The sequence below is a fragment of the Tachypleus tridentatus genome, chromosome 1, assembly GCF_004210375.1.
Source record: "Tachypleus tridentatus isolate NWPU-2018 chromosome 1, ASM421037v1, whole genome shotgun sequence".
Taxonomy (NCBI): Eukaryota; Metazoa; Arthropoda; class Merostomata; order Xiphosura; family Limulidae; genus Tachypleus; species Tachypleus tridentatus.
In genome coordinates this window covers 79,431,033-79,575,211 of record NC_134825.1, presented here as the reverse complement: position 1 = coordinate 79,575,211, position 144,179 = coordinate 79,431,033, and the positions used below count along the sequence as shown (strand labels likewise).

Genomic DNA, 144,179 nt, shown 5'->3' with positions numbered 1-144,179 from the left:
AGTGAAACACCTGATGTTCGATAGCATTCAGGGGTTTACAAATATAAGTGAGGTCGGTCAGGGTAAAGGACTGAAGGCAAACTTTGCCTTGATGAAGGTGTTTTATCTTCTTCGGGTTAGTAGGTATTCCTGATTTGCTTTGGTCAATAAAGGATATAATGTTGCTTGGGGTAGAATCCAGTAGTAATCCATTAGGAATTATTCTTGTGGTTATGGTTTACTGACCTTTTTAGCGTTATGATTTTCTTCTTTTCTTCCTTTTTCGTGCGTACTCCGTTTTTGCCTGGTCTATCAGATGTTGTAATTATGTAGCTCTGTCGTTAGAGTGTTCTAAAATCCTTTGGTAATCATTTAACCAGACTTACCTGAAGCACGGCTTGTGCTTGCCATTTGCTTGTTTTCGACGTCGCCAGATATCCCCACGACCGGCGGTTAATGTAAATGACAGTTAGCTAGCTTTTATTCTCAGGAAGGTGCCTTTTCGTCTGCTGAAATGTGTCTTTTAGAGTTCTTTCGTATTACATCATGGGTGGGAAACTTATTTTTCATTGTGGCTACAACTGTGGCTAATGAAAACAACGTTGGCCACCCTATTAAAAAAATAAAGATGTTAGTTTAATCAAAATAAATGCGTTTCAAGTAATCTTCAATGTGAAACTTGATGCGAGCTTTCATCAACAAGTTTCATGAAATTTGGCTTAATAGCTGTGCTCAATGAGCATCTCAGCTCCGCCTCTAAATTTATGTCAGTAAGCCGAGATCTGTATCTAGACTTGAGAAAATCTAGCGTAGAAAATGTTGACACACACACCCATGTGACTCCAAACATGGAAAATAATTTTGAAATTACTATCTTTAAATTTGGAAGACTCCCCTTTATCAGAATAGTGAGTCACATCTCTCTGACAGAGCATTTTTGTTTACCGTTTATGTATTTTACACAATGCAGGGTAAACATCTCGTCTTCAAATCCGTACTTATTCAAAGACAAAAAAAAGATGTCATTTCCTTACTGAAACTTCCTAAGTCAAATTGAAATGGATCATGCAAAAATTCAAATATCAATTTTCAATTTTTAAATTTGTAGAAACGTGATTTAAATTTTTAATCCAGTTTACATTGAAATCATCTTTAGCATCAAAGAAATTATAGTCCTTATTATTTTGTAGAATACTATTCAACTTTGCAAAATGTGCCAAATCATTCTTTTGTAAATGTTCCGCAAGGAGGTTTAGCTTTAATTTAAATTCTTGAATAGATTGTGATTGCTCACTTATTATCCTACTTCTTTCCTGAAGCTTAGTATTAAAATTATTCAAGTGAGCCATCATGTTGCGCAGAAAATGCAAATCACACTGCCATGACAAAGTTTCAATTTCAGGGAAATTTTCAATCGTTTCTTTTTCAACAAGATAATCTTTTATTTGAGGAAATAAGGAAGTAAATCGTTCCAAGACTTTTCCTCTACTTAACCATCTTACATTTGCAAAATCAATAAGATCATCAAAAGTACAGTCACTGTTTTTCTTCGAAGACTCAACAAAACTGTCGACGGATGAAAGAACTTCTACTTCTAATATAATTCACAATTTTTACAACAATGTCCATCAAATTTTTCAATTCATCACTTTTAGACATCTGAGCACATAAATATTCCTGATGCAAAATGCAATAGAAAGATGGCAGCGTGGCATTATTTTCAATTAAATGATGCTTCGAAAAATAAACAAATCCTAATTTCGCCAGAGTAATGGTGGGAGCGCCGTCTGTTGTAACAGAAACCAGTTGTTGTTTTTTTTAAATCCAGATTGAATGTTTTTGACATTACAAGAAATTTGTCAAAAATGTTTTTTTTTCACATGTTCATAATCCACAAAGACCAAGCATTTCTTCCCTTACTTGAAGATATGAAGTTACATATCGAACCCAAAATATCAACTGTGTTGTGTTACTAACATCATTTGACTCATTTTGTGCTAAAGAAAAATACAAACAGTCGTTTAGTTGTTCAAGCAACTGATTTTCTATGTCTTTCGCTAACTCTAGCATTCTGCGGACAATTGTTCTTCGACTTAATTGCAAGTTATTTACCTTTTGAAGAATATCATTGTTTATTTTTGAATCATAATTCTCCAACAGAGTTTCAATGACCACAATCAATATTTTTTTTACTAGTTCAGCATCAAAAAGTTATTTCTTTTTTTGAGCTAGAATTCAAACTACTTTATAGCTAGCTAACGTAACTTATCCTGTTGATGATAAAAATCCTTTAGGCCTCCCTTTTGCTCATGAAGTTTTGCTTTCAGACGGCTAATTTTATTTATATAATTTTTGCTATCAACTGGAAATTTTACATCAAATTCGTTGTGAAAATTGTTAAAGTGTTGCTTGAGATTGTATACTTTATTATTCCTAAAAACTTTGTTACACAAAATACACACTGGCTTATTATTTACTTCAATCACTGCAAGTTTCAACTCCCGATTTTTAATAAATTCTCGTTTCACGTTTTACTTTTTTTCCAGTCGCGCGCCATTCTCTTTTTGGCAGTAATACCAGAATCAATTAAATTATTTTTTTTTTTATTTTCTGAGTGTTCACCATCATCTGGATTCTTTCGTTTTCGAATTATCCACTTATCCATATTATGGGATTAAAAACAAAATATATTTAAACACTTGACAGTTGCACATTACAAATATATTTGCAAGGGCATGCAAACAACGCACATTCGATAACGTACATGTAAACCAGACTGACGTTACAAAATGGGCGATGTCTGTGGCAGTGATGAAGCGCGCGACATTAGCGATGACGTGAAGCAGTGCAGTTGCTGATTGCCAGATTTGCGATAAAAAATAAACGATGGAAAAAGTTGAATCCTAAATTCGAGCTGGCCACAACTGGCCAGGGAGTGGCCCACCCCTGAATTAGATATATTTAGAGGAGAGGGACAAGATATATCTGTCTTGTTTGAAGTTTCGCGTATTACAAACCTGTTCCAATATCGATTTGACTTTTGTACAAAACTACACGAAGACTATCTGCGCTAGACGTCTCTGATTTATCAGTGTAAGGCTAGAGGAAAGGCAGCTAGTCATCACCACCCACTGTCGACCCTTTGGCTACTCTTTTACCAACGAATAGTGGGATTGACCGTCAAATTATAACGCCCTCACAGCTGAAAGTCGAGCATGTTTGGTGAGACGGGAATTCGAACCTTCGACCCTCAGATTACGAGTCGAGTGCCTTAACTACCTGGCCATGACGGGCCGATAATAAAATTCCAAATTTATTGTTTACATATATTATTTGTTCAAGATATAATTGTAACGAATTGCACCATCTTTGTTTCATTCTGACGCTCATCTAAGAATTACGATACCCTCATATGGCCAGTTTGTTGGAACATTCGAGAAATTCAGTAAAAGGAATGGAGTCAGACGTTCCTCTACATTATTTATTGATTGTTTACTTATTTCTTTTCACCCTCTCATTTTCTCCTCATCTCTCTTCCACTGAGTACCTCTTCATAATCAAGCTTCCCAAGACAAACGGGATAAAGAGAAAGTAATCACTGAGCACTCCCAGTTATATTTGCCTCCACACCTTAGCTGGAGCTAAATAATGTCAAACCGGAACACCTGTTATGGTTTGTATTTTCTTTCTTCTCTTTCAGTTGTTCACTTCGCCTCGGTCAGCTGACAGTCAAAACAAAATCCTCGATATAATTCAAATGTGCATTTGTATCTTCTAAACAATAGTTCTGCACACATAAGTTATTTTATATTAAAACAAATAATTTGAAATGCTGACTGTTTCAATTTCAAGTAAAGTGCAAAAGTCACCTGAACAGATTTTACTACATGTGCGGATAACATGTTAAAGTTTCACGAAGGAAAATGTCACACACAAAGTGAAAGTTGCTTACTACCACTATTTTGAGTGTGAAATTGGTGACCAAGAAAAGCATTAAGCTCATATATGTTGTACAGTTTGTGCATTTGGCTTCACACGATGACTGGATAAGAACTCACGCTGTGGCGTGAGCTAAACAATAATCTAGCTGACCGTTACTTGTGCATGACACTAATGTTTCCGGATATTCAGATAAAATTAAGTACTGCATTAAATATTCAGATATTGCATCTACAATGAAGTCAGTACCTTGCAGAGACGGCCTTTCAGTGTTACATCCATCAACGAACTGGGAAACAGAAGAGATATCCTGCGAGAAAGACAATAAATTATCTATATCTTATTTATCTAGCATTTCTAATCTTATTGTTGCCTCATTGTTATCAGAATAAGTTAATTTGCTAGTTTAGCAGTCAGTATACGCTCATCTGATATATTAACAGAAAGTTTAGTGTAAAGTCATGTAGTTCGAGCTATTATTATAATATGAAAAAAAAACTGCAAGTTTAAAGTAAGGCTACATAAGATGAATCTCGTTATAAAATAAATAATAATCTTTGTTTTATATATTAAGAAAGACTTGAGAATAAAGGAAAATCAGCGTAAATAAGCAGATCAAAGTTGGACTATCTTTAGAAATGTAACGAGCTCTGTAGTTGCTTTAAAATTCAGATGAATTAACGAATGTTTAACTCTTAATCCCCTCTTAAGAAAAAGAAGCTTTTACATTGGTCGACAAAATCATTGAACTTACAGTTAATCTCAGATCAGCAAGAGAGATTCATAAGTACTTTTATAAATAAACAAATACGTTATTTGAACAAACGTGGTGATGTCTTTCCTTTCAAGAAAAACTAATGTTTTTTTTATCTTAATTCTTAAGGCACGCAACAACAACTTCCGATAAGATCTCTACATTACATATCGTTTCTGTAACTTGTTTTTGGAACTCACATCAACACATTTAATATTGATACAGAAATAGTTATACAAAAAGTGGACTTTCTCGAGAATGTTCACTGTTTACGTTCCATTTCATTTCGTTTTTTTGACAGGATATTTCAAAAATTACTCCGTTCTACTGTCTGCTTCTCGTAGAAAGAAAGACGTAAATATTACATTATCAAATATTTGATAGAACAGTGATGATATTTCAATGTGATTGGATTTATTGCTTGATACCAATAAAAATCAGATCGGTTCATCTCTCGCTGTACGTGTCTGTGTAATTTTGGAATGAAAAATTTGTGAAGCAAATTTAACATTTTACACCAAGTGGTGGCGTTATAGTAACCTGTTTTAATTTTATTTTAACGTTTTGTTACTTTAGCAGCAACTTACGGTACATAATTGTTTAAGGTGATAGATATTATTTTTCGACGAGGGTTGTTGTTGTTTTGCATTAACAACAAAGCTACACAGTGGGCTGTCTGTGCTCTGCCCACCACGGTTTTTAGCGTTGTAAGTCCGCAGACATACCGCTTGGAAGTTGTGAGTGGATTTATAATCCGCAACTGGTCCTTTTTTCTCTTTTGTTTCACTCACGTGTAAAACTGTTTTGAAGAAATTGGATCTGACAGATTATGTATCTGCACCATTTTATGAATTCTACGTCAAGAGATACTTTTCGTATTAGCGTATGTTTTTCTTTTGCTTTTTGTGGTTGTTTTTTTTATTTTGAGCAAAGTTCTCGAACGTTATCTACGCTAGCTGTTCTTAATTTCAAAGTGATAGCCTAAAAGGAAGGTAGCTAGTCAACAACACCCATTTCAATGTTTTGGGCTACTCTTTACCAAAAATATAATGGGATTGACTGTTCGGTGAAAAAATTGAAACCTGCTATCTACAGATGACCTAGCCATCAGGACACGTCAGTTTCGCCTTCTGTGTTTTTGTTTTGTTTTTACCATAATTCTATACAAAGGTTACCTTGACTTTGTCCAATACAAGGAACCGAACCCCGGATTTCGGTGTTGTAAATTTTGTGCTGACACGCCGAGGAATAAGGTATTATATATATATATATATATATACACACACATAATTTTCTAACCTGCATGATAAATAGATATTACCAACTTAACTTTAAATGTGCTGTAAATAAAAAATAGAATGACATATTTAGGTGATATGCACATCAACGGCAATCAGCCATATGGAATTTGTTATAAAGTAGTTCTAAGCTTATAGACAACGAGATAGATAAAACTGGAAGAGAAAAACACATTATAATATTACAGTAAGATTTGAAATATTTCAGTCTTTCTACTTACCATGTGTCCAAAATGGTCTTCCAATGAAATAAGAAAAAATAAATGTTGTTACAATTCCATCACACCGAAGCCCTGCACTGGACAGTTAAGAAGAATTTTACAGATTTTCATTCTTTTAGGGTTATTGTGTTAGAAGTACTGTCCTAAAATAATTGATACACCATATCAATTACAGACGTAACACGTTCATTTAAACAAAATGGTAAAAAATATAATAGATTGAAAGCAATTTAGCATATTTTTTAAAGTTTATTTTAGATACTTTTGCAAAGATTATGAAAGGGCACCTGCGCATCTCGTCCTTAATTTTGAACTCATGGAGAAGAGGAAAGATAGCTGGACAACAGCATCAACGGCCAACTATTTGGTTTCTTTTGAATTTCGCGCAAAGCTACACGAAGGCTATCTGCGCTAGCCGTTCCTAATTTAACAGTATAAGACTAGAGGGAAAGCAGCTAGTCTTAACTACCCACCGCCAACTCTTGGGCTACTCTTTTACCAACGAATAGTGGGATTGACCGTAACATTATAACGCCCTCTTGGCTGAAAGGACGAATATGTTTTGGCCAAAAGTACTGACAACAATTTATTTTGTCGTATCGTGATACCTACGATGAACAGTGCATAGTCCGGGACACTAACCACCCTGCCACAGTTGTCCCTTGCATTATTACAATGTTAGAGATCATTGGTTGAATGATTGATAAAGTGGTGAACTTCTCGGGCATTAAGTATGTCTATTTACAGATATAGCCCAATTAAACACAGAAATTGACAATACCCATGCTATCCAATCTACATTACTCTCAAAGTAATATTAAAATCCATTTTTATTACCTTAAAGTTTTGATTAATAAAGAGAGTTAATACTCTATATATAAACATTTTTGAACATGTAAATCATCAAGCTACATGACAATCACAGTCATTATAAATTCGCTTTGAAACAACATCAGAAGTTCATTTTGACATTGTTTATCATTTTGTATATGGTCTGATGTACCCGAAAAGTCATCGTTTCTGGGATGGTTATGTAATAACTTGAAACAAAGCAAGAGATTCATTCAGATCATAAAATGACATGGAAAAGTCGTACCCAAGTAATGGTAAGTCACCCAGGCGTTTTGGAACAGATGCGAATCCATGAACACGAATGTCATTAGTCAAAACCATCCTCTTATCCCAACCAATAGTATGCAACATAATCAGAAGAATATCTGTTTCCTAACGAAGCTAAGAAGGTATGGACTTTCAGTTATATCCCCAATTAAATCGTCGCATAGCTCAAGCAGCTGGAGAATTAGAAAGGAATTTCTTTTCCATACAAAGACACACGCAGGCCAAGTCGCCGGATGCAGCCACAGTTGATTTTTGTGCGAATGAAATCCTGGAACGGACCCTAGGAAATCATCGTCCCAGTACTGTAGAGTGTAGACGATCTATGAAAGTAAAACAAGTAGGAGGGATACCTGTTTTGATATGACAACCTCACTACAGAGCTATTTGCCCTGGAAACTACACTACTACTAGATTGTTGTTGAGAGGCACAGCAGTCAGTCTGTACGGAGCGACATGGACTGTAACGATGTGTAGAGGCTCGAAAATCGTTTTACTATAACGCATTGAACTTCTATGATGGTCACGAGCGTACCAACAGAAAATAAGTATAAATACCTTTTACACTCTTATATTTCATTTTTGTTTATGCCACGGGCAATCGTCTTTTGCTTGACTTCAATGTTACAACGTATTCCAAAACAAAAACTAAACGCGAACAAAAAAATGTTTGGAAACTACTGAAATAACGTGGATATTAAAATATTCATAACGTTAAAAAAATTGCAATAAAGTTTATGTCTAATGGTCTGAGCTTAAACTATATACCAATAGTAGTATTTGTCACGCTTTCTTTTAAAAACATTTTATGCTTTCATTAAAACATAATTGCGCTGACTAAGTACCTTCGCTCATTAAACTCTAACCTCATTAAATTTAGTACCACTTATAAAGGGGTATCTCTCAAATGAAAAATTGTTAAAGTATGAGAATAAAAACTCACCGCAACGTATCCCAAACACACGTTCGTTAGATACAACTTGCTTATTTTTCTAAACATAAATGAAAATAGATAATAAAAGTTTCAAATATAAAAACCTGATTAACACAGTATAATTGATGACATTATAATTAATACAAAGAAGACGATGATTAATTGAAAAATATAAAGGTATGGTTTAAAATCTAACTTTGAGCTAAAATCAATACGCGATGAATCTGAATTCATTACGGGAACTGCATATATGCAAAGCTAGTTTTCTGATTCCTGTAGACCAATTAATAGTTAGAATGTGCCAGTGTTATTTTGAAGTATATCGATTGGTATACCAACTTTGTTTCCCACAATAGATGTCATATCAATCTACTTTACCTAACTGTCAGTCGTATGATAACGAACAGTATTAGGCGATAATTTAAACAATAACATCGACTTCGCTCTAACTATTTAATCAATCACGTGTTGGAAAATTGATGGTTAAAATTAACATTTTTTGGCAGTTAAGTAACGTTACAAGAATAGGGCGCTATATATATAGCAACTATACACACTCAGAGAGTTTTTTTTTTTAACCATAATGTCTCAGTCAATGGTAGAATGTCGTTACAATTAAAATGCTTGACTACTTGATAGAGTACCCCATTGAGATAGCGGTAAGTTTACGGACATATAACGTTAAATTACGGGGTTCGATTTCCCGAGGCTAACAAACAAAAGAAATAAACAAGTGAATCTTTCTCAGATAATACATTCTCCGTTAACACCAACTCAAGTATATTCCAAATTGTATACTAAGAACGTGTTAGAACAAATGTTCAAATAGAAAGTTGTGATATAAGTTTTTACTTTAGAAAAGAAACTGCTCTAAACCCTCTTAGAATGTGTAATTACAAAACGTTATAACCTATTAACTGCGATTTCGCATTTTATTTAACTTATTTGTTTATGGAAGCATTAGTGACATATTTACAAATATAATAGGTAATAAGAATATGGCAACATTAGTGATATATTTACAAATATAATAGGTAATAAGAATATGGCAACATTAGTGATATATTTATATATATAATATGTAATAAGAATATTTTAATGCAATATTTTCAGAGTTAACAAAATAGACCGAGAGAATTATTATATATAATACTTCTTACGAATAATTACAATATTAGTTTTATTTCATATGATATATACTTGTAACATCATTTTATCACTTTGTTTTACAACCTTTTATCTCACTGACTAATACAATAATATTTTAGTGAATGTACATGGATACCGACTTGTTACGTTTATATAATACAGTCACTACAGTCACACAGAAATCAACAGTCAGTGGTTCATCTGTAAGTCACGCTGTTAAACAACGGGTTTCGATAGTCGTGGTAGGCACAACACAGACAGTCCATTGTCTAGCTTTGTTTCAGCACGCAAACAAGTAATTACACGCAGATGGATTCACAAAGAGCTACCTCAAATTGATCAACCATTTGACAAAAGATGATTTGTCAAACGAGTCATGTGCTGGTTCTGAGGTAGAGCTCTGTATTTTTGGAGCCAGTTTGCATCTGGCTCTAATCCGTGTGTTATCGTAAAATTTCCTTCCCTACCACATTATGCTGTTCTGATGCGTGAGGAGAATAGCAATCAGTACCTTAGTGTGGATGGTGGTTAGTAGAGTACTTCTGGCTGGCTACTTTCTCTTTGATCAGTACACTAAAATGAGAGATGTCATCAAAATAGCCTTAGGATCGTTACCATAAATACATAAGTGCAGTTTATTAAGTCATAGTATCTTTTTTTGTCATCAAATCAAACTGAAATATAGCTCATTATACCTAAAACATAGAAGTTGAAAATTTTGCCGTATTTCCTATTGTGACAATTTATTCATATCACTAAAGACCAAGTAAATATTGTGTCTTAATTATTTTATGTACTTTCTAGTGATATACAAATATTTTAAAACCTTTGATCAGAAAGTAAGATAAAAGCCTTTAAATATCACGTCCATTATATTAAAAAATATCTCATATGGTAAAAATATACCTTCAAAATATACAAATTGTTGTTGACTTCATTGCAGAATGATATCTTTCTGAAATACATCTCAACAACAATAAAGTCAATGAAATTTAAACTTGCGGCTACGGAGTGATCATTTTAATTTTTCAGAGATCGATGTAGAGGTAGTATAACAATGAACATTCAGTGTATAAATTCGTACGAGGTAAAAAGTCACATAAAAGGCCAAGTTCACAGAAGAATGTGTTCTATCTATACTAGGATATGTCTTTCATTGTGACTAGATCAGTTATCCCAGACGATATACAGATAATAACCTTACTAAAAGCTGATTAAGTAAGGCTAGAAATGGTAGTAAAACGTGCAGTATCAAGCGTGATTAGGCTTTCTTCGTTACGCTGTTGGTAACCTGCAAGTATGTGATGTATAATTTTTTTTATGCTTTACATAAATTCCTGGTAATTGTTGGTTATCCAATGCTCATTCCTAATGAAACAAAAATGCTTCAAGAAACTTTTAATTTCACTATATTCAGTGAATAAGGCTAGAAAAAGATTTCTGTGGCTGCTTTTGGATTTGGTTGGTTTTGAATTTCGCACAAAGTTACAAAAGAGGGCTATCTGCGCTAGCCGTCTCTAATTTAACACTGTAAGACTAGAGGAAAGGCAGCTAGTCATCACCACCCACCACCAACTCTTGAGCTACTCTTTTACCAACGAATAGGGGCATTGACCGTAACTTTATAACGCCCCACGTCTGAAAGGGGCGAGCATGTTTGGTATGACAGGGATTCGAACCCGCGACCTTCAAATTACAGTTCAAATGTCTTAACCACCTGGCCATGCCGGGCTCAGGCTGCGCTAAGAGGAAATGTCTTTCGTCATCAAACAAATTGTTGGTATTTATTATTTCTAAAAGATTGTAATATTTTAAAAATCAAATAATATTGTGACAGTTACAGTAAATGTAGGTAGTAATCATCGTAACTGTCTAAAATAAATAAGGCTTCATAATTAGAATTCAACAACAAAAACAAAACAAAATATAATTAATTCAACGATAACATTTACCAAAACATGATTAATAGACAAGTGCCTGTTCAGCACTTTACACCAATATTAATAAACAATGTATCGGAAATATTAATAATATCAATATTATTTCAAGTAAGATAATTAAGAAAAAAACATAAAGAAAGATGCAATTAAAACAAATACAAAAAATACAATATTCCAAAAATACCTCTCGGTATCAGGTAATTAGCAGCAATAATTCCCCTTGGTGGACTCAGCAGATAGCCTGATGTAGCTTTGCTGTAAGAAAACACATACACGCAATAATTTTCTTACTGTTTTGTCTGTTTTCACAGTCACAAATCTGAAAGAACAAGTGTATTGTTTAAAATATTGGCATATTTCAGCACAGGGTGCTTTAATTGTTCACTCTTTGCTCTTTAAATACGAACATTGTACTTCTTCCATCACTACCTGTTTTGAGTCTCAAATTTATGTTTAACAGATGGCACATTTAATTCAAGAACATTTGTAAAAAAGTTAATATTTACTTCGTTTTGCAGAATGAAATCTTATCCAACAAGACAAAATACAGCAAAATATTGACAACAATAATACATTGGTACATAACGTTGTTTGAATTTTCTTTCAAAATATCCAAATGGTTGACAATTCGTGATTTCATTTGCAAGACACACGTTACCCTTAGTTAAAGATTTTAGTTGAAATGTTGGTTCGTTTCTCTTGAATTGTTGCCATTTATTTTGATTTATTTCCGAAAACTCCGACCTAGTGTCAGTATAACCTACTGTTTTCACCCACCATTTACTTTTTGTGTCAGGTGTCACAGATCACAGATTTTAGTTCGTGTTAAATAGTTAATGGAGAATTTTATTTTTATTTAAATTCAAAGCCTCCTTCTTTGATCCCTGCTCTCATTTACTGATCGCTGTCCTTCGTTTGTTTATTTTCTGATTACATTGTTATTGGGACAATGCATAAATAAGTGCCCTATTTGATTAAAAGTAATGGATCACCCAGATTTATTAAGATACTCAGTTTTGCTTACTCGACTATTAAAAGTTTCTAGAATATTGTTCCAGCGATGCTCGTATTGTTTAGTATATTTAAGCACATCAACAATAGATGTAATACAGTAGCATTCCAAGTATTATTATAAAGAAACATGCAATTGTGATGCTATAAATTTTACAATTTTTCTTTCTGTAGCTTCAAGGTTCCGTAATCTATAAATTTTCAATTTTCCAAAATTGTTTCAACAAACTCCCCGGCATTAATTCCTGTTGTTAAATTAAGCACAAAGCTACACAATGTGTTATCTGTGCTCTGCCCACCACAGGTATCGAAATCCGGATTCTAGTGTTGTAAGTCCACAGACATTCCGCTGTGCCACTAGGAGGCCCCTTTAGTCAATTTGATATCATCTAACCGGTACAAATTATTCAACGTTTCTTTTTAAACTCTCGTTTATTTTTGAAAGCCATTTCTGAACTGAAAGCCTTTCAGCATTTTAGTGGCCCCTCCCCTTAAACAAAAAGTTTCAGTTTCCACCCATTTATTCTCAGGTAGTTTCTAAACTTTTAAGAACTCAAAGACATTAAATTGACTAATATTATTGCTGAACTAATGACTCGATAACAAAATTAAAAAACCAAAAGTCACAATTCAGTTTAATGAAAGTTCCTTGATCGGGTACCATTGTAATGCAACGGTGTGAAAAGAAGATACCTCAACAATCAGGGTTCAACAAAAACAAACAATTTATTCAATAATAACACAGTTATTAAAGAAGTACCTGGCAAGGACTTCTCATCACTATTAATAAACAATATGCCATAAATATTAATAACATTATTATTTCAAATAATGGAATCAGGAAAAAGAATTAAAAAAAAAACCTAATTTCAAAACAAACAACAACATAAACAATATTCAAAAACTATTGTTCAATAACAATAAAAGTGATAAGTAGTAATAATGCCTTAAATGTCTCCTGACTGACTGTTTTTCTCTTTGTGGATACAGATTATTCATCCACACAGTTGGTCACGAGAGTATAACATTATTTGATCATTAATTTACGCACTCTTCTGTGTGTGTATGTTTTCTTATCGCAAAACCACATCAGATTATCTGCTGAGTCCACCAAGGGGAATAGAACCCCTGATTTTAGCGTTGTAAATCGGGATACTTACCATTGTATAAGCGGGCTGCTGCTCTTGTGCTATATGAAAGCAAATGTAAGTTATAGCTAGGGGATCTGGTGTTAACATATAAATGATAAGATTGAATGTAAGCTAGCGTTTCAATGCATCTATTTTATATATAGATAAAATAAACGATATTAGGAAGTAATAAATGAACAATAAACACTACTTCTGTCCGGCAAAACAAGGCACTTAATTATAGCGTGTGACTTAAATCTTCTAGTTTTCTTATTTTCGGATAGCGCTTGTGTCTGAAACCCTAGAACCTTTGGTTTCAAAGAGATAAAATGAGTTTTTTAGCTGTGCAACTATTGCACATGAATGTGCACAAAATATATTGATCTTCCTATCTAAAATGCAATTAAAGCTAAGGTAAATAAGAAAATTTATTATATTATGTGTCTATGCCAATCTACATATACTTTTATAGTATTCAAAATAAGTATTTAGTAATCTGACTCACCATAGTTTTTTGTTTATATCATAATATTTATTAACTTCAACCCACGTAGAGACACATTTTGTTTTATTGGTAATGAGACACGAACTACAGAACTTTAGCTTCACGGTCTTTCACACTAATCAAAACGAGGCGCTCAGTTCATTGTACAGGCTACAACTCTATTTGGTTGTTAACGTTCTGAACACAATGCAGTCATTTCTCCAACATGTAGTTAATTGAAAATGATTCCAATATTTTTCATGGATGAAGAAACGTTAATAAGGTTATTATTCACTTTAAAATATCTGTAATAAACTATATTATAACTGGCAAAAAAGTAGTAAAAAGCTGGTATATTGCAAGATATCATCCTCCTTATATAGTATTACCCATAACAAACATTATATACTCTTCAAAAAAAGAAACGCCAAAGGCAAAATTTGAGACAAATTGTTAACAAGTTTATTCCGGGTAGTTCTGTATGACATGTGTGAAACTTTGCATATTCACTGCTGAACATCCAGAGTCTGCAAAGGCGAAGTCCACGCTCACTAGTTGAAGTTTAACGTCACTCAACGTCAATAACGAGTATGCCCCCCGTGAGAATTAATAACTGTTTGGCATCTCCTGCCCATGGAAGCGATGAGATGACGAATCACATCCTGTGGAATGGCTGTCTACTCAGCCTGCAAAGCTGCTGCAAGCTGAGGTAGAGTCTGCGGTTGTCGCCGTCGCAGACGTCGGTCCAACTCGTCCCAAAGATGTTCGATGGGGTTTAAATCTGGTGATCTGGAGGGCCAGGGAAGAACGTTGATGTTGTGGTGTCTCAAGAAGACAGTGGTGAGTCGGGCTGTGTGAGGACGGGCGTTGTCATGTTGAAAATCGTCGTTGACGTTCACCATGATGGGTTGCACATGGGGCCTAAGAATTTCGTCGACGGTTGCGTACGGTCTGATCGGAAATCCTACGCAGCCCTGGTATAGTTGAGGCAGTGGTGGTCCTATCCCGAAGATGACGTAACCAGATGTAGCGATCTTGTGCGGGCGTGGTCACACGAGGTCTGCCACATCGTGGACGGTCACGAGTTGATCCATGTTGTTGGTGACGATTCCATAGCCTTGTGATGGTGCTTGGGTGGACATTCACAGCTCCGGCAACATCTGATCGAGATTTGTCTGCTTCCAAGCGACCAATGGCGTTGTTGCGTTGTGCTTCAGTCAGTCTTGGCGTAACTGTATTGCGTGTCGGTGGCCTAACACTGAGCTATGGAAACCGAGAACCCGTCACTTTTATAGGGATTTTGCACATGTTGCACTTGCAGAACATGCAGATCTCTCAAACAAATTTATTGGACACGCATGCGTTTTGGCGAAAAATCCGATGTTTTCCTCCGTTTTCAAAGTGCACAACTTTTATTGTCATTTTGGTCTGACAATCAGTGCCTTAGCACGTGTAACATCACATACTCTGAGCTTGTAACGTTATTACATATATTTCTCTTTAAAATAGCAAAAATATCCCTTGTGCATTTCTTGTTTTGAAGATTATATTTTTAAAGCAATAAAATATTAAACCTTACACATTTTAAAATTACGAAGAAGCTTGAATTTTTACAAAGCACATATACACTGATTGATCACTTTATTATGGCTCTTTCTAATATCGTGTTGCACCTGATTTCATTGCGATAACAATTAGACTGAGCATGGAATGGTCACTACAGATGCAGAAAATTATATTGTTTCGAATATAACTCTTTCTTTTAGAATATGGTCCATCAGTATCAGAAGAAAAATACAGTAGTAAACTTCCAATTTTTTACCAAATATGCTTAATCAGATTAAAACTTAAGCTATTATTCTGACCTGGGAAATGACTGAAATCAATGTCCTGCTCTTTCGGATAAAACGAGTGTGACGGATTGCTCCATTATCATCTTGAAACATAATTTGTTTATTAAGATTAGAATGATCAGCAATAACATTTCATGAAGATAAACATTGGATGCTATCCACAATGGTGAAGGAATCAAAAGGCCAATTACCTGTCATAAGAAGGACTATTTTAAACAAATTCCATTGTCAGAACAACACAAGTTGGTTTAGTGACTCATATGGCGGATTCATTCATATTTTTGCTTTACGTTCAATAGACATGGTCAGGTGGTTAGGGTGTTCGACTCGTAATTTGAGGGTCGCGAGTTCGAATCCTTGTCATACCAAACATGTTTGCCCTTTCAGGCATGAATGTGACAATCAGTCCCATTATTCAGTGTTTATTCAGTTATTATTCAGGTGGGATGTGATGACTAGTTATCTTTCTTCTAGTCTTACACTGCTAAATTAACGGAATACTGCATTGAAGTCATTTATTATTCATAGTTAGATCTATAATGACCACTAAACATGTTTTTCCTGTTCATATATGAAGTAAGCAGTATTTAGACTGCTTGTCAGTTACCATTCAAGATTCTCGTAAAATGTTTCCTAATCATACCGCTTGAGATAGTCAAATTTGATAACCGTTGAAGTAACAATCAAATGGTATACAGCCTGACATCTGATGCGCTTTACAATCAAATGGTATACAGCCTGACATCTGATGCGCTTCACAAACTACTTCAACCATATTTTATGTCTATTTGTCGCCAGCGTTTGGTGATCTTTTTTTTTTCTTCATTTTTCCAGTAACAACGGCATTTATCTTCAGTTGATACTTATCCTAAAGTGAAACGACGGATGTTTCTGAACAACAGGTAAAAGAAAAAAAACAACTGTCTTTAACATCGACGCATCTACTAGTCGGCGACATACGATGATCCTCCAGAGATCTTTTTTATACGCGATCATCTTGTAGAAACACGATAGAACTACATATTTGCACATATGTGGCTCAACCAAGTGTCATATCACAGGATAGATTATTTCGCTCGAGAAGATACATGGAGTATTTGTAAAGTTTGTAAGAATTCTAATAAAGTCGCAGCCAGTTAAACGGAAAATTAAAAAAAAGGAAAATATCTACTGAAACAACGTTCTTCTGCAATACAACAGCTATCTATAGATAGAAAGAATGTATTAATACTTCTTAGTGGGCTTGGCTAACAAGTTAGTTTAAAGTAACAAGCAAACAGTTACATCTACGTTCTGACTTATGTGACTGGTTTAACAGCACTTTATTTTTTCAGTCATTTAGCATAATAATATAAAATATAACAAGAGGCCTTTGATAAATAAGCTTCATAATAAAATAATTTTCGTTAGTTTTCAAAGTTTCACACTATTTATTGCGAATCTGTTTCTTTGCTCACTTGGCATAATAATATGAAATATAATAAGAGACGTTCGAGATAAAATTTATAATAAAATATTTTTTATTTTTCAGAGTTTCACATTATTTATTGTAAATGTTATTCCTCATTGAACAAATGGTTACTTTTAAACAATTAACAATAAAAGGTATTATACAGACGAGATATCGCCCCCCCAGAGGCAGAGCGATACGTCTGCGGACTTACAACGCTAGAATCCGGGTTTTGATACCATTAGTGGGCAGAGCACAGATAGTCCATTGTGTAGCTTTGTGATTAATTGCAAACACCAACAACAAATGAGATTTCCATTTGAAAATAGTTCCTCGCTGAATTACACGTCATGTGACTAATCCTGTTTATCTTCACTTTCGTATCTTCATGATCTTCAAAATGTGTTGCCAAATTTGTCAACTTACAAAAAAAACAACCCAACTGAGAATAACAAAATAGCACAAACACATTAACTCGAAAATACATCAAGAGAAGGAGTAGTCTCAGTAAAATAGCAATTTAGTTTCACAGAAAACGTGCGACAACTATAACAATCAACTGTAATAGTTAAGCCTAACGACAGCAGCAAGCGTTAATTGTACTAAAAAACAGTTTCTCAGGTAACAGTTGAACAAATTCACTGAACATTTAAGAAGCTTCGTTTTGTTTTCCTTTTCCTGGTCAAATACTAGCGTGGTAGGTGGTGTTAATTATTTACCCAATTATTTTATAGTATTGAGATATAACTAACTTTAATTTACATTGAAAGAGGGATTTAAATCGCAAGGCTGGTCCAGCAGCTTGTAAAAATGAACAATGTGAAGAAATATTTGAATCATTGTATGTTAACGAGCGAGTTCTAAGTATATATACTATCACGAACAAATATTATAGATGTTTTACAATATATAAAATACTATTAAAGAACTATTAAAAAAACCCAACATAGCTATCTTTTGAATAATTTGTAGTACCAGTAAACTGTAAACAATTTCAAGTGATTTCTAAACACTCGCACCGCCAGAAGTTTGCTCACAGATACTGTATTACAGATTGTCACTAAACTGCGCTTTAAACACTTTTCGCTGCAGATGTAAAATATTAAGTTTAAGCAGTTTCTAATACTTTTAAGACTACGAGCAATTCAAACTCAAATTCACTGACTGTAAAAAGTATCAGCTACTAATATAGTAAGCTGTAAAAAGTCTCAGTTTTCATATATTTAGAAAGTTTCTATAATGAAACGATGTTCTAATTTTTCAAACAATGATGCAGTCAAAAGCAGTTTTAGCTATCAGCCTGCTGTAAACAGTTTCAAACTGATTGATATTTATGGAAACTTCCAATTGTCATTTAACCTTATCATTCATTTATCAGTTGTAATTAGCGTATTGAAGGCCGTCAAAAATGGTATACACCACTGGTGGGACAACGTTGAATCTACGGATTTACAGCACTATAATTAGGGGTTCGATTACATTCGGTAGACACAGCAGATAATCTGAAATGGAATTGCTATGAAAAAACACACACACCGTCAAAACCTAATGGGCAAATATTACCACCCGTATGATCCTCAAATGTCATAGCCAACCTAAATAAATAAATTTTGTGAAAAAAATCTTGACCATCAAAAGGGAGGAAACGTAAAGTAGAGGCAGTAAAACGTCGGTAAATTCCTTTGTGGACCAATCAGAATTATGATAATTAATGTTATTAGATAAACTACTTATAATACATAGAAAACTCAGTGCTTTCTCTAACCTAATATTATAGTTTGTCTTCGTATTGAATGTATAAAGTGAAATGTATCGACAAGAAAACTGTTGACTTCTTAATTTAGAGTCTCCGTTGATTAAAGAGGTTGTTTTTTTTTATTATAAATGAAAATAGCTGGAACTCAGAAACAATTGAAGTTTAAAATTAAACCAATATTTTTACTTCCATGGTAAATTTTATACAGTTAGCTTTAGATTAGGTGATCTCACGCTACGTCTTTACTTTAGGCTTGGGCGCGGCATTGCCAGGTGGGTTAAGGCGTTCGACTCGTAATCCGAGGGTCGCAGGTTCGAATCCCCGTCGCACCAATCATGCTATCTCTTTCAGCCGTGGGTCGTTATAATGTGACGGTCAATCCCACTATTCGTTGGTAAAAGAGTAGCCCAAGAGTTGGCGGGGGGTGATGATGACTAGCTGCCTACTCTCTACTCTTACACTGCTAAATTAGGGAAGGTTAGCGCAGATAGCCCTCGAGTAGCTTTGCGCGAAATTAAAAAACAAACAAACAAAACAAAACATACTTTAGGCTTACTATATTAGGATTTACAACGCTAAAATCAGGGGTTCGATTCCTCTCGGTGGACTCAGCAGCTAGCCCAATGTGACTTTGCTATAATAAAACACATACACACTTACTATATTAACATTCTCTACACATATAAGTTTTCACGCACATCTTTCATCCCCGTCAGTAAAATCATAATGGGCAGATAGTAATCAAACTATTCTCTCTGGATAAATGCATCTTGGTTTTTATGACTCTTCCTACCTCTAGAAATGAAGAGGAAATAAGTGTGACGTACACATACAGCTTGTAAAAGTTTTAGCTATCGAGTCTCGGTGAACTATAAGTACTTTCAAGTGCACTGTAAACAGGTTCAATTTTCACTAACTAAACAGCCAATACTACCAGTAAGCTATACAGTTTATATTAACTACATGTTGTGAAATATGACCAATAGAAAGTAAAACTAATAATTTTAAGGTCGATTCTGTTCATAAGTATACGTGAAATACTTCATCATTAGTAAATTTTAAGGTCGACTATATTCATGAGTTTACGTGAAATACCTAATCATTAATATTTTTTATTCATCATTTGTTCATCAGTACGTTTAAAAGTCCTACTATATTCAATTAATATGTTTCATAAATATCGTTATGTTTTTAATATAACACAAAAATTAGTTTGTTTTTGAATTTCGCGGAAAGCTACATGAGGGATATCTGCGCTAGCCGTCCCAAATTTAACAGTGTAAGACTAGAGGGAAGGCAGCTAGTCTTCGCCCCAATCGCTAACTCTTGGATTACTCTTTTACCAATGAAAAGTTGGATTGACCGTCACATTCTAACTCCCCACGGCTGAAAGGATGAGCACGTTTGGTGTGACAGGAATTCGAAACCCGCGACCCTCCGATTACGAGTCGAGCGCCTTAAACACCTGGAAGAAGTAGATATTTTTTAATCATGATGGATAATACTACAATTTTCTGGTTGAAAACACAACATTGTAACGTAAACTTGGTTGAAAACATAATATTATAAACTAAATCTCTACTCCACAATGGCACAGCGGTATGTCTGCAGACATATAATACTAAGAACCGGGTTTTGATACCCGTGGTGACCAGAGCACAGATAGCCTATTGCGTTGCTTTGTGCGTAGCAACAAACAAAGAAACTAAATAATGTTGAACAATAAACTCTTAATGAATAAAGAAAACTAAAACTGGTATTCTTATGATGAGTACTTCAGTGAAGGGATCCTTAGTTATCGATGATTCTTGAATTTTGAGGAAATTGATGTATAGTTCTTCCACGAAGTGTTATCATGTTAACAAAAAGCTACAATATTTAAACTACGCTTAGCAAATTAATTCCTTTAATAACCCCATTTAGCAGGACGATTTGGTTTTGTGTGTTTGTGTTTTTCTTATAGCAAAGCCACATCGGGCTATCTGCTCAGCCCACCGAGGGGAATCGAGCCCCTGATTTTAGCGTTGTAAATCCGGAGACATACCGCTGTACTAGCGGGGGGCAGAGCAGGACGAAAGTGACTTATCTGGCCAGAGTGTTTAGTATGAAACTTAACTAACCAACTTTCACATTGACCTTTATTTCCAGTCAAAAACTTATAATTATATTTACTTTTAATTTTACTTTTAACTGGTGTTTAACGAAATAATTTCACCTTGACCTTCATATTAAGGAGAAACTTATAGTGACAGTCATTTTGAATAGTACTTTGGTCTGCGTCTTATTACAGCATTCAGTCTGAACTAGAATCATTGCCAGAAATTATTACTCTCACCCAGACAGTTATTTTATTATAGAAATACTCATGCTGCCTGAAATTATATGAAGTTTGCTTTGCCCGATATACTGGTGTGAACTATTATAATGATTTTTTTCATTACTATGATCTGTGATTTAAAGAATGAACTATCACAGTGATCATTATTTTTTATTTGGAAGTCACAGTGACATCAGTTTCGATTTTGACTGTCATCTTAAACTGAACGAGTGACTTCTAAGTTGTTTTTTTATTGCTGAATTAGGGATGAATTTATTTTGCTTTGTCTATTTATAAAAATATTAAAAAACAGAAAATGCATTATATATATGAATGATTTGTTTACATTTTAATAAGAAATAAATACCTCAAACACTTGACAAAGATGAGAATAAAGTAAATAAGGCCCAAGGATACGCAGAAAGAAAACTACAGATATAAAAATGTATTATCCTACGTTACGATCTCTTTCAAGACACAAAAAGTATATATACAGCATCGAGTCAGAACAGCATTCGGATGTCACAACACGATCGCAATTAGTACGCGCCAGTTCATTTGTAGACCTAAAACAGAACAAAATGCCATGTATAACATCCATTATGAATACGAACTTCAGTACAATAGCAATACAAATGATTAAAGAAAGTATGCATCACGAAGCACAATAGATATAGTACTCTTTGTTATATCTTTCTTTTTTGCATAACATGTAAGTGAAGAAAAAATACGAACGAAATCCAGATGCCAGAAGAATAATAAATACTGAAATAAGTAATATCTGTATTTCTGCGTACCATGTGTATGAGGGAACTTGTGAGATAAAACCAAGATATAGTAAAGTAATATGATACAAACCACGCAATAGAAAGGAAAAAGATAAAATTCAACTTAACAGACAACACATTCAATTAATCAAGCCAAGAAGTTAGAAGTTAGTTAAACCTGAAGAGTCCTCTTGAAACGATTGAAATACTTTATTTCATGACTAGTAAATATAATAAAAGTCTTTCTGACTGAAAGTCTAAGGATCTTATCCCAGATCCTAGTTTTCAACCACAAATAGTTGAGTTGAAGATGAAAAGCAACATGAATATTTTCATAATAAAATAACTGTCCGGGTAAGAGTAACTATTATAATTTCTAGCTATGATTCTAGTTCACACTGAATGCTGTAATAAGACGCAGACCAAAGTACTATTCAAAATGACTGTCACTATAAGTTTCTTCTTAATATGAAGGTCCAGGTGAAATTATTTCGTTAAACATCAGTTAAAAGTAGAATTAAAAGTGATTATAATTATAAGATCTTGACTGGAAGTAAAGACCAATGTGAAAGTGGCTTATTTACGTTTCATACCAAATTGAAGTTCAAAGTAAATGCTACTATATGTATAACAAAACAAAAGTACAAGCCAGCATGAATACCACTTATTTAAGTAATAGTCTAAAATAAAAGGTAAAGTCATAGATTAGGAGCTGGTTGAGGTTATATCGTATTATATGTCTTATTTATTTGTAACTCAGTTCTGAGTGTCGATTATGTCAAATAATTCATAATACGTTTTAAGTTTATAATATATATTGATAATTTAAAGTTAGGGTATTTTGTAATATTCGGTTATATGACCCAAATATTTCATCTCTCAAACGACCTAGTTAATGACTGCTTCGTAACACAGACATATCTTGACAAAGAAAGATTGTTATACATATGCTAACCTCTAAAGATCTATACTTCAAGAAACAAAGTTTCTGTGTCTTTTATCTTTACTATTTGTTGAAGGACAGAAGGATGAGCAACTTTCTTTGTCAGCACGTACAAAATATTATAGTTTGTATTGACTCTTTGTTGAAGAAAAGTCTTAGGATCTGATAAACGTTTAGTTTTTTTGTGATTAAATATAAAGGGAATTTGTCATAAAATAAAGCTGCAGTTTCCTGTAGATTCTTTGTGAATAATAAATCTTTATATATTACCAGTAGTAGATTTTTGAATTGATTTGATACGTTTAAGCTCACTTTTGTGTTTTTATTGTCAACTTTTGTGTGGTAGTTTATCAATAAAAAATCTGATTATTTTTTGAAATATCTTTTTCATATTAATGTAATTACTTGTTTGAAAATCGAACTTGGATCTAAGATAAAGCGTCACTAAAAGTTTAAAGAAGAGTTAACAATGTAAGTTAGCTCATAAACTCATACATAACAGCTAGCTTGTTTGCACATTAGGACTTGAGGCTGAAAGCATACGATTGAACGAAAATCAAAACATGTTATATAATAAAAAAGCGTAGATAATGTAAGTATTATTTCCTAGTAGCGGAAATATATACTTACATTTAATCTGCTATTAATAACACCAACAAGTATCCATTGTTCTGTATGGGAAAACTTCATGTGTGCTAATGTCAGTAACAGCACACAGAGGAAATGTTAATAGTTTGTTGTACCATTTAAACAGATGATGAGCTTGGACGATCTGTGCATCATGTTTATTGTATCTTAAAAAAATGAAGAAAAGGAGTGAAAGTACAGAAAGGGTTATCTACACTTTTCTTCAGTCCTCTGCAGCAAGTTTATAGATTTATAAAACTAAAATAAGGGGTTCGATTCTACTCGGTGGATACAGCAGATAGCTTCATGTGGTTTTGCTGTAAGAAACTCTCTTAACCCACAACTTCTTCTGCACTGCGGAAAATTGGACCTCTGATATTTGTGTTATTAGGTGGTTATAACTTTAACAAGTAGACTGTACGAGTTTGGTCCCTGTTGTTATTGTTTTCAGGAAATTAGCATTACGAATAAATTTAGCAGACAACAACAAGTGGAAGAAGGCAAGTATAGACATCTTTATACGTTGGATTAAGTGAATTAAATTTTATGCGGTAATGCAGTAGTGTGTTAGATACGGGACTTTGACATTTATCTTGTTTTTTGGTGAACTACATGCCAATAGACAATACAATATTGCCATGAGTAGATTTATGGTTAAAGATATATATATATCTTTATATATGTATACATTTATATTTGTAACGAGAATAATGTATAACGAAATTGTTAGACGAAGTAGACTCACATGACAAAAATTTGAATAACAGAATCTTTGATATACTCCTTGGAATGGGGAAAAATAGCACTGAATAATTTATTTTTGTGTTTGTTGGCAACTAAGTACAAAACTATACAATGGGCTACTTACGCAATCAAAATCAGGTTTTTAGAATGCTGAAAAGCGCTTAGAACATTAACCAGTTCGGAAACTATATCAGAAACAAATCTGGAACAATGTTTTCTCCCACAAAGCGAGACTATAGTTACAAAAAATACCTTTCAACAAAACTGGACATAGGTCCTGGTAGTCTTAACAAAATAATAGACAAAAAGTTGAAGCTTATATAGGCTCACAAATTAAACGTTGATAAGATTCTTTCTGCACCTTGTAATCAATAAGAAAATAAAATTACAGCAATCCTGTAACTTTCTTTGATACGGTTCCAATGTACGTTTGTGCGTTTGATGTTTGGTAAACCAGATTTTGACAACCAACATTGAGCTAGAGTTAAAGGTACATAAAGAGTTTGCTCAGATGATTATCTAAAATTGACCTCGCAATCTTTCGTATAATAAACTATAATGTGAGTCAATAGTGTGCAGTTACGGCCATCAGATTATATGCTATCGACAGTGAAAAAGTTGTTCCAAGGGCAGCAATGGGAAATTGAAATATGAAACAACCATCGTATTTGAAGTGCATATAATCACAGTATGATTGTTTTTTACAGATACATTTAGTTTACCATAAAAAAATCAAGTACTGAGCAAGATGAAAGAGTAACATCATTTCTGTGTTTGCAAAAGACTCCATATTGCAATCTGCTATAAACATGTTTGTTCGTTTAATTATTTTCATACATATTTGGCTTTTCTTGTCTGACATGATGAGGGAATTTGACGGTAGCTACTATAGCACCCCATGTTCCCTGCAATGAGCAGATAATCTAGAACGCTGGGACTCACAATGCCCTACATTAAGCACCAGAACATGACTACTTCTATATTAAATACAATGATTTAATGAATCGACAGACTTACAATACGAGCACACTAAGAACCAGGCCACGCCTGGTTCCATTTGAAATAAGATCATTGTCGAATTCGCGGAAAGAATTTCAACAACAAATATAGTTTTTTTTTTTTCAGGTATTAGAATGCAATAAGAAAAAAAAAAAAAAACACGATTGTGATAAGCTATTTTTACGTGCGAATTAAAAACCGTTCATCTTTTCAACAGGTTTTATACATCTTAAAACGTCCATTACGGCTGGTTAGTAAAGGTATGCTTGAATGCTACTTGCTTGAGGTATTCTGTGATGAGAAGTAAGTAAAAACATTTTCGTTTGTATTACGTCACTTGAAGCGGCAGGTTGTTTCCGACAGGATATATGTGTACTCAGACAAATGTGTATTACGTCACTTGAAGCGGCAGGTTGTTTCCGACAGGATATATGTGTACTCAGACAAATGTGTATTACGTCACTTGAAGCGGCAGGTTGTTTCGACAAGATATATGTGTACTCAGACAAATGTGTTTGCACTCGGAAGATATCTTTCTCTCGTAAAACTTTGCAAAGAAAGGATTTAAATAAATTCAACACAATCTATGCAGCCTAATGGCACTTTCAATTACGCAAAAATGGAAAGTTATCTTTACATGTCAATACATAAACTGAAACTAAAAAGAAAATGTTTCGTAAGGTAGGAGTCAGGTGGTTAGGGCGCTCAACTCGTAATCGGAGGGTAACGGGTTTGAATCCCGGTCACCAAAGATGCTCGCTCTTTTAGCCGTGGGGGCGTTATGGTGTTATAATGAGACGGTTAATCCCACTATTCGTTGGGTAAGAGTTGGCGGTGAGTGATGATGACTAGCTGGCCTCCTTTTAGTCTTACACTGCTAACTTACGGACGGCTAGCGCAGATAGTCCTCGTGTAGTTTTGCGCGAAATTCAAAAACAATCAAACATTCCTACTATTCGTTGGCAAAAGAGAAACCGAAGAGCTGGTGATAACTAACTACCTTCTCTCTAGTCTTACACTGCTAAATTACGGACGGCTAGAACAGCCAGTCCTCATGTAGCTTTGCGCGAATTAAAAAAAAACACAACAAAACACAAAATCGTAAGGTAGTAATATATTATTTTCATTTAGGTTAATGAACTAATAATATTACAGTGAAAAGTGTTGAGAAAACTTTTTTTAAATAGAGTAGATCATAAAGTATGTTCTGAGACTTTCGCCGCGATAGTTACTTGGTAATGGGTATGTATTTTATTGTAAAATACTACATGTAGTCAGTAAGTTCTAGGAACACCACATAGTTAACTAAATTCATAAGACAGAGTTTAATAGTAACATTACTTGTCACTCTTATTTCATGGTTTTACTCATAGTTTGTTATATGAAGATACATTTATCAAACGAGAGGCTGCTTATACAGTTTATATTTAACAAACATTCACAACGTGTGTACCGCACATGACACGAGTAAAGGGTAAAAGAGGAATTAAAGTTGAGTGTCAGTTGAAATGGAGTGAGTGTCATCTTGTTTCACACAACTCACTGCTTTGGCTGTGCATTGCCTCAGATGCATGGCCCAGAAGTAACCCTCTCGGGCTTATTTCGCTGGGTGGAAGTGGATAGTTTAAACAAAGCACCTGATGTAGTAGTTTTGTCCTCTGACCAATGGTTGGATACAATACTTAAGAAATTCTGGTATAGTTGCAAAATTCTCTGTTAGGATTCTACTTCTACAAAGTCTAAAAAAGAAAGTATCTGGCATATCCAGTGCTGGCAGTGATCTTAAAAAGTCCTCGAATTGGAAGTTCCTCCTATTGCGCTAATACTTTTTTGTAAACAGAGATTTTCAGGCTTCATTTCCATATTATAACTCTCACAGTTAGACAACTATAACAACCATTCTTCATTCATCAGGGTTTATCAGAAGTAACTGATTTTACTAGGTGTGTTAGGAAACCTACTTATTAAACAGTTAAATCAAAAGTGATATCAATGGGAGTCTGTATAAGTTGTTGGGACCTCCTAATGAGGTCACTTTACAAAACATTTTAAACTCCTTCAAAGGAGTAATAACCAAATCCATTCTTCATTCATCAGGGTTTATCAGAAGTAACTGATTTTACTAGGTGTGTCAGGAAACCTACTTATTAAACAGTTAAATCAAAAGTGATATCAATGGGAGTCTGTATAAGTTGTTGGGACCTCCTAATGAGGTCACTTTACAAAACATTTTAAACTCCTTTAAAGGAGTAATAACCAAATCCAATATTCTTGGTATCTTGTTTGGTGATTTTTTTTATGAATTACATCACCTCGCTTTTTCCTCTGCCAAACATATTTTTGTCAGCAAAAGTGGAAAATTTGGCTTAACAGAGGCATTTATCCTAACATTTATTTTTCTTGTCCTCCTGTCATTGTAATTACAGAATACCTTAATAATCCTATATGGTCATATATATATAAATTCCTGTTGGATGTCACACAAGCTAGTGTATTAACATAATAAGGATTTAATATGTAATTTAGATGAAAGGAATCTCGTCAGTGATAAGTAAACCGCTCAAGCTATCGAGTTCTATTAATAGAAATAAAACTAACATATTTTATGATTATTCATACACGAATTGATTACAACTCAAAACAGGTAATTACATGTCCATATAAGGCACTAACTAAGCGTCATTTATAATATTGTTTAAGTTTCGGTCTTGTTATTTGTGAAAGAAAAGGTATTGATTAACTGAAAAGGTTTCAAAGAAGAACTGCTAGAATGATTCCTAGGATGGAAGTGTTATCTTATGTGGATAAGTTATGGTTTCATAACTAATTCTTCTTTAGTAAATAAGGGAAATACTTAACCTTATTGAATTTCAATAGATTATGTGCGTGATCGACAGGATAAATAATTCTGATTTTGTCGTGCTTAATTCAGAAGTCATAATTTTAAGAGTTAGAAGAGACAAGAGAGGTTCGTTTTAAGATAGTTTATTTCTATAAACTCGTAATCCGAGGGTCGCGGGTTCGAGCCCGCGTCGCGCCAAACATGCTCGCCCTCCCAACCGTGGGGGCGTTATAATGTGACGGTCAATACCACTATTCGTTGGTACAAGAGTAGCCCAAGAGTTGGCGGTGGGTGGTGATGACTAGCTGCCTTTCCTCTAGTCTTACACTGCTAAATTAGGGTCTGCTCGGTGCAGTGGGCTAACACCCTACTCACTTAAATACTTGTTGAAGAATCTGCAAGCGATTGCGGCCCTATGTTCCTAGATGGAATTTAATGGTAATAACTTAAATACTTGTTGATTAAAACTTAAATAAGTTTTCTATTGTTTAGAATAAAGATAATTATTTTTCATGAACGTACAGACAAAGATGTAACACTTGTTTTTGAATTATTGTGCACCAATGTTTATTGTACCACTAGCAGGCCAGTGTGTGTTCTCTATATCTTGTCTCCGGTATTTTTACAGTAAATATTTTCATCGATTTCATAGATCAGATGCTATCTTCATTTCATTCTTGGAAACATCAATAGACACGGCCCACTCTAGGTTGTATTGTCCCAAACGTTAAAAAGTAGTTATATAAAATGACTAGTCTTAGCTCATATCTTTTCTTTGTGAGATATAGTGTTCTGACATATTATCGTACTTTTGACCAGGACTGTAAACATTCTTATTACTTTCTCACCTAGTCTCATTTTCTAGAAAGGTGAACAAGTGACAGAATTAAGTGCCACTCGACTTATGTGCTATAATAGAAACTGAAGAAAGCTGATTGGCCATCCTTTACTCCTCTACCAGATGTTTATATAACTACAACAACACTGTGAACACAGGGTAATAGAGTTTAACATTTGATATTTGATCAATCTTTGTTTATTTTTACCGTGAATACTCCAACACGTGGTGATTTTTTTAACCGTCTTAAGAATAGTGTTCTTTAGACAATTTTTACAAGACGATATTCATATTGGTGTAACAGTAATAATTTTTGCGCGTGTTGATCTGACATTTCCATTTCAGGATGGCTGGTATGGATATTAACAATTTTAGTAATAAAGCAGAAAACTACGTTTTGACTTTCATAAATCATTTTCAGGTTAACAAAAATGATATGACATTTCATAATGCCATAAGCCAAGAAACGTAATCGAACGATAGATAGCTTATGAGACATTACATTAAAAAGTATTGACAATAAATTTTTCAACTATCCAATTAATATTTCTAAACTAGAGTTCTCCGATTAGAAGAAACCTATTGGCATCTCAACAGCATACCAATACCTACACAACCTTTTGTACAATACCAGATTTCACCAGATCGGCTAGAAATGCGACAAAGAAAAGTTTGGTTGAAACGCTATTTATTTAAGCCATTTATAATATATCGGCTATTTTGATATACAATGAACGCCCTCTACTAGTAAAACGTGGCTTATTGATTGGTAGTTTATGCTACATTAAAGCAAAGTAAGCTAATAAGGTTTTTTTTTGCATATGATTTCTTTCTGACACTTTACTGCAGATTTAAAATAAAAGGAAATATTATATATTGCTCAAACAATTTAAAGGAACAAGTACATATTTCAGTATGTTTTTGTCATAGATAAATTTATGTGTGAAAAATACATCCTTTCGTCTGCAAGTGTATTTTTTAAGCTTGCGAGTCAAGTTTGAAGCAACTCAAACGAAACTCACCTCACTCAGGGAGAATACAACTCAAGTTACCATATATAAGGCTGTTACGTGAAACTATGCATTCCTTATTAACTCTCGAAACAAACACCAACATGGATCTTTTGCTGCTCGCTTTGTTAGTGTGTACCTTCATCTTGTGTAACCAAGCAGTCAGGCGCCATCTGACAGAGAACGAGGCGGCCAGGGCGGTCCAGCTGCTGAAGGATGGCCAGACCCAAAGAAGGGTGGCACAGCGCGTCGGTGTGCCACCAAGCGTCATCAATCGACTTTGACGACGTTACCAGGAGACTAATTCTTATGGCAGGAGACCAGGTCAAGGCCGTCATCGTTGCACAACAGCCAGAGAGGACCGCTACATCGTGACTACCGCTCTGCGGGACAGATTAGGTACGGCTGGGTCACTGCAAAATGACCTTCAGCATTCTACTGAAACCTGTGTGTCGATCCAAACAGTTCGCAGTCGTCTTCACGAAGGACGCCTTAGGGCCAGACGGCCTGCAAGAGAAATAATTCTGACAGCGCGACACCGTGCAGCCAGGTTGGAGTTTGCTCGTCAGCATTTGGATTGAGAACTTCATCAATGGGCCAACGTGCTGTGAACAGATGAGAGCAGGTTCATTGTGTCTCGTGGTGATGGACGTGAGAGAGTGTGGAAATGTCAGGGAGAGCGATTCCCCACCTGAAACCTTGTGAAAGTCGACGTTTATGGAGGAGGTTCTATAATGGTGTGGGCAGGCAAATGGTTGGGTGGCTACACGAACTTACTCTACTCGACAGGGGTGCTCTGAACGCACGACGATGTAGAGACAAAATTATGAAACCCATTGTGAGGCCTTTTGTCGGTGCTGTCGGCGATAGGTTCATTCTCATACAGGTTAAAGCGCGAGCCCACGTCGCTAGACTGTGTATGGACTTCCTTGACGAGGAAGGAATAGAGAGTTTTGAGTGGCCGGCCAGATCTCCAGATTTAAATCCGATTAAACATTGTTGAAATATGTTGTCGAGGCGTGTTAGTGAACGCCAGCACCCTCCTCAGAATGTACAGGAACTCCGACAAGCCCTGGTAAACGAGTGGGCTGCCATACCCCAAGTTAACATGGACAGACTAATTCGAAGTGTGTCAAATCGGTGTCAGGAGTGTGTCACAGCCCGTGAAGGTCACACTAGATAGTGAATGTTTCAAACATTTCTTAAATAAACGCATGTAAACTGTTTAAAGTATTGTTTCATATCAGATTTCAGTTTTGGTGATATTGGTCATTTTTATAAAAATGTTATTTCTCCATGTTTTACCGTTCATCACACATTAAAAAATAAATACAAATAGAACTGAAATGAGGCAAATTACCCCCCGCCAAAAAAATATTATCACATTTGGAACACTGAGATAAATTATGTAAGAAAACGTACTTGTTCCTTTAATATTTTGAGCAGTTTAGTTTATCGACTACACATTATATGAGCGAAAAGCCTCGTAGATAGTGACGTACAGATCTCAAGATGTGTAGAAAAAATCTAATTAGTTTTTTTCTTATTTGTAGTTTTATTTAGCGCAAAGTACATACAATGAGATATTTGTACTCAGTCAAACGTAGCAAAGTAAACTCAGGATTTTAACTTTTTTAAATCCGTAGACTTACCGTTGACCAATCGGAAGATCTTCTTATTGAAACCAAGTAAGAAAGGACTAGTAGAAAAACTGTAAAAATTATTATCTGTCTTACTGTCTTGTAATGTGATACAAACTATCGATCAATACTTACGTATATACACGTTTTAGTTAATGTTTAAACTGAAGATGCAACATGTTCAGGTGCAGCGAGCACAGTTTAATGGTGATGACGAAATGGGAACTGAACTTCGCGCAAAGCTACACGAGAGCTATCTGTGCTAGTTGTTCCTAATTTAGTAGTGTAAGGCTAGAGGGAAGGCAGCTAGTTGTTACCACTTATCGCCAACTCTTGGGATACTTTTTACCAAGGAATAGTAGGAATGACAGTAACTATATAACGCCCTCACGACCGCAAGGGCGGGCACGTTTGGTTGGGCAGAGATTCAAACCAGCAATTCGAACGCCATAAACGCCCTTACGGCTGAAAGGGCGGGCACATTTGGTGGGGCAGAGATTCAAACCAGCGATCCTTAGATGGCGATTCGAACGCTATAGTCACCTGACTGTGCCTACCAGACCGACAGTTTGAATGCAAGGTTCAAGTTGCAACACCCCAGTAAACACATGCCATATTTGTAGCTATGATTGCGTTAAAATGTGATTTGTAATCCTGCTGTTTGGTTGAATAATTGTATAGGTGGTGTAGATTCTTTATTATTACCCGCCTAAATTTAGTCAATAGTTCTAAAAAAATGTATGACTGTGCATGCAGCTTAAAGAACTGTGACTATTTTCTTTCTATTAACAAAAACAGTCTTCGTGAATGGTTTGAATTTATGCTTTCTTAGTAGTTTAGAAATGCATTTTTATATATCTATGTTTACGAAACTGGTTATCAGTCTATGAATGAAAAATCTACTACAACTATTTCTTCTTTTAAATAAACGTTAAAAGTTGTAGTTCTTTTTAAACTTCTCTTATGTGATCAATTTTTATGTAAACATAGGATCTATGAAGTTTAACAGGGAAATATAATAATAACGATAAAGGTCAGCTTTAAAAAAGTTTACCATAAAATGTATTGTTATGAATATCTATTTAGACAGTAAAAGGTAAAACATAATAAACACTTACAAATACACATCAGTGAGAAATACTCGTCCAGTAATCTTTTTAATTAAAATGAATTGTAATCAGATGTATAGAATTATAGAAGTTTAGACAATAAAATTTGAAACATGATAGACATTTATAAATACACTTCACTACAGCTGAATGCGGAATAGACAAAGAATTAGTATATGCGGTTAATGATAACCTACACAGTGTTATAAAATAAAGACATGTTAGAAACTATCATCACTTTTGTTAAGTTAACTGAAATACTTGAGTAACTTTGTTGACTTGGAATGAGCTCTCTGGAGATGAACAGATAAATCCACACAATCAGAAAGAAACAAGGCGTATCCATTTTCAGTTTAACTATCGTCTATTTTTAGTATAACAAAGTTTGTTTGTTTTGAATTTCGCGCAAAGCAACACGAGGGCTATCTGCGCTAGCCGTCCCTAATTTAGCAGTGTAAGTCTAGAGGGAAGGCAGCTAGTCATCATCACCCACCATCAACTTTTAATTTACTCTTTCACCAACGAATAACGGGATTGACCATCATATTATAACATCCCACGGCTGAAAGGGAGGGCATGTTTGGTGTAACGGGGATTCGAACCCGCCACCCTCAGATTACGAGTCAAGTGGATGTCAGTAGTACTTGAGACAGAGTTTATATTATAAAATGTCATTAATGACGAATGTCGTGATCCAGATTAAATTAATGAGGTGCATGTCTTCATCGATTTTATATGAGTCATTTACAAATCTTTATTAAAATGAGGATTACTAAACCAGTATTATTTATTTTAACGTCACTTATTATTCGGTTTCACTTGACTTAGCTTTACTCATATTTCAGGGGTTACTGGCAGACTTGCAAACTAGTATTGTCGTTCCCGGATCAGGTCAAATAATAGTATTCTTAACTGATGCTATTGTTATTTTTAAAGGACATTGGCAAAGTAGTTAACCCTAATATTTCTCTAAGTTTACCGTTGTCGGTTACAAATGTTGGCGTTAGAATAATTCAGTTACATGAGTTTAGTTTCTTAACAAAAGGAACAGTGAAAATTCATTTTTTAAGCAACAAAAAATAATATGTTTGTCAAATTGGTAGTTTTTAGAAGAGGTGAATACCAACTAGTTTGTAAAGAAAGTTGTCGTCAATCAGTAACAAAGAATAATTGTTTTAACTTACTGTAATTTCTTTCCTCTCTTGCTTCTCTACATTATATGAAACGTACGGGTGAACCGAAATTAAATTTGAAAATTGTACTTCATTTAATATCCTCTTTTTCTCATTCCAAAAATTATATTTATAAACTGAATTTAGTAAAACTGCATATTGTGTGGGGGGTTTTCTTATAGTAAAGTCACTCAGGCTATCTGCTGAGTCCACCGAAGGGAATCGAAGCGCTGATTTTAGAATTGTAAAACCGTAAACTTACCACTGTTCCAGCGGGGAACATTACATTCTTCCTAGATAATCATTTTTTTTACTAGTCTGGAAATAAAATATGAAATAAAGATGGATGGTAGCAGATTTCATGAATACAAATTTATTAGAATAGAGAGCCTTAAAATTTGTGGTTAAAGTAACAAATGTTAATAAACAGTAACCGCAAAAGTCAAGGGAGTGTTTTTTGTTGATTTTTTTTTTAATTTTGCGCAAAGCTAAACAAAGGCTATCTACGCTAGCCGTCCCTAATTTAGCAGTTTAAGACTAGAGGGAAGGCAGCTAGCCATCAGCACCCATCGTCAACTTTTAAGTTACTCTTTTACCAACGAATAACAGGATTGACTATCATATTATAAAACCCCCACTGCTGAAAGGACGAGTATGTCTGGTGCGACGGGGAGTCGAACGCCTTAACACATTTGGCCATGCCCGGCCGTATAACAACGTACACAAATAGAATACAATCCAAAGTGTTCACACCTGTTAACAATAACCTGTGTGTCTTCTACTTGCCAATCAAGCTGGATTTTCTTGATTAATCTCAATAACTTAAGCATTTTTTCACAGTCAAACATGATAGATTAGCGGTTAAAATATATTGATTGTCCATCTATCTACGCAATACACCATTCCTACAAATGCCACAGTTGTTCTTAGTACATAATTATTAATAAAATATGTCATAAAAGTGTAATTATCATGGATCACTCTCTAATTTATATGAATCTACTAGCGTTTAGTAAAATACTAAGAACACAATATTATAAGCGTTTAGTAAAATACTAAGAACACAATATTATACTGGCAATGTACATTTTCTAACATTCTAATATCCGTAGTTGTATGGTTCATTTTGTTCACACTAATTGTTCTGTCAATTTATGATGAAAGTCTTATTTCATCGGTCTGTAGTTATCATCTGTGGTTGTGATAACTCCTCGAGAAAAGCCAGTCTCTTACATGTGAGACTAAAACGATTTTACCAGATTGTTGTTTCATGCAAGTCTAGTTTCTACCCATAGATCATAGAGCTTCAAGCTCTGACTATCTTAATGCGCGTGTGCTTATTCTATTGAAGACCGAGAAGCAATTATCGCTGGTCTTATTTCCAGCCATGATGAATTAGCCTCTTTACGAACATTTTCTCTGTAATGTCGACATACTAGGCTTACTTATGTGATTAAAACTACAATGACTGTCGCACATGCTTACTGTTTTAACCAATAAGTGATTTAAATGATTCTACAAATTTAATCATTTAAAAGGATTATCTGATAGTTTGCCCACTGTAAAGGTGTTACGTATGTTCTATGGTGACATAAGAGTGTCGGATCAGAACGCCTACCCTTCTATGGTACTCTCCGGGGTGGGGAGAGTTAATGGTACATGCCAGTTTTAGTAACAATTGGTGTATCAGTTCACGTTATAAAACGGACACACAAACAAACACAGAAACAAAGTAATGAAATGACGAGTTTGATACAGTTAGCTAAATTTCCTTTATTTCAATCAGTTTGTCGCATATTTACATAACAATAGATACAATGCACTCTTAGATAAGTTTCATATAGACTGCTAACTGAAGCGGATTGTGGAATGGTGTTCAAACGAATTATTTAACAGTGGTTCAAATACATTTACACTTTGTGATTAAAATAAGATCTTAAAGTATCAGAACTTGAATGTTTGTTAGGACGGACGTAACCTAGCGGTTAATGTGCCTGGACTACGAATTCGATGATCCTAATTCGTGACCCGTTGTTGCAAAAACGCTCTTTACTTTCAGCCCTGACGGCTGAATCCCACTATTCGATCAATAAAATGTGGTTCATGACTTGGCTTTCAGTCTTCCTTATAATCTGTCATTTTAAAACAAAAACAGCTGTTTACGGATAGTCCTTATGTAGCTTTGCTTTATGTAACTTTACTTTCCAAAATTACTCCCTTATTAGCAATTGATATGTTGTGAGGGATTTATTTAAGATATATTTGTTATTGATAGAAACGTATGCTGCAATACCATAAACAATTATTTTGTAAGCCACTAAAACGTATGTTTTCCGTGAAATTCCACTCTATCCAGTCCAGAAGAAATTGTAAAATTATAATTCTCAAACTGCTATTCGTTTATTGTTGATTTACGATTTGTTACTATAAAATAAAAAGTTAATTAAAAATAAAAATCTGTTTATGTAATGAACAATAACCATATTTATTTACCAGACTGAACTTTTCATACAGGTTTTTAGATAGTTACGTTTATCAGGTATCACAAAACATTCACTATTTGACGCATGTGAACAGACAGTAAAATGCTCTTTTACGATTTAACAACGAGCTCTTATGAGTAGGTTTAAAACGTATAGTTGATCGATTTTAGTATTATTGAACAATAAACTTTTGCATTCTTTGTTGCTGATGATTGGAAAAAGAAACATAGCAACGTCAACTGTTCTACACGGTTCAGTCAAGCAATTAGAAACAAAAGGATGGGTGTAACACCTAAGAATACAGAACTGAACAATCATCGCTATAATAGTTCAGAGCTAAAACAAAACCCTCGTGAAACGAAAGCTGAGGTCTGGATATATTTTATCCTTTTGACTTTGTGGAAACGTAAGCTACATGGTAATTTGTTTTTTTACAAATAACTTTGGCTGCTTAACAAATAACATCAGCCCTGGTATATTTACAAGGCTGGAATTAAATATTTTTAGGTAGAGGAACAAAAACTTATTGCTTTGTTTCCAAGTCTATAATGAAAGAAACTTTACTTATCCCAATTTCAATATAATGCATCAGTTGAAAATTCCTCTCTCCATAATTCGAGGCAGTGCATATGTAGTTATTTTAATTAATGAATATTTATACATATACATTTTTAATGTAACCTTAAATATTAACAATAGTGACTGTTACTTAATGACAGTTTTTAGTTAGTGTGTTTGTAGTAGTTGTTGTTTTGAATTAAGCACAAAGCTACACAATGGGCTATCTGTGTTCTGCCTACCACAGGTATCGAAATCCGATTTTTAGCATTATAAGTCAGCAGACATGCCACAGTATCATTGGGGGCTTGTTTGTAGTTAAACACTAAGCTTCACAGTGGGTTATCTGTGTTGTGTCCATTACGGGTATCGAAACCCTGGTTTAGCGTTATAAGTTTGCAAACCTATTTCTCTGTAACTGGAAGGGTAATTTTTCAATACTTATTTATACATATAAAAATTTGTAAACTTTATGATATTTCTCGAATTACTGTAAAAACACTTGGATACTACTTTAACTAACCCATCATTCATACCTGACACTTTATTCGTCTCTATTGTTTAAATATTGCTTAAGCTTTACATATAATGTCATTTGTTTTTTATACAAAGAAATAGTTTGTTATATTAAAACGACTTTAGGTAGAATCTATGTTACAACGTCAGCTTGTTTGGTTTGTTTTGCTTTTCGCACAAAGCTACACGAGGGTTATCTGCGCCAAACGTCCCATTATGGCCAGGTGGGTTAAGGCGTACGACTCGTAATCTGAGGGTCGCGGGTTTGAATCTGATGGTTATAATGTAACGGTCAATCCCACTATTCGATGGTAAAAGAGTAGTCCAAGAGTTGGCGGTGGGTGGTGATGACTAGCTACCTTCCTTCTAGTCTTACACTGCTAAATTAGGAACAGTAGCCCAGATAGCCCTCGTGTAGCCTTATACGAAATTCAAAAACAAATAAACGAACTCTACATTTGAAAACTTCACTGCTATGTTTTTATATGGGATGGTATTAATACTCGTTTAACTGTCTCGGTACTTGGGGTATATATATATATATATACAATGATTGAAATAATAAATCATGAAAGGAGATTCTGAATATTTGAGCTATTTTCACTTTTACAGATAGAGATTCTTCTTTATTATGTTTTGTACTGTTGCCTGTGGAACGTAGACAACTCTTGCGTTCATAGGTTCTTTCTTACCTGCTACAGAATGATTGGATACGAGTTATTGGAAGTCTCTTTTTAGATGACCCTATACTCCCAAGTTGATCCACATTACTTTATTTTCCAATGCTTTAAGTACAAGGGATAACACAGTAATGACATTTCTGAAACTCTAATTCAAACTCATGACCTGAGCGTAAGAATATTATGCTCCGGAAAGGGCTATTATGCGCTTTTATCAAAAACAAACAAACAAACAATAAATTTTCGGTGACATTTCACTACCTACAAATCGCCAAATAATTTCATGATGTACTTCTAATACATCTGTTCCACTGCGACTTCATATTAACTTTGGTTGTCAATTGATATAACGTACCCCTGTATAGATCTTATTACGGACTAAAATATTAAGATATTAATACTGATCTATATTTCAAATATTAAGCTAAGAAATTAAACAACTATTACCTGAGATAGGAATTTGAACCTCATTTAAATCCGGATAAGTTTGTTTTTGTTTTTTCTGTAGTAAAACCCTTCTCATTGACATCATTCTTACGCCTATCACATTTTTCTATCGTAATATCATTCCTCGTTGCGCACGAGCTGTTAGCCTTCAAAAAGTTCTCTCATAGCAGACGTATCCTCTTTGTTTTACTATTAACTGTTTTCAGACTACGTATAGGTATTTATGATTGTAGAAACAAACTAACACATTATATGGTCAATGTATATTGCTTCTGCAAATAAATGATTGGTTGAATTGTTAGGTGTCATACAACATATAAGTATTATTGTTTTATATAGTTGGATGTTATTGCTTTAAAAACCTTTATTCTTCTTCTCTGAATTTTGATAGGTACTGCAATGTTTTTGTGTCATTCGTGTAGTTATCTTTTTAAAAATATCTTCAGTCAGTTTCTGTACATGATGACTTCTTTATTCTGTGAAAAACTTTTGGATTCCCATTTGTAATCGTCTAGTCAGCTTAATTTTGATCAGAAATTCTTAATAGTAAATATTAAAAACGTACATGTAACAAATATACACCTCCTTTACTAGTGAAAGGATTTCTTCCATTAATTCGTGCATATATATACATAAACACATGATTTTAAATGACGTACTATGACTTGGTAGTTTTTTATTAGCTATTTTATTTTTGTATTATTTTGTAAAATATTAACATTTCACGTTATACCTAACGTGTGAAATAAGAAGAAAAGAGCTATTGATGGTTGCATTATGTGCTGTGGTCTTTGTTTCTGAATCTTTTATAAATGTCAAAATTCAAAAAAAGACATCACGGTACCGAACCACTACATAACAGACAATATAAATACTTGTCTGTGCTATATGCTGCCATTGAAAAGAGTTAGGATAAAAACTGTATTACAGAAAATCACTTAAAGCAGCGTGCCCAAATTCCTCTTTACCAAAAAACAAAACAAAGCAGCTATATTTAGCTAGAAGTGTAGAAATTGGAACGACTTTCTTTTTTCCTTCTTTGTATTTTTATATATTTTGTATACTTAAATCATTACCCTGGCATTATATTAAACTGAACCAATGATATAAACATGCTGATGCAACATACGCGTTTAAGTCTTATCTTTTTTTTTTTACTTTTAATCCAAAATAATGCTAAAGCTTGAGTGTTTGGAGAGATAACACAGAAAACGAAAGTTGTACCGCCTTTTTAACTGATTGTTGTCATGTCTTATTAGGCTATTACCTATATTTCTACCAACTAGTAACAAAAGAAAAATTTGTCGCAGACTAGCAGTTCATAAAGTCAAAATTAATTAAATAGATAATTGGTTATGGTTTTATAAATGTCTAAATATATATAGGGAAACATGATCACAGAAAAATATGATCGCTTTTAGAAACTAGAGATTTATTATAGATATTTGCTTTAAAAAACAAAAAGTTACGATAATCTGAAAAACAGTATAAACATGACTTGTGCTTTCAACAACTATAAAAGCTTTGCCTTAATACGGATCGAACTCATAATTTAAGCGTTATAAATCCTCTAACAGTTACCACCGTTGCTTATTTTGGCACCTAAATAACATCACACTAAAACGTGTTTTTTCTTGGAAAATTTATTTTAATTTATAATAAAATGGCTTATTATTTCAATACTTTGGCGAACTTAAGTTAATCAAACGGATTTTCGTTCCATTTTAAATATCGTCAAAAAATGCACCAAAATATATAACATGGAAAAGTTTTTCCTACGCTGGAAAGGGGTTAGTGCAAGATTTATTAAAGCAATTATTTTGAAAGTAGAAACATTTATTTTAAAAATGACATGATATATTTACTGTTTATTTTCAAATAAAATAAATTATACTATATTAAATCTCTTTATGATAGGTGACGCTACATTCTTCATAAAAAAGAGCGGACAGTGGAGACCAGTTATATACTTATGAACATGTTTTCACATAAGATATGATTTTTGCTCTGTTTTGAAGTTCGCTTAAGACTAGAGAGAAGGCAGCTAATCATCACCACCCACCGCCAACTCTTGGGCTACTCTTTTATCAACGAATAGTGGGATTGACCGAACTTTATCACGCCCCCCACGGCTGAAAGGGTGAGCATGTTTTGTGTGATGGGAATTCGAAACCGCGATCCTCGGATTACCAGTCGAGCATAAGATATGAGCTCTCATAACTATATAAAATATGTTTAGCAGATTAGGTGTGAAATATTAGATATTTTGCCTTTTTATTTGTTTAGGAAAAGCAGGATTACGGTAAAATATAAATTATAAAGGAATGAATTCATATTATAATCAATCTTAGAAGGTTAAACCAAAAGTAGGTTTACCTTTCTGGCAAGAAACTTCTGCACGAACAATTTTGAATGTTTGCCGATCTAAAATTGTAAAGAATTACTTTCATAAAATATCAACAACAATAAAAAACTTCGTTCATTTGTAAGAAGAGAAAAACGTTACGGCGTCTGTTAGTGTTTAGCGTGCCTGAACTGTAAGTTTCACGATTTAGGGTTTGTATTCCGTTGGGAAAAAAGTTTGAAGGAAAAAAATAAGGAAAGACAAAATGCCAGCTGTTTCCGCCTGTAATCCTGTTAAGTTCCGGATAAATCTTACGAACAGACACTAATACTTAAGTGGAGCACAATAGAGAAATGTGTAATAGAGAAACGTTTCTTTCTAAATTACAAAACAAAACAAAAGTGTGTTTATATGAAATTTAATCTGTTATACTTTTCGCTCTTGTTATAATGCATGATGCTTTAGGCGCACATCCCTGATACTATAAAATTATTTCTTACATGTTTCAACTTAAGTGTATAAGTTGAGTCACAAAGCTAAGTTATTTTAATCAATGACTATGAAATTTTCCAAATGTTTATTTATTTTTAATGAAATGATAATAATTCATTCTTCCATATACTTTAACGATAAGCTTGAGGGCTTATATGTTTAAAATGAGGTTTCGATAGAGTATTGGTCACAGCACAGATTGTCTTTTAGCCCATTGTGTAACTTTATGCTTAAGAAAAACAAGCAAGCAAATATTTCGTTAGTGGTAATTGTAATAGACTAATTCTGGATTATTTGTGGATATGACATTTCGGACTCCACTATGAGGTCTTTTTGTCATTGCTATGTGTGTTTTTTTTATAACTAAACACAAATTTCACAAAGGGTTATCTGTGCTTTGCCCACCACGATTATCGAAATCTAATTTCCAGCGTTGTAAGTCCGCAGACATTTCACTGTGCTACTGGGGAGGCCCATTGCTTGGCGAAACAAGGAAAGTATTTTTCGTAACTCTAGTTGCAGTAAATTGGAAGACGTTTGGCGAAAGCCAGTTAGGTCTGTGAGACGATATGTATTCCTCCTTTTTAATCTTGACTTGAATTTAATAAATGAAGAATGACAATAGAAAGAGAATTTCAGAATAGCTACTCAAAAGCTAAAGTAATCATAACCTGCAGCTACAGATAAAGGTCAACGAAACAACGTCACACGCGAAAGCAGAGGTGTCACCACACCCACTAACGAAGATAGCTCATAAAGCATGTGAAAGAAATTTAAACAAAAAAACGGAAAAATCTCGAAGGAAAACTAAAGTTTTGTTCTGTTGTTTATGCAGATTCATGTTTTCTTGGCAAATGATAAAATGGACGATTTCCTTAAACAAAGAACCGAGAAAATTCTAAAGTTTTTACCTTTGTAATAAAAAAACACAAACAAAACAACATTAAATAAAAATATATTATTTAATTATTAGAACTTTAGGACTGACGTAAGGAAATATAGGAGCGTTAGTGGAAAATCCAAGGGCTAGGAGGTGATCTTGATTCTGAAGTAAATTTTGAACTTTCAGACAACTGGATTTTGAATTTAGATAAATTAGTCTTATAATAATATTCAATTAATGAATAAACAAACCTATATAAATGCACATAACAGTTTTGGCACGAGAAGCTTTAGCATTACCATAAATCTATTTATTTATTTCAGGTTAGACAGAATCGGAAATGAGTTCTAAGAGTTTGGTTATATTAGAGAAAGCAATAGTCGAATCTTATAGAGTGAAAGTTTGTTTTTAATAGCAAAGTTATTACTTTAGTTTCAACCGTATTTAAGGAAAATAGCTTGGGATTTGAAGAGTTCGGTAAAACTCTTCCAATTGGGCATCAAGTAGTGAAGTTATGAGACCAGTTCTGAATTTTTGAAGTTAACAACACAGAGTTTTCTGTTTTAACCCACACTGTATCGATAAATTAGATTGAATGTTTTGTACAGGAGAGAAATCATTGTTAACATAGATGATATACAAGAACGAAGAACGATTACAAACCCTTGAAGAACTCTAGTTTGAAATAACACAAGCAGAAGCATTTCAATCGGTAATGAAATACGAAATCTTCGTTATTAACATCATAATGATTTGAAGTATTGTTTTTGACACTACTAATTATTTTACCTGAGGTACTAAAACTTCTATAGATTGTTGTTACAGTTAAAAAGAGCATCATTTGTAGAAACTATAAATTCAGCGGAACTAGCACAGTTGGATGAAGTATTATTTTCAATTGTATGTTAAAAACGACAAAACAGAAGCATGGATGAGATTAAAGTGTAGTTTAGATAGTCAGAAAAACAATCTGATTCATTGTTTCCATTAGCAGCTGTAATACTATCACAGTTAATTGTAGGAAAAGAATCATTCTTGCTAGTATCAGCAATGCCGCGACTTTTTCCCTGCCTAAGAGCACAGAGATAGTAGTTTCAGTATTTAGTGATTGATGACAGTTGTGCCGATTATCAACTTGTTCATTCTGACATAATCATTGGATGGTTATATTGAATTTATTGAAGTAAACTTATGGTTTCAGTTTTGAATTAGAGCTGTTGATTTACTCTTCTACTTTCAAGAATGGTAGTTTTCAGAAAAGTTCTTTTATAAACGATGTTTTGTTGATTGAGATAAATGAGACTGGTTAGAGAAGTATAACCTTATTTCAACGTGAAGAATCTGAAATAAGGTTAATATAGAATGAATCAAGAAATTATCTATGAGAAACCCGTACAAATTTATTTACGTTTTTCCATTTAAGAATAAGAAGTTGAAAATATAGTATATAAAAATGTTGTAATGATTACCCAATACTGTCATTATATTAAAACAGTATGTTTTGTGAGAAATTTGATGAGAAGATATGTAAAAGTCAGAAATATCTTCGTTATCGTTATAGGTTATACAAGAATGAGTATCATATTCACAAGGAAAGGCTTGTATTGTTTTAGGCTCGTATGCCTGCAATTAACAACAAATTGTTTACTGTCAAAAACATCGAGATTTATGAAACTTTTTTTAGTGCTGAGGAATTATTGTTAAGAAGTAGGTAAAAAAAATAGCAGAAAGAAACAATAAAGCACTGATACAGTTAGAACAATATTATGGGATAAATGAAAATATAATAAGCTCATTAGAACCAAGAGAGAAAATATCTTAAACACATTTAAGAAGGCTTGTCTTGTTTTAATAAAGTAAAATATTTTCTCTAAAATAGAGAGACTTTGAAAAGGGTGGAAGGCCTCAAAAAGATTGATTCTATCAACAATTTTTCTTCCTCTGTCTTCTTCCTCGAAGCTAATCGACTAAGAAATGAAGGTTAGCTAGACGACGTCTAGCTTTACTTTTTCTTCATGGGTTAATGGAATTGAAAAACTTTGTTATGGAAAGTTCTGATGGAAATTCGTAAGCAATAAAATACCTCTCTACGCTGGATTTTTGAAATATTTAAAGAAATAACATGAATAAATATATAAATCAATAATTGATAAATGTATATAAAAGTAAACAGGAAATTCTGTATTTAGACACATTTAAAAATAAATATATAAAGAAAGCTAATATTCATTATTTTACAATTATCACAGGATGTTTGGTAATAACAGAGAAGATAAGAATATTTTGTTTTTTGTCAATTGTGTTCTAAAGTAATTGAACCAGCCTGTGTAGACTTTGAAAATGAAAGTATCTGAAGTTCTGAATATCACTGTGAGACCTAACAGTGTAAATAATATTAGTATATACATTTAAATTATTTTAAAACAAGTAGACTGTGTGCTGTTTTTTATTGTTGAAATTTATCGCCAACAAATCTCAGACACTTACTGCAAGGAATTAGGCCAATACATTAAAACTAACATATTACATATTTTAAAAAGATATTAGCAATAGATTATTGATTTTTGTAAATTAATAAAATATTAAGTGATTATCAGTCTTTTTGCAAGAAATAAACTCACATGCACTCTAATGAGATAAATGAAAAGTGTCATAAATACCTCACACTCACAGTACATTTTGGTACTTAAAACGTTGTTAACAAGATATGGCATAAAGGTTCGCTTTGAAAATTAATACATAATGTATAACTTTCATATAGCTCAAATAATACGATTCCAATTTTCTTATTCAAATGAATAACTCTGTATTTTTTATCATAGCTGTAAATAGGTTTCACAAGATGTTGTCTTGAATTCCCTCTTTTTATTATTCAATATCCACACTTAACTTTTAGTTCTTTTGTTTTCATATTGAGGTTTTAGCGTTATAACTTAATTCACTAACTATTTAACATACAGAAAAAATTAAAAGATATGATTAAGAAAAAATAAATAAATAATTATTTCATAAATTTTTATAAAGATTGAGCTAATAAAGAAGAATGCTTGTACCCCTTTTGGAAAAATATTTAAAATATAATAATGTAAAACAAACCACCCTTATTTAAAATAAAATAATACAATGGATTTGCATAAATAACTCTTTTCTTCTCCAGCTGCTTGATGTATGCAAAAGTTAAATGGATAAGTTGTGGAAATAGCTTGTGTACATGAGGCTTGTACCAGTTTTCCAGAAGGAAAGTCCTATTCATTATGTTTCATACTATTGCTTGAGATACATAGAAAGTTAGAAAGTTTTTATATTGACCTTTGTGTTAGTTGGTTCTCACCTGTTAGGAGAAGTCGAGCTTTGTTAACTACGACTAGGATGCGATTTAATGCAGGTCTCTTTGTGTGTGGTCTTGATGCCCTAATTTGAATCACATTCTATTATTTTTCAATGCCATTAAGTACTATGGAATATCAACGCTTTCTAATTTATAAATTCCTAATTTGAACGCATTTTTATGATCTGAATGTATGAATACTTTACATCGGCTAGAGCGATTACATGGTCAAAAGTGAACAGTTTACGGTGGCATCACACTACCACAGAAACGTCAAACAATGTCAAAATACTATAGTGACACGTGCTATTTCAACATTCTATATCGTTTGTTGGATTTATTTGTCAAGCGATTTACTGATTTCATATTTAAAATAAATATGAAATTAGTAGCATTTCAGTTTTAGTAGAAGCACGAAATCCAGACATACAGTTCTATGTTTATTATAAAGTATCTGGGTAGGTAATGTACAAATACAATTCAAAAGTGTAGTACATATGAACGCTTAAACTCTGCTGTTCTTGTACATTATCTGGATTATAGAAAGCAAGCAGGGAGGTGTGTGTGCTTTGGAGACGATGACCTCAAAACGAAGTATTTTGCAATAAAAACTAAGTCACAAAGCTATTGAAAAATGTCTGATTCCCAGATAAAACCCGTGTGGACAATATAGACAGTAATGACGTAGTGAGAACTCAAAATCATTTTAATATGACGCACGTGTAACATTTGAAAACAAAATATTGATTACTTGTCCAGCTTTCGTTTCATGTTTTACTTCAATAAAGAATTTCAGTTTATAATTAAAAGACAGTTAGAAACAAAGAGCTTATTTTGATTTAAAATTCCATATTTCGTTGTTGTTGGTTGTTACGTTTTCTTTGCATTGAAAGGGTAGGTGATGCTCAATACTGAGACTTCACTCCCTAGATCAGACATTAGGATGTACCTATTTAAGTTTAATATTTTTATTTTAACTCACATAGTAGTTTAAATATCATACTTCTACGCTTAGCATGGGCCTGGTGTTTGTATCCTTCGACTCATTCTGCAGGTTGAGAATTTTAATCTCGTTACCAAACTTGCTTACCGTTTCAGTCGTGTGAGTTTGTATCCTTCGACTCATTCTTGCCCCCCAGTGGCTCAGCGGTATGTCTGCGGACTTACACGCTAAAATCCGAGTTTCGATACCCGTGGTGGGCAGAGCACAGATAGCCCATTGTGTAGCTTTGTGCTTAATTCAAAGGTACAACAACATCGACTCATTCTGCAGGTTAAGAATTTGAATCTCGTTATCAAATTTGCTTACCATTTAATTCGTGTGAGCGTTATAATGTGGTAGCCAATCCCACGTTTTGGTGATAAAAGAGTAGCTCAAGAAATAATATGAGTGGTGGTAACTGTTTGCCTACCTTATAGTCTTTCACTTCAAAATTACGGACGGCTAGTGCAGTTAGCCCTCGCACAGATTTGAACAAATTTCAACAAACACACAAATCTACTCTTATTCGGCAAAAGAAAAAAAAATTATCCAGTGTAAAATATTCAACAAGTAAATTTGTAAACTATTTCTAAAGCACAATAAATTATTTTAATATTTATCAAAAGTGATTCAGTTTCATTATGTTTTATCCATGTCATTCTTTACTGTGATTTCTCCCATTCTATTCCATTATATTATAAAATATGTAAGAATAAAATATCAAAATATATTAATTAATTTTCATATTTATTAAATTTTTACACTTATGTACTTAATTGTAAGATTAACGTAAATCTTAATACTTTATACACTAAGTTTTATGTTGCCAATGTAGAAAATTAATATTTTTACACATAAAACGCATACAGTATTTATACATGTGAATCACAGAAATAAATTGAATACAATATTTCGCACACAATTACAGGTAAAATTTGTTTAATTTTGTATAAAAATCTAACTAACACGAATATTAGTTATTGAAAGCTCACTGAACAGTGTAATGGAATGATACGATAAGCATGTTTCAGAAAACTACATCTTTTCAGATGAGTCCTGTTTCTAGATTGTTAAAGCTGATGGTAGGATTTGTGTTAGTTATTTGCCTGGATAACAGATAAGGGAAGATTGTCTTTTCCACAGGAAGGAAACAGGAGTCAATTATTCACCGGAAAAAAACAAAAACTACTCTTCACATTCTTCAGGGAAACGTCAATGTTACCCTCTACAGGCATAGCTTAAAGACAATGTTTCTACCATATTCTAGGGTAAGGTTTAGTAATACTTTTGTGTAACAAAACTACTATGTTACTATCCCCAGTGCCCGTATGATAGAGGGTTATCTCGACCAGGAAGACATTACAACATTGTCATGACCAGAAAGTCTACAGAATGTAATCCCATTGAGAACTGTTGGGCTAAACTGAAACATAAAATTGCTAATCACGACCCCAAACAAGCTACTGTAGGCGAGTTGCAATAACGTCTAGTGAAACATTGGGGTGAAATCATGTTGGATTACACCAATAATCCCTATCAACAGCTTGTTACGCCACTTTGCAGAGGTTATTAGAGTACAAGGAGGACCAACCAGTAATGAATATTTAATATGAACTGATATAAGGTCACATACACTATCTATATGTTTAAATTGTTGAGTTTGACTTCCCTGATCGGACCAACCAAAGTTATACGATTATTAAAATGTGTTTATCTTCACTTTTACAACCTTCAACATTTCTGGGTGCAGCAAAACAGATCAACAGAACACGTAATTCACTTGTGTTTGTTTCCGGATTTGGTGGGGAACTTGCTATTAAGTAAAGTACTCTAATTTTCTCTATTTAAGTAACAGATTTTAAACAACACGAAAATATGAATCAATTTTCGCTTTACAAACATGGAGTAATTTACACTTTGTTATTTTTTTTGCGTTATCTGCTTCATTCTGATTTCTTAGCTAAGTCTTCGCACTACACCAATTTAGTAAATAAGTAATAAACATACACGCACTAGTGTTCTATTATAGTAACACCTGATGGCAAGTACAATAGATGCTGCATTACTACAGATTTAATTAACCTATAACATCTTAGTAGGTTTAAAAAGAAAGAAAATTGTCATTTTATGTTAAATTTAAAACGATGTATACAAGACATAATATTTCTGATGAACAAGCTAAGACAAATATCACTGTTGATATTTTTAACTAGAAGAATCACTGGTAGAAAATCAGCACACGTAAACATACGTAATTTCAAATAAATATATTTTTGTGATACGGTATCTACAGAGATATATTTAGTGTTAATTACCTCGCTTCTAATACCATTAAACGGTAGTTTGTTTGTACTTCAGTGAAAATACATAATTTGTTCTAATCTAATAAGTTGTTTTATACTGTTTATAAATACTTGTACTAAAGATTACGAAGGTTGTCTTTTATCAAACATTACTGCACTTTGCCTGTTGTCTTGTTTTTGATACTTTTTAATCTTCATTTGTTGGTTTCAGTATTTACTGAACTTATTATTAAGAGATCCAGACCCACCTACATGTCTACATCTTTAAAGTAGCAGAAAATTAATCGTGTTTAGCAAGTAGACCTCCAACTGAAAGATCTCGAATACACGTGCACTGAGCGTGATCTTTACGTCAGATATAGAGAATCGTCATTTCATATTCCCGTAAGGCGTTTAAGAGAGCTATAAAGAAATTTTGTGAAAACCAAAATTGCAATACAGTTTAAATACTTTAGAAACAGTAACATAGGTATATTTGGGAATGTCAGATAATCAGCAATAAGAGAGGATACTGGTTAACGTGTAGAGACTTCGTTCTTGCGGTACTATTAGATACCTTCACAGCAAATGGACGATCAATCACAATAGTATATCACAAGTTAAATGAGTGTTTAAAATTAAAATGAAACTATTAGGTGGGTATTAACGATATTCAGTTTACGGTGGGTAAGTGAATGTCACACAGAGAAACTTTCTGACACAACTTTCCAGATTTGACACTAAAAGTCTTCTGTCTTTAACAAAGACGCTACAACATTCCAACTACAGTGAGAGGCACAGTAGCATTGCGAATCAGTTTTCATGCCCGCTAGTATAGTTATTTTATATGAAACACCTATTTCAAGAAAAGTAAATTTCCAACACAAGGAAACAGTCAACACGCACGAAAACAAAACATTCAATAAACTGTGAACCACCAAATTCATAATATCCTGTTGAATGGCATTCTTTGAAAAATCGATAATGTGCACGTGTATACGTAACATGAAAATAATTATACAGTTTCATATATGTCTTGAGAAGAAAATAGAGTGGCAGCGACAAAGACGAAGCTGTCACAGAGAAATCTGAAAAAAATAACGGTTTCTCAATGTGTACAAAGAAATGAAAGGAAAGAAAACGAAAGAAAGAGAGAATCTAATAACAAAATTGAAGACTAACATTGATTGGAAGAATAAAGTTTGATGAGATGAAACGTAGTCAGCTGTATTTGTAGTGTAAGTTAATAAAAGCAGTAGTGGCACGTTGTATCATATTCAAGTCTCTATGCTTATTACTTCATGGGCTACAGCTGGCATTTTGCTATTGGTGAAGCAAGTTCCAGAATCTAGACTTACATGTAGATGCTATGTGGTTTACCAAGAATGGCGTAACTCTAAATATTTCCACGAGAACGTATTGCATACTATATAAATAGGTGTAATTGGTCTAAATGACAGTTTTCTGTGCTCAGTGCAACATGGATTGACATATAAAGTACAAGAGTTTAGACATTATTGTTCAGTGGTTTATTTAGTCTACTTATGAGTTACATTTTAATTTTTCGAATGGTAGACACCTCCTTTCTGGTACTGAATAAAGAAAATAGTAAAAAAAGAAACAGACAACTCAATTAATGAAAGATTTGAAGACAATAAAAGAATGTTAGGATGTGAAAAGGAAACAATGAAATAAAAATAAATCTTAATAACAAAAAAAAACTAGATAATACTAGTGAGGTTTCAGCAGATGATGAATTACGTAAGTTTGAAACATTAGAAATGACGAATTACTTAACCTTGAAATAGTGAAAAAACTGACAATGAAAAGGGTCACGTCGCTGAAGTTTAAAGATATTTGCATCGTGGTCACGTGATATCATTGAAAACTGGAAACAATTATTTATACTGAAAGGTACTGAAAAATCAATGGTAGAAAGAACGTAGTGGTCATTCTGGTTCTGCTTTTATGGTTTATTCTGTACAATTAGAAAAGTAAAAACTATATGTAAAATACACACTTAAAATCCAACTTCATTTATTTAACAGATCAGTATCTTAGATATTGAAATGTAAAACTGAGAATGGAATAAGGTCAATTGTCCTCTAAAATTCAGAAAATAGAGATAAAATTTAAATTCGTAATTGAAATATAAGTCACAATGAATCCAATGATTCATTTTAACCTTTACAGTGAGATCAGTGCGTGGAATCAGGTCCTGATATGTAGGTTTGATCGTATTCTAAGCTGTTATACAGAATCTACGTTATGCATAGGCAACTCGTTATGTTTAATCGATCAGTTATACTCAATACACTTACATTTTAATCCATTATGCAGAACTGCATTGTTCAGTCTCGGGCACCTTATCTTAGGAAGGACATTGAATTGTTAGAAGGGATTCATACGAGAGCTACTCGAATGGTGCCTGGGTTGGAGGAGTTATCATACAAGGATAGGTTGGAATATCTGAGTTAGGGGGATCTGATTAAGGTTTTAAGAGTATGAAGGGAACTGATGATGTTGATGCATTATATTTTTGTCATAATTAACAGTAAAAATAGTAGAACAACAGGTGGTAAATGTAATTTTTGGTAGGGTAGGAGTTATTTTCAGCTAAAACAGTTTTATTTTTCTAACAGAATTGTTGATCTCTGGGATGGATTGCCTTCATATGTTGTAGAGGCAGTAAGGATAAAGTTGGATGAGTATATGAATGATAACAGCTGGATTTAAGATTTTTAAACTTCCTTCATTAATATTTTTATTTTAATTTAGAGGATGAAACGACTGAAATAAAACAGTTAGTCCTATGTTATCCAAAGGTATTCTGTTATGTTATGAATTATTGCTTGTTAAGTGCATTCGACCCTATCGAACTGATGTGTTATGCTGAGTCAGGTCGTATGGAAACTCGTTTGGTAAAGTTGGCCTGTTATGCAGAATCAATTCGATATGCAAAATCTATATCTTTTAGTATCAAAGAGCTATGTAAAATTTAACGAATTGTGCGATTCATGTTAAGTAGTGTACTCAGTCACAGAAACGAAGTATTTAATCTTAACAACGGTATTTAATGTTAAGATATATTGCTAATTAAACCTAGTCAAATTTCAATTCATTTTCGAGCAAGATCTTGTTTTTTTGTCCTATAGAATTCTCCTATTCAAAATTCTGATTGATTACATGCTTCAAAATTGCTTTATGTTTTTATATACGAAATATTGGTTGAATTGTATATCTAACGATTCAGGTTTATAAAGAGAGCTTTTATTTGCCCATATAGCTTGTACTCTTTCTCCTGGTATTTAACTGCTAAGTGTTCACAACACAAGTCATGTCTCATATACATGTAATCATAACTTTTGACTCAATAGTGGTAATGTCCAAATAGCAGTTTTATGAAAAGTCTACGTCATATCAGGTAGAAAGTTTATAATATAAGCTGTATGAATCGCATGAATTGTGGTCTCACAAGATTATGAAAGCCTTCCTCTTTGTGAACTTGTATAATTTACTTGTCTATAAAAAAGCATTATTGTGTATTGTCGCCATATATACTGGAAGATAACAGTTTTTGTGGTGTGTAAAATAATCTGTTCAAATTCAAATATCGTTCACCCCACCCACTCTACCCATTTCATAATGAAATAACTGACCTTTAAAGTCAGAAAAAAGTCATCAACTGAAACTATGAATGTGTAATTCATCTAGCAGCATAGCTATGCCAAATTCTTGTTCATTTTTAAAATGCATTGAATTGTTTTCATATTTTCAAAACTGAAACGTTATGTTGTTCCACGCCAAATCCTTATTCTTTTATATAATACATAGGCTTGTTTTCATGTTTTATAAAACTGAAATTGTTGTTCGCATAAGAATTTGTTATTTCAGCCGAAATGAGAAACTAAAATATCACTTATTCATTGCTTAACACTTTTGGTATAATAACTGCGCTATGATCAAGAAATGGAAAGTTATGAATCTAATTTACAAGCTAGTGCTTAAAATTAATAATAGTTGTACTTAAATAAGAACAAAATTATGTGCACACTAATAAATAATTAGCTACTCAGTGTTGTACATGGCTGCTCTTATATTTAAACGGTTTGGGAGTACACATTTACTAGAACATCCCACTGATATATGTCTATAGTATGTTTTTTGCATTATGAAGTTCGAGATAATGAGTCTTTCTTATGTTGAAACATTGATCACATAAAATGGAAATAAAAAATAGTTTTCAGTTTGGTGAATACTCTTTTATCATATTAAATTATAGCAGCATCTATCATTGGCGGGAAAATATCAAAGAGGAGCGTTAATAAATCTTTAGTTGAGCAAGAAAAAGTTGAATTCATCGTTCACAAGTGTATTTATACGTTTTACATTCATATCAGTTTTACACGTGTAGCCATTAATTTTACGTTTACGCAATGAACAAGTTGAAGTAATATTTCATCATAATATTTGTTCTTCAATAAAACGTTACGAGCTCTTCCAGTATTCAGAAACGAAATCAGAACGAAGTTATTTCCTGTTTATATATATACGTACATTATTAAAATGGAAAGAATTGTTTCGGCACAACATACATTGGCGTATGAGTATTCTTTCATTCTAAGGCACATGCATTAAATATGTAACACTATAGAAATACTTCTAGTTTTTCACTAAGTATAAAACTATTTAGTATAACATGTGTTCAAATCTATAATTTTAGTGAAAAATATAACAATACCCATTAATATTTGTAAACTTGCACAAATAATTTGGTTGTAAGGCCTACCACATTTACTGCTACTACGCGTTTTAGTTTTCATCCCTTGCAGTACGTTTTGTATTAAATTTCTATGAATACACAATAATAGGTTCGGTTAATAATGCTACAAAAATGTAAAAAGTATTGATGCAAGGCAAACGAAACTGTCAACTGCAAATAGATTTGTGCACTTTTGCAACTAATTATAGAGTTATATTTTTCTAATCTAACTGTATAATAATGCTTATTATATGGTTATTAACGAGATTATATTTGTGATATTTCATTTCATGAATAATTAAACTAAGATTTATTTGTAACTGGTGGCGTATAATACTTCGTATAATCAGTTTAAGAATAAATGTTGTGCTTGTGAATTTTGTAATTGACAGTTCTTTACCACATTTGGTAACATGTTAACTGAAACACATTGGACTAGTTACCATGGCTACTTTGTAGATGACTCACAGAGAAACCAGATTAAGTACGGTTAGTGTCTGGTTTACAATGTTGTCTGTGGATGATTGACATGATTATGATAGCCACTGATTGAAAAATTTAATTTATTCACTTTGATATATAACGAATTTACTGTTATGAGTTTATTTTGACACCTACATTTGTTTCAGTATATTTTTCTTTTTGCATGTGACGTATATTGTTAAATGTGTATTGCGCAAGACCCTCCTATTCTCTAAATTTGTGGAAACTTCTTCATAATAAGAATTAACATATTAGTTTCACGAGGACGCAAGCGTTTCTTCGAACATTGTTGAAACTTCTAGAATCTCGCGTGATTGGTATTTAAAACCGACGGGCCGATAGACATTTATTATTATTGGTCAGCTACAGTCAGTGTGCTATAAGACTTAGAAGTTGTAATTGTGATTAACGCTTATTAATCGGAAAACTATAGATTTCAAACATTACAAATCGTTCAATTTCAGAAAATTAGTTTACACGTTAGTATTTTTTCGGTAAGAAGTCAGCATCTAACTTGTGTGAGACCAGCTAAGAAGAGACAATGTTAACTTAGGCGAAGAGTAACAAAATTAACTCAGAATTAATTTGATCGTTGTGAGCCTGGACCATCGATAAAATATTCACATCCAGACCAGATAGAAAACTCAGTATAGTTTGTACGTTTGTAAAATTCTTTTATATGAACCAATATTCGTAATAACCGTTAATATCAATTGTATTGTTATTTGTGTATTAAAATATATTTTTTTTAAAAAGAGAATTATGTGTATCAATCTTGTTGGCAAACATAATAAATTTGATGCGCATCGATATTAAATTATTCACTTGATAGTTACTTCATTTGGAAACTTAGATCTGTTAGTTTTACTAATGGGTGGACAGTTTGATATTAGTCTATTTATAACCTGTACAAGCTGTGTTTTATCTATATGTACATTATTCAGACATTTGACGCTGAAAGTCAAGGTGCACTAAATGGACCTTTCAACATGGACTCGTCAGTCCTAACCTGAAAATGTCAAGTTGTTTGTTTCTCATTAACATAAACACCGCGTCAACCAGTTTTTGCTAGATGAAAAGTTCCACGAGTATTGGAAATGTTCTCTTTAGGACCTCAGTTTCTTCTGTTATTGGTTTAATTGACAAATTGGAATACTAGACAAGTAGTCTGACGAGCTAAGTCCCTCCATCCCTAACTGTATTAGCATTTCATCTCTTCTTGTCTTCTTGGGTGGCAGATATTAATTCCTTATTTTTAATATGCAAATAAAACAGAACAAGAATATAACAAAAAACACATACAGAATGAAGTACAGAAGTAAAAAAGATGTTAGCGTAATTCATCACATGATGTAATCATAACACTAAAATATTCTTTGGTACAGGTTGCATTTTGAGTGAATATGTTTTAAGATCAAGCCACTTGGGTTTATTGAGAATGTGGGACTGTGGATAAGCGTGTGTAGAGTTTGAATGAACAGACAGAAAAGAAGTTTATTGAATTAAGCACTTTATTTAATACACTGACAGTAGCCGGAAGACTGCCGACAGAGAATAATAGTCTACAGAATGGTGGGCAAAGTACTATAAAAATATCACATGTTGAAAATAATATTTAAAATTAAGATGAGATGAAGCAAGAATGGGTGATTATTGATAATTAGAGCTGACTAATGAAAATTACATATATCAACCTTCTCGCATAATCTCCTAAATCTGACGATGGAAATAAGCTCTCCAAGTACCAGAAAAAGCACTAAAAGTGCAACCAAACAACCACACAATATAATTTAATAAATGTTTAACGTTCCATATATTTGACATCTGACGAATTGTCTGTGGTAACGGTACTGATCTCTGTAAACGTGTAACCCGAAACGTTGAGATAAGTTGTAACTACGACAGTCTACTGCTGCAAGTAAAAAAAAATTCGTTAGGCCTTACAAAATGTTAACATTCTTAGGGTGTAATATCTATTAACATACTTTCATTACAGGAAGCACAATTTACAAGAAACGCACATTCTCTACATAAGGAAGCAGAAGCGGTCAACGCGCGTGATCAAAATCCATTGCCAACATTAATATAATCCAAACCAGATGTTCTGTAACAGATGTGAAGTTGATGGTTTTATTTAAGCCTTTTAGTGGAATTAAACTACCACTAAAATGTTGTAGAGGCGAAGACTACGATATTTCTATATTACAAGTGAAATGATTGGTTTGAATTTCACGCAAAGCTACACGAGGGCTATCTGCGCTAACCGTCTTTAAGAAAATCAGTGAAAAGGAAGGCATCTAGTCGTCGTCGCCCACCGCCTATTCTTGGGCTACTCCTTTAGCAACGAATAGTTGAATTGCCCATCACATTATAACACCTCAGCTAAAGGGAAGAGAATGTTTGGGTAGAGGGGATTCGAACCCGCAACCCTCAGATTGCGAGTCGACTGTCCTAATTATTTGGCTCAAGTAAACGGAACATGTTATGGTTTTAGGTACTTGTCATTGGCTACTAAGAGCAGCAACAGACGTTGAGGTTTGAATTAAATATATACATACACCAACCAATTTCTAGAGAGAAAAGGAAAAGGTAGACTTTTTTTTTTTAAACTGCCACAACATGTAATAGAGTAACTGCATCACTATTTATAGAATTTTGAACTTGCTATTATATTAATATGATATAGCGATTTAAATTATTTGTACAAATTTCAGCATAAATATTGTATACATATACACACACACACGCATAAATGGTACCAAATAATATTTTTAATTCCCGTGAAAATACGTGTTTGTGTGTGTTTTTCTTATAGCAAAGCCACATTAGGCTATCTTCTGTGTCCACCGAGGGGACTCGAGCCCCTGATTTTAGCGTTGTAAATCCGTAGAATTACTGCTGTTCCAGCGGAGGACAATTCTCATGAAAACGTAAGACCACATATCACAGAGATAAATATTTTGATGAGCCATAAAAATAAGAATAACATTCAGTTATTTGGAGAATAAGAAACTAATATAATATATTTTCTCTTGCATTTTTAGGACCTTTACTTGATTCAAACTACTTCAACAGAATACTTATGATGTGTATTCTACTTTTTCTTTCTTTGTTCTGATCAAAATAATTAGTGTTATTTTATCGTAGCAATTGTGCGAGGTATTATTGTTAGTTAAAATTAAATGGCGATTACTATTTACATATATTTTATTGTACTTATAATAGGAGTATCTGTGCTGTTTTATTTGAGACAAAAGATTAGTACTTTTTCTCTGCAAGCGACTTATACTTCTGTGGCTTCGTTTACATGCCCCGGCATGGCCAGATGGTTAAGGCATTCGACTCGTAATCCAGGAGCCGTGGGTTCTAATCCCCGTCACACCAAACTTGCTCGCGATTTCAACCATAGGGACGTTATAATGTGACAGTCAATCCCACTATTCGCTGGTAAAAGAGTAGCCCAAGAGTTGGCGGTGGGTGGTGATGACTAGTTGCCTTGCCTCTAGTCTTACACTGCTAAATTAGGGACGGTTAGCGCAGATAGTCCTTCAGTAGCTTTGCGCGAAATTTAAAATAAACAAAACAAACTTGGTTTGTAGTTTCACTTTCTTTCGGACCGCTTGAGCAACGAACCGTATTATAAACTAATTGTAAACCATATGCAATTGGTTTTCAGTTATGATTCTAGTCACGAACATGCTTGTTAGACTTAAAGAACTAATAACAAAACAATTGCAACTGCCCATCTACGTAAGTTTTATCAAAATTACGCATGCACAGAAATAATCAATCAGAAAACTTTTTCACGTAGTTAAAAAAACAACAAACATGCTTGAATTCATAGTGTTTAGACAAATCAACCCAACTATGCTAAATAAATAAATAAATCAAGAAGTTAACTTTTATTATTGTTGGATTTAGAATAGAATATGTTACGTATCTCAATATTGTTTAAAGGGATGTTGGAAACTGAATAAAAGTACTGACAGTTGTTTATATGTTATTAACTAAATGTATAACATTTTATACTTGTGTAAAAGTTTTGACGCAAGTTGAACGTGATAAAACTGGATTGAACAATTTGTAAACAACAAGATTATTCTAAATTTGTATCATATGTAATATAAGCATACGCAAGCAATTTTCATTTACATTTAAGGTATGATTTTGAAATCGACTAAAGTATTGATTAGGCATAAGAAAAAATTAACAAAAATAACGGTACTTACGTCCTGACATTGACGTATTTTGGTAATTATGACTTACCTTTATTTACATTTTAATAATGGAAGGTGAATGTTTTCTAAAATATCTTTTTTAGTTTATTATTTATTGCGAAATACATATTTTACATCTTTATTCAGCTCTATTATTTTACAATATAATAGAAATGCAAATAAATAAGTGGTCTTTGTTTCGAAGTTAAGCACAAAACTACACAATAGGCTATTTGTGCTCTGCCCATCAGGGGTATCCAAAGCCGGATTATAGCGTTATAAGTCCCAGACTTTCAGCTGTGCCACTGGAGGAGGTCAGATAAATAAGTAATATATGTAATATTAAATAAAATAACTTTAAGCACCTAGTGTCTCAGTGATAAGTCCTATGACTCATAACACCAAAAATCGGGTTTCAATACCTGTGGTGAACACAGCACAGATAATCCTTTGTGTAGCTTTGCGTTTAGCAACATCATAACTCTAAAAGTTTTTAACGCAAATTAGAAGCGGTGATGGACTAGAGTAACTAGTAACACAGTACACATGCAAAATGAAAAATAATTCGTTTTTTTCTGTCTTGCTATTATCAATGTCCACTTTTTATACGTGGTTTTACGGGATCAGAAAACAAAGCTAAGAAATCTCAGTTTTTAGAAATTGCAAGAAACATGTTTTATTTACATATAGCGATTTTCACCTAAGCCTTTAATTTATGATCAAAATTTTGAAATGACATACTTCACTTTAAACATCTTATTTTATCTATGTTCAATATTGCAAGTTCTTAAATTTCAATAAGATTTTGTATTTTGATACGAGTATAATTGGTGGTTTCCTGACGTGTACATTACTGAGCCAGACGTACCTTAGTAATTAGATACCGGGTGATACATAGAACATACGATGCGTAATATAATTATTAATACTCTCTGCACATTCGCCTGTGGGGGCGCTATAAATCTAAGAACTAATAACCCTATTTGGTCATTAAGAGCGGCATAGGCGGTAAGTGCAGCTTATTGGTTGCTCTACCTTTGGTCAACATTTCTAAATTAAGGTTGGCTCTGTATAAACTGTAATTATTTTTGACTCAGCTGATTTGACGAGTAACGTGTATTTTATATGAGAAATGTCATATATTCTGCCTTACTAATTTTGTTTTTGTTTGTTTTTGAATTTCGCACAAAGCTACTCGAGGGCTATCTGTGCTAGCCGTCCCTAATTTAGCAGTGTAAAACTAGAGGGAAGGCAGCTAGTCATCACCACCCAACGCCAACTCTTGGGCTACTCTTTTACCAACGAATAGTGGGGTTGACCGTCACATTATAACGCCCCCATGGCTGAAAGGGCGAGCATGTTTGGCGTGACCGGGATGCGAACCCGTGACCCTCAGATTACGAGTCGCACGCCTTAACACGCTTAGCCATGCCGGGCCATACTAATTTTGACTATGATCGCTACTGCGCATAGTAACGTTGGGTGTATTGAAGGTTTAGGGATAAAATAGCATTTGTGATTTGTTTTAGATGTTAATATGTTCTAGGTTATTTAAATACAAGCATAACTATTTAAAATTAAACATCTAGTAAGATGGTTCCCAAAAATATGTTTCTTAATTCTTTGGTTAATTCATATAAATATTCCAAGCTATAGAAACTATTCAGTTTGTAATTGTCTACTGACTTTTTATTATATTTTTTATTTTAAAATATGGAAGTAATTTTAATATAACTGGTATATAGTTATTCCTAAGCTTGTTCAGAACTTACATAAACACTTACTTCATGAATTATCTAATTAATTTACAATATCAAATAACTGCATTTACTTTAAACTACTGTTTTGCTTCTAATTTTGAGAAACTTTGTGATAAAATTGATACAAACATATTCACAAGTATACAGAATAACGATTAATTACAATAATAAAATTTACTAAAATTGTTTCATTTCATGATATTAGCTGCTTAACATCTTTTAAGGCATAAAACATGTTAATTTGTAATACGTTAAGCTAAGTCCCTATGTGAATTAGTGTGAATAAGTTGACTAAAATATGGGTGTAGAGAGCGCAGATAGCCCATTGAATAGTTTTGCGCTAAGACATCAAAAAAAGCTGAAAACGTAAAATAGAAAATAACAAAACTTTCAGATTTTCACAATCTGTACCATTATTTTAAATGATCATGGACAAAGACAAATTGACGATCACCACACGAACACGTTGTAATACAGTAACTTGGCACATGAGCACACATATTTAGAAGTTGTAGAATGATCAGACTTACGCTCTAGAATTGTATTTGTTTGCTCATTAATGCAAATGTTAGATGTTCCTTTTCGAGTTTGAGCCGCAGTATTCCACTGTAAAACTTTTACCATTAACTTCTGATGAAAACAATCAATTTATACACATCAAAACTAAAATCAATACGGTTAATTTACCATACCGATCAGTCTGGAAGTATGCTACACCATAAAACAAAAGCTATATTTACCATAATGCACTAATTCATAAGTTGAGTATCTTCGCTATTAACGATACTTTCGACCATAAGTCTAATAACAGCTTATAATGTTCAACTAGTTTAGTTGATGTTATCCCTAAACTCGTATATTATTTTAACCAATACTATTAATGAAGCTATCATTAAAAAATGATAGAACATGAAACTACTTGACGAACAGTCTTATTTTATCAGGAGAACATGATAAAAAGTGATACCACAACTACCGTATTTCCAGTTGACATTATTAATCCAGGGTAGTGAAATTGATACTTATAATAAAAAACTTAGTACTTTACTTTAGAAAAGAAAAATACTAAAACTAAATTTGCTCATACAAATGATTCGTGGGAGTCGTGGATAATATTATCTTTTTTCAGTACATTGGCACTGTTTTTTTCCTTCGAAAGCATTTTCATCTCTTGGTTTGGGCGAGAGCGGACAGTACAGTCTGTGGCGTAATAGATTAACGCTTTTTCTCGCCGCATGGTGGTGTTCACAGTAGCACATCGAAGACATAAGATCTCCTTAAATGTTCTTCGGAAATCCTGGTGAAATGTGACGTAGATTATTGGATTCATCATGGAATTGGTATAACCAAGCCACAAAACCAAGCTGCGAACTTGATGTGAGACATTAAACATATCTTCATCAATAGCTCGAAGAAGAGCCAGCACAAAGAAAGGTAACCAACAGACAGTAAAAGCAGACATGATGATGCCCAATGTAACAGATGCTTTCCTCTCTTTCCAGACTGAAGATTTACTTTTAGTTTGGTTCTTTTCGTAGTCTTCTTCGTCATCATGACTTTTTATAGTATGGTCATAGAAATTTGAAATGGTGTCAGAAGTAGATGGCGCATGTATTTCTTGGTCTCTGATTGAACCAGAAATAAAGTTCTTGGGTGCGACCCCGGGTACAGTACAAACACTTTGAATAAGTCGCTCTGATTGACAATTTTTATTACAGTAACCATTCTCATTCCTCCAAAATTTACGTTGCGCATAAACAAGTGACTTGTGTTCGGCCTCCACCACACGTTTCGCTGCTATATATATTTTAAGATACATGAAAATCATTATTATAAGTGGAATGTAGAAGGCGCCAAGAGTAGCGTACAGTTGATAACCAAAGTTCTGGCTTACATCACATGTGGGATTGGCCAAAGTACCGTGTTCGTTGCCCAAAACTAATAAAGGTGGTACACTTATTAGGCATGACAACACCCAGACAAACACGATACACAACCAGATCCTACGAGAAGTTCTTCGAACCCCATAAGTGAGGGGCTTAATGATAGCCAAGTAACGATCCACACTTATCATACACAAATTCAAAATGGATGCTGTGCAACTGGTGACGTCAAAAGCTACCCACATGTCACAAATACTAGGTCCAAGGTTCCATTTTCCGACTAATTCGTAATGAAGAGCGAAGGGCATCACCAGGAGAGATACACACAGATCTGAAACTGCCAACGAAACCAAAAGAAAATTTGATGGTTGTCGTAGTTTTTTAACCAGGTATACTGATATACACACCAAAGAATTTCCAATAGCTGTGGCAGCAATCATACTAGTGAGGAGAACTAAGAGAATAAGAGACGAAGAATCAGAGTACTGAGCTGACATGTTAGGATCTTGTGTGAAGAGCTAAAATGTTATTTTCTAAAGTCCATTTCAGTTCAGTATAAGTCGCTGTTGAGTTTGATAAAAAGAGACATTGACGATCGATCCGAAACATATCCCAGATTTCGTGAATCGTATACCATTCTTTATGTTATTTGGAGCCCTGATGGAAGCTGGAATAAAAAAGAAAATAAACAAATCTGGTAAGTTTTCCAGTATGTTTAACATTCAAGAAATAAAAGCTAAGCCATTTTATATTTAGTGAAAATTGATGAAATGATAAGGATGCTTCTAGAAGCAAATTTATACATTATCCAAGTTTTATATTTATTATCTCTAATACATATGTGTGTTTGTGCAACTTAATTTATTCTACTTAGTATTACTGACTGAAGAATGCTAATGGATTAGTTAGCATAGAAAATCATGCAAAGGCTACAATAAAATAAATAGCTTTGATATACATGTATATAAGTAGCAGTATACACGCTCGAAAACAAAATATGTGAAACAATCTTTGGATATTATCAAAACCTAAGTGAATGTAAACAGTCATTAAAAGTACTGTCAAGACTAACATTACACTTAACATATTATTAGTTATTAATTAAATACTAGTAATTAGATAATTACAGAGCTTCACAATTCTCTAAACAGTGAATTTATCTTTTAATTTCTATAGTTTGAGACTTCCAAAGCTAAAATAAGAACAGAATACACTGATGCTAGCGTGAAAAACAAACTATTGATACAATGTTGTTGCAACTGGTGATGCAAAACAGGAGAAGTGGTGAGCTTTACAGTAGCATCTTTATATTTTCATTAGGAAGAGTAAAGCTTTTAAAATAGTCTTATAAACAGAAATGTGTTAGGTTTAATCTTTAGTGCAAGAATTTTTTTTTCATATGTCACACAGTGCACTCAGTTTTATTTATTTTCAAAGTCACATCATAATTCCTAAAATATGCTTTTGGTTCTTTGCAGCTTTTTTGGCTACAGAACAAATTAACGAATAGTTTATGTTTTTATAACCTATACCATTAGGACATAATTATGTAAAACACAGTGACTTAGAAGAAGTAGCTACATAATGAGTTAACGATTTGAAAAGTAAAGCCTATTCAAACGTGACACTTCGTACTTTTAACGTTCTTAATCGATTTTTCTCACCTCAGTAAAATCTACGAACAGTAATTGTGTTATCGGTCCAAACAAGGATATTTCATTTTAAATAGTTTTGTGAACATTCTCATATTTATGGCGAAATGTCACTAGCGTGATGATTAATTCACGTATGAAATATGTAATCGTGCTGCAGCCAGCAAAATTTATGAATTATTTCTAAGATCGAGAAATTAATGTATATTTCCTTTAGTTTCATATGCTTAGAGTTATAATACATTCACAACATTTGTATTTAGAATCGTTTCTATAAATCAAGTCGAGCTAAAGACTGAAATGTTTATAGCTCTAGCTGCGGAATGCTGCTTAACATTCTACGTAGCATTTTCATTTGTATGTAATAGCGGTGTACTAACTATTAAAATCATATTCAGATTCGGTATTTGATTAAGGTTCAACTGTTAAAGTTGATTAGCGAATCTCCTTATCTACAGTTCAAAACTATGTATAGTTATGTCTGAACCTTACAGGTCTCAAAATTGGCCATTTATTGCATGACTTCATGAAGTTAAGCTGAAGTTGGAAATACGAATATTAATCTCTTGATTAAAGGCTGAAATGTTATAATAAAAAAAAAAGTTTCCTTGTTGGAAAACACGTGTTTGCAGTATTTACAATAATATGGTTTGAGAACCGCTAGTAAGGAATATTTGTTATTTGAGGAACGGATAGTTTTTATTTCTCTAGCTTTGTTTAGCTAGGGTAGTGATGCACATGAAAACAAATAGCGAAACATTGCTTCGTTGTTTACAAGAATATAACAGCCTCGAACTCAACTGTTACAATTACTTTTTCAATATTGAATTTTCTTACACCACTCTTTAGTAGGAAATAGCCTGACAGTCAAAGAAACGTAGTCTCGATTTCTGTCTAGCTTTCCTTCGTAATCCTGTATTCCAAACCTTAATTTCAATAAATACATTAACTTAGTTTCTTCTTTTAGACACGAATATTAGGGGCTGAATTACATGATTAAAACATTAGTATGTGTTTACAAAGATAGTAATGTTATACAATAAAATCATGATTTGTTATACGCTCCTCGTTAGTACAGCGGTAAGTCTACGGATTTAAACACTACCCTCAGGCGTTGGAGTTCCCTCGGTGGGCTCAGCAGATAGCTCATTGTGGCTTTGCTATAAGAAAAACACACACACAATGTGTATTATCTTATGGAGATGCACAAAAAATGTGGACGAACAATTTTGACAAATTATATTTTAATCTAATAGAATAGAAGGATTTCGTTAATTAAATCATATTTAATTGATTATCTCGAAGGGGATAAGTGTAATTTTTAACTAGTGAACATGAATAATTATATAAGTATAGGTTTTAGAATTAATTTATGCTTCTATTAAATGTTAGAAAGAACTATGATTTTAAAAACTATGACAAGTTGTTATCAGTTTTACACAGTGTTTATTTTATTTTCAAGGTTTCACTAGGTATTACCTGGCATCGTCAGATGGCATAGAACTGGGGCTAATGGAATACAACTTAGAAAAAAAAATGTCAATAAAATAAACACAGTTTTACTATATATAAGCGATAACAACCTATGTAAATTTCTTCTTTGATTTTCTTTCAAGCACAATTTTGAGAATAAAATATTAGAATCCAATCACAACTTCTCATAACCTTAACTGATGTTTTCATTACTTCGTAAGAGAAAAGAATAAGTTCAAAGTCACTTGAGTTACTATCTAAGTATGGCGCTAGAATTAATTCACGCTTCTATTAAATATTAGAAAGAACTATGATTTCAAAAACTCGCACAAGTATTATCAGTTTTATACAGTATAATAGTCATGCATGTACAGATAAAACCTTAATAACCAGTGTGATATGAAAACATCTGCAGTTAACCTGGATGCTTTCCATCCATTCTAAGGTGGAACAGCGGAAAGTCTACGGAGTTGCAACGGTAAAATCCGAGGTTAGTTTTCTCATTAAGCAGGAAGCTTAATGTAGCTTTACTATAAAATAAACAAAGCTTACTTTCGTAGAAGTGAGGCGAATCTCTATTTATTCTTTGATGATATAGGTTGATAGATAGAATACACTATTGGCCAAAATATTTGCATATTTTATAACAAGTAATATCGTTATTATTAAGATAGGATACAGAGACACCTCGTTGTCAAACAGTAAAATGTAGGCTATAGTAAACATCTACATAAGTAATTTGTATAATCATACGAGTCCTGTGAACATTCTGAGCGATTTATTAGAACAGAAAACAATTCTGTTAGATACTTGCAGAAGGGTGAGTAATTTCATCTACTACGACGAAACCTTAACAAATGATATATAATAATAAAATATAACATCAAATTATTATAAAGAGATCATATCGGATCTGAAGATTTTGCTGACCATGCCACCTTGTAAGGTCCTTCTGGTTGAGATAATTACGTGCAATATGCGCACTGTAGACAGTGGCATTGTCATCCTGAAAATCAAAAGTATTACCAAACCTTGCCCTAGTATATAGCAGAAATGTCGTGTCTATGTGTTGCCTGTACGGGGATGTCATTGATGTTTCCACAGAAGATATGAAAAACCGTTTTATCATCGTGAAAATAGTTGCCTAAGCATGTATTGCACCACTTTCTTGTGTATTCCCTGTGGGAAGGACTTCCCTTATCTGTTCTCCAAATAAGTGACAAATACGAATCATACCATCAGCTTTAACAATCCTTAAATAATACTCATCTGAAAAGAGAACGTGTCCTATTTATAAGTTAGCATGCTCCGTGATGACGAGAAAACTCACTTGTAGAGAAAATTATATATTTAAAAACGGCTGATATGGGTAGAGAAGACACTAGTAGAGGAGCGGAAACGTTTCGACCTTCTTCGGTGAACCTGACGATGACCAAAGAAGGTCGAAACGTTGTTCGCTCCTCTACTAGTTCTTTCTCTACCCATACCAGCCGTTTTTAAGCATATAAGTTAACATGCTGTCTTGCTCAAATAATGAATTCTTGTTAATGTCGGTTTGCAGATAGCACTTCTTGCAAAATAACTTGTTTTACCAATCTATATTAACTATTCTTCTAATATCTTGGAATGAATGTGTCCGTACCATTCCTGTCTTAAGGTGTGTAAGACTTCTTTCAACCTTGATGTGTTAATCTGATCTAAACATGATTACACCGAGAGTAGTTTTGCGGAGTCTATGAGTAGAATTTCTTGTGATCCAATGATGTTTCATGATTCTGGATATAGTACGTACTGCTGTCCTGACAATGTCTGTTTGCTTCATACCGTATATAGACAGCTGAGGAACTTGACTCCCTACAATTTCTGGCACGTAACGAGTTACAACTATGTATCAAGTACAGAGAAATTGTTCAAACAACCTTTGATCTATTTAAAAATATATACCAAAAGTAAACCCTTTTTATACAAAGTGTGTCGGTGTGTTTTGACGCACAAATGCTAAAAATACCTCGCATAGATCAGAATAACAACTCGTAAATGTTTGTCCAATCATACGCTGCTGTCTCTGCTACTACTCGGGAATTTACTGAATAACTACTCTCTGAATGTAGACAATAATAACAATATAACTCAGTATGCAAAAACATGTGGCCAGTATTGTATTATAAAATGTATTTCAAAGACGACATTATATGCTTTTTAATAAAGGTAGCTAGCTTGTTGATATATTTAGATTTTGGAAGTGTACGTTGAAAACACACCTGTTTTAAGCACTTATTTAACAAGAGAGGAGTATATACGAACATAAATACACACACACACATGCATCGAAATATAAATGAAGAGATCCAGTAAATTCATAACACTAACTATGGCAGAGCAATTATCTATGTTGCAACGGTTATAAATTTTCCAATATCTTCATCATCATAAACTTTTCTTCCTGGCCTCACCCCATAATTTCTGCTCTGTTATTATTAGGTTGCCACATGTGTCTGGCGCACCTTGTTATTAGATAGATAGATAATATTTTCATGTTCTCGCGCCTCACCCTTTAAACATACACATTAGAAGCACGTAAACATAGTTCATGATTATAGTATTTTTTTCTAAGAAATACAGTTGTTCTGTATCAGAAACACCAAGTTTGATTTAATATAGAAAAAAAGTAATAATTAAAATTTTAGAAGTATATCTAGAATATAGAAAAAACAAAAACAAAAATGGCCATATATGTCACAAGACTTAAAACTTGAAACAACGATGCTTATCATTTATAGGAAGACAAATTAATCGATATAACATGCATGCGGTAGTGAACATAAAGGTTTACAGAATGATTTTAACCACGTTAATCTAATAATTAGATATGTGGTTTAGAAAAATGTTCACGTATTCCACCTTAGTTGAGCTGACTCAATGAAATAATCAAATTTGAGAATAAACATATTAAGAATACGCATCCCTTTTAGCGTTGTTGTTGTTTTTTATAAATTATGTTTACCTTTCAAAACCTAGGAACGTCCTTTAAAAATATACAGAATATATATGTTCTATTTAAACACGAAAACATAAGGTGAAACTCTGCAGGTTTTAACACTATGACGTGATCCTGTTCGAGCTTTCGTAACATCTTGGAGACAACGTTTCGCGTTTCTTTTCAAGCGTATGAACTGAATAGTAGTGATGCATGTTTTCTAATGCCGCCTGTATTTTTCGTTGAAGCCGAATTAGCTGTTTCTGTAGTTTCAAGTGAAGTAGAAAGGAAGAACCTTCGAATGCTGACTTTTTCCTATTTGAAAAAAAGGAAAAAATATCAAAGTGTCTATAGTATGTACTTCAACCAATAAACAACAGTGGTTTCCCTTTAAATAGAGGAAGTATTATATACGATATTCCAGTCTTGTTTCTAAATACGTTTTCATACTGGAAACTTTGATGAAGTATTTTATTACTTAATAAAATACCAACAATAGTTAAACACGGTAGTGGATTCTTACATTCACAGATTTGTAACTATTGTTGTATCAAATAATGGATTTTAACGAATAAAAATTGCTTTAAATTTAGCAATAATGACTAAGTAATAATCCTACTTCTTTATCATGTGAGAATTGAGTGACTTATGGTATTTTGTAATATCTAATCCAATAACTTTATACTGAAGAACATATATAAATACTTAAAGCTTTGCTCATCCTGTAGCTTTATAGCATAAATGCAGTATTTGTTAAAGGTTTAAGACTAGATAAATACATTTATGAAAAACTAAACTAACGGCAGAATTAGACTCAATTAATATTAACATTTGACCAAATAAAATTACCTATGTTCGGATGTTCTACGATATGTTTGGCCTATTAAGTTGTTCTTAAATTTAAAGCTTCTGTCAGTTGTCTGCTATTGGTATACTGAAACATTTATTTCACTTTTTTTACGCCAAATATGGATAAATTTCTCATTTCATACGAAAAATCACACGAGTTCTTAGTTTTTTAATTGCTTCAATTATTTGCTCAATTGTTACCACGTTTGATTATAAAATTGTTCAAAACGTCAAACTTTTCAGATACAGTCTGAAAAAATGTTATTTATTCACTGGAAACTTCTTTCTGTGAAGTCTTGATAAAGCAAAAAAATGTTTAAGCTGTGCATCTATAGAATATTACAGGTCAACTATAATTCTCTTAGTGATTTTTCATATTTTTCTTCTAAAATAATAATTAGGACTGCGGTGGTGACTAGCGCCAGCACAACAACCGAACTAACATTAAGAATGCGTTCTTTCTGTCTTCACAGACGTATTTAGTGAGCTACGAATGCGCATAGCTTCTTCCATGTAATCATTTTTAGTGGAACAATTTCATGTCAGTAGGTAAATATTTGGGATTCTCCAAATATACCTAACGAAGGATTACAACCAGATCAAAAACTGCATCTCAGAAAACACAGAAAGAAAACATGGCTTCGTTGCTGATGAGAGTGCAAACTGTAGATGGTAACTGACTGAATGAGGCACGTTTCACCCTGTTTATATATATATTTATTATCGGGAGTGTAACTTGAAATGTGGTGAAAGCCAAACGAGACACCTGCTTGTGGTTTTCTGACAGCGTAAGCTGCTAGAAATGATGTTTTGACAGTGTAAGCTCTAGAAACGATGTGATAATGTGGCAAACTTTCCGTGATAGGAATTGGGTTCCCTGACCGTTTCAGAATGTCAGAAACCGCTCAAAGTGTGTAAGACGTTGGCACTGATATATTAACCTTTCAACACTGTACTTTGTCGTTTGTGACCAAGTGCTCTTCCCAGAGGATAATACAAATATCCACCATGCTACGCTGCACTTCCAGAATTGTTAGAATTAGTTTGAAGAGCATGAGAATGATTTTGGTCATATAACATCGAACCTGAATCTTAATCCCATTTTAAACCACACTGGGATGAATTCAACGTTGATCAGTAATTAACTGAGTCTTAAAAGCAATGCACTTCAGATCGTTTTAAACTCAACATGAAATCACCTACATTCAGAATAAACTATCATTCCAAATATGAGAGAAATATAATAAAATGTTTTCATTAAGACCGTACTAATAATATCTGGAAATAATGATTTAGTATCGAAAAATAACAGGCTCCACAAACCTATCAGTGATTATTCACCGAAAAAATAAGACGTTTTGTAAGAATAAATAAACTGATGATGATATAAATACATTATACCCATGCTTTAGGCTTACGAGCCAACAATGCAAGAACTGCCACGACTTCTATATTGGAGAAACAAACAGAAAAATGGAAACTAGATTAAAAGAACAAAAATAAAAAAAACACATCTTCACACGTTTTTGAACACTGCAAATCAATAAACACAACGTAACCATATAAAACTCCCAGATACTAAGTAGGGAAACTAATATAAACGCAAAATCAAAGAAGTCCTACTTATACAGTAACTAAAACCAGAATTAAACCAATATAAAGGAACATCTTTATACCGAAACTGATTAATAGCTTAACATCCAAATTCATCGTCCGCGCCCTTTTAAACTCTCGTCCATAAGACATGTGTCCGACAACGGTCAGTTGCAAACTCTCTTTGTTAACCTGAAAATGACCTAGGACGGTCAGAACGTTGCTCTCTGCTTGTCAATAAAAGTGTTAATACCTATACCAGCCATTCTGAGATACATTTTTATTTCAAGTGAGTTTCTCGTCATCAAGACTTAAGAGTCATTGTTATAAAGACTTTCAATATTTTATTTCACGTACAAGTAAGTGTTTATAAGTTATTACAAATAAATTATATCTGATTGTGCAAATTACTGTTCAAGAGTTGAAAACAAGTATACTGACGGTGAAGGACAAGAGTATGTTTTATTATTTCGTCACAGCAGGGGAGACGGTTTAACCCCAGTGTAGACCTTTGAGTTTTGAAGATGACGAGCTGGGTTCGAATCCATGTGATACCAAACACTATTCCCTGTAATTTAATGAATGAGTGCGTTATGACAGTCAATACCTTAACGTATTTGGTGGGTGGTAAGATACTGCTGAGGAGGGATGATTACCCTCTAGTCAATAGTTCAAAATTAGTGACGGTGATGGTATTTTGAGGTTTGCCACAAAAACAAAGTAATTTATATACTTCTGCTCGAAAGAAAGGTTCATATATTTACGTTCAAATAAACATTTGTTTTCAAAATTTATGAAGTAGCTCCAATGGGGGCCCAGCATGGCCAGATGGTTGAGGCACTCAACTCGTAATTTGAGGGTCGCGGGTTCAAATTCCCGTCACACCAAACATGCTCACACGTTACTGCCGTGAGAGGTTATAATGTGACAGTCACTCCCACTTTTCGTTGGTAAAAGAGTAGCCTAAGAGTTGGCGGTGAGTGGTGATAACTAGCTACCTTCTCTCTAGTTTTACACTGCTAAATTAGAGATGGATAGCGCAGATAGCCCTCGTGTAGCTTTGCGCAAAATTAAAAGAAACTCCAACATACATACAAAATGAAAGAGACAAAAAAGTATTTTGATAATGCCGAAACGAAAACCTCAGCCTCCAAAATTGACAGAACTAGTTGTGACCATTTTAAATCAATCTTTAGACACCTTGAATTATACAAACGAGCACATCGTGTTATTATAGAAACTTGAAACAAACTTATTTTTATTATTTACCTATTGATGACCACTTAAGATGACTTCAAGTACATTATATAAAGAAGTTATTGAATAGTCAACCAGTCAAGGCTCAAACAAACCCGTGTTTTCCTTCGCGTAATTTTATATTTCTAGGTTATTTTATAATTTTCTCGTTTATTTAAAAGTGTATGTTAAATTGTTTTATATTTCAATCATTAAAGATATTATGATCTTCTTATTTTTGTTCATTTTACTTTAAAATGGCAAGTATAGACAAGTAGTTAACGTTTTGGATTTTCAATCGAGGGTCCTTCGTTCTCGTCCTGTTTCAGACAAAACACGCTTTACACTTTAGGGTCATAAGTGCGCATACTCTGGGGTCATAGATGCGCTGTTAGATAAATACATTGCTGGTTAAAATCTTAAGGCCAATGAGCATAAAGAAAAAAACATGCATTTTGCGTTGTTAGACTCAGTCACTTATTTGAGTAGAGCTTCGAAAGATGAAAATAGGAAAAGGAAAATAAAATAAAAATAAAAAACTCTTTTAGCATTTAATTGGGAAAATGTGAACACTATGAAATTAGCCTAAATACTAGCTTATCAAAAGTTTAAGACCATACCAAAAAGAAGTTCTAAACAGGATAGGAAATGTCCAACAAGAGGTCTCAATAGTGAGTTGCACGGCCGTCATTGCGAATAACTGCAAACATTCGCTTTGGCATGGTCGATATAAGCGTTTGCAGAAGACTGTCTGGAATGTTATTCTAAGTGGTGAAGACGGCTTCACGAAGATCATGCACGGTTTGGAACTGACGTCCATTTCTATGGACTTCCCTTGCCATCCACTCCCAAACATTTTCAATGGAGTTCAGTTCAGGCGAACACGCTGGATGGTCCAAAAGAATCACGTTATTCGCCATGAAAAAGTCCTTTGTCCAGCGAGCATTGTCCTGCTAAAAGATCCAGTCATTTCTACACAAGCGAGGGCCTTCAGTCAATTAGGATGCTCTCTCCAACATGCCAATGTAGCCAGCTGCTGTGTGACGCCCCTGTATAGCCTTTACCTCCATTGTTCCATGGAAGGAGAAAGCACCCTAGATCATGATGGAGTCTCCTGCACTGTGTCGTGAAGAAATTGTCTTCGGTGGGATATCCTTATCGTATCAGTAACATTGGAAGCCATCTGGACCATCCAGGTTAAATTTTTACTCATCAGAGAACAAAACCTTCGTCCACTTTTCTACGTCTCATGTTTGGTGCTTCTCAGCAAAGTTTAACCGAGCTGTTCGTGGTGTGGATGGAGGCATGGCCTTTGAAGAGTTTTACAGTTTTTAAAGCCTTTCTCTTGTAAATGCCGTCTTATTGTTTTTGAGCTGCATTATGCGTCCGTAAGGGCCTTAATCTGCTTTGACGATCGACTAGTGTCTTGCCGGACAACCCGTCGAATCCTCCTGATCAATGCCGGCAAACTTTTCTTGGGCCGACAACTTACAATTCTCGTTCCGTATCCTTCAGGGTCTTTTTAGGAATTTGGAACAGCAGTTTTACGACGCCCAATCTCACCAGCAATAGCACGTTGAGAGAGACCTTACTTTTGCAGCTCGGCAATTCTGCCACATTCAAACTTTGTCAACTTTTTAGCTTTTGCCATGTTTTTGCCCAATGTAAATCAGGAGATGTTAGTGGGAGATGTTGACAACGCTAACGCTTGAACACAAATGACTAAATTTCGTTACGTGTTTACCGATTAACGCTTCGTTTCAGTACGGTCTTGAACTTTTGACCAGCTAGTATTTAGACTAATTTCATAGTGTTCAAATTTTTCCTATTAAATGCTAAAAACGTTTTTTAATTTTATTTTTCACTTTCTTATTTTCATTTTTCTAAGCTCTACTAAAATAAAATGTTGAGTCTAACAACACAAAATGCATATTTTTTCTTTATGTTCATTGGCTTTAAGCTTTTGGCCAGCAGTGTAGTAACAGTAGTAACTAGAGTAACGTCTGAGTTTGCAGCTGGAGTTATTAACTAGCAGTCTTCCTTCTAGTATGGCCCGGCATGGCCAAACGTGTTAAGGCGTGCGACTCGTAATCTAAGGGTCGCGGGTTCGCATCCTTATCGCGCCAAACATGCTCGCCCTTTCAGTCGGGGGTCTTTATAATGTGCGGTCAATCCCACTATTCGTTGGTAAAAGAGTAGCCTAAGAGTTGGCGATGGGTGGTGATGACTAGCTGCCTTCCCTCTAGTGTTACACTGCTAAATTAGGGACGGCTAGCACAGTTAGCCCTCGAGTAGCTTTGTGCGAAATTTCAAAACAAACCTTCTACGATATTATTTCGACTTTGCGAGAAACTTCGAACAAACAGATAAAAAGTTATGAAACTCAACACGTGTTTTTACTCAACATAAGCATCTGTCTGTCGTCATCATAATAAATATATTGGCTAGGATAATAATTGCTTACCACGTATAGGTAATTCAGTTACTTATAGATTTGTAAGTCGTCACTTCCGCCGAGTAGTTAATTTACAACTTTCCTTGATTATTTTGAGCATTATAATTAAGTATCTTCAGTCCAGTTAACTATACTTAATTCAGGTCCGCGTGAACACAAACATTGATTAAGTTACTAAGGAAAAGGCGACAAGACTTCATTTATTCCTCAGTTTCTCGTTAACCAATGGAGCTCATTAGTTCCAGTACGGCTACTGCGATTCTTAGCAGCAACCTTTTCCAAAAAGGTTGCTTTAATGTTTCTAATCCACAGTTCCTTTACCGCAAACGAATACTGAATAGCTTATCACCAGTGGGGAAAAGAAAAGAAAAAGGCACATTTAACATTCGGAACTAGCACCGTTTACAAACACGCGATACATAATTTAAAGAAATAAAATTTAAGCTTAATCTGAAACATCTCCTTGAAGTCCAACAGATTATAATGGAGGTTTCTATGAATTGAAAAAAATATTGATTATTTCAAACCAAATTATATCATCTTAAACCCAGTTATAGCTAGTTATTTGCTGTCCATTCTTTGACACAGAAAGTTCACTTTAATATCAAATTCTGCAGACTAATAAACGAAGTGTTTAAAATATTTTGAGAGGTGATGAAAAATACAGTTCAATGTACTTTATTAATCTGAGAAGTTAGCACAGCTTACTTCAAGTAAAAAACTTCATATGCTTTCAGAAATATCAGTTGATAGTGTTCTTTAATTAAAACTACTTAAATGTCATGAAGTATCTGCATTTTGTATTCATAGCAAAACTACTACGGCTAACTGCCATCATCCATAAGTTTTTTACTTCTGACCAGAGAAGAAGACATCTAGTCAGCAGCTCCCTGTTTTATCATAAAATCAAACACAATTATACGGATGTTACTGCAGATTTATATGCGTGTTTCACCATTAGCGTATGAAAATATTTGAATACTTGCAAACAAATCAATCAGTCACTTTAACCTATCAAATGTAATAATGCATTTTTATAAATCTCGGATTGGAGAAAAATATTATGTATATTTTAAATTTTTTCATAAATTAATCATGTATTGTTGTGGTATCTTTCTATTGAAATAGATTAACTCCTAGAACCCCACAGCATCTATATACACGGAAGTGCTGTATATCTTGAATGGTGAATTAAAAGTGGATTATATATTGGACAAATATTTATGAAGTTCGCTTAACTGTTGAAGATGAGAAGTTTTCAATCATGAAATATAAAAGCAAAACTGTCTACAGATAAATCAATAAAATTATCATCGACAAAAGCTTTTAACAGAAAACACGTTTAGTTTCAAATAGTTTAGTGAAAAATAGGGTAAACATTTTGCACATACTCACGTGTCCTGCTGCTTCGGTAACATATGGTTCAAACTGAATAAACTATGAGAAAATAAACTTTGTTATTTCACTGGCTTCAGTAAAAAAATAAATATTTTCGACCCATTGGTATAGAATACATAGAGATAGGTAATATAAGAAACCAAAACCAAATTACATTTATATATGTAATATCTTCATTTATCAAGTACACATCATACCGGTAAATGATTTTCGTGAAAACTTAGATTTCGACTTCAACGTTATTAAAATTTATTGAGATATATTCTTCAATAAACTTGATAATTTATGATAAACAAAGAGTCACATCTCTGGCAGTGAGTATATTTCAATTTTGTTTAAGCATATATACACGTAAAAAAGAAATGTGTGTACATAACTTTTTTGTCGGTATTATACACTAATGCTTACCTATTTTGACCGTGAGAAGCTTTTATTTAAAGACTCTAAAAAATTAAATGTGCGTATAAGGTGCTAGCCTTTGACTACAGAGACATTTTGATATATTCATCAAATAAGGTGGTTTCAACCCTGTCACATTGGTGTTGAGCCTAGCACACACTCATAGCATCTAGTACAAACAGACATAAATATATGCACCCACAAAGAAGCAAAACCGATCATTCTTAATCCTCTGATACTTAGTCTGAAGACGTTCAGTTATCTAAATAGGAAAGATATATTAAAACGAATATGTTATTGGATGACTTTAAATCTTGTGCTTTATATTGTAGAGAGAACTCTTTACAACTTTTAAATTTGTCAGGTTTATAACGTGTATAGATTCTTTAATCACTACAATGAATACAATAAGGCGAAAACGAAATACAAGTTATATATACATATATATATATATATACACGAGTAACTGTTATTCTACCTTTTTTTGAGCACAATAAGAATCATTATCTTATATATTGAATAATATCCTACTTTAGACGAGAACAAGTTCCAATTCTTTCTTACTTAGCAAGTAATATCTATTTTTCTTTACTTTAAGTCAAGAATAATTTTTTATTCTACTAATCTAATCAGTATAACCACTTTTTTGTCCAATTACAGGGGAAAAAATGCTAATAATAAAACGTGTACGAGATCTGTTCAAAAAATACCCGGACTGTTTGAATTGCGCGGCTCCAGTTGGTTCCAGGGAAATCCGCTTGGTGTCGCTAGGTTCGCACAGATCAGCTGATTACGACGCCATTTCTTTTAAATAAAGTACATTTTGTTTTATGACGTCAGTCCGCGTATTTTTTGAACAGACCTCGTATGTTATTCCATACTCAGAGATTTCAAGCAATAGGTTTGTTTGTTTTTTAATTTCGCACAAAGCTACTCGAGGGCTATCTGTGTTAGCCGTCCCTAATTTTGTAGTGTAAGACTAGAGGGAAGGCAGCTAGTCATCACCACCCACCGCCAACTCTTGCGCTACTCTTTTACCAACGAATAGTGGGATTGACCGTCACATTATAACGCCCCCACGGCTGAAAGGGCGAGCATGTTTGGCGCGACGGGGATGCGAACCCGCGACCCTCGGATTACAAGTCGCACGCCTTAACGCGCTTGGCCTTGCCGGGCCGTTCAGGCAATAGGATATCCAATAGTAAGAACGGTTTGTCACTTTAGAATGTCCAGTCGTGAGCGTTTTTAGTATGATTAAGGACCCTTCAAGGTTACCTGTCAATTTTATACGTGATCTATCAATTTAAACAATTCGGCAAAAAGTAAACACAATTAAAAGGCAGAAGATAAAACTATACTGACTTTGTTCACGTATGTCCCTGTTTGTATTATTAATAATTTGTTAATTGATTTCTATCTCACATCATTTCTGACTGTTAAAGTATTACCATTTATCTTCCGATGCAATTTTCACACACACTTCTTTACAAGACAAAATACCAAAAAAACTAATCTAATAAATGAAATATTTTTTGCTGTTTAATATCGTGTTTTACTGTAATTGCAACAAGGAATTACTTATTTTATTTCCAATGTACTTCATTGTTATATTAAGTATTGAGATAATAAATTTAGCCTTAATAAGTATAAATATATCCCTCGCTTCTTTTCTGGTCATCAACTGTTTCATTTTCTTTTTTCGTTACTATGTTTGTTCATGGACTCATTGTAATGGCTTAAAAAGCATGAAATTTATTGCTGAACATTTTTCTTAATGAAAATTTATTGCTAAACATCAGCCTCCAGAAAGCAATTTCTCCTGCTAAAGTTTGTCAATAAATGCGTTCTTTATTCTGTAACGTAACAAAACCGCCCTGTATATCGAGAGACATGCGCTGAATATGGTTCTTTGCTAAGTGATTTTTTTCCTAAAACAAGCTACAGTGGAATGAATTTATCTAAATATATTAACATAAAGGAAAAATTGATATGTACTACTCTGTAAAAAGGACAAGAAATCAAACGATTAATTTTGTGTAATGGATTTATTTGATTGATAAACATAATACCAGTAACAGGTAAGAAAGAAGTTGTAAAACAGAATTTACTGCATAAATATATCAGCTACTAGTTTTGATTTTATTTTTCAAGAAAATAGAAATTAAGTTTTACCCAAACAAATCTCGAATTTTAGAAAATAATTTTAAGCTTACTATATCATTTTGCAACTAATACGTGCTATTTAATATATATAAACTAAAATAAAAGTACTGATAAATCTATTTCTCACTTACAACACCTCCATTGATCACAAAAATAAAAAATAAAACTAATACCAAATGGATCAGTAGTCTTGGAAATTGCAGCGAACACAATAGGTTCATGATTGATTTGTATAAATGATTGAAATTTTGTAGAAACAAGAAAATGATGTTGTTCCAAATAGATTTTCTTCTCTGATTCGAATTTAATAACGTAAAATAACACACGCGAAGAAATGATAACACGTATAGATAAGTTAGAAAATAAACAGAGAATCCACTTTTGTCGATAGTGGGAAATTACAAAAAGCACCATTGTTATAATTGTGATCTTTTTTATTTCAGTTATTGTTTGGCATTTTGAATATATTTTATTTACAGCAAATATACATATACTTAACTATAAAGCAAATATTATAATTCTTACACTCCATGTTAACTTTTGAATATCTGAAGTTATAAAAGCGTAACATTTATAAGCATAAATGTCTACAAGAATACAGAGATTGAGCTAATGACCAAATGTAGAAGTCTAGATAATAATTATTTATCTTTTTCGAACCTTGAAGTGGTTCTAGCTAACAGGACGTCATTATCAGAAAAGCTTACGTTGTACGTAGCTATTACATCAGTGACAATAGCCTAAACTTAAAGAAAGAATGTAGTACCACTGATGTCTTTTACTCAAAACTTTATACATAAGTAATGTATAAATTAAAAATTTCATTTCACGAGGCCCTGCATGGCCGGGTGGTTAAGACACTCGACTCGTAATCTGAGGGTTGCGGTTTCGAATTCCCTTCATGCTAAACATGTTAGCCCTGTTAACCGTGGGGGTGTTATTATGTTACGGTCAATCCTGCTATTCGTTGGTAAAAGAGTAGCTCAAGAGTTGGCGGTGAGTGATGGTGACTAGCTGCCCTCCCGTTAGTTTTACACTGTTAAATTAGGGACGGCTAGCGCAGATGGCCCTCGAGAAGCTTTGAGCGAAATTCAAAACAAACCAAACCATTTCACGTGTACGCCCCCATAAAAATACAACCTACAGAAAAGAAAAATTTAATTATAGTAAAACAAATTGGCAAAGCTATAAACAAGAATTAGACAATCAATTACCTAATAACGTTATAAAAGAAGTAAAAACCTATACTGAATTGGATAACTACTGTCAAACAAAACAATAACGGAGTGCCTTCAAAAAGCGACCAGGAAAACAATACCAAAACAACACCACAAAACATCAAATAACACATGGAAACCAAATACCCAAATAATTACCCTAATCAAAAAACGAAGATAATTAAAAAGATAGTTCATGATAACAAGATACAGAGAAACTAAAACGCAAATAAACAAACAATATAAGATATCACATCAGAGCACAAATAAAACAACAAAAACAAGATAAATGGGATAATTTCTGCTCAAAACTAAACGATAAAACTGACTGGAAAAAATTCTGAACACATCTTTAAACGACTCACCAACGATAATTCAGCTGCAAAGAAATATCCTGCATTTGAACAAAATAATACAATAGCACAAACAAATAAAGAAAAAGCCGAAGCTTTCAAAGCCCAACAACAAAATATATTTAAAACTCATTCTGATCCAAATATGAATACATATTTCTACAACAAAGTCACCAAGTATATACTAAACAATAAAAAACAATTTGAACCAATTTTTCCAACGAGTATATCTGAGACAAATACAAAACACATCACAAAATACGAAGACATGAAACAAACGAAAGAAATATCCCTACATGAACTTCTTGAAGCGATAAAAAACAAATCTCTGGGTGAAGATGAAATACAAGTCATCCTTCTAAAATAGGGCACTTCAAAACTGTTTGACCACCTAAAAGCACTTTTTAATCTACCTCTATCCTCAGGATACATTCCAGTTTCTTGGAAGCTTGCTACTATATTAATGTTCCATAGAGAAGGAAAGCCAGCAACTAAACCTAATAGCTACCGACAAATCAGCCTGACCAGCTGTGGAGACAAAATTCTTGGAAAAATAATCAATAATAGACTCTCAGTGATGTCGACAAAACCCACTTGTAGAGAAAAATAAGAGGAAGAGGTGAATTTTTCTTTGTGAACCTGACGATGACCGAAGAAGGTCGAAACGTTGTTCGCTCCTCTACGTAAAAAAAATTTCACAACCCAAACGAGCCGTTTTTAGATATATAGTAATAGACTCTCCACATTCTTGGAGATGACATCAAAATTACCAGAAGAGCAAAATGGATTCAGGAAATTTAGACAAAAGACAGATAATTTAATTAGGTTAACTGAAACTATAATAAATAGCTTCAATAAAAAAGAATGCACTGTCGCTTGCTTCCTCGATATCAAGAAAGCATTCGACACTGTATGGCACAATGGTCTAAGGTTCCGTATGTATGAAATGGAACTACCGCGTGGAATTATTTCCTGGTTATCTAACTTTTTGGAAAATAGAAAATGTAGAGTAAATATAGATGGTACCTTTTCTGAGTACTTTACTCCAGAAGCTGATGTCCCTCAGAGAGGGGTGGTTAGCCCTATACTCTTTATCATATATGTAAACATTATACCACTGAAAGATCCTAATCATGGATTCTCTTCACAGTTCGCTGATGATGTGGCAGTCTGAAAAAGTGCCGCAACACCAACAATAGCAGCCACAAACATACAACCGCAACTAAATAGAATAAGCGAATACTGTCAAAAATACAGAATAAAAATAAATACAGCAAAAACACGACTTGTTGTCTTTACAAAATTGACAAAATATAAAAAACTACAGCCTGAAATATATATGAATGGTACACTACTTCAGATTGCCACATCGGCAAATTTTTTAGGTCTAGCTTATGATTCAAAATTAGCAAGGATTAACCATGTAAACGAAATTAAAAATAAAGTCTGGCGAAGAACTAACTATGCTAGAAGTCTAACTGGCAAAAACAGTGAGCATCTACAGACAACATACTAAAAAGTTACAAAACATATATTAGACCAGTAATCGACTATGCAGCTCCAGCATGGATAACTGTTAGTAACAAAACAGTTAAAACCAAACTACAAACAATCCAAAACACACTTTTCACAACAACATATAGAGTTCCTAGAGCAACATCATCTCAATTTATACATAAATATTCAAACATACCAACCATACCAGATAGACTCCTACATAATACAATAACGTCCTTCCTTAAAAATTGGATGAAAAACGAATTACTGTGCGAGCTAGACAGGTACCTCATGCACAATGAAGTTAGTCCTAGTCAGAGTGAGCTGAATTTACTCCGACCCAAAAATGCAGTAACTACCACCATCAAACACTGCACGATCACACAAGTACAGGAAGGAGAAAGGGGTCAAAGAGAACCTGACCCTCCAGGGTATGTACATATCATACTCAATCCCCGAGAGAAAGCGAACGTGTATGTTTAGTATACGGGTCGCGAGTTCAAATCCCATTACAGATCATGTTCACCCTTTCAGCCGTAAAGGCGTTATTTTGTGAGGTTAATTCCCCTATTTATTGGTAAAGAGCAGTCCGAGAGTTAGTGGTGTTGACTAGCTACCTTCCCTCTTGTTTCTTCTGTTACTTGCCTCACAAATTATGGACGGGACAGGTATTGAAGATTGCCTTTGTGTGGTTTTACACGAAACAAACAAACAATTTATATTGACGCAGATGAGCTTGTAAATCTAAAATGACTAAATAAAGACTATTATTAATTACTGAATCACATGGTTTCATGCTTTAAAATCAATCTAAGGTTACCAGAACGAAACAAGTCAATAATATGAAAAAGGATGAAGCTAGAAAATCATTTAATACACTTCAACTTAATTTTCTAAATATACTTGAATAAAACAAGCAGAGAAATCATATCAATGGAATCAATCATATCAATCTCATCAAGCTTCCTAGTTGAGTAATGTAACACAACTTACTGTTCATATAAAGAAAAAATTTTTTCATACACAAGTAATATCGTGATAATACTAGACAACATTTGTGAAATTATCTGATAATTGTTTGAACTTCAAATCACCTGTTACTTTTGTAAAGAGAATTTTCACATAAAACTTTGCAAATGTACTAATTTTCTTTATAATGTATAGTTGTTAAGTCATGACCAAGGTCTCGAACGTGAAAAACTTAATTATGAGTAGAAATATATAAAGTTCTAATAAGCTACTTTTGATTCGGGAAATCTCCAATGTTTAATAACTATGAGAGCCATCGAACTAATTGCTACAAAGATGTAAAATGTTCTGCATCAGACTGATGTTTTGGCACATGGAAAGGTCTAGGAAAGGACTAGCTTTTAATATTTTCAGCAATATTTAAAGAGACGTGAGTGAAACATACAATATAGTCCACGCTTTCCCTAAAACTGTAAGCTAATATTAATGTTTTTAATATCATGATGGCTGTTTCCGAAAGGAATCCTCACTGTTATAAATATATCAGATTTTCTAACAATACCTGCCTGTGATAAACGTTTTTATTATAAAAATACAACCTTAGAATACGACTCTAGAAAATTTGTTTGTTTGTTATAAAGCACAAAGCAACACAATGGTGCTGTGTCCACTACGGGTATCGAAACCCAGTTTTTAGTGTTATAGGCCTTCAGACTGGGGGGAGGAACAACTCTAGCAGCAGAAGTATGTGTTGTTAAAATATTATTTGACTTTTTTGGTTTCAGTATTAGTTACATCCGTCAAAACTTTAGGCTGGGCGTAACGTAACGCTTAATGAGCAGGTTCGTGGATCAGAAGACCCAAGGCCCGAGCTGTGATATGCCGTTGAATACGCTCGCAATTTCAGAAATTTAAGTTAATATTTCTAACGCAACGTAGCTATTTTTCTAAATGGAAATCTTTCTACGTTGCAATACGTGTATCAGATGTCCTAACAATACCACCCTTTTCTTAGTTGTGTTTATTTTATCAAGAAAATACCAGATTGAAATATAACCCGAGAAGAAGAAGCTCAGTTGATAACTTATCCTTTGAGTTTCTACTTATAAGTTGAAGTTAACCTGTCAAAACTTTAAGTTTGGTGTGACGTTATGGTTAGTGGGCCCATTTGTGAATCCTAAGACCCAAGATTCGAGCTGTAATATTGTGTCTATTCGCGATTTCAGCTGTGAAAGAATTATAGCTGTATTGGTCAATCCCGTCATTAAGAGTAATTGAATATAAGGTGCCAACTGAGGTTCAAGAAGAGCAATTCATAATTTATGACTGTTGACCAGAGGATTCTTATCTTACTTTTTATTCTATGGTATTCTTCAGGTTGACGATACCAAAAACTTGTCAAATTTCTGTAGAAAAATACCATGAAAATAACTAGTTATTTTATTTTGAATCATTAAGTGAGGAAGAAAAGCAAGTCGATAGTGTAAGAATAATTTATGCACGAACATGCCAAACTCACGTGATATGTTTATTTTACTTAACAATTACCGGAGTGAACAGGAAATATGCAAGAAATTACGAATGTACTCACGTATTAGGCATTTTTTTATTCTTCGTATCCGACACTGCAACATTCTTGGTAATATTAAAATATGGATTTACTATTTCTCAATAAAATTGCACTCAGGTTAATATTTCTTCACTTTTTTAAGAAAGAAGTAATACGATTATCAATAAAGTATGACTTGTTTCACATACATACCAAACATTCTTGCACAAAATTTTGACGAAACTGTGGGAGTTACTGGAGATACGATGAATGAAAATGGAGAGTACTTCATCGTAAATACCCGGATGTATTGCTGAGAAACAACATTTCAGAAGATCGGCTTTGTTATTTAACTTTTAACTTATTAACTAAGTAACATAGATGATAGGACAGATTTGGGTAATCTCCGTGATCGAACATTGATTAGGTCTTAGCTGTAACTCACTCTACAAAATGTTGTTTCTTGAGTCATCAGTTTTTCATTCAATAATTTTATTACATTGTGAATAAGAACTGCTTCGTGAGCAGGTTGTTTCCTGCTTATTCAGGTATTCTATAGTTTAATTTCTAGAGGAGAAGCAGGGCCACTTATTTGCTTGTAAGTCCTTCACCATTAATCTATAATTATAATATGTAATATATATTCTCTTCAGAAGTTTTGTAAAATAAGACATTTATCCCAGAAAGAAAAAAAAAAAAGAGTTAAAACTAGTATTTTTTCTTCACGAGTTTGGTGTTGGTTATTTACATGGTGCATTTTATATTTTTAACCTATTTGTGAATATCGTTTAAGCACATGTGATTAATGTTAGAAAAAGTTCATACGTATCAATTGTGTATAATTCGCATTGATTCTTACATATGTAATATCGGAAATAATTATGTAAACAGTGATTAAAACTAGTATAAAGAGCAAATATTATGGGATTTCCCCTTCTACTGTATGAAAATCAAATGAGCCACAGCAGTCACGTGATACATATTCATTGTGTGATTGGTTCTCATTAAATTAACCAAACAATTTCGCAAAGCATAATGCCTATTAATGTACAAGAAGACAAAATTCTCATTAGTAGTGTAATAACTGCACTCTTGACTTTCAGGCCTGAAATGCCACATGGTAACCATGTAACAATCATAATTTTGGTTGGTGGGGGCTAATCAATGAGACAATTTAATGGTAAATTTCTTGTTTCAGTAGTAGCTATATTAAAATTCTGTATAAGGCTCGTGCAATAGTAATGGTAATAACAAAAGCAATCGAGGTAGAAAGCTTAAATAACTAAAAATGGCTTTCAGTAGATCGGTGTATTTTGTTTACTTCATGTACAATAATTTTGTAAAGATTTTGTCAATGACCTTACTGCAACTTCAAGTGCAAATACTACCTCCAGAACAGTAAAACATAGATTAGCAAGAAGTGTTTGAAATAAACATGCAGCTACTGAAAAGTTAAGTTTAGTTTAGATAAGTAAATCAAGAGGTTAAAATGAACGTTCAAACCATGAGACGATTAGGGCAAAATAAAAAAACGTTCTTTATGTGAACGTGCATATGGTTGGCCCAGTACTAATATTGACAATAATTTAAATTTACGAAAAGCAGCTTTGCGAAATGTGACAAGCTTTTAAGTCAAACGCACCCACCTGTTTATTTTGCACAAAAAATCAGATATGTTACTAAAGTTTCTATATGAATTATATTTCTCTAAAATATGAAAGACAGTCTGACTCGGATAACGCAAACGAATGCGAGACAATGTTAACGTGAAGAATACAATACTTTTGTCGATTGTACAGTTTGCTAATTGAACATAATGAACTATACAACTTCTTACATGCACCCCTAACTTTTTCAGCATCTTAGTACACTGTAACTGTTATTTTCTTTAGTGTAACTCCAGTCACTGTAAATGTAGAGTTACATAAAATGTTGATAATTCAGGCATCAAGTCCATGATACCGTCTTGAATGTCACTCTGTACAAGATCGTGGTATGCACACTTTAATCCCAACCCTTGAACATTGGATTACTGAATAATCCAAACTGGAATAGTTCAACAGAAATTAACGATACGTTGATTGATTGTAGAGAGAGGAAAAATCACGTACAACATCTACAATGAAGCATATGGAAACCAATGTAAGCGTCGGCTGTATCTCAGCCTATACTGATTGCATCTCTTGTGCTGACAAACAACAGCAGATTTTTGTCTATTATGTCAGTCCTTCGCTAACACGAACTGTTCAGGAGGGATTCATCTATTAGCAATACAGTGTGCCAAGCATGCAACAAATGTGAAGAAATTACATAACATTTACAGCCAAGGAGCTGGCCTGCACAAAGACCCAATACGAATACTGCTGAAAGTGTATGAACATATATGGAAACTCAGGAGGTCAAACAGAAAGAAAAAAATATGTATATGTATATGTATATATATTGCGGGGAATAAAATAGTGTTTGGGTAATAAAATAAATATATATTACTTGAAATAATAAATGTTATACATTTTGAGCTATAGGATTAGTAAGAGTTATTCATGCTATCCTGAATTTGACCTGTTGCGACTACATTTGTAGTACCTAGTTTTTTTTTCTGTTTTTTATTAAGGGTACTGTATGCAGAGGCTGATTACGTGTAGCGACACCACGTCGTTTATGGTGATATTTTCATATAACAGCGTCCAGTCATGCTCTGTTTGACAATGCTGCATCTTGAGATTAGTTTTACACTGTAATTTCTATTGCAAAAGGCTCTATTGTAAAACTGACATTGCCAAAGCATGCCCATTTTACACAAAGCTTTTCATAACTCATTTAATGTATGAGGACAGCGGTTTCCTAGCGTCCACTTCAACAGTTCGATTGCACATTTCATAGGCGTTCTATCCAGCAGTTCGTCAGGATGTTTTCTTACAGAATAGCATGTCTACTCGTTTTATTCTCCAGCTAGTTAAGGTGTACCACGGTTGATCGGAAATGATGTCGAAATAACTTGTGCCACTTTTCCAGACAGACATACTTCTTCATTATATGGCGTATTGTTTCTGAACGATCCTAGACCTAAGTTGATTCTATTAATTTATCCTTCAATACTATTAAGGTTAGGTACATCATCGTTTTGGAAACTAAATTCGTGATCTGAACACAAATTTATGATATCAGAGCATGAATATTTTACGTCACAAAGAATAATTACACGCCCTTACCGAAATGCGATATACGTTTGGTTGCATTACACTATCTTTAAAAAAATCAAACAATGTTAAAAAGTTGATCTGATACATTCCGTTTCACCACGACTTTATATAGGCTAAGATTTTCACCTGAGTTACTTACTGGCTTGAATATTCAAAATCGTTTTGAGCCCGGCATGGCCAAGTGTGTTAAGGCGTTCGATTCGTAATCCGAGGGTTGCGGGTTCGAATCCCGGTCGCACCAAACATGCTCGCCCTTTCAGCCGTGGTGGTGTTAAAATGTTCCAATCAATCTCATTATTTCGTTGGTAAAAGAGTAGCCCGAGAGTTGGCGGTGTGTGGTTATGACTAGCTGCCTTCCCTCTAGTCTTACATTGCTAAATTATGGACGGCTAGCGCAGATAGCCCTCGAGTAGCATTGCGCGAAATTTAAAACAAACAAACAAAATCGTTTTAACGTAACGTATTAAACGTTTTTGTAATTATTTACATCAGTTACTACTTATTTATATGAACCTCTTAAAACTCCTACCAAACGTACTAGAACATATATATTTGGAATAAAAAATGATGTGCAAGTGTCAGAAACATGATACAAAATAATCAAAATGTCAGTCAGTATCTATTTGAGCAAAATAGTCTTCTGCTGCGTCGAAACTGCTTATTGTCGTTGAAATAGGTTTTATTCATATCTATAGTCTATGGCAGGCTAAGCCTCTTCATGTTTTCCCATTAAAAACATTAACAAACGGTATATTATGTATGTATATGTACTTATTATACATACATAAATGAAACAAAATGTCTCAAGTTACGCTAAACTTGATTAGAAATGTTTTACGTTTGCAACCTTGTCTGTGCTTCATTCTTTAGGTATAATTATATTTAAAAGTTAAAGTTAAAACCTATTAAAATACACTGAACTAAACAAAACAGGTTGAAGATAAGAATAAAGGTAACAATAAAAGCTGCTAGTAACTAAAACCAGGACTTGAAAACTCAACTTAGATTGTTATTTAGTAGTCCTCTTTCCATGTTTCCTTCTAACTTTACATGCACTTACGTTATCTTTGAAATTCACAGCATTCGTATTTTTGTTGGAAATTAAGCACAAAGCAACACTATGGGATATCTGTGATTTAACCACCACCCATATCGTAACCCAATATTTCGTGTTGTAAGTCCGCAGACCTTCCGCTATGTCACACGGAACTACAGTATTCGTTTAAACCTCGGTAGTTTAATATTTTTTCCCCGTTATTTAACGATACTTTTGAGCTTAGTTTTCTTATGCTTCGCATGTCCAGAACACGAAAACACTGAAAACCGGTTCTTTTGAATAACTAAATGTGTGTTTAATGCATTACTGAAAGTGGTTTACTTTAGCGATTAGGGCTAAATGTAAAATTATGTTTGTGACATTTATGAAAGTTCATACAAAACCTTTAAATTTACGTTTTTCTCAAATAAATCCCACAATAATATACATCAAATATTTAGATACGTATAAAAGTTTTTGGAGTTTCAATTGAGAGGGCATAAACATAAAAAAATAATTTAGCAATATCGATACATTTTAATTTGTTAAAGTAAATCTTTTGAACATAAATCACAATCACCTCGTTATTCGCATAAATAAATCCCTTCGTAAATTCTAGAAGCTTTTGAGCGACTTTTTAAAAACAAACATTTAGATGTTTATGAGATAAATTTACATCCAGAGAACTGTTTATGAGGTTAAGTTTGTTTGTTTTGTTTTGAATTTCGCGCAAAGCTACTCGAGAGCTATATGCGCTATACGTCCCTAATTTAGCAGTATAAGACTAGAGAGAAGGCAGCTAGTCACCACCACTTATCGCCAACTCTTGGATTACTCTTTTACCAACGAGTAGTGGGATTAACTGTCACATTATAACGCCCCACGGCTGAAAGGGCGAACATGTTTAGTGTGAAGGAGATTACGAGTCGCACACCTTAACCCACGTGGCCATGCCGGGCCTATGAGGTTAAGTGCTTTTTGAACTCTTCATTTAGTAACCTAAATTAATGTTTGTATACGGATAATATTGTGGCATTATGTATGATTGATTGTGCAAGTTTTTACGTTTCCCGCTGGGACAGTGGTAAGTCTACCGATTTACAATACTGAAACCAGGTGATTGATTCCCCTCTGTGGACACAGCAAATAGTCCAATGCGGCTTTTCTATAAAACAGATTATTACACAATGGACCAAGTGTGTGTTTAATTATTTTTATAGGTTAGTTTTCTTTTTACTAAATATATAATTGACTATAGACTACAGTTTCGCCTATTAAAGGCCCATAAGAGCAGTTTGGGTAAACTAACCAAAGGGAAATACCATTACGCCTCTTATGATTGTGGTATGTATATACTAATTACGGACTTTTGATAAGAACAACGAATCAAATAATGTATTATACCTCTGCGTCACAAATTATATTTTACTTTTGGTGAAAATAAAAGTAAAGTATTATTAGGAGAATATTTATATTATTATTTTAACTGAATCCACGATTATTAAGTTCATGTGTTTTTTAATCACATTTGAACAATTAATAAAAACAAACATAATAAATGTATTTCTTTCTAATTTACTACGTACTGTTCTGGGTATTTTAAACCTATTTTATTTCTTTATGCGAGAATGGCGAATGGAGGTTAAAACTGATAGACGGTGCATCCCCACTGCAACATGGATCCTATTTCCGCAGTCACTTCCAAAATCTAGGGTACATTTTATATCCCACGTTATAGCTTGTATCCTGGAGTAGTTTTAATTAGTGCAGTATTTTTTGTTTATTATTTTTTTAATTTAATTTTGTTTCGGCTTTTTTTTAGATTGTAACAAACTAATGTATATTTAATTAAAATTAATATTTATCATAATTGTGTTTGATAGACATATCGGCTATCTATGATCTTCCACCCAGTTGTATGGAAATCACAATTTTAGCAACGTAAGCAGGTTGATTTCCCGCAAAGTCACTGGAGAGCTCAAAAGTATGAATATGAATTTGTATTAAGCGCGCTTATGGTTAAATATCAAACCTATTATTTCATTTTAAAAAGTAGTTGGATGTTATCTCCTTAGTGCAAGGCTACACAATAGACTATTTGTCCGATGTTAGCCGATGGGAATCAAACCGCGGACTTAGATAACGTAAGTTCGTATACCGCTGATCCACTGAGAAATTAAATAAATAAATAAATGAGGTTAATTATCATATATCGTTGGTAAATGAGTTATATTGAAATAAAGCAACAATATTCCTTTCTTTGATTATAATTGATTTTAAACTACAAATAAAAGTTTCAGTTAACAGTTTCTGTAAAAATACTTTATGTTATATTGTCATAATCAATAGTACACTTTATCAATAATCAATAGAACACTTTATTTGCCTTTAAAAATATAGTCGATACTATTCTCTACTTTTTTTTTCTTGTGGTCGTTTAAGTAGTTACATTGTGAAAGAAAAAATATTGAGTAGTTAGCCATAATCACTGTTTCTTGGGTCCAGTCATAATATTGATATAGCAACGATATTCGTCGTTATGGTAAAGGCACTTGTTCCAAATTTTCGTATAATTTCATACAATTTCGCATACGAACACATATATTAAGTTATCAAGCAACTAGCACTTTCTATATCTTATCATTAGATTTAAAGACTGGAATAACTTTTCCATACGAGAGATAATTATCTATGAATTGCGTGTAGAGGTGTATTATATATATACTTACGAAGGTTAAGCACATAATATTAGAAAGATTTTCGAACTATATCATACTACTCTGTCCATGTCCCTGTGTCCGATCTTGTTCTCTCTAACGGCCATGCATCTTGACAATGTCCCTGCAGCATAGTTTTCATCTTGTATCTTTTGAATTACGAATCCCGAAAAATTTAAGATCGAATGTATGAATATATTAAGCCAGAAAAGATTGTTACTTACACTTCTTCAAAGCAAACAGTTTCGGTTCCATCACGCTATTTACGCAAAGTCAGATTGTAGTTCTCATATATTCGGTTCCACAGTGACTTATCGGCTGCTGATGTTGTCTGTCTTGTTAATTTGCATATTAAAGTCATTTTGATATAAAGTATTCATTCAACCCTCGCTATACGAATGTTATATATATATGTTTGTAAACAAACACACACAGACAGAGAAACACACATTCAAATGACAACCTGCTACTTTAATGTTAGCTTTCACGTTTTTTCAGTTTATACAATTCAGGCGCTATAATAAAAAAAAATATTTAACTGAAAGTATAATTATTTATAAAATGGATTTCCTTTCATTTTATGGTCACAACGGGCCAACTGGATTACATTATACAAAGTTTCAACTTTTAAGCATTGTAAAAGTTATTAGACCTAAATCAAAAACGTCGGTGTTTAAATTCTGTTAGAACAGAACTATCGAATGAAGAAAAAATACTTCTTTATCACTAAGTAATTCGTTAGGTGAAAACGGTAGTGGAAGATATTGTTTTTTTGTTGTACTCAGGTGTCTGAGTTTCAGCTATGGCAGTAAAACCGTCATAGCTGAAACTAAAACCTAAGTACTTTAAGAATCTCACTTTAAAAACAAAACAACTAAGAAAATATTACTGACATCAAATAAACTCAAACTGAAAGTATCTTATGAAAATTTTAAGCAATAATGCGCAAGCACTTCTCTATCCTGTAAACAAAATATATTACGAGAAGGCTATAGTAGCTTAGTTTTACATTCATAAAACACCATGCTATATTGACTCAGGAGTTGGGCGAATGTTATAATAAATTAACCTGATGCACTTAATACATACTTGAAGAATATCGTGATTTAGCGATGTAATGAATTTATGTATATTTTATCACCTCATTGAGACTGGTGAAAGTATTGCAAGTTTACAGAAGCCAAAATGGAAAAATTACGACGAAATTAAATTACCCCAAAATTGTTTTCTGTATTTTCCGAACGACTAAAATTTAAACTATCTTAACAGATAACTTAACATTAATACGATTCCTAAACATAATGTTTTTGTTTTCAAATAGTGTTTTTTTATTTTTAACTCCCTATCCATTATAATAATCAGTATGGAAGTTAGTTGAGTCTAAAGCGATAGGTATTTGAAGAAAAATATGTTTGTTATGCATCTCGCTCAAAGCTACACGAGAACTATTTGCGTTATCCATCCTTAATTTAGCAGTATAAGACTAGAGGAAAGGCAGCTAGTCATTACCATCCACCACCAAGTCGTAGGCTACTCTTTTACTGAGGAATAGTTGGATTAACCGTCACTTTATAATGCCGCCACGGCTGAAAGGGTGAGTATATTTGGTGTGACGGGGATTGGAACCCACGACTCTCAGATTACGAGTCGAGTGCCTTAACCACCTGGCCATGCCGGGCCAACTTGATTTGGGATTAACAAATTCATCAACGTATGAGCTAATACTGGATGTCAGATTTTTATGTAATTTTAAGGAATGTATATTCGATATTTTCAATATTTAGAAAGCTGAAACGACCGCCTTGAACATCATTCAAGAAGACAATTTTCTGTCAATAATTCAGTTGTATTATAATGTGATTTGTCCTAATAACGTACCACACACTATTAACTACAATGTATACGAGCAATTACATTCTGTTTGTTATAATCAAAGCTTTATTTTCAAGCCATGCAAAATGCATGGAATAGCAATGTGGCATCATTGTTATCCTAATCAACAAAATTCATTGGGTAGGTATTACGTTTATCACCCAAGTTTTTGCAATTGTTACTAAAATGACACGTAATTATTCTTATTAAAAGTTTTAAGTATTTCAAAACAATAATTAGAAGACAACTTTACAGTCATGTCGTTTGAATAAGGTTTTTTTTTTTTCATTTTACTTTCCGTATAACCACTACAACAATAGTATTTGTCCTTTGTGCATTTCAATCCGTCATGCTTGGAAAATTTAATTACTGAAGTGTTACTATAAATATTCTACCTAAAGATATAATAATCTTAAAAACGTCTTGGGAAAGACCATATATATTATACTAAATTCAATATAATTCATGTCGTAATTTTCTATACATAATTTTAGATTACGAAAATAAAAATGCATTAATTTTGCAATAAGAATTTGCGTGTTATCTTTACACTACAAATAAAACAACATCTGTGACTCATGTAATTAATTTGTTTCTTCCACTGCATGTTCGTAACGTAATGTTCTTCGGCTGTAATTTCGCGTGGATAGCCATTCCATGAGAAATAATTTTATGCGTGTTTACTTCTTAAAACAAATTAATATTCTAGCCTGTAATTTTATTAGTCACGCTATCTTAGTATAGACTTTTATTTTGTGATATATCTACGAGCATTTAATGTTTCCAAGTGAGCGCGTGTCTTCACTCATATAATACTATTAAAAGATTTACTCTGGAACAAGATACAAAGGTTACGACATGACGTTTCAATTATTTCCTTATTAGCTGTGGCACGTTTTGTGTGGAAATAAATTTAGATACAGTTCATTTTATAAATTAACCCGAAATCTTAGGCGGATTCGGTGGTCATTTTCACCGAAAATTTTCACCCGGATCTCTCATAAATTACTTTTGATTCACTGAACCTGTAACCGAACCTGACTGAACACGTAAAGCTTATATCAGGATTTATTTGTTCAGTTGTTCAACACAAAGCTATAAGATTGACTGTCTATGCAGTGTCCACCCTGGGAATCGAAATCTGCTTTTTAGCGTTATAGACATTCAGACTTGTTGCTAAGCCAATGGAGAAGTGGCTTTAAATTAGGGTCTCTACTGATCAGAATAACAAACAACATTTAAGTGAACCTTTACTTATTAAGAATATGGAGTACGTTGTTCTGAGTTCAAATGGAATGAAGTAGAATTTTTGCTATGATTACAGCACTTACAACAAAGAAATAGGAATGTCTTCAACATAAAGTCTAGTCATTTGAAATTCTGAAATTTCCGGAACAAAGTGATACACAATAGAGGTGTTGTCCACGTTATGCAAATGTGCAGTTTTCAGTTAAACGAATGATTGAAGTTTCAAGAGATTTTAAATTATTATTTTAGTTTTTTGCAAAAAAAGAAATCAAAATAATATTTTTACCTAACTAAATATTTTGATTAAAATCAATAAAAATAACAATGTGCAAAAACAAATATTTTCTAAAGCTATTTTAATCAAAACACAATCGGTATCTGTCCCTGCTTCTTGCACGTGCTTTGCATTGTATTTCAAATTTCTGTTACAAAATTTTCTACCTTTTTGTATCTTGCTTCCTATTGGGTGATGAGCTATCGTTTGCGGCCATTTTCTAATTGTGTTTGTTTCTTTTAATAAATAATTGATTTACTCGTTCAGCACAACGTAAATGAAAAATTCTCGATGCTAATTTTTTGCAAAGTAATCGTATAACTTATTATATGTGAATACATGGAAGTAACGTAAAGTATATGGCCGAAGCAACCTATTTAGTTAAACACATATTCAGAAGAACATACCAACATTTTCCAGTTAAGAGGAGTTGAAAAACATGCAAGATAAAGTTGGGATAGAACAAAGAGAGAATGCAAGAGAAGTAAATGAAGGTTGTGTGAACTTTTTAAATCGTTTTAGAACGTAACTGATCATGGTTGTTGTTGGTGATTGGTATTCGCACAGATCTACACAAAGTGATATCTGTGCTCCGCCCACCACGTGTATCGAAACCCTGTTTTTAGTGGTGTAAGTCCGCAACTGGAGAGAGAGGCAATTGATCATGGATAGAATGATTATGAGAGACACACACACACACGTCCGCGCTTATACACATGTACAGATAACAACACTCTTACTCTACTGCAAATGTAATACAATATAACACGTACTAGTAAGAGAAATGTTTTGTAAGAAACCAATATTTTCGTCATAACTCAACGTAAGCACTATGTTTTGTTTCACTTTTAGTTTGGCATAGATACGATTACAGTTTAGGTTCAGAGTACAAGCTAATTTTAAAGTATAGCGATAATAAAATATTTCAATTTTACATAAGGGTGACAGTTTAGATCATGTTTAGGATACGTAGACAGGTATATTGTTATTTTCTTTTCATAGGCCTACATAGAGGATTAACACAGTTTACAGCCAGAATGTAGATTATGTTTAGCGATTAGTTATATCTATTTTACCTACGCAATCCGACATGGCCAGGTGGTTAAAGCACTCGACTCGTAACCCAAGGGTCACGTGTTCGAATCCCACTCACACTAAATATGCTCGCCCTTTCACCCGTGGTGACGTTGTAAAATGACGGTCAATCCCAATATTCATTGGTAAAACAGTAACCCAAGAGTTAGCGATGGGTGGTGATGACTAACTGCTTTCCCTCTAGTCTTACACTGCTAAATTAGGGACGGCTATCTAAGATAGCCCTCGTGTAGCTTTGCGCGAAATTCAAAACAAAATTTTACCTTTGGCAGAACTGAGGTTATTTTTAAGAGTTTTACACACGGTTAAGAAAACGGGTGTGTAAAGTTGCCTATAAAAGGAATTAATGGTAAACAAGTAATAAAACGTTGGCAATCATAAATCTCCAAGAGAAAGACCAGGAACTGGAACCGTATTACGTCATCCTAGGCCCGGCATGACCAGGTTATTAGGGTGCTTGACATGTAATTTGAGGATCGCAGATTCCAATCCCTGTCAGACCAAACATGCTCGCCGTTTCAGTTATAGGGGCATAATAATGATACAGTTAATCGCACTATTCGTTGGTAAAAGGGCATACCAAGAGTTAGTAGGGGTAGTGATGACTAGCTGCCTTCCCTCTTATCTTACGCTGCTAAATTAGGGACAGCTAACGAAGATAGCCCTCGTGTAGCTTTGTGTAAAAGTAAAAAACAAACAAACAAACAATTATGTCATCCAATGTCCTTCTTCTGAGATCCTGCTTCCACGAGTACCTCTTTTAAGTAAAATATGTTTTAACATTTGCACAGTCATATTGGTAGCCCACGTTTACTTTTCTCTGCTTACGACAAAATTTGTTTTGATGTTTGAAGTTTAAAAAATGACCTAATACAGAAGGGTATTGTATGTTTCGTACCTTTATTCATGTGTTAGATTCATTGTTGGGTCATCTAATTATTCACTTCTACACAGAAACTGAGAGAGAGAGGAGATTGTTTACATTAATATGTTTATTGTTAAGAGTTATTGATTCTTGTGTGAGAAGATCTCGTATTTTAGCTGTTCCTTCTATCATCATTTATCATCTTTAGGGTCTTCACGAACCAATAATGTTTCAACTGCATCCGAAGGACGTTACTAAATTATTTCTGCTTGACTTATTCCGCCGAGAAACCAGATTATTCTACTCCTATCAATAAAAAGAGATGTGTGGCGAAGTTCTCATAAACGCCCAAAGAAAAAATTATTCAGAAACGTCTAAGAACGTTTCTACTCTCTATTCATAAGAATCATTTTAACCTGATGTAGTTTTGAGAATCGTCGTCACGTTATTGAAATTTACGTTTATTGATGATGATATTGTAGTTTATTTGGGTTTTTAAGAACTTCAGTGGTTGTTATACCTTCACAAATTATTCTGAATTTCGCAGACTGTGTAGTTTACTGCCGTTAATCGGTAACAAGTTCTTATTTCGTGTTCCACATGACGCACTTGGGTTAATTAAAGAAAACTCACAAATTACACCACACTACAGAAGCGTCCTTCGAAATGGTTTTAATCACAACACAAAAATTACTTTCGCTAGCTTATATATATATATATATATATCACGTCAATAACACACCACTGCCTGATGATGATGACCTGTCTTACTGAAAAGATAAGATGAGTGTGATGATGACAACGCCTTCTAAAGACAGGTTTCTTGTCAGAATTTGTGTCTGTATTGATATTCTCAGTTCCAGATTATCAGCTCCTGCAGGTGGTTGGAGCTTCTGTTCCACTTCCTGCTGAGAGGATAATTACGGTAGAGAAAACATTTATTAGAAAACCTAATGCCAGCGGAAGATAGTATTGGTCTTTAGTCTAAAGCTTGCAAATATTCCCTGCAAGGGTTTTCTGAAGAAAGATACGTACATTATGTAGTTTTATGGATTACATCTAATGACTCCCTTAGAATTTTTAATAGATCTTTACCTCTGAAGTTATGTCGACAGAAAATTTAGATCCGATATTTACTTACAGTTAAGAAAATAAAACGTTGTAATAAATCACATTCTTAAATGCTTTCAATAAATTTTAAAGATAACAATGCCATAAACTGTTAAAACAGTTATGTGTCAACCAGTGTGAAAAAAACAAAAACAAAAACAATGGAACATTAGTCTATTTCAGCGTATCGAGAAAAGGCATCTAAGGGAAGAACTTTGTACATTAGGTTTTCAAATATTTGAACTTTCCAAACCAACGTACTTGAAGAATTTGTACATATTTTCACTAACGTCATTTTAGAGAAAAAAAATACATGCGCAGTTTCAAAGAATGTATATTATAGCAGCTAGCCTTTAAAGATTTTATAGAGTTAATTCTGTCATACGAACGGCCCGGCAAGGCAAGGTGGGTTAAGGTGTGCGACTCGTAATCTGAGGGTCGCGGGTTCGCATCCCCGTCGCGTCAAACATACTCATCCTTTCAGCTGTGGGGGCGTTATAATGTGACGGTCAATCCCACTATTCGTTGGTAAAAGAGTAGCCCAAGAGTTGGCGGTGGGTGGTGATAACTAGCTGCCTTCCCTCTAGTCTTACACTGCTAAATTAGGGACGACTAGCGCATATAGCCCTCGAGTAGCTTTACGCGAAATTCAAAACAAACTGTCATACGTTCTGCTGAAATACCTCGCACCTTCCAGTAACGTACTTATTTGAAGTTGAATTGCATGCATGAGTTTTCTGCTATCTTACTTAATTCTGAAGAATTTGGTTTTTTAAACGAACTGTTTGGGCCTTATGATATCTTTACAATGATTTTTCATACATGTAATTGGAAGACTTGAGTTATAAGAAAGTGTGATGACTTGGCAGTGAAACTGTAGTTACAACAAGAAGTGATGAGCAGGCTTCGTAACTTAATTTATAACAACGTGTAACGACATGATAGAAGACATCTAGTTTATAGTATCTAAAAAAGCGTATATACTTGTATATCGGGAAAAATCATTTTGAATACATTTGTAGGTCTACAATTATTTACAATATGTCAAAACACACAGGCTAATGGGGATAAACTTTAACTAGTTGTATAGTTGAAAATTTTAGTGAGGTGAATTTTTTGGCAGGATTTTCTTCTTCATTTGTCTTTGGTTGTAACTCATGAGGATGAATAAGTTATAGTTATATTATTTACAAGACTAACAACCTCAACAAAAACATAGATAACTAATTTCAACAGAACAGAAGGATCCGGTTTGTTTTCATATCGAAGATACACAAAATAATCCTTAAACATCTTTACGCACGTAGAAATTTAGGTAAATCTACACGTGTGTTAGAAACTCTTAACTGTATAAATTATAACTTTCTGTTAAAGAATTTAATGAATGGAAACAACTTTCAACTTCTGTTTCTTAATATCAGATTTAATTGTTCAACAGTGCAACCTAGCAGGAGAACAAAAGCTGGATGAAATTAGAGCGTACACGCTTAATCAGTGAATAAACATCACTGAGAAATTCTGTAACAATATAGTTACAATATTTTACGTATAGAATAACAAGTTGAGTGGAAAACGTTATTATATTAAAAACAAACAAAACTTTCGTTTAGTATAGTTTTCGCAGAGTGAACTGGTTCGTTTTAAAATATTATTAGAAATTATTACGTAGTATATCAACATTTGTTTCTCTACTAAATCATCATACCTTGTTATAATTTATGTTACGCTGCAAGGCTATCGCATAATGTTATAATTTAATTGTTTAGCTGCTAGATTATAACTTCTTGCAACAATATAAGTTACGCTGCTGTGTCATCATATCCTGTTATAACCTAAGTTTTACCCTTAGCTTTTTTCTAGCTTTTCGCAAAATCCTGAAACAAACAAATAAAGCTTGCTGAGCTTGGTAATATAGACAATAAATATGCACACGAAAAATGAAATGCAAATATAGTACATGCAGATTAACATTTACTTCGGAACAATAACAGTAAATACTCTCCTCAGTTCTCTTATTGTAATTCCACTCTGTGCCATCGTTGACTGAAATAGTATTCATCAATGCCGAATAAGTTGTTTTTTTTCGTAGCACTCGTCCATGTGTTAACTAAGTTGTAAATAAATCTTTCATCCTAATATTATAATTTAGAACTTGAAATGCATCGAATACATCGCTATATTCTTCTTTGTCAAACGGCATTTAGAACCCCAGTTTATCTGGTAAAATACGAATTTTTTGTAAGCCTTGATTGCAAAGATGGTGAAAAAATTGATTTCTTACCAACAAACAAAAAAAACCAGTAAAATTCTGCTTGTTTATAACATTGCTTTACTTGAGTTATTGACAACAATTTTTGATACAATCATGCAATCATGATTTTTCGCCTGTAACAAATCACAATCAAACATTTTTTTTGTTTAATTTCGCTCAAAGCTACGCGAGGGCTATCCCTAATTCAAGTGTGTAAGACTAGAATAAAGGCAACTAATCATCACCACCCACCGCAAACTCTTGGGCTACACTATTACCAACGAATAATGGGATTGACCGTCACATTTTAACGTTTCCACGGCAAATAGGACGAGCATGTTTGGTGTGATGGGGATTCGAGCCTGCACTCCTAAGATTACGAGTCGAGCACACTAGCCACCTGGCCAAGTCGGGTCAAACTTAGAGCAAATGGAATATAATGCAGATTGTATTTCTTAAGTCATGTTAATTCGTTTTATTTTAACAAAGAAAAGGCGTCGACGAGCTCTCAATACTGCACCGATATTATGAGGATCGTTACTCAATTCTCGCGTTATAAGCTCTTAAGCTTCCAGTTGAGAGAATTTGAGACTTGTTTTTTGAAGAAAAACAAATCAAAACATATATATATTACTGTCATTTTGTTTTAGTCTGTGCAATCAAGATTCTTTTTGAAATAATGTGATTAGAAACGACTGGCGATAATACTAAGTAACTAATACCTCCTTTATTTACGGAAGACATGTGAAAAGAACAAAGACTTAAAAGGATTTAATTCTATACTGGTGCCCATGAAACATTTATAACATCAGCGAATCGAGGTTTTCTTGTCGTTACAACATATTTTTTGTTACTTCACATATATCTAGCTTGAAGGAACTGTTAGATTAGTATATTACTTATTAACTTATTTTCTAGTTCTGATCTACGTGTATGTATGTTTTTCTTATAGTAAAGCCACATCGAGCTATCTGCTGAGTCTCGAACCCTTGATTTTAACATCGTAAATCCGTAGACTTACCGTTGTACTAGAGCGGGACATATGATTTATGTTAGTAGCTTGCTTTGGTTGAAAGTTTCCAATAACAATAAAACACATATTCAAAATCTAATGTCTATCCTAGAAGATCCGTGTGCTTTCGAACCCTGCACTGTCTTAGATTTAACTTCAACAAATTATAATCGGAACAAAACATAGGTTGCGTTATATCATCTAAACATTTTTTTTTAATTTTAACTTTACTTGTGCGTGTACGATAGTACACAATCAATGAAAGTATATAATTTCAAAAATCGTAGTTTATTCCTGATTCTGCTCTCAATACTGTCTGCATACTGACAAGTATTATCATGCATCCTTAAAATTCACCCATGTTAAGTAACACGATTCGTTGTGGTATTTCGGTCTTATAAAGATTCTATGTGAACAATACCCAAAAGCAATACCTGCTGTTGGGAATGGTCTTTTGAACAGCTGGTAAGAACAACAAAGACATTTGTATATAAACCTGAGCAAAGAATATTTCAAAGTTAATTTTTCTTCAAACTATTTCTACGGTGTAATCTAAGTAATCAGTGATATACGAGTACATGCTAGGTGAAACGTTTACGAAACGAAGGGGATTTGTTTTCATTACACGAATGAAACTCTGGTGGTTTACTTTGAGCAAGCTGTTTGTCTTTGTTGTTATTTAGCTTGTCATTGCAAATAAACAAGAGATTCATATAAAGCTACGAGTTTCTGTTTAAAATATTTATATAGCGAATTACGTCACGATTTACATAAACGGAACTGTCCATTTTATTTCTGTTCAGACTACCATAAAGTATAATTACTGTTTTTCTTTAATACGTGCATAAAGTTGTTGATGCTATAAGCGAGTAAGTTCAATCAATATACGTTTGGTTCATATTAGATATTTACTGTGTTAAAAACTAAAAGATTAAACTCATAAACATATTTTAACACACAGAATATATATCTATATATGTATATGTTACGGTGAATGTGTATATTTAGCAAATGTACATAGCTTCCATCCTTACATTAGCTAGAGTGTTTGGAGAATGTGGTTATTTTCTACATAATAACAAATTTTCAGAAATTTGATAGTCAACTTGCACGCCTACAGCGCTGGTTATTCATGGACACCTTCTCCAACGATATTTGTTATTATATACATTCACCTTAAAGGCTTAACATATATACTATTATTTCCAAACTCAATATAAACATCATTATTTAATAGTCTCGTTTGAAAATAAATACATTAGTTACTTAATCTCGATAAAATGAGATTCTTATATAGCTTTTAACGCAAATAAACTGGCGACACCTATTAATTCTCTATTAAAATGAGAAAACTACGCAAAGAGTAGTGTAACTAAACAGAAGAAAGCCATTTGCATCTTAATGTAACTATACCACAGATTAAGTAAATTTATCATCAGTAAATGTGATTGAAATGTGGTAACTAAATTATTTATAGAACACAAAAAATAGATATCACTTCCCTTTCCCAATTACTTACAATATCTAGTTTATCTCATATCTCTCTGATAGTTATAATGATAGTGTAAGTTACTGTCTAGTCGACAAATGTATTTCATATATAAACACCGTATTACGAGTCATTATTACGGTAGAACATAGTTTCTTGAAATTCTTGCCTCAGGAAGTTTTTCAAAACGTCCGATAAGTTTTTGATCCTTTATATTGGAAACAATGACTAAAATGTTCGCTTCGCATCTCACTAAGTTATACATCTTTGTTATACGGATTTCTTATGTCACTATTCTGACAGATTATGTAGCTTTATTTACTGCACTATCCATTTAGAACGATATAAAAAAAACCTTTGTTAACAGAAATTTTTAGGCACAAGTTTGATTTGGCTAAATAACACTCTCTTTGCCAACACATTCACCAACTTTACTTTTTACAATACAGATTTAACCATTAAATCTAAGTTTCTTTTCCCAGTGTAGCCCATTTGTATTTGTTTTACAGGTACCATACACTCTGTGTAAGTTTTGTTGCTTCATATCAAACTAAGTTATGTCTCATCACTAAAATGACGATGAACAGTTACAGCTGTCTTTACTGGACACCTTTAATAATATATCCTCAATTAATATTCTTCAGTCATTTAGTATTAGATACATTTTATTTTTTAACACTACTCTTTTTATTCAGAACTTTACACCGTATAGTCAGTGAATGCCCCCAATGACACAGTCGTATGCTTGTGGACTTGTAACCTTAGGATTTGGTTTGTTTTGAATTCTGCGCAAAGCTACACGAGGACTATCTGAGCTAGCCGTCATTAATTTAGCAGTATAAGACTAGAGGGAAGGTAACTAGTCATCACCACCATCCCCCAACTCTTGAGCTACGCTTTTACTAACGAATAGTGGGATTGACTGTCACATTATAACGTCCCCACGGCTGAAAGGGCGAACATGTTTGGTGTGACGGGGATTCAAATCCGGGGCTCTCAGAATACGAGTCGAGTGCCTTATCCGCCAGGCCATGCTAAGCCGTAACCTTAGAAACCGGGTTTCGATACCCGTGGTGAGCAGAGCACAAATAGGCTATTGTGCAGCTTTGTGTTTAACTTCAAACAAACATTCCCGAAGAAACTAGATAAAAGAATGTAGTGTGCAAAATATAAAACCTAATATTAATGTCTTATTACAAATATAATTTATTAGATAGTAGCATAGCCACACATACGTATATACACACACAAGCTTGAAGCATAAACCAACGACCAACCAAATCTAGGTTATTGCCCAAATACAACGTGCAGGAAAGAAAACCTAAAAAAAAAGGTTTTACAGCTCCGTCACCCGTTTCACTTACCGAGTTTCTAGTGAAAAACGTCAATTCCTAGATATCGAATTTTATCTCGGTAATAACCACTTCGCTTCTACAACATGGTTCTACGCTTTATTTTCTCTCTCTCTCGACAACCTCGAGCTTCCAAGGTGTTATCAAACTAGAGTTACATCCATAACTGAAACCAAGACTGCTGCTACTGCTACATATCTAACAACATAAGAACGTGTAATGTCATTCCAAGAACTTTAGTGTAAAGTGAAATCTGTTGAAAGGTTGTACGACAACCACAGTCACACCATCGAACATTCAATACAATGTAAGATGCTCCGACATCTGTTTCAATATGGAGTAATACTCAGTGTGATTAAAATTGAAGCTTGAGAACAGCGTCATTTCCATTGCATTACTTAACTGTTAAAATTGAAACAACCTTAAATATACTTGAATATCGTCTGTAAAAACTTTAACACGAGAAGATTATAGAGGTATTGATTTAATGTCCTCAACGAAATTGATTACTTGAATAAAGCTTACATCGTCAGCCTCGCGTGATACTAATACATCACAGTTAGCCCACGTTAGTACAGCGGTATGTCTTCGGATTTACAACGCTACAATCAGGGGTTCGATTCCCCTCGATGGGCTGAGCAGACAGTCCGATGTGGCTTTGCTATAAGAAAACACACAAACACACACACGCACACACATCACAGTTGATTCAAAGCCATCCTGTCTGAGTTAAAATTCCGCAAGAGCAATTGCAGAACTTGGTAAAATTCAACATAAAAGTTGTGATACTTTACAGGCCTAGTTACCATGCAACTCAACCAACTTCTTTTGTTTGTTTGTTTTGAAATGCGCGCAAAGCTACACAAGGGCTATCTTCGCTGGCCGTACCTAATTTTGCAGTGTAAGACTAGAGGGAAGGTAGCTAGTCATCACCACCCACCGCCAATTCTTGGGCTACTCTTTTATCAACAAATAGTGGGATTGACCGTGACATTATAACGCTCCCACAGCTATAAAGGCGAGCATGTTTGGTGTGACAGGGATTCGAACCCGCGACCCTCGGATTACGAACCAAATGCCTTAAATACCTGGCCATACTGGGCCACTTTTTTGTTTTAATATTTAACCAAAAATACGAAACCGAACAAACATGATCGTACAGTTATTTCTTTGTCCAACACAGCTACCTACTAAAGAAGATTCCTGTGTCCAATACAGTTACCTAAGGAAGATTCCTATGTCTAATACAGCTATCTAAGGAAGATTCCTATGTCCAATACAGCTACCTACTAAAGAAGATTCCTGTGTCCAATACAGTTACCTAAGGAAGATTCCTATGTCCAATATAGCTACCTAAGGAAGAGTCATTCTTACATCAATAATCCCACCAAATACATTTCATTGTCACTATGTTGAACATCTCAGTTATCATCCACTTCCTTATACTTAATCAGTGATATTAACAGCTTTGAAAGATAGCTGTACATTGAACTGCACTGAAAACTATCAACGTACCAATTACAAAAGTACAGCCAAACTCAATACCAGGGAAATTCTGCTGTGATAAACACTTACAATAACATTAAACATTCTAAGAGAATCTTATGACAAAAAAGGTTACAAATACCATAATAAGTAAACTAAGAACCAGTTACACACGAAGAAGCATTACAGAAATCTTAACTGTAAGAATTATTTGCCAAATATATATGCAAAAACGGTTGGTTTGGGTTAAGAAAATCCTCTGCATAAAAATTTTTCTCCATCCAAACCAGGCGTTTTTACACATGTATTTTTCTCTACAAGTGTTTTCTCGTCATCACGAATTATTTGATAAGTTCTCGATGTTTCTTATGTTCCAAATTTAAAAACATATTTTTTGAAGGATCCTTATCAAATACATCCATTTCTTCCAACTTCATAATTGTCAGAAAATTCTGTTTTGAACTTCAGAGCATTTCTTTTCGCTTAAAAAAACAAAACGCATCATACTGTAATCACTCTTCGACGGCTTTCGGCTTGTAAAAGGCTGCGCACCATAACAATATAATTTTTATTATTTCAAAGAATCGCTCTTTTTCCCAGTTTTAAAATTTATAGCTTCCAGATTCTTTACGAAACACAATAAAACACATTTATTTTAAAAATCACACTTAGCTTATCAATAACTCAAGCTTGGAATATCGATAAATTATAATTTACCCGAACACCCATTGACAACTTCACGCTAAATTATATAAATATTGATTTCAACTAAAACCGTCCCCATACTCACGACGCTAAATTCTGGGTTCACTTATTCGCGATGGGTACATCTACAATCTTACAACCCTAGAAACCAGATTTCCATACCCGTAGCGGGGAGAACACAGTATATCCTGTAGTTTTGCGCTTAAACTATATACCAACAAACAAGAGCCGAATATGTTGTTGTTCTGAATTAAGCACAAAGGTACTCAATGGGCTATCTGTGCTCTGCCTACCACGGGTATCGAAACCCGAATTTTAGCGTTGTAAGTCCGCAGACATACCGCTAAGCCACTGGTGGCCGCCGAATATGTACATTTATGCTAAAAATAAACAAACAAATAGAAGATAAATTACCGAATCTTGGTGGATAAGAGTGCTTCACAATTTAAAATAAATGTAATTAATTCACATACTTCAACAGTTTTAAGTCAAATCTAAAATATCTTACACTTCAAATTTCAAAGTTAGAGTTAAATTTTTTCTATAATTCAGATTCGTTTCTATTTCTTATAATGATTTACTTAATATTTGTTAAGTGGTGAACGTTTTTTAGCGTTCTTTTCAATTGTGTAATTAAATAAACAGTTTTTCTACTCATACTGGTTTTCATTTCGGACATATTTTTTTTTAATGTAGCATCATTCTTGAAATTATTTGGTAGTGATTTGATAATATCTTTCCGCGTTTACCAATCCCTCCTTGAGCTTGTCACACGACTGACCGGTTTCAAAATAACCTTAACTTCTCTCATTTTATTATAATGTGATTGTAAATATAAACTTAAAATTCCAATAATAAATTCTGCATTAAAATATCACAACTACGCTACTTGCAATAAGCATAATACAGAACTACATTTCCTTTTAGAAATAGATAATTTCATATATTGTAATCTAAATAAACTTGAAGTATTTTGTTCTTTCTTGTGAAGAAACAACGTTATGCTTAATATTATATGTTAAAAGCCTAGCACTCGACTCGTAATCTAAGGGTTGGGGGTTCGAATCCCCATCACTCCAAACATGCTCGCCCTTTCAACCTAGGGTCCTTGTAATATGACGGTCAATCCCACTATTCGTTGGTAAAAGAGTAGCCCATGAGTTGGCGGTGGTTGGTGATGACTAGCTGCCTTCCCACTAGTCTTACACTGCTAAATTAGGGACGAACAGCGCAGATAGCCTTCGTGTAGCTTTGCGCAAAATTCGAAACAAATCAAACCAATGTTAAATTATTTTGCTTATAAATAAGTAAAGGATGGGGACACGTGTGAAAATCTTTAACAAGTTAAATCGACTGGTGAAACGCAATGCTGAAAATGAGTAACTTTAAATTATATTTTTTATAATTATTTAAAAATAAAGTAGACGTACTTACACGTTAAAATTTTAAAATTACTACTCATGCAGTGTATTACTGCTCATCTGATATCCTACTCTTTGAGGTCAAAGATTTAAAGTATTCCGTTGTTAGACGAGTCACTGACTCTTACCACTCTCCATGAAGCAAAAAATTAAAGCGGAAAAATAGTTACTTAAAAATTTATTGACGTTATATATGTGAAAATTATTGATGTAGTTTCAGCTAAATACAGTGATAAAAACTATATTACCATTAACTTCTAGATAAGATCAGAGATAATTTTATCAAAATATGGCACGTGGATTTGAACAGAATCCTCCTGTTTAAAGAGTAAATATTTGTGTTCTGTTTCAAACAACTCCTGTGCTTCACTAAGTCGTCAATACAAAACTGCATGGTCCATATTATAAGCTGAGTACTGTGGTACGCATTTGTGGTAAAATAGAACATTAATAACAGTGCCACATCTGCAAACAGTTCGATTATTTTGTAAGCCTCATTTCTGTAACCAAGGGAGACGTTAATAGAAAGTAACGTGCAACGTTACTTCAATCGAGCTATCATCCAAAGTGACATGCATTTACAAGCATGTGGTGGTAGTATCACTTCAAGTATTAGTTAGTAAAATATATTCGATAGTCTGAGATTTCTAGCAACTTAAAGAACAGCTTATAAAAATATAATTTTATATAGAGATTTTTTAAGTCTGTGCCATTTTAAAAAGGAGAGTAAATTTTTGTAAAACTTGATGTAATAAAACATTTACACGGAAAAATTAATAACACCCAAAGTTCGTATATTTTTTGTCGGATTATTCCCAAGATTAGGATGTACTGTATGCATATGACCTTTCCTAATTTTGATCATATAGACTGTTCATTGTTAACCGCTATCAGCATAGAGAACAACCTTTTAAGAATGTAATGTACATAAATAAACGTTTACTGCCCTTTCTCTCACAACAGACGTAGTTATGAACCGTGTGACACAACAGTAAAGCACAGACAGATATGTTCCGAAGCCAATTTATATTGTGGTACAAGAGTTTGGGTCAGTGTGACTACTCGTCAGCACCTCTTGAATTGCATTAGACTAGGAACAGTATCGCAGTTTGTTCCAGAAATACAAAACAAACAACACTATAAATTAATTGTTTTGGGCCTCTTATAATTATTATATTTCGTGCTAAATTTTGAAGGCATTATCTTAAATATTACGCATATGATGTTAATTAAGAAGTTCATAGTCACGTTTTTTTTTTTTTTTTAATGAATGTAACATAAGTTAAAGAGAATATCTATCTTATCTTGGGTGAATTATACACGTACATATTAGCTGGATTACCTGTTCTCTACACAGATGTCCAAATTACTTGAAGTAGGTATTTAAGAACACAATGAAATTATTTAAAAAAAAATTAAAATAATAGTTTCATATAATCCGAGGGTCGTGGGTTCGAGTCCCTGTCACACCAAACATACTCGCCCTTTCAGCCGTGAGGGCTTATAATGTTACGGTCAATCCCACTATTCGTTGGTAAAAGAGTAGCCCAAGAGTTGGCGGTGGGTGGTGATGACTAGCTGCCTTCCTTATTGTCTTAACGCCGCTAAATCCAAAATATATTTAAATTGAACCACAAAATTTAAAGAGTGCTCTACGTTATACTTGCTGATAAACACTGTACAATAAAGTACTGAGTGTTGTGTGTTTTTAAGACATATTTACCAGTGAATTGTAGTTTTATACGAAGAGTCTTATTTCATACGTTACACACCTTAACTTTAGGGATGTAAACTGTATGGATGTGCTCCTTGATCATAATTATATTTTAAACATAAACTTGAAAATACAGCAGTAAAGTGAGTCACACATACAGCCTCATACTGAAAATGAGAAACATATATGATTACTAGCAAAATTAACTTAGAAAAGTGATTCTGTTACAATAAAGTTTTATTAGCGTTTGAGATTTCATTTTGATAAAAGGAACGGGCAGTGATAAAGAGTAGTAAAAAAAATACAAAAATAGGTTGTATGTTGCAAGTTATTTGGAAAAATCAAATGCTCGTCTTTATTGTAGGACATTTGGTCGGAATTTTCTCTTTGTATTGCTTTCTGTGCGTGAGCTATCTTAAGCTATTAAGTTGAAGAATCGCGTATTAACATCGGTATTTTCAACATTGAAATATACTTCGACTAAACTGTGCAGGCAATTAGTGTTTTAACCGACGGTTCTTACTGGACAACGTTTGATGATGTTGCATCATTGCATCTCGTGGATAAGCGAGCAAACATAATGGAAATTTCAGGTAATGATTATCGCTTTTATACGTCAGCAGTACCAAGAGTGAGGCGCGCGTGTGCCCTATTCGATTTTATTGTTCATCACAGTCTCTACCAATCTACCCTCAAATCTGCTTTAACTATTACATGTCCAAAGTTATCGACTTAACAGATGAGCAAAAATAATTTCAACCTATCCACGTTGTTTTGAGGGCCGTAGGTGTTACCATGTCAAATTTCACAAAGATTGATTGTTCAATTAGTGTGCGAGAAGTTTTCAGACAAAGAACAGATATCATTCTTGTTTTTAGATAGATTAAGTATCAACGGTTAAACGGTCAAAGAACTTCACCCTTTGTTCATAAATAAAACGTTCGAAGTTGTTTGTAACTTTATAAATAATTACATTAAATTATACTTTAGTTACTGAAAATAAATCAAAAGAAGTAGGTGGAGGCGAGCTAGTGGTCAAACTGGTGACGTTGACCACACAGATATCAAAACTCGTAAGTCAACTAAATATTGTTTAAAAAAAGAGTAAAACAGATATAAGTTCGAAGAAATAGATCCTTATGGGAGGCCTGATTAAGCGTTTTATTGGCCCTAAGTTTTTTAACTTATGGAGATCCTCTCGACACAGAACCTCTACGTGCAATATATTTATAGTCATAACTTGAGGCCCCCTAATTAATGTGAGGCCCTGGACTTCAGCTCAATAATCCAGGTTTGACCATAAGGACAAGTTACATACAAAATCACTGACTGTTATTAATTCCTTTTAAATTAGTCCTCTCCTTCCTGTTATTAATTTTGAATGTTGTTTCGATACCTGTTGTGAGAATAGCACATACAGTCTGAGTAGCTTTGTGCTCAATTTCAAATAAACGGACTTTAAGCTAGGCCTACTTGCAGCCAAAATCATGGAGTCACCTTCCTATAGCTGTCTAAAGATTTTTTCTCCAGAATCGCCCACTACCAGTTTGTTTTTATAATCAAACACATTTTCAATAAATAGTGCAATGTAAAAATTTTGACATGGAATTTAATAATACAATAGTAAGTTGTATAAAATAGAAGCTCCAATATTGACATTTTTTATCGGACTTACCTTTCTTACCAAAAATAAGTCAAATAAGCCTTTGTTGTTTTCAACCAGCCTTTCATATTTTACTAAAATCTTCTGCGTAGAGGATGTACAGTAAAATGGATTTTTCTAAGTAAAGCCAAGCTCGCCAGTGACACAGCGGTATGTCTTCGCTAGAATCCGGCTTACATACCTGTGATGGGCTGAACAGAGGCAGCCTATTGTGTTGCTTTTTGCTTAACTTCAAACAAACAAAGTAAAGGCAACATAGTTGTCAGTTGTGTTAAATGATGTGTCACAAAATTTCTTCGATTGAAAAACCTCTACTTTAGCTACGGTTACTTCAGCCATTCTAAGTAAAACAGGCTACCAGTTAGTACAGCGGTAAGTCTTCGTATTTACAACGCTAAAATCAGGGGTTCGATTCCCCTCGGTGGGCTCAGCAGCTAGCCTGATGTGGCTTTACTATAAGAAAAATACACACCAAGTAAAACCACGATAATTAGTTGTATTTGGAATAAGTTTGAGACGTTTGTGTTGTTACTGAGAATATTGAAGAGTCCTCAAGAAAGTATGTGGGATATTTTGAGACTCAGAGCAAAGTTACATTATTGAAACCACTTAGTTGACAATGATTTATTGGTCAATATCACTAGGTAAATCACGTAGAGAAGTACATGTTTGTATTGTGTAGAGATAGTAAACGTTCTGTTAGCTTCGGAAAGTCCCCCTCTAAGACAGCGAAAATCTACGGATCTACAGCGGTTCGATTCTCTTCGGTGGACACAGCAGATAGCTCGATGTTGCTTCGCTATAAGAAAACACATACACAGCTTCGGAGAAAAATCTTATAAGCTTTTGTACCAACCAGTAAGATAAGTTATTTTGAATACAAAATGAGAAATCAATATTAAGTTATCATATTTCAGAAGCACTTATGTTTTAGTATTCTACACAATACATTTGAACGTTTCTTGGCACAAATAGTTTGCTGACTTTTATATGAAAGGCAAATAACACATTTTTTTCCAGGACTTTTCATTTATATAACGTTTTGGAAAATGAAAGTTAAAACAACTTTGCGCTTGACCATATTATATACTATATGAAACATCATATCTACATTAACCTTCCTTTTATGAATATCAATTAATTTTCACTTTCCACGCGTTTTCCATAAACACTAATTACTTCCTACACATAGTTCTCATCAAAGTAAATATTTTTTCCTGGCTGTTGACGGTCCTGAAAGAACATTAGAAATAAACACACACACACACATATATATATTACTTAACAAATTAAACTTATTTTCCAGTATAATTTAATATACTTCATTTATACAAGGAGTATATTGTATTTTTTTGCACATTCCGGAAAACATGTATATTTAATTTAGGTTATTTATGTTTAGTCATGAAACTGGATGAAGGAATAAATAAAGAAAAAGACAAACAGAAGCGCATAATATTCTTTAAGAAGTTTAAAAGTAACTGCCTTTCCACAACTGGCTGTTAATGATGAAAGGCAGTAGTAGTTTAGATGTCGTGGTGTAAGCACTCGGCTCTGTACCTGTAATTGATTTTTCATGATAGCTTGCTAGTTTAGCATCACCATTTGAATTTTGTCTGATATATGGGATATCCTCAATGCATTTCGGTGCTATTATCCATTATGACAACTAGGACCGACAATGACAATGCTTATTTTATATTAAATTTATTATTGTTTTATAGTGCAGATTTAATCATCTATCAACATTTATTGTAATAAAAAATATCAGAGCTATATATTCGTATATTTATATACAATTCTGGACATAAAATTGAGAATATTTTGCCATTCTTCCCATTTCATGGGGCTAATTCTTCCATGTTGTAATATAATGTACATTTCAGCACTATGGTTATGCTCCACTGATCCTTCTTGACAACTGAATGTGCCAGAGTAAGAATGCTTATCATTCTCATATACTTTTACCAAGGTGATGTTTGAAGGTGTTTTGGGCTAAAGCGGCAGAAGATATTGGTAAAATAGATGGAATACCCGTGCAAGTACCACCAGTTACTGTTCTCTCAAGGTATATCCAGTAGCTTGCATACTATGAATACAGGATTCTACTATCAAGAAGATAGCGACCCCAAACACTCAACCTATGCAGAAATTTTAGGTAAGAAAGAAGATGATGGAATCATTCGAATGATTCAATGTCCTCCACAGGACTCTGGTCTCAACCCAACTGAGCAGATCTAGGATTTCAGTGATGTCGAGAAAACCCACTTGTAGAGAAAAATATATATGTAAAAACGGCTTGTTTTGGTTGAGAAAATATTTTACGTAGAGGAGCGAACAACGTTTCGACCTTCTACGGTCATCGTCAGGTTCACAAAACCTTGCTTTTGTTCATGTTAAGAAAACAGAAATCCAGTCTTCCAATGCACTAAAAATTCCTTTTTCATTTTATTTGTATGGACCTACTTAAATATGACGTCATAGCTTCAGTGTGGTAAAATCTAGTAGTTAGTGAAGAGAGACAAAATTATTGGTTCAATTATTTACTTTTGTCTCTAAAGAAATTTTAAACAGAAGCAACAATCTCATCGAGATTTGTCAGTGTACTTCAGTATTTTGTGAATTGTAAGATTCTTCAATTATAATAGCATAGAAATGAGAGTTATGTACATGTAATATTTTCAGAAACTTGAAATTACTAGCTAAATTCCATTTTTATTAATTTGTGTAAGTTTGTTCGTGTGTGCGCGTATATATATATATTGTGTTATGCGTATATGTATTGTGTATAAATATATGTATGTATATATGTGTATATATTATTTTTTAAAAATCTCATGTTCGTGCTGTAACGCATTTTATTTGCAACACGAAAACGAAGTGAAATTCATGAAAATAAAAGCAACACTTCTTGATAAGGAACCGGAAGTGTTCATGTTGATTCGTTACAGATCCAGTTACACAAATTTAACTTCTATGTGAAATATTTTCTCAATCCAAACGAGCCGTTTTTGCATATAAATTTCTCAACAAGTGGGTTTCTCGACATCACTGATTAAATTTAACTTCGTTCTCTTCTCTCTTGTATGGAAAGTCATTTCGCTCACACATCACATTTAATCTTCAACTTAAGTTAAAAAATAATTGTCCAACATATAGCACACGGTCTTTTCACTACCTTCTATTGTTGTACTGAAGCAGACCAGCAGGAAGTACTTTAGGTTCAGATCTCATGAATTTTTCTACTAATGTCTATATATTTGGCGGAAGCGGAACAGAATCTCCATGAAATTCACCACCGAATTTAACCGTAAGGCTTTATCCAGTATAATAATAAAAAGTGAAATAAATCTCATACTTACATAATCAGTTTCCTTAAGATAAAATTGATTTTTCCATGCGACATTTGAAGAGAGAAAATAATCAGAGTTAAAGTAATCTAATAAATACTTAAGATTTGAAAATTGTTAAATAAAATAACCACTCTTATTGACAGTGTTTTCATTCATATAATGACAAAGTATTCAAGTTACATGAGAATATATTCTTATCCACTACCTAAACCTGGATTGTTGTATTCTTAACATGTGTAGATGTATTCAAGACAAACAATCTGATGATTAAACGGAGGTAAGTTTCTACATTAATAGAATAATCTATGTTTTTTTAAATAAAAACATTATAAGCAAATCTACTTGAAACATCAACTCTCTTCAAAATGTTTTATTGTCATGACGACATCGTTGACATATTTTGTACTGAAACGTAGTAAGAGTCAGGAACAACTGGTAAAAAAGAAACAATAAAAAACATTAATACTAGAAGATAAGAGATTTGAAATGGTGCGATGGGCCACAAGAGCGCCAAGAATGGCTAATACTACTTTATGAACGAAAACTTCACGTACTGGAAGAGAAACTTAGACCAAACAAAGAAATACTCCTCAGCCTCGGGGGCTACCAATCTTATTTGTTTTTAAACCTTGCAATAAAGTAACATGCCATTGGAATATAGATTGAAAAGATACAAATGTTGCGGATTTATCAGCCTTTTTCAAATGCTTGAAATCAAATGCATTGCTTGGTTTAATCTTCAGAGACATTCTAATGTGGTTAACAATATAAAGCTATATTAGACTGAACACACACAAACAGCTGGACCAGCTGTCTATTCTAAACGTATAGCTATTGAAAATTTTATTTTATTTCAAGTTTATTTTGCTAATAGATAGAATACTTTGTAAAATAACAAATAACGGAACTATTAAAATATAATATGTTTTGCAGACTTTAATAAAGGTATCATTTTGTCTTGTAAAACTTTTTTTAATAACCAAGTGAGCTATGTTTTATTCGATAATTCATCCTCCTGTAGAATATTTTGATTTTGTTTTCTGAATGTCGAGCAAAGCTACACGAAGGCTAGCCGTTCCTAATTTAACAGTAAAAAACTAGAGAGAAGACAGGTAGTTATCACCACCCACCGCCAACTCTTGGGCTACTCTTTTACCAACGAATAGTGGGATTGACCGTTGATTGATGAAAGGGCGATCTTGTTTGGCGTGACGGGGATTTGAAACTACAACCCTCAAATTACCAGTAGAGCACCCTATCCACCTGGCCATGGTGGGACGTTTAGCGCAGATAGCCCTCGTGTAGCTTTATGTAAAAATCAAACCCAACCAGTGACATAGATTACAGCCAAGTGTGGAGACTCCAAAATCGTGTTAATATAACGAACTAAATCTCTGTAAACAAAACAAATGTCATTATATGCGAAGCTTAAACAGTGTGGCCCAGGCATTAGCGTGACGGACTGTGAATTTGCAGGTCCAATATTTGCGTTTTCTTATATCCAAAAACTCATGCATTTTGAGGTCATGTGTACTTTTTAAGGGTGGCGACAAATCCCACTATTCAATAAAAAAAGAGTCGCTAAAGAGTTGACAGCGAGTGTTGCTGGCTAACTGCTTTTCCTGTTGTCTGCCAGTTCAATAATAGAAAGATACGCAGAAAAAAGAAGCAAATCAATAAAGAAGAGGAACTGGTATCTGTGGTCTAGTAGTATTTCTAAGAAGTAGGCTTCGATATAAGTAGCTTGATTAATCATGTGAAGAAGTAACTAGTTGTTGTTTAGAGTGTAAAAGACTGTGGATGAAATAACACTATATATGAAAGTTAATACTCCAAATACCACGAGATATTTGTACAAAGAAACGCACTAACATACAGACCTACATTTAATAATACAAAAATATTGATAAAAATAATTAAGTGCCCTAATATTAGTTTAATAGAACTAATTTTTATTCCTCCTGCAGAAGCCTATTCCTATATAATTGTACTAGGAAAATGAAACCACGAACGTTTTTATTTACACTAAAAAAAATCAGCCAGAAATATTTGTTTCATTCCCACCGTCTCAAAGCGCTTTTCGTGGTTTACAAACAACAAGAAAACTAATTTTAGAAATAAAATAAAGCGTTGTTATACCTATATTCCTTGTTTCACGAAAGGAGTACGTTTCTGGGCAACGTATAGAGAAAACACTTTTCCCATTATTCTGAAAGTTAAAAAATAGAGAATGTGTTCTAGATCAAAATTTTTACCACACTAAAGAAACATTTTCGTCCATTATAACTTATTATAATGTAAGAAAAGTATTGTTACAATTAACCCAAATAAACTCCTGAAATAAAAATATTTTCATTGATACAATTCAAAATACGCACTGTATTGGTCAAGACGAGTTTCGCTTGTTGAGGTCACAAGAACAATGGTATGCATTTAAAATTTCTTCCAAAGTGCTACTAATAAATTTGAAAAAAGAAACTTCAGACACATTTGAAAAGATTCACGAACAATGTAAACGCTCACAGATTCTTGACACTACACTACAATATCAAAATAGTCTAAACGCATAAACAGAAAACAGAAGTTTCTAAAGACCAATTAAATAAAACTTTTATTACACATCAAGAACAAGATATGAATAACCATTTCTAATATGAAGTAAATGAATACACCTACAAAAATAAAGACTAATGCACAGCAAAATTTCCAGCCACTACAATAATCCTCCAAAAAAATAGTCACACAATTAAGCACAAAAAATCATAAACACAATAACTAAACCCGAGGTTATGTTGCCCATAAAACAAACAGAAACAAACCATGAACTATTAACAATACTATTAAAGAAAAGTAGTCAGGTTTGTTTTGAATTTCGCGCAGAGCTACATGAAAGCTATCTGCGCTAGCCGTCCGTAATTTAACAGTGTAAGAGTAGCGGGAAGGCAGCTAGTCATCATTACCCACCGCCAACTCTTGGGCTACTCTTTCACTGCCAAATAGTGGGATTAACTGTCACGTTATAACGCCCCCATGGCTGAAATGGCGAGCATGTTTGGTTGAACGTGGATTCGAACCCGCGACCCTCGTATTACTAGCCGAGTACTTCAACCATCTGGTCATACTGGGCTAAAAGTACTCAGACGCTGTTTGAGCTCTTAACAGCATTATTTAGCTTAACCCCAATTTCGGGATACATCTTTGCCTTATGGAAGCAAAAATTTTTTTTATGTTATTGAAGAAAAGAAAACCAGCGAATAAGCCGGATAATTACAGACTTACCAGTTTAATTAGTTGTTTAGGCAATGTTTTAGAGCAAGTAAGTAGCAATAGGATTTAAAATGTTCTATAAATTACATCAAAATTATCTGAAGCTCAAAATGGTTTTATAAAATTTAGGCATTTAGTTAGGCTTACTGAAACCGTCATACACTGCTGGCCAAAATCTTAAGGCCAATGAACATAAAGAAAAAATATGCATTTTGCGTTGTTCGACTCAAACACTTATTTGAGTAGAGCTTCGAAAGATGAAAATAAGAAAAGGGAAAATATAAAAAACTTGTTTAGCATTTAATATGAAAAATGTGAACACTGTGAAATTAGCCTAAATATTAGCTGGTCAAAAGTTTAACACCATACCAAAAAGAAGTCCTAAACAGGATAGAAAATGCCCAACAAGAGTTCTCAGTAGTGAGTTGCACAGCCGTCATTGTGAATAACTGCAAACATTCGCTTTCGCATGGCCGATATAAGCATTTGCAGAAGGCTGGCTGGAATGTTATTCCAAGCGGTGAAGATGGCTTCATGAAGATCATGCACTGTTTGGAATTGACGTCCATTTCTATAAACTTCTCTTGCCATTCACCCCCAAACATTTTCAATGGCGTTCAGTTCCGACGAACACGCTGAATGGTCCAAAAGAATCACGTTATTCGCCATGAAAAGGTCCTCTGTCCTGCGGGCACTGTGGATTGCAGCGTTGTTCTGCTGAAAGATCCAGTTATTTCCACACAAGCGAGGCCTTTCAGTCCATAAGGATGCTCTCTCCAACATGCCAATGTAGTCAGCTGCTATTTGACGCCCCTGTATAATCTGAAGCTCCATTCTTCCATGAAGGAAAAAGCACTACCGATCATGATGGAACCTCCTCCGATCTGTCGTGTAAAAAATGTCTCCGGTGGGATATCCTTATCGTGCCAGTAACGTTGGAAGCCATCTGGACCATCCAGGTTATTTTTTTCATCAGAGAACAAAACCTTCTTCCACTTTTCCACGTCCCATATTTGGTGCTTCTCAGCAACGTTCAACTGAGCTGTTTCTTGGTGTGGAAGGAGGCGTGGTCCTTGAAGATATTTACGGTTTTTAAAGTCATTCTCTCGTAGATGCCGTCTTATTGCTCTTGAGCTGCATTCAACGTCCGTAAGAGCGTTAATCTGGTTCGACGATCGGCTGGTGTCTTGCCGGACAACCCGTCGAATCTTCCTGCTCAACACTCACGAAATGTTTTTGGGCTGACTACTTGAAATTCTCGTTTCGTACCCCTCAAGGTCTTTTAAGAAATTTGCAACAGCAGTTTTACTACGTCGAATCTTACCAGCGATGGTACATTGAGAGAGACCTAGCTTTTGCAGCTCAACAATTCTGCCACGTTCAAACTCTGTCAAATGTTTAGCCTTTGCCATATTTTAACCTAATGTAATACAGGAGCTGTCAGTGTGAGATGTTAACAACGCTAATGCTTGAACACAATTGATTAAATTTCGTTACATGTTTACCGAGTAACGCTTCGTTTCAGTATGGTCTTTAACTTTTGACCATGTGTGTTTTCTTATAACAAAGCCACGTTGGGACTATCTGTTCAACCAACCTATGGGAATCGAACCCCTCATTTTAGCGTTGTAAAACTTTTGAACAGCTAGTGTTTAGACTAATTTCATAATGTTTACATTTTCCCTTCTCCCCATCGCACCAAACATGCTCGCCCTTTCAGCCGTGGGGGCGTTATAATGTGCAGTCAATTCCACTATTCGTTAGTAAAAGAGTAACCCAAGAGTTGGCGGTGGATGGTGATGACTAGCTGCCTTCCCTCTAGTCTTACACTGCTAAATAGGGACGGCTAGCACAGATATCCCTCGAGTAGCTTTGTGTGAAATTCAAAAACAAACAAACAAACAAAACAAACAGTTTTCTCTTTTCTTATTTTCATCTTTCGAAGCTCTACTCAAATAAGTGGTAGAGTCTAACAACACAAAATGCATATTTTTTATTTACATTGACCTTAAGATTTTGGCCAGCAGTGTAGATAGTTCTAACGAAAAAAAAAACGCACTGTCGCTTGCTTTCTAGATATCGAGAAAGCATTTGAAACTGTTTAGCTTAATGGTTTAAGATTCAAGTTAAAAGAAATGGAATTACGAACAGCAGTTGTTCGCTGTTTATCCAATTTTGTTAGCGACAGAAAATATAGAGGGCACTCCAGAGACTTGTATTTTTCAAACAGAGATAATTAGTCCTATCCTGTAAATCATGTTTGTAAACGACATACAATCAAACGATATTAATTGTAGTTCATCTTAACAGTTTACTAATGATGCGGTCATCAAACAGACACTCAAAAGTATCAAACAATTTATAACTAGTTTTAACTCAGTTGGTAGAGTACTGTCACAAATATGGAAACAAAATTAATATTTTTAGAAAAATCACATGTGTAGAAACTCTCCTGAGTTATATCTGAGCTTTTCTTGATACCAACTCGTCACCAGCATGATTCAAAACTAACTTGAAGAAAACATATATCCGAAATTACCAAAAGTGTAGCAAGGAGCAAATTATCTGAAATGATTAACAGAAAACAATATTAACGTATATAAACAATATATCAAACTAGTCATAGAATATGCAAGCCCAGTATGGCTAAATGTAACAAAACAAATCTTAAGGAATTGTAAATGATACAAAATTCAAGACTAGTCACAGCTTTCAATGTACTAAAATCCGCAAACTTATCATTTATACATGACTGTGCAAACACAGTTCCGCTAAAGGACAGAGTAATAGATTGCTTGCTCTGCTACTTTTATAAAAATTAATACAAAAATGATCTGTTAAAAGAAATAAATCGCTATATCATACATGATGTTTATAGAACTAAGTCCCTCTCACCATTAATTTCTTATGTTAGAAATAAGACCACCAGCACTAGAAATTAAAATTATTTTACCAAGAGGTAGATATAATCGTAGTATTTAAAAAAGTGTATTCGTGTATAGATACGCGCTGATAACTGTCTCTTGTGAACAAGTGTAATCTGATTTTAGTACCTTTTGTGATCATACACAACCAAATGAAACACAAGTAAGTGTTTGTCACTAAATAAAGAGAATAATTTAAAATAATACTAAATGATACTATACTAGTATTTTACTCAAAGATTTTATTCAAAGTTAATTCATTGTTTTACGTTAGAATACTAGCAGTAGCATTTGACAGTTTTTAAATCACTAATTCATTAGGAAGGAAGAGGTCGAAAACGTACGTAACCCTTCCAAGTCCTCAACGACTTAAAACACCCGGTGCCGAACTAAATTTGAATTACGAACTAGTGAAAAATTGTTTTGTAAGGCGTGAAATTTTCCTACGACTTTTACATAAATTGTCATTGTTGCGAAAATTGCGAAAACATATAAAAACATACCAATAAAAAGTAATTGTGTATAACAAAGAAAAAGTAAACCAAACATTCGTAAAACTGAATTCTGTACTGAATTCGGTTCATATAACTGAATACAGTGTATTAACGGAAAACAATCAATTTTAGGGCCATTTCAAAAGTGTATTATTAGGTTGTAGCATATGAAATGTCGGATTTATAAGAAAAATGTGAAACAAGTACATATCTTTCTTGTTTAATTTATTTAATCAGATATGCTTCTTTAAATGCAACACACTTTTGTCAACAAGTTGTAAGTTAATAAATGTCATTTTTAAGGATCTGGATGTCTTTTGATGGAATGAAATCTTCGAAGATACTTTCAGTTGACCTTTTGTTTGCAGACTTTATCCTTTAAAAATTTCTATTTGATTTATAAAGTGATAATTTCTAGGGGGAAAGATCTTGTAAATATGGTAGATAAGGTCCAGTTCCATAAGGAATCTCAATTAGTTTTACAACAATAACGCATGAGAAAAGAGGTCAAGCATTTTTATCAAGCTGTTTGAGTTCACTGCGATGGACTATTGCTGGATGTTTTCGTGACAACTTTCGATGCATAATTTCAAGTTCACAACAATATTTTTCTACTGTGATTGTTTCTCTTGGGTTTAAGAATGAATAATGGATCACACCTGCTCACGACCACCAAACACTGACCATAAGCTTCACAGGATGAAGAGTTGGTTTTAGGATGTGTTTTGGTACTTCTTCATAGTAAAGCCACTGTCCGTATCGTCATCATTGTTGTAAGGAATCAATGTTTCATCACAGATGACAATTCTATGAAGAAATGAGTCATTTTTGTTGCGAGTAAGGAGTGAGGTACAAATTTCAACTCGTCTTGTTCGATGGTTTTCAATTTCTCACCTTACTAATTGTTTCAAGATGTCTGGAAACTGTTAACTAATGCACATCAAGTTTGTCGACAAGTTCTCTCACGGTTTGACGGGAAATTGTTTCAATTAAGGCTTTCAATTCTTCCTCAATAATAACTGTCTAAGGGCGGTCCCAGTACTCAATTTCAAGGCTTGTATCACCAGAGCAAAATCTTAAACCAATGCTGTGCTGTGCGCTCATTAGATGTGTCATCACCACATACATGATTGATATTACAAACTGCTGTCGCAGCATTGTGACCAAGCTTGAACTCGTACAATAAAATTACACGAATATCATTTTTTTCCATGGTGACAAAAATCAATATAAATATGAGTTAGTTTCTAAAATAAGAAAAATGAAGTGATCTCAAAATGAACTAGCCAATATACTATATCATTCTGACAAATTCACAATAATGCTTCTCTTTCAGTCACTAATAATTAAGTTTCAAAATTTAACATGCAACAGCTTGATACATCATATCTATTTTCATAAACCTTATCAACGCCGAAGATTTGCTCTCTTAGCAGCTGTTTAAATAAAGAAGATAATCTGTTAATAACGACCTGTATTATTGCTTTTAGAGTTGTGCAAAGTAAACCACTTTTTATTTAGTATAATTAAACTCATACGATAAGTAAACTCATAAGTTATTTCATAATATTGATAATATCGTAAAGGTTTGTTTGTTTTGGAATTTCGCACAAAGCTACTCGAGGGCTATCTGTGCTAGCCGTCACTAATTTAGCAGTGTAAGACTAGAGGGAAGGCAGCTAGTCATCACCACTCACCGCCAACTCTTGGGCTACTCTTTTACCAACGAATAGTGGGATTGACCGTCACATTATAACGCCCCCACGGCTGGGAGGGCTAGCATGTTTGGCGCGACCGGGATGCGAACCCGCGACCCTCGGATTACGAGTCGCACGCCTTAACGCGCTTGGCCATGCCGGACCTATATCGTAAAGGATAATGTTTTATAAAACATTTACTTTTTTGCTCATTGTTTTTATTCATTTCTAAGAAATTCAAGACCCTAGCGGTTTCTTTGTGGCTGGATAAAAGTTTACCTATTTTTGTTTTTAAATCTTATTTAATTTGCAATGAACAACTGGTTTTAGCCATTAATAAGTTTATTTTACTATCGTCTGCTGCTACGAATTGTAATTTACTATAGGAGCTAAAATGTTTTATGTGTAAGAATAATGAACGTTTAGTCAAAAATATTTTGTACTTTGATAATTAAAATTAATAAACTTAAATTTATCTGTTCTAATCTTCTGTAAAAAGTGATTTTTTAATTATTAACATTTGTTGTACGGCTAGAGGAATGTAAGTATATGTTTAGTTACATGTGTTTTTAATTAATTAATAACAACTAGTTACATAAAAATCAGAAGTTTTGTCAGTTCGACTGCATAGTGAGCAGCTTCTCAGTGACTTCTCTAAACCAAAACATTAATGATTATACTCTCCAAGAAGCTTCCGACCGAAAAATTACCTTTCATCTTCATACACGTAGATGGGAATGGTGTACACTGTAAGTTCGTTACACGTCATAACTTTGATACGGGATCGTAAAATTAGGCTTCTAGACTTCAAATCCTATCTCATGCCAACCGTTATGTTTGACAAAATAAAATTTTAAAATAAACATTAGGACGGTAGTTCTTGCAATAGTCAGATATTAATCGCTGTCGTAGTTAGTAGCCTATAAACGATAATCTATGATTAAATATAAATTAGTAATTTTTTTTGCAAGATACTAATTACTAAGTAGTTTCATCCCACGTTTCGATTGCTAATTTTCTGTCGTCTTTTATAGACATCAAAACAAGGGCTAGTTCTGTGTTCATGGTGACTAGAGTTCGATCCTAGGTATTTTTTTATGGGTTTCCTAGTTACACAGCGGTATGCCTATAAATTTACAACGCTAGAAACTGAGTTTAAATACCCGTGGTGGGCAGAGCACAGATATAGTTCATTGTGTAGTTTTGTGCTTAACTTCAAACAAACTAGCAAATGTTTTGATGTAGGTCTGGTATATTAGCAAATGAAGATGAATTACCTGAACGAATAACATCTCACGATAAAATTCACAACGTAAACAGAAAAAGATTTCCTCTTTCTTGCCGTAATGGTAAGGAAAACATATAACTCATATAACACAGTGATTTACAGCAGTATAAAGACAAGCATTGCAAAATATCTAGTCTCAAAATTAATAATATTTATAGTACCGAAAAAAGTACAACTCTCTTTACCATAACATTCGATAATGAATAATTTAAAGATAAACACCGAGAACGAACAGAAAACATTACTGTCATATTTACTTATGTCAGAGGTTTCTCTGAGAACATGTGATCAGAATAACGTCACACCAGTATTCAGATGTGAAAACACAATACGACTGCAGTTCATGTATACCAAGCAGCCTAAAGACACAAATAGAATCAACATTTGTAGCATCTACCGTACACGTGAATTACAATACATTGTATAAATAAAAAAGACCAGCAAAAGCTAGAACTCATTTGTATAATAGACTCAAACACAAGCCTTAATAAAACTCATCTATTTGCAATAGTTCGTCCTGCCAGGAAAGATTATAGGATAAATTATAACTCATTCAACTTATCATAGAAATAAGCACAATGTGGATATCCTCGTGAAGACGTGAAAGTCATGTTCTAATGGAGAAAACCTTAGTAAAGTAATAATGATTAAATCTTCCATCAAGAAGATGAAACACACAATTCTATCCGCTACCAAAAGAGAAATAGTTCTCAGAACGTCTCTGAAGATGACAGCAGGTAACCAGGATAAAACTAGTTAGTAATTAATATTTGTTAATACATAATTAATTAATAATTACTGTTAGGCTATCTTACAGGCTGCTAACCATGACAACGATTAGATATTAATTCACGTGGAAGAAATTATCGAATTCAAAGCACTACCGTCATGCTCTGCGTTATTTTGGTAAATATGATTCAACTCGAATAAACTTGTCATGTTAAACAAAACAATTCATAAACAGGAAGTGAACTGTTACAAAATAATTTACAAATAGTTTTCAGTAAATTTTATTTTACACTTTTATCACCTATCCAATTTTCTGCTACATAAATATAATCATATGTGCGTATTAGTTTTGTTTTTTTGTGCATCAATTTGAGCCTAGTGTGATCCAGGATGTGCACGCCTGAGCGATCAAATCTAACAATAGTAAAATAATAGTTAGAAGCGAGTGGAAGCTGCCTCCATGCTTGTCTATTAGTTCAAAATTAGGAACGGCTATGCAGATTCAACATTTATGTGACGTTGCATATACATTATAAATACAACAACAACAAAATATATTTAATTTCATAAAACACTGGTATAAACATAATTATGGACTAGTTAATTTCGGCCCGAAATTAAAACATTGTTTTTTGGTTTTCTTTTAGGGGAGTGTTAATGATACAGTTTGTAATGTTTTCATTAAAATGATGAGGCAATATTTATCGATGATTAACCGTGTTTGAAATTTAAATAATTTTAGAAAACAAATCATTTGAAATCTTCAGAATATTGTATTTATTAGTTAGGACTAACTAATATTATTTTATTAGTTAGAAGTGCCGAATAATTGTAGATTCGACAGAAACTGTATCATACACCAGGGCTCCGCTTTCTTTGACTTTGAGTCATTTTGGTAAGGAAGAAACTGGTCACAGTTTGCGCATAATCACTTGAATAAATGCTTTTGTGTTGACCTTAACTGAGACAAATTTGTATAACTTTATTTCTGCTCTTTATATTGTTTACAAATATGGAAGACAGAGCCTAAATTGGAGAACTTTGAAATATATGATTTACAGGTTGTAAAAAAATATCTAACAGTTAATATTAGTTCTGGTTTAATTCACTAGCGTCAAGAAATATTCTGATTATAACTGAGAGAACCTGACTTTATACACACAAACAAAATATAGCCCACACTGACCAGTGCAGGCACTTCACCCAACTGTCTATAGCTCACTTTCGTTTCAGTGTGTGAGCAAGTTGTGGCCATGGGTTGTCGCTCAACTTATCAATAAAAACCACTATTCTCTATTTCGGAACAAGATCTGTGAAGTTATAACTACGTTTCTTTCTATAAAGTTCATGCGGCACCACAGTAAAGCGATTTATTTTCCCGTGTATCCAATACGAGAAAAATTAACCGTTCTTTAGACGAACTTAATATATCGAAAGTCAAAAATAATTTATAAGCACAAAAATTTTAAAACATTCTATAAATTTCACGTGGCATCACATTAAAGCGACTCATGTTCATGTGTACCTAAAAGGAGAAAAATTAATTATTCTGTTGACCAACTTTTAAAAGACTGTATTCTTCCAAGATAATCTCCACTTTTAATACAAATTAAACGTGAATGTATTTCTTTTTCTTTCTTATTGAGGATCTAAAACACCAACAACGTCATACGTATATCCAAATACGATATGAAATATGGTAGCTGAATTTTTTTATTTCTCTGATTTATATTCACTGAAGCTAAAGTAAAAGGAAAGAAACATCTTCAGCAGAAATCTGACATCAGGCAGAATAAGTTAATAAATAAATTTCTATAATTCCAATTAACAGATTTTGTAATTTAGAATAGTAAGATCCAGTAAGCAGATATGTTCTGATAAAAACTAAACTAAAACATAACCGTATTAAACTAAAACATAAATGTACTAATTAATTTTTTGAACACTCTCCTTTCACATAATTTGGGAAAGTCGACATTTGGTCTATTAAGGAAATAAATAAGCTAAAAAGGGAGTATACACCACACTGTCATTATAAAGATGCCACACGTATAGTTTGTACAATAAGATATCGTTCCCCGCTAGGGATTTACAGCGATAAAATTAGAGGTTCGATTCCCCTCGGTGGACAAAGCAGACAGACCGATGTGACTTTGCTATAAGAAAAAACAAACAAACAAACATACTAAGATATTAGTTTCACCATTAAAACAATAAGAGGTATCTTGAAATGTTTTAAAACAAATTGTTAAAGAGACAAAATATGATTACATTTCAATATGATTGTTTGCTTGTTTTCGGATATTCGTTCAACGTCAGTTGTGTTAACGGTTCCTGGCCTGTTTTCGAAATGATAAGCTAGAGATCCTTTACTCTTATTAAAATATTGTTTCAAGTTGGTACTAGGTAAAAGCAACCTACAAACTACTACTCTTATTTTTATCAGGTGAAAACAACATCACAAGAAACTGTAGAACAAATAACTGGCAAACACAGCTTTTACAAGTTGCAATTTTCTTGGGACTTCTCCTATTTTCTAAAAGAGAGAAATCAGAGCCTAAAGTTGATACGTTTGAAATAAATTATTGAAAGCTCGTGAAACATGTAAAACCATCTGTACATATAAATGGAATAAGACAGAAAATATACTCAGGTCACAACGTACGAAGTGGGAATACTGTAACGGATCCTGATAAATTTTAATTTTCATTCATGTGTAAGGTCAAGTTAAACCTGACAAACATTGTAATCCTGTGACTTCAGTGTTTTTTATCCTTTCCATCACGCTGCATTTCGCCATCTCTATTGTATTGATGGTGTTTTAGTTGTATTAGCTTATCTTCTGCTTGTGTCGATTCTTGTTCTTGTGATGTTGTTACTAAACTAAACAATCACACAACATGGGCTCAGGCATATATAAACATTTTTATTAAAAATATTTCTGACATACGTTAGACTAAACTAGCAATCACTTAAATAGAATTGCGTGTCAATATATGTGTGTATGTATTACGGAATACAGAGTTGCCAGCTTTTAATGTAGCCTTTTCCAAGTGATACAGATCTCTGATTTAATACATTTTAAAATACTGATTTAAATACTATAGTCAATATTTTATCTTTATGTTCGATATTTAGCAACATTTTAGTTTAGTTATGTGCATCCAATACTTAACAGTGTTTAGTTTATGTGCTAAAGATTTAACGGTGTTTAGTTTATGTGCTAAAGATTTAACGGTGTTTAGTTTAAATGCTGAATATATGATAGTGCTTAGTATAAATACAGAATATTTACTGCACTGTTTAACGCATATACTAGACTTAAAATTAAAACATTTGATTTATATCCTGAAGATATAATAATATTTAGTTTAGATTATATGCTAAACATCTAAGTGTTTAGTTTATATGCTAAAGATTTAATAGTGTTTATTGTAACTAACTGTGCTCCAAGTTAACAGGTCTTTAGTTAGGTGTATGCATTCATACGTTTATGAGGGTCATAACGAGTGTGAGAACATTAAGTAAACAGATGATAAACTAGTTATACTCAACCATGCTACCATTTAACAGAGAATTTCTATCACTAACAATAAAAATTTAAACTAATCCTTCGTTAGTATAAACTGATTTACGAAAGCTTTAACAACTTTGTAACATGAGAAAGTGTAAGATATAAACTGTATGCAAACAAAAATATGAAAATGCACTACGAGATAAACGGTAATCCTGAGGATCAAGTTCTATAAAACGTGGATGTAAGATTATCAGTGAATATCTAATTACCAAGGATAATTCTATGTTTCTGTACTGTTGTGGCAACCAAATTAGATCAGTCAGAAACACAATTTCACCTTTAATCTCAGGTAAAATGTGAAAAAAAGAAATAAATCGTGAAAGTAAAACACTCCTTCCCGAATGGTTCAGTGGTGTGTTTATAACACTAAAATTGGGTTTTCGCCAATGTGAAGAGCACAGCTCAGATAGCTAACTCATTGTATAGTTTTGGGCTTAACAACAAACAAATGAACACAGTAAAGAAAATAACGTTCTTTTGCCATGATTTCCATCAAATGCAGTGACTTTTGAAACGTAACAACTCTGCTGAGGGTTTTTTTTATTATGCCAGATTAAGTGGGCTGGAAAATAGCTGATAAATCTTGATACCCAAATGAGATAGAACTTATGATCAAGCATAATTCAACAGAAAAGATTTTTACTTATCTAAGCAAATATAGAGTAAATAGCATTTTTGAACACGATTTCTTTAAAAGTGACTAATGGAAGTTCTTGTAGTACAAAACAAACTATTTTAATGTGAAGTTTACAAAACTTAGAAACATGTCTAAAACAGGAAATTTTAGTTTATGTTTGGCGATGTTTTATTCATGATAATAGTTTTGTGTTGTATCTGTTTTACAAATATTAGAATGTTATCAAATGAGAAGACATGAGGTAGGGATGTTTAAGGTAAGTGAGTATGTTAAGTTAAAAGATTTTTCTATTTTTGTGTGTATTAATAAATTCATCATTACGCAAATAGCCCATGCAAGTGAAACAAACTATAATTATTAGAAAGAAACTTGGCTTAAACAAAAATATTGTTTTGAAAATTACACTTATATGAATGTGTCCAAAGTTATTAATACAAGCTGTATTTCTACTACTTAGTGCTTACACTGTTTATTGGAATTTTATTTTATATTTACAGTTATAAAACTTTTTAGCAGGTAAAACTAAATAATTAAAATAAATATGGTTTATGGTTTGGTTTGAATTTCGCGTAAAGCTACACGGGGGCTATTTGTGCTAGCCGTCCCTAATTTAGCAGTGTAAGGCTAAAAGGAAGGCAGCTAGTCATCACCACTCACTGTTAACTCTTAGCTACTCTTTTACCAACGAAAAGAGGGATTAACCGTTACATTGTAACGCCCCCATGGCTGAAAGGGCACGCATGTTTGGTGTGACGGGGATTCAAACCCACGACCCTCAGATTACGAGTCGAGTGCTTTAACCACCTAGCCATGCCGGGCCAGAATAAATAAATGAGCAAAATAGACAGGCTAGACCTAATTGAAACCTTGGATGGCCTGGTGGCTAGGACTCTCAACTCTCAATCTGCAAATCACGGGCTCCCGTTACATTCAGTGTCATCATTTCTTGATAAAATAGTACTTTAAAAGTTGGCTGTGGATAGTGCTTATTAACTGCCTTTTCTCCAGTTTATCGCTGCTAAATGATGTATGCCTAATGCAGATAATATTCCAGAAGCTTTGTCCGAAATATAAACAAAATAAGATCTCATTGGATGTATTAAATAAAACATTATGATCAATAATATTTACAAAACTAAAAGTGTAGCTTTCCCGTTTAAACAATCATTTTCTTTGTATATAATAGCTTGTACTAGCAGATGACCCTATAAGTAAGCCTTTATTATAATAACATGGATAGAATCAGTTTTATTTAAAAATAACTATTGGATAAACTTAAATGATTTTAGGCACACACAAATGGAATTCAAGAGTGAAAAGAAGCAATTCAATATTATTCAAATTTTACATAAATACTGAATCCAAGCATTTTCTTACAATCACAACCTACATATTACATAGAAATGTATACCAAATTCTGTGCAATTACGTTTAGCACTTTAAGCTTGAGAACAAAACATAGAAGTTACATTATGCCACCTTCCTGGCACAGATATAATTAACCAGATCTGGGGTTGTGTTACTTGTATTTTGGCTGGCAGTGACCTGGGAGTCTTCCAATCTCACACTCTACAGATGCTATTCCCTAGGCGATCCCTAATCGTTCATAGTTCTGTAAGATCAATCGTCAAGGGTAATACCGAATCTATCATAATGAGTGTCTCAGACATTAAATGATCTTTCTAACTCAGAGAGAAGAAAGTAATAACATTCACAACTTTGACAATTCACAGATACTACATTTGTATTCAGTGACTAACTTTCCCTCTTAGTTATAAGTATTTGCTCTTACAAGAAATGTCATTCCTTAAGTAAAAAGTATTTCTTTAGACAAGACAATACACAAATATCCTCAAACGTTCCTGCCAAAGGTACAATATGAAAATCATCACAGTAAAAAACAAAAGAGATGTTAGGAAGTAGAACACTTCATCAGTTAAACGTTAATATTAATAATACCAGGTTACAGCAGGTCAATGAATTCAAATACCTAGGAAATAATTTCACAGCAAAAATAGGAAAATAGAAACAATAATACGTAAAAAGAACGATATAAAATACCAAATAATACTTCTTCTGAAACTCCTAAATATTTTGATGAAAATAAAATGAAAATTAATAAACACCATATTTGTACCAACTTTAACAATGTTAAACTTGGACCTATATAAAAACCAAGAATGGGAAATCATCACTTGTAAGATGAGATATTTATGTAAAGCTGCTAACATTACTATAATAGACAAGGTAAGAAATATAAAGGTCAGAAAAATGATTAAAACAGCCCCATTCAACGAATGCAGTAGAAAGCATATTGACTCAGTCATCTCATCTTGCTGTAAAAGATGTAAAAGGAAAACACATGTGTTCAAATAAGGGAAATACAAATTTTAGCAGAAACAAATCTCTGCAATATCATTCTTTTGTCAGAACACTAAATGTTCTCCTTTTTACCTGCTTTGTGGTGCTTCAGTTAAATTCTAGTGTAAACATCTCACAGTATTCATAAAAATATGTGGAGTGGTTCAGGTAAGCATTATTTAATATAGTCTGGTAGACAAGTCAATAGCCAGGAAAAGCTACAAAATGCCACATGAAATGCTGTAAGAAGATGATAAAGGATCATGAAAACTACGTCTGGTATTGGCTCAGGCCAGTGGCATAAAGGCAGCAGCTCAAATCTGGCTAGACAGATCCATAACTCATACTCCAGTGTTACAAGATGATCGCTCACATAATCTAGTTGAATGTTCCTTCTAAGATCTCCGCCCTACACTTCTTGGAGAAGTTACGACATATCTAAATGCAGTGAGGGAATAAAAAATGAGTTGGATTTAATGGTTTCTAGATGGCAGCACATTATAGAACAGCAGCTATTAAGCCAAAGCTATAAAGGTGATATATATATTGCAGTTTATGTGCATAAACAAATATGCGTGTGTGTGATCTTACATATGTATACGTAGATTAAGTTATTTATGAGTGTTGTATAGCATGAATGGATCAATTAGTCAATCAACACAGCTGTTAGCAATATGTCAATGCTTTTTTTTTTTTTAAAGGATTTGCTCTGAATGTTAAGACCTTACAATGTAGAATTAATCGTGATTCTGATCCGGAACGTATTATTAAAAGATAAAATACACCTATTTTCAATAATACTGGTTTCAAAACTGAAATATTTGGCGGGTAACGAATTTTTTTGGAGGGATAGAAATAATAAAGAAACTTGCAGTATATCTGAAAGAAATCATGGTTTTAACTGGCATGGCTTGTTAAGAGTCGTGCGAGTTTTTTTGATCAAATTGCAACTTTATGGACAAGTGTAAACAATCAGTAATAAATGAAATCCAGAATCAGTAGCTCAGGCATCATGTTTATTACAAATCTGGTGTACCCAGCGTCTAATTTGATTATGGAGAAATATTTCAAATCATGCAAATCAATATACTTTGTGATAACTCAATTTTCTTAATATTTTATTCACAATGTTTCAGTACAAGACTCAGGTATAATGTGTGAAAATAGACGTGGTGATGAAATTTTACAAGTTGCATCTAGATGTTACCAAACGTGTACCTGGAAGAAACAATGTGATGAGACAATTGGTCAGAAGTAGATTTCGGTGTCAACTAAACCAAGGAAGCTCAAGTTTACAAGATAGGATGTTTACAGCATTGATCCAGTTCATTTCCTACTTGGTCCAGACTCTGTGTATTAACAAGGAGGCTGTGAAATGAAAAAGACCGGCTGATGTCAGGCTTAGTTGATGAAAGATACCATAACTATGAATTGTGTCGAGTAAACACCAAGTAAAGGCTAGAGAACCACGACCCTCACAGGTCATAAGGATATATCTTCTACTGGCCTAGAGAACCACGACCCTCACAGGTCATAAGGATATATCTTCTACTGGCAATATAAAACATGAAAACACTCAAAACTCTTAGAAATACTATTTGATTAAAGTATAAATTCAATACCTTCCAAAAGTGATCGTTCGAGAAAATAGCGAGTAAAAACAAGAAATTACATCTGTCTGAACTTCCGACCCATCGGAATTGACCTTATATTTTCAATCTAGATTTTTTGTACTTAAGAATGACTTCATGGCTTTTCTGACTATCTTTCTTTAACTACACAGTTTTGACGAGAAATAGTTTAGCTAGATGTTCCATCATGGCAAAAAATTAGGTTACATGATCGAGCCTAGATATTTTCATGTGGGTACCGTAGATAAAGATGTACTGCATGTTGACGCATCAGAAATAGAAAACTTAACAATGACGAAATCTCTCCTGAGGGTAAGTTGCCCAAACCAGCCACAGTAACTCTTATGCCTTTACTTGATATATTAATGGGAGTAAGAGCAACAGTGACCCTGAAGGAGCTGAATTTCTAAGTGGCCCATCTAACCTCACCAATACTGACCCACATGAAAATAACAAAGAAACGCCATGATTCACTCCAAAAATGTTTCGTTGACTATCATTTCAACCACTGTGTAATTATGAAACTATACCTACTATAACAATGAATATACTCAATGCATGCTCGTGAAATTTAACAAGGTTTTAATAAAAAATTGCATGTTTATCGTACAAAGAAATCTTATCTATTAATATTTATTTTTACTAAACATTTATCTGAAAATTTACAAAAACTTAATTGAGTCAGTCTGTCTAAAAGGAGATTTTTATGTTAATATCTATATACATTTAATTTCCATATTTTACTTGCAGAACCCTTAAAACATCTTGAATTAATATCAAAAGATTTTTCATAAAACTTTACTCTCTATCTTTCTTTTCTCTATTTCACTGTAACTACGGCAAAGCAGCATTGTCAAGTCAAAGATTACTATACTGATTAAGGCTTGAGCACCCTTCAAGAAGGAAGATAACTGGTTGTAGCAAAAAGCTATGTCTACATTAGAGCTAGAGTAGGTAGCATACTGTTAAGGGAACTACTAGTGGACATCACCAGAGCCACAACAAAGCCATGAACACCATGATGGCCAAAATTATAGTAAAACTCAAGACAGCTGTCACACATAAAGACTTGTTGGCAAGGTTACAGAGAGTGAGTGAAGCTTTATCTGGGTGAGTACAGTACATTTTGTATATGTTTTAATTTAAGGACACATTCTTTAAATTAATTATCTCTGAATTTTTAATTTTGTTGTCTCTTTTTCTCATTTATTATATATCACATGTATAATCTATTTGTAAGTATATATCTCATAAGAATATACCTTAATTTTGATTTATATAGTGCAAATGCTAGTCTTAATTGCACAATGTGTTTGAGATTGATGAGGACTAGTTGCTCTATTTTTCGTTTTCTTAATTTCACGATGCATATTATATAAAAGGATTTATTTTATTGTGTTATATGTATATGTAAATTCCAGCATGCTTGGTGCTTTATTTGTTTTGGGAAAATGAATTAATTGTATAATTTACTGGATGTCAGAATCATGTGTAGATATTTCCATGTGTGTGTATCTCTACAAAAAGCTTTTTCTTTTCTTTTCTGCATAAATAGTTATTTTAAGTTTTAATTTACTGTGTGTTTACTGTGTTGAGTAACTAAATGCATTATCTATGTCAAAAAGGAAATTTCTTTTTGCAAAACATCCATTTCCTGTTTATGCTATAATTTTCGTCGCATATAGAGGGCTTAATTTTGTTTTAATATATGTTTAGAAGTGTGTTCGTTATTAAGGACAAAACTACACAAAGGGCTATCTGTGCTACGCCCACCCCAAGTATTGAAACCTGGTTTCAAGTCCGCAGACACTACGCTGTGCCACTGAGGGGTGGGCATGTTTAGAATGATTCAATCTATATATATATATAGTAATATAGAGAGTCTGCATTATAAACTGATTGTTTAATATAATTCGATTTATCTTTAATTTGTGTTTAACAGTGAAGTGCTTCTTTTAATGTATGTGTACGTGAAAAGTAATTTTGCGCCATTAATCCTGAAATGTATTGACAGTCTTTATTGAAGAGTATTTTGTTTTACGGTTAGAAATTATTAAGTATTATCGTTAAAGGGTTTCGCTATTTATTTGCTTATATCATAATTGGAGGTTGTTTTAATGTGATTTTTTAACAGACATGTGTTAAAAGTACACATTCCTGTTTCGTGTTAGTGATTTGCTGTTTGAGCTAATCATTATGTAATTTTAATTTAATGCTTTATAATAATGATAAAGGATTTCAAGCATGATAAGTATCGTTATTTTTATTTTTAGTAAAAGGTTTTGATGTAATGAATCCTTTATGAAAAGTAGAACATTACAATAGTTCTTGATTAATGTATGTGTTTATATTTTATTGGCTTTAGTGTTAAAATTAATATTCAGGAGAGGAAGGAAATGCGGTACACAGGCACACCATTCACATTTGTATTTTAATGTAGAAGCTGTAATGTTGTTGTTGTTCTTTATTTCGGGTGTGTCCAGTTTTTACATAACATCTGGTTAAAAGAATAAATAAATTACTTTCTTTTTAAATATTTCTGTCATGCTTTGTAAATAACATTTAGTCTAACCATAAGAAGTATAGTAATAAAGTTATACGTTGTCCATGAAAATCGACAGCAGAGTATTTCAGTGGTAGGTCAGATGATATCTGTAGGTTGCAACTTTCCTTATGTTTGAATGGTAATAACTAACTATTTGAGAAGCAGTTTCTCTATAGTATCAATTCAACTAAATAACATGAAATGTAGTCAGTCAGACACATAATTTTTGAGCTAATCATTTACAACAAGTCAAATCACTTCTCTAATAAATGAGAATGTCCATCGACCAAAGGTAATGCACAGACAATGTTTGCCAGTGTTGGAATAAATATTATTTCATTATGTGTTAAATTCTGTGTCCAGTCTATTATTTTAACATACTTAATTTTAGCGGGACGAAATATTAATTTGTAATATATTTTGCCACACCTTCTGTTATGTAGTGGACCTTCCTAATTTACTTTTCGAGGCAATCAGTTTCAACTTAATCGGTTACTTGAGTAATAGTCATCCAGCTCCGATTGTGATATAGTTACAAGAGTAAATATACAGCACATGACTGATTAGGTTTATATACTGGTCAGTCAGATCATTTGCTGTCGAGCTTCTAAAATTTGTGGTAAAAGAAATAGTATAATTCTTACATTCTTGTTTAGGACCTTTATAAACTGTAAAGTTTATAATAATAAGCAAGAAGTAATTTAAAAATACTAAGTTAATTACCAGTTGTTTATTATAACATATTTGATATTTGACCTCCTTCGTAAGATACAATTAATAGGTTAAACTTTAGAACTGGTAGTAGCATTGACTATTAGAATATTGTTCTCATATTTGCTGGTTTCCCTCACAGTAGTTACCCGTTGGGACAGCGGTAAATCTTCCTATTTACAACGCTAAAATCAGAATTTCGATCCTTCTCGGTGGATACAGCAGATAGCCCGTTGTGGCTTTGCTATAAGAAAAACAAACTCTTGGAGTATAACGGTTAGGAACTATAAATAGGGAGGACCTTCGAAAGAAACTGTATCAGCAAGCAGGTCTGCATTTTTCTGCTTTCAAACTGAGACTTAATATAAAAAAAACTGACACAAATTTGTACGCAATCAATTTTTATTAACAACTACAACAAAACGAAAAGATAAATTATTTTTCTTGGAGTAAGAGAAGACTTAGGTTTCCAACATTATGAGTTAAAGGTTCCCTGCATTATAAATCTTAGTCAAAGTTTCACTACATTATAAATCTTAGTTAAAGTTTTTTCAAAGTTAAAGTTTATTCAAGTGTAAGAAGTTTTAATCTTAAGTATTTATTAAGTTGATAAAAAGCTCTTATACTTTACTTAATATAGTCTGAAGTTAATACTGAATATCCAATATATTCGCAGTTCTCTACTACTAAAAACATGACTTTTTATGTATAAACAATAAGGTCAGGTCATCAAATACACAGATCTCATCCATATCACTTTTGTTTAGTATAAAAGTAAGTCTTGTCCTTGAAGAAAAAAGTCTCTTTATTTTGGTACAACTCATATGAAGTTACAGCAATTTTTTCTGAGGTGAGTTTATGTAATATCACAATAAATTGACTTTGGTGCCTGTGCTATTAAGACGAGAAAACTTAGTTGCTCCCTTGTATTAACTTCTATGTTAGGAGCTAAACACAGTTTATATGCACAAAATTAGAAGTTTTAAACGCCAGTTGACGGGATACAAATATCATGATATGCTTGCCTATCACATTAGTTTGCAAGTACTTGTAAGTGATAACCAAAATATTTCCAATTGTTTATTCAATATTATCTTATTTAGACTATTAATAAACATTACTGTTAGGCCTACGCGTATAAAGTAATGTTTATACACGCCCTTATGTTTTAGACTAACAAAACATAAGATCAGTTACTTGGCCAACATTACATCACAATAAAACTCGTAATAATATTTAATATATCTTTCTTTACTGATCTATAATTGGTTGGCTCTGGTAATGAATGATTTTACCGGCAGCAGCGAACAGTAATCAACGTGTGGAATAGAGAAATTATGTTATTCTTACTGGAAAGCTGTACACAAGTAGTAAATTTATCCGTTTGTTTCGAATATTCGTGCAAAACTTCACAAGACGTACCTGCGATAGGCTTTCCTGCTTTTGAGCTGATAAACTACAGAAACGACAGCTAGTTAACAGCATTAAATGTAAATCTTGGGCTACTTTAATCGAAAAAATAGGTCTTGGTCGTCATTTTCATGATTACGGGACTCAAACTTGGGACCATAATGTTTAAAATCCAGGACGTAAACAACTGGTCACACCTGATACGGAGAAGATAGATTTATCTACAATTATTGTCAGTCTCATTGAAATGTGATGTTAAACCAAGCACAGATATGCAGATGAAAGCTTTAGTGGCGTAACCTGTTTAGTACCACAACAACTTATCATTAATATTCAATACTAATTTAACAGATAAATATTACAACGTTATTCTGAAATTAAAATTAACAAAATACTGTGAGTCAATAAAGATAAAATGTATAATTTAAAATCTGAAGACATTATTTAATACTCATGAATGAAATAAATTAAGATGCTTAACAGTTATAAATTAATTACATCGAACAGCTTATGTCCAAAATAATATTAAAGATTAACATACTTATTTGCGCTATACCAGTGGCACAGCGACATGTCTGCAGATTTACAACGCTAGAAACCGGATTTCGATAGTGGGTAGCTTTATGATTAATAACAAAGAACAACACTATGCTAATAAATGAAAAACCCTTTGGTTTAAGAATTCTTGATTTTAATTTCAAAATAATATAAAATAGTAGTCAAAGGTAAGAGATAATACAACAATAAAATAAAATCTAAGTTTGACATCAAACACAGCACGTTAGTAAGTTTGAACCATTTCTTATATATTAACCTGTTGTACAAATATTTAAGCTATTTTTCGCCTTTTTTCTAGGTCTGTCTTTTAGGTGTCTCTACAAATTTTCACTGTTGTTTGTTTTTGAATTTCGTGCAAAACTATACGGACGCTATCTGCACTGACCTTCCATAATTTAGCAGTGTAAGACTAGAGGGAAGACAACTAATCATCCCCACTCACCGCCAAACCTTGAGCTAGTCTTTTATCAACGAATAGTAGGATTGACTGCCATATTATAACGCTTCCACGGATGAAAGGGTGAGCATATTTGATGTGACGGGGATTCAAACCCGCGACCCTCAGATTACGAGTCGAGCGCCTTAATCAGAGTTGTTGTTTAATCAGAAGTTTAAGACACCATGTTTAATATGTCCTTAATGTCTAAACTTTCTCTAATGTTTAGGAAAATACTCTGAGATATAAACAGAAGATAAGTTAGATTAGTGAATGCAGTACCGTATAGAATGAGTTTGTTAATGAGCAATCAGTGCATGATTTGTCAGTCCGTCGGCTTCTTTCAGCCAGATAGTCAGTTAATTATCTCAACGATTTCAACATTGAATTTCTAGGAAAAGTACGCATAATTAAACAAAAAGTGAATTTTCTTTTCAAAATAGTATTTTATTTGTGAAGTTAGGCCCATGGCTGAACGTAATCACCCTAACATCGAAACTTGATTTTGAAGAAAATGTTTTTATTATCATCTAGTGAGCTGGACTTTGTATCATTTTTAATTTGCTTTTGTCAAATACTCCAAAATGTAAACAGCAAACGTTACAGAATAGTAGGTATAATAGTAAATTAATCTTTTTTTAATCAAGAAGTAGTTTTGTTTGTTTGTTTCGAATTTCGTATGAAGCTACTCGAGGGCTATCTGAGCTGTGTGTGTGTGTTTTTTTCTTATAGCAAAGCCACATAGGCTATCTGCTGAGCCCACCGAGGGGAATCGAACCCTTGAGTTTAGCGTTATAACTCCGTAGACATACCGCTGTATTAGCGAGGGGCACTATCTGAGCTAGCTGTCCCTATGTGTGTAGTGTAAGACTAGAGGGAAGGCAGCTAGTCATCACCACCCACCGCAAACTCTTAGGCTACTCTTTTACCATCGAATAATGGAATTGACCGTCTCTTTATAACGACCCCATGGCTGAAAGGGCGAGCATGTTTGGTGCGACCGGGATTCGAACTCGCGACCCTCGGATTACGAGTCGAACGCCTTAACACACTTGGCCATGCCGGGTCCAACAGTGGGATTGACCGTCACATTATAACGCCTCCACGGCTGAAAGGGAGAGCATGTTTGGTGCGACCGGGATTCGAACCCGCGACCCTCAGATTAAGAGTCGAACGCCTTAACACACCTGGCCATGCCGGGCTTACTTAAGAAGTAGTAAAGGCAGTTTTCAAACTGCTTTGGCATTTGTTAAAACCTGTAATTCTATATAACTTGTGAGTAATGTGTTGTACTTACGTGTAACTTTCCAGAAATGCCAAGCGTGACATTCATATTATTTGCAGGAAAACCTACGTCGTGAAATCTATACGATGCTTTGGAGTTCTGTTGAAAAACTTACTAATGATGAAAACATTTTAGCTTGTTTAACAGTTTTTGTTAACGAGTGTTACAATGTTCAATTTTATCATCGAAAAGTTAAAACCTTAAACATTTTAAAACATAATCCTAAATGTTCTTATATAAAAGTTAGAGCAAACATTATTATAAAGATTTGCAAACAGTCTTAAATTTTATAATAATTTGTAGTCTATAAAACAAGAACATTACAAAATATAACGTTTGTAAACAATTTAAAGTCAGTATTATTATTATTATTATTTAAATTATTGTTTTTAATACTAGTAGAATAAAATCTATGAGTAACTTTAAATGCATCTTCAGAACAGAGAACCCTTCCTTTTGACATAGATATTTCCCCCCGCTAGTACAGCGGTAAGTCTAGGTATTTACAACGCTAAAATCAGGGGTTCGATTTCCCTCGGTAAGCTCAGTACATAGCCTCATGTTGCTTTGATATAAGAAAACACACACATAGATATTAACGGTTGCTATTTAGTGCTATTATTGTAATGATTTGTAAATATTATACAAAACCCTCATTTTATTATATTATATGTATACTGCTTAATCTTAGTTATGCATGAACTAAAAACTTCTATTAAATTAGAGGGACGATCAGTAGAGCTCATTCTTCCACTAACCATCGTTCATCATATTTGGCCTTCACAAAATACGAAAATGTGTCCTATGTCCATCATTATCAACAAATACAGAACACATGGCATGACAATGAGGAATAATGTTCTACATGTGTCCGTCAGCCTTCATCAAAATCCGAGCATTTTTTGACTGAGTTATAGAGCAAACATAGTGCGAAAAATCAGTTCCCTGATTAACAGATAGGGATTTGGGGGAATTTTGTTGTTGTACTATGACCTTCACTCTCAAAACTAATCACTTCTAAGCTGGACCATGCTACAGATGTATACCCACCTTTAACCAAATCCATTTACACATTTTCGATAAATCTTACTGACAAATACACACAGTATCTTCGGTGGGGAGGTAAGAAACTGGTCAGCGTCTATACATATTACAAAATAAATTAATCTTTACTTTTCTGAGGGTGGTTTAGAAAGCTGCCAATATTGTACAACCATAGTAGAAGTGCGTGTGTTTTCTTATAGCAAAGCCACATAGGGCTATCTGCTGTGTCCACCAAGGGGAATCGAATCCCTGATTTTAGCGTAGTAAATCCGAAGACTTACCCTGTCCCAGCGAGGGAACCCACGCAGAAAGTTGCTAACGTGAACGTTTTATTTGACTTTCTATTACAAGTATACTGAAGAATAAAATAATAGCTCAGAAAAAAAAAAGCCTTTTCTGTTAAAGATTATCGAAAAAAAAATTTGGAATTAGAGTTAAGTTATAATACCAAAAATAACTAACGACATTTTACTAACATTAAAGTAAGTATTATTATAAAAGTCGGTAGGGGTTACACCCTTCCGGAAAATAAAAAATAAGAAAGCTGTCCAAATGACTACGAAAGGCTAAAAGCGTGTGAAAGGCATATACATTAAAATATCATCAAAATAGGAAATTTCATAACTAAACCTTTCTCCGATATGTTTATTGACCTCTTTTAACCTATTAAAGAGTATAAACATAAAAGTTTCAAAAATACGTTATCTGAGGAAAGAAGGTATAGAAATTATCAAATAAAATGTCAAGAAAAATGTACTTTCGTATTGGTCACTAATTCAATATTTTTTACGTGGTTCATTATCTCTCGCTCTTTGATTGATTTGCTGGACCTGAAGACTTTCACTATTTTCATTGAAAATCATTGGTTTTTTCTATTACATCTAGACTTCATTGGTGTATTAGCAATTAATTAATGTTTCTCATCGTAGATGACTAGACGCTTCTAATAATCGTAATAACTTTTTGAAAAAAAAATGTTTATTCGCCTTCGAACTGACTTCAAATGGTATATACATGATTGATTTATAAGAGAATATAATGAGAAGTTCTGACTTTCTCTGTATCACATCACAGTCGCTGTTCAAACGTGCATCAGTTAGCCCAAATAAGGATCAACAGATAAACAGATGGATAGAGATACATAATTGCATAAGAATATTAAACGAACTGTTATTTAGGATGCATATTATTATGAATTATTTTTGAAAATATTGATATTAATAAATCAAACGTCTGAATTGTCGGGTGTAAAACTTACCTGAGCAATGTGAACTAACTTGTATTCTTTTTGAACCTTCACATTCGTTAAACTAATCTATATAGAACCAAAATTTGAAGTGTACTTCGAATTACGGTTGTTGTTCTTGACATACTGTGCTTCCTACGGCTATATGCGAACTATGAGAACAGCTTCATCAGGCGCATGCTTTTTATACGTCACTTGCAAATCGGTTTCTCCCTCTGGTGTCCACTAGGAACTGTGCGTAACTTCTCGTCACGGACTTACTGTCAAATCTTTCCCTTTTTGTGTGGCGGAAATGAAACTTATTCTGGTGTCAAACTTTACTTACATCGAAAGTTTGTTCTAGTTCACGATATAGCCTTTAGACTATAACCCATGAAAAGAAAAATTAAAATAGTTGTTACTGTTAAGGACAAAGATACGCAATGGGTTATTTGTGTACTGTTCATCACCGCTATCGAAACTCGATTTTTAGCATTATAAGACATGCGTGCGCACGCGTGTTTCTTATAGTAAAGCTACATCTGGCTCTCTGCTGTGTCCTCCGAGGAGAATCGAGCCTTGGAATTTAGCATCGTAAAGATTTACCGATTTCCCATCATATGAGGCAAATGAAAAGGAAACGTTTGCGTAAATTATCGAAACAATTCCGAAAACAGCTCATTATTCGTATAGCTAGCTAATTTATTTAGATAGGTAAGTTCTGAAATATTAATATAATTTGTATTGTAATTGTGGGAGAAAAGTTTTAAACTTGAAAACGGTTATTATTCTATCTTACATCTTAATTTTCATAAAAAAAAACAGAATATATTTTCTTCATTTTATTTTCTTTAAATAGCCCTTAGAGAAAACTAAGAGAAAACTACGAGTAAACTTCAGCAGTTAAACCGAAACACTGAAAATAATTGTGAAAGACGTGTAATTTGTAAATTGAATTAGTAAAGTACGAAGAATTAATAAAAAGAAGTATAGTAGAAATGTAAGCAGTTAAAAAGTAAAATAGTTTAAAATTAATAAAGTTAATGTTTGCTCATGTTTTCTGTTGATTCGAAGAAACGAACTTTTAAATACAATATTGTTCATTATTTGTTTCTTTAATATACATTGAACTGTTTCTTTTTTCACATTTATTGTCAATTGCGTTACTTTGCTATATTTCAATTTTATAGCAACTCGCCAGTCTTGAACAGCGAATAGATTAATTTAACTTTTTCTTCTTTTTAAATAATAAAAATAGAAAAGTCAAATTAGTCTAGAGTATCTTTAGAGTTTACCTTACGAAAACACGAGTTCCCATATTTTTATCTTGGATTGATTATATAAATAATATACATGCATTTTTATCGTAATCATGTAAAGCCTCTGTAAACAAAGTTTATATGTAAATAAACTTTGAAAATGCTTTTATTTAAAGATACTTGAAACTTCTTTCCTTCGTTTAGAGAATAAATGGTACATTACAGTATTTTCACGTCATTACGAACATACATATCACGGAGAACACCTTTTTGTCACTTACTGCAACGCGTGCAATATGTAATCTAAATTAACTTGTGTTTGTGTTGTTTGTTTTGAAATTTCGCACAAAGCTACTCGAGGGCTATCTGTGCTAGCCGTCCCTAATTTAGCAGTGTAAGACTAGAGGGAAGGCAGCTAGTCATCACCACCCACCGCCAACTCTTGGGCTACTCTTTTACCAACGAATAGTGGGATCGACCGTCACATTATAACGCCCCCACGGCTGAAAGGGCGAGCATGTTTGGCGCGACGGGGATGCAAACCCGCGACCTTCAGATTACGAGTCGCACGCCTCAACACGCTTGGCCATGCCGGGTCATTAACTTGTGTATTTATTTACATTTCAGGTGATAAAGTTAGAACCTATTAAATATCTCTTGAAAGCCTTCAGTAAAAAGATCAACCTTTGCAGGATGTACAGTGAAAATAGTAAGAAAACTTTGTGTGTATAACTACAACTAGTCTTAAAAACCAATGGCTCATCAGTAATTATGAAGACTTATAATGCTAAGAACCAAACTTCGAAACCCATTGTGCAGTTTTGAGCTTAACAACAAACAAACGAATAAAAGTATGAGTACATATTACAAAATAGTTTATGACAATGCAAATACAATATGCTAAAATTTTGGAATATGATTTTGGTAAATAAGTGAAATATTAATATATATGCATACATTTAATTACTCGATTTTGATATAGAGCTGATACAAAAACTTTGGGTGGAAGGAGCACTGTTATTAGGGAGGGGAGTTATTTCAAAAATGTTAGAGAATCGAACTTTTGCAGGTGATTTATTAAAATATGAGGAAAAATAAACCCAACAGGATTTTGATTTATTCGGTCACGAAAAAACACCCACATGAACATGAACTAAGAAGATTCGTTTAATTTTACAGAAGTTGCTGATAAAGATATAATTATTATGCACTTGGAATAAAATGTTAAAAACTGTTTTATATTAGAGCAAACATGAACTAAACTTAACTGAATTCGTTTCAGTCTGAAAAATGGAACATTAATGCCTAATTTTGACAGTAAAACTAACGAAAAT

The 144,179-nt window shown here is 33.5% G+C and overlaps 1 protein-coding gene across 3 annotated transcripts; it reads right to left on the bottom strand.

The window, feature by feature from the left end:
- Positions 1-60,321: 60,321 nt before the first annotated feature.
- LOC143253131 (5-hydroxytryptamine receptor 1-like) lies at positions 60,322-141,756 on the bottom strand. 3 transcript variants are annotated; one of them, XR_013029393.1, is made up of 3 exons: positions 141,620-141,754; positions 115,907-115,976; positions 111,060-111,213 (listed from the first exon to the last, which is right to left on the bottom strand). XR_013029393.1 is itself a non-coding variant. In XM_076506455.1 (2 exons), the coding sequence occupies exon 2, from the start codon at positions 62,617-62,619 to the stop codon at positions 61,321-61,323; it is 1,299 nt and encodes a 432-aa protein (XP_076362570.1). In that variant the 5' UTR covers positions 62,620-62,789; positions 141,620-141,756; the 3' UTR covers positions 60,322-61,320. The 3 variants fall into 3 exon arrangements, 1 of the variants encoding a protein (XP_076362570.1); XM_076506455.1 differs by lacking the exons at positions 111,060-111,213; positions 115,907-115,976 and adding an exon at positions 60,322-62,789 and having other exon boundaries at positions 141,620-141,756; XR_013029394.1 differs by lacking the exons at positions 111,060-111,213; positions 115,907-115,976 and adding an exon at positions 129,831-129,992 and having other exon boundaries at positions 141,620-141,753.
- Positions 141,757-144,179: the final 2,423 nt, after the last annotated feature.

Excerpts from the sequence above, each read along its gene's own strand:
- LOC143253131 (XM_076506455.1), bottom strand. The coding sequence starts at position 62,619 with ATGTCAGCTCAGTACTCTGATTCTTCGTCTCTTATTCTCTTAGTTCTC.